Here is a 143,602-nt window from a genome sequence, read left to right on the forward strand (position 1 = left end):
TAGTCTTAACCAAGCTGTCACCGGCCCAACACATGAAAAGGGTCACACTCTGGATCTTGTGCTATCCTATGGTGTTTCTGTCAACATAAGCGAAATCTGTGCAATGTCTTTCTCTGATCATTCCCCAATTCTGTTCACTGTGTCAGTCCCACATTCAGGTATTTCCCCTAGTAGTTCCAAACGGGTCTCGCGCATGCTAAACGCGTCCTCGGCTGGGCAATTTTCAGCCGCCTTTAATGACTCCCCCTTGTGTAGCCCGTCATTGGGCCTTAGAGCTGACCTTACTGCTGATGAGCTCCTCTCCATGTTCTCATCAGCCTGCACTGGCATTCTGGATTCCATCGCCCCTCTCAAGCCCAAACGCACAAAAGCACAGCCTACACCTTGGCTCAACGATGAAACACGTGACCTTAGACGCGCGTGTAGACAGGCTGAGCGCAAATGGAAAAAGGACCGCCTCCACGTGTCCCTCCAAATCCTCCGTAGCTGCTTGGCGGATTACCACCAATGCGTCAAAACCGACAAATCCCAGTACTTCTCCACCCTGGTTTCCAACAGCAGTCACAAACCCCAGGTTCTTTTCAATACTTTAAATTCTCTCATTAATCCCCGTAATGCTTCCCCTGTTGTGCCCTCACCTGCCCTCTGTGATAGCTTTCAAAAATTCTTCATTGACAAGATTGGAGCACTGAGGCCTTCTGACACCTCTACCTCCCTACCCCCCTACCCCCCCCACCCCACCCTCCGCCAGCCGTCCTCGAGCAGTTCGAGCCCTCTTCACTGTCCTCCCTCTCCGCTGCAGTCAGACATCTGAAGCCCTCCAACTGCCCCTCTGACTGTCTACCGCCCCGCCTTTTCAAGGATGCCTCCGTTTTTGTCACAGTGGCCCCCTTCCTTCTACTGTTCCTCAACGTCATCCTGTCCTCTGGTTGCGTCCCAGCTGCCTTCAAGCATGCCGTGGTGCAGCCATTACTAAAGAAGCCAAATCTCGACCCCTCTATTCTGCCAAATTTCAGGCCTATCTCAAAACTGCCTTTCCTGTCTAAAGTCCTCGAGCGTGTAGTTTATGTCCAGTTGCAAGCCTTCCTAACCACAAACTCCATCTTCGAGAAATTCCAGTCTGGTTTCAGAACAGCCCACAGCACAGAGACTGCTCTCCTGAGAGTGCTAAATGACCTGCTCCTAGCTGCTGACGGAGGTTGCCCTGTGATACTTGTGCTGCTAGACCTTACAGCCGCCTTTGACACGGTGGATCACAGGATCTTGCTGTCTCGGCTTGAGCACCGTATAGGCATCAAAGGTACAGCCCTGAAACTCTTCCAGTCGTACCTGGCCGACAGGACCTTTTCTGTCCAGCTCGGAGACTTTGTCTCTTCTGTTGCCCCCCTAACCTGCGGGGTCCCTCAAGGCTCCATACTAGGTCCCATCCTGTTTCTGCTATACATCCTACCCTTAGGGGAAATCCTGATCAGACATAACATCTCCTTCCACTGCTTTGCTGATGACGTTCAGCTATATCTCCCCCTAAAGGCTGATGGGCAGGCCGCGATCCATTCTTTAGTTGACTGTCTGGCAGACATTAAGTCATGGATGAGTGCCAACTTCCTCAACCTAAACGAGCAGAAGACTGAGATTATTGTCTTTGGCAATCCTCCCCCGGCTTTCTCCACCGATGCCCTGGGCCCTCTCGCCTCGAACATCAGGCCTTCTGTCAGAAATCTGGGCGTTATTTTCGACAGTGCCTTCAAATTCAATAAACAGGTTAGTGCAGTGGTTAGGAAAAGCTTTTTCCATCTAAGAACCATAGCAAAGATCAAAGCATACCTGCCCCAGAGTGCTCTTGAGAGAACCATCCATGCCTTCATCTCTTCCCAACTGGACTACTGCAATGCCCTTTACACTGGCATCGACAAATCCCAAATCCACCGTCTGCAGCTGGTTCAAAACTCTGCTGCCCGTCTCCTCACCCGCACTAAAAAACGTGAACACATCACCCCGGTCCTTGCATCACTCCACTGGCTCCCTATTCACTTCCGTATCAATTTCAAACTGCTACTCATAGTCCACAAATCCCTCCATGGCTTGGCCCCCTCATATCTGTCCGACCTCCTCCACCGTCACATCCCCCCTAGAGCACTTCGTTCAGCCGACCAACTGCTTCTGGAAGTGCCTAGGTTCAGGCTAAAATCAAAAGGAGACAGAGCCTTTGCCATAGTGGCCCCCACTCTCTGGAACCGTCTCCCCCTCCACATCCGCGCAGCCGATTTGGTAGATAGTTTTAAATCCGTGATAAAAACCCACCTTTTTAAACTGGCCTTTAGTTAGGGTCCTCCCTTGTTTTTAAACACTTGTATAAAGTGTCCCCTGGTTGCCTTATTAAATGTTTTTTCTTTTCCTTTTTCATATTTTAAATCTCCACCAGTCACTGTTCTCTAGCTCTTTTTATCTATTATTTGATATTTTCTTTTGTTTCTTTTTCTTTTCCTCCATGCATTTTTTAGCTCTTTTTTTGACTGTAAAGCACTTTGGTGCGGCTCTGCCACTTGTAAATGTGCTATAAAAATAAACATTTACTTACTTACTTACTTAACTATTCCAATCTCCCTTTTATGTCTAAAGTTCTTTATAAAATAGTTGCAGCTCAGCTTTGTGATCATTTACACAGAAATAATCTGTTTGAAGAGTTTCAGTCAGGATTCAGAGTGCATCATAGCACAGAAACTGCACTGCTGAAAGTTACCAATGATCTCCTCTTAGCCTCTGATAGCGGACTTGTGTCTGTGCTTGTCCTGTTGGATCTCAGTGCTGCATTTGATACGGTCGATCACAGTATCTTATTACACAGACTTGAACATGTTATTGGGATTAAAGGAACTGCATTAGGCTGGTTTAAGTCATATTTGTCTGATAGATTTCAGTTTGTTCTTGTAAATGAAGAATCTTCCTCACACACCAGAGTAAGTCATGGAGTTCCCCAGGGTTCTGTGCTTGGACCGATTCTTTTCACTTTATACATGCTTCCATTAGGTAACATTATTAGACAGTAGGGGTGCAACGGATCAAAAATCTCACGGTTCGGATCGTTCCTCGGATCAGAGTCACGGATCGGATTATTTTTCGGATCAGCAAAAAAAAATAAAAAATAAAAAAAATAAACAAGACAAATAAACATGTTTTGTCTTTTTGTTTATTAACACTTTTAAATTATTAAATTGAAATATATAAAATCAACTTAAAGTGCACAATTAACATCTTTTCAACATAATCAAAGAAAAACAACTTAAAGTGCAACATAAACACACCGATAGCGTTTGTGATCGCTTTAGCCCGGTCGGATTGTGAAGGAAGGGGCTGCTTAAATGCCGCGGTGATGAGCCGCTTTCGGTTTCACTCCTGTCGGTGAAACACCGGGGTGATGTCGCTGCAAATGCGTGGCCATGCTCGATGTGTTTCCACTGTTGTGTGGCTTTCTTGTGCCACAGTACCTACACACCGTCACGGTTTTATCCACCAACCTCTTTCCTTCTTCATTAAATTTGACAGGGAAGCCAAAATGCTCCCAAACAGGGGATTTAAATGACGTGCGGCGTTCCCCTGCTCGCCATGACCACGCTGTGTTGCAGGTTAGGGGTTTTCTTTATGTTAGCTATCGCTATGTCAGCTACGTGTTATGTCTGTGTGGTAACCAGGGCGACAGGTTTGTGTGGCAGCGCGAGTATATGGAAACAGACAGAGGCAGCAGTTATCGTTACAATAGTCACCGAAGTCTAGCCTACTTATATTTTCCATGCCCACTGTTCTACATGTTGTACGCTGAGGACAATAAATCACAAACGAGCCATAGGACTGTTTGCTTATTGAAGAGGGAACTGTTGCAGACTTTAACCCAGAGTGTGGAAAGTAGCTCTGTCCCTGGAACTAGCAGGAATGGTAACGGCTGTGTGAGGACTGAACATGCGCACAATTTTTTTTTTCAGAAATCGATCCGCGGATCATGTGTGTGCCGAACCGAAATAATTGATCCGAACGGATCACGGATCAATGATGATCCGTTGCACCACTATTAGACAGCATGGCATAAAGTTCCATTGCTATGCTGATGATACTCAGCTGTACTTATCTATGAAACCAGATGAACCCAATAGGTTGGTCAGACTACAAGCATGTCTTAAAGACATAAAGAGCCTTCAGTTATCAGGCCCCTCTCTACCTTTAAGATCAGACTTAAAACTTTCCTTCCTGATAAAGCTTATAGTTAGGGATGGCTCAGGTGACCCTGGAACATCCCATAGTTCTGCTGCAATAGGCCCAGCCTGCTGGGGGAGCTCCCATGATGCACCTCTCCATGAACATGTGACATCATTGTTGTCATTAACTTGTTTCTCTCTCTCAGCAGGTGTCTCTGGCCTGGTGTTACGCTGCTTGTTGTCCCCTCTTTCCTGTCCTCTCAGACCCCAGCTGGTCCAGGCAGATGGTTCCTGGTTCTGGTTCTGATGGAGGTTTGTTCCTGTTCAAAGGGAGTTTTTTCTCTCCACAGTCGCCTCGTGCAGCTCAGGACGGGTGATTGGATCAGAGAGAAGTTTCAGTTAATCTGTTTGTTTCCTTAACTAGGATACTTTTAAAATTGGCTCTGAACTAATTGGACTCGAGTTACATGGTGGTTAGCACCGTCGCCTCACAGCGAGAAGGTTCCAGGTTCAATTCCCGGCTGGGGCCTTTCTGTGTGGAGTCTGCATGTTCTCCCCATGTGTGCGTGGGTTCTCTCCGGGTACTCCGGCTTCCTCCCACTCTCTAAAAACATGCATGTTAGGTTAACTGGTTAACTGGTTAACGGCGTTATTTTTCCAGTAACAGATTAATCTAATTAATTACTTTCCCCCTGAGAATATAAAGTGGCGCGTTACTACACTTTGGTTGCAGGCTTTCGGCTACACATCAGCTGCACGCTGCCTGGAGAGAGCAGGGGTGGGGATGATGACACCGTTGCAAATGCGATGATGATTGGCTGGGTGGGCGGAAACCACCTGCTCACGCTGTCTCACTGCACGCGCTGACTACTAAACACACACAAGACAGCAACAATGGCGACGAGCCAGGGAAGTTCAAAGGTAGCGTTCTCTAACTGGAAGTACCGGCACTACTTCTCACTCGCGGAGATAAAAGGCAAGAATGTGTATGTAACATGCAAGCTATGCCCAGGGAAAAAAACTTTATTCACGTCTGCCTCAAGTAACTCAAATCTAATGAAGCACCTTACATCAACCCATGTGAATATGAAGCACTTGTTGCTTCTGCAGCTGCTAACCCAACCCCAAGCCCAAAGGCAGCTAGCTAACCCAAGCCCAAGCCCAAATGCAGCTAGCTAACCCAACCCCAAGCCCAAATGCAGCTAGCTAACCCAACCCCAAGCCCAAATGCAGCTAGCTAAGCCAACCCCAAGCCCAAATGCAGCTAGCGTGAGCCCCAGCGAAGGAGACGGAGCCACTCGAAAACAAACCTTTATAACCTTTAACCATTTTATATTCAATATTTATGTTTTTATTTCTATGCATCATATGGCCGGCTGCAATCTATTGAGTTCAAATAAATACCGAATGTTCTAAATTACTGTATATAGTGTTTTTATTCTTCAGTCAGTTAATATAAACATATTTGATGTTAAAGATGTTATAGAACATAACAGCGTTATAGAACACAAAAAATAACGCCACAGTTACTTTGCTGAGTAACTAATTACTTTTACAATGTGGTAACTGAGTTACTAACTCAATTACTTTTTGGGAGCAGTAACTAGTAACTGTAACTAATTACTTTTTTAAAGTAACTTGACCAACACTGGTCATGTGTCTCTGTGTGGCCCTGTGATGGACTGGCGGCCTGTCCAGGGTGACCCCGCCTCTCGCCCGATGACCGCTGGGATAGGCTCCAGCCCCCCCGTGATCCGACCGACGGATTAAGCGGGTATAGAAAATGGATGGATGGGTTGGACTCATTTGAAAGTTAATGAATTGGAATTGATTGTATTTTGACTGTATTACAAAGAATTGGCTTGAATTGTACTGTATATTTGAAGTGCTTTGACGGGCTTGCTTCTTAAGTACGATTACAATTTCAGCCCAATTCAGGACTTACCCACCATTTGACAGCAATTTGCACATTTAAAAGTTGTCTGTAACTTAATCGGCACCTGGAAGGTGCCCCAAACAATATGTAGGCCTACAGCATGTGTGTTGGTTATTTCATTTCTGATTTAAGCTGATCTGAGATCTGTTAATCACCATCCTCAGTGAGAATCCACAGAGAATACTGCTCATCTTCTCATAATTCTGAAATCTAATTTTATGTACTTGGTGATTCTTTCAATGATCCACGAGTGAGTGGTTGAAAACACATTTTTATTTGCTGTGACAAAGTCAGAAGATAGATTTCTTTACTTACACTTTTTATTCAGAGCAAAGATAATCTACAAAACCAAAACGAACCTTAAAAAGAAATTAAAATGTTTACAGATAAGTAATTTAAAAAAAAGCTTAAAAACTATTAAAAATATATGTTTACATATATTTTACATGTATACATTCAGCATGACGGAATACATAGGAAACTTTTTTTTCTGCTTCTAAACTCAAGGCAAGGCAATTTAAAGTGCTTTACAGCTACATAAAATCACAGGAAGGCAATAAAATCATTAAAAAGAAATAAAAAATAAAAAAACCCTCTCTGTGGAACCAGCTGCCAGTTTGGGAGGCAGAGCCTTCAGTTATCAGGCCCCTCTCTGTGGAACCAGCTGCCAGTTTGGGAGGCAGAGCCTTCAGTTATCAGGCCCCTCTCTGTGGAACCAGCTGCCAGTTTGGGAGGCAGAGCCTTCAGTTATCAGGCCTCTCTCTGTGGAACCAGCTGCCAGTTTGGGAGGCAGAGCCTTCAGTTATCAGGCCCCTCTCTGTGGAACCAGCTGCCAGTTTGGGAGGCAGAGCCTTCAGTTATCAGGCCCCTCTCTGTGGAACCAGCTGCCAGTTTGGGAGGCAGAGCCTTCAGTTATCAGGCCCCTCTCTGTGGAACCAGCTGCCAGTTTGGGAGGCAGAGCCTTCAGTTATCAGGCCCCTCTCTGTGGATCCAGCTGCCAGTTTGGGAGGCAGAGCCTTCAGTTATCAGGCCCCTCTCTGTGGAACCAGCTGCCAGTTTGGGAGGCTGAGCCTTCAGTTCCTGGTTCTGGTTCTGATGGAGGTTTCTTCCTGTTCAAAGGGAGTTTTTCTCTCCACAGTCGCCTCAGGCAGCTCAGGACGGGGATTGGATCAGAGAGAAGTTTCAGTGAATCTGCTGGTTTCCTTTATGAGGAAACTGTTTGAATTGGACTAATTTGTAATTTAATTAATTGGATTATGACTGTATTACAATGAATTGCCTTGAATTGGACTGTATCTTTGAAGTGCTTTGAGATGACATTTGTTTTGGTGCTATATAAATAAACTGAATTGAATTGAAAAAAATAATTATAATGTTACCATTTACCAAACCAGTTTCTTCTTTCTATTATAAACTACAAAACTGTTTTCAAACTTGTTAAGAGTAATTCACTGGCTCTATGACTCAGTTTAGCTTCTTGACTCACTGGTCATCTTATGCACTTCTCTAGTTTTCATAGGTGATGTCGTATGCAAGGGGCCCATTGATGGCAAATCCAATGTAGAAAGACACCTTTTCATTGCTGAATCCACTTCTGATTCCAGCGATGCGAGCTGGACGCACCAAGATTTTCTGGGTACCATAGTTTGCGTACACCTCTCCTTGCTCAATAGTTCCACTGACGCGATGAAGGCGGCGGAAAATTGCTTCCTCCTTGAATATGTCTCCGGTCCGCCAAAGTTGTGCGATGGTATCACGAGACATCTTAGGCAGAAAACTTTTGTCCAGTGAAGGTTTTGAGACGAGTCTTTTCAGTTCTGTTTCTTTTCCCAAGTAGAAGAATGCAACAGTGCTTCTCTTTTGAAATAACTTGGACAGGTTCTTGCGAGATGAGTTACGAATTGCAGTAACATATTTACTGAAATCAGTACTTTCCTCGGTAGGACTTGGCCAGAATAACAGCAGGGCCAGGTAGTATGGGTCTGGGAATGGATGCTGAAGACCCAAATCTTGCAGAATTTCTTTAAGTAGAGCACAGAGATCTTTGTACTTCTTCACATGTTTAGATTTTGGATTCAGGTGATGAAGAACTATGTTTGACAAAATGTAATTAATTTGTGTGCGCTGTTTCTGGTTGACAGTGTTTTTCTGTAAGAATGCATAACATTCAGCGATATGCTCCATCTCTTTCGCAGGTTTGTCCAAATGCTGAAGTATTCCTGAGAACGTATCTGCTTGGTTCCTCTCAAGAAACAATTTACGCTCTTCAATATCAATTTTCAAATTTAGGGTAGATTTGTTACGCTGTTCTTTTCTCTTTTCCTCTGGTGTGCAGAAAAGTTCAACATACTTCTTGAAATTTTCACTGACTGTTCTATGATTCATCATGTCAAATTCAGAGTTTCCTTTTATGTAAGCGAAGTAACAGTCAAGGAAATCAAATAATTGTTTGACGTCAGACTTTAGTTTGACAAGAAACTGCTCGTGTTCTTTGATGATCTCAAAATACCTGTTGTTGATCACACCGTCCTCTCTGTAAACACTGGTGATTGGAATCGTTCCACCAAGAAAACTCTGCAAGTTCCTTTTCTTCATGGGGTTGTCTTTTTCAAAGAAAGGCAACCTGCCCAGTATCTCAAAGACCAGGAAAGCGATCTCCAGCATGCTCACAAGGCCATAAAAATTGTATGACCTTCTGGGATAGTCCTCTGAGTCTTCATCAGGCGTTTCCTCCTGTGGTTCATCTACAGGATCAGCCAGATCCTGAGCCCTTTGGAAAGCTTTCATTCCATTCTTGGCAATTTCAATGTTTTTGTTCAAGTGTTCTGGATTGTGAGAGGTCTCTTGCTTTTCTCTCTCTATGTTTGACCTCAAATTGCTTTTATGCACTTGCCCAATTGTGTCAAAGGTGTATACGTTTTCTTTAACATTCTTGGCTTTTTCTGCCCACTTTAAAGCCTCTGGGAAGTCGCGCACATTGATGTACAAATACCTTGCCAATGCCTGTGGAATAGATGCACTTGTCTCATACCTGGATGATGCTTTCACAAAGATTTTTTGGACAGTTTGTCTCCCCTCCTGGTTGTGGACTTTGTCTATGAGAGGAGAAAACAGTTCTCTCTCATCTTTCTTCCGTTGTCTTTCAATCAACATTCGATGAATCGAAAGCATCAGCCTACATTTAACAACTCCAGCACTGAAGAACAGATCATAATGAAGCATTTCCATGACAATGTCACTGACTTTCAAGGAGTAGCTTCTCTCCAACTCATCCAGACAGGCAGATGCTATTTCATGATGAAGGATTCGGATTCCTTTGTATCCACCCCATTCTTCAACTCTGTCCACAATGAGGAGGTTTGACAATGGTTTCATTTTGTCTAAAACACTGTTGTCAGACCAGTGAATCATTTTCATCTGAAAAAAATCCTCACAGAGAGAGAGAGAAATTTCGGATTTTGCCACATATGTGTTCAGCAAGGCCAAAAAGGCAAACAGACGTCCCTCCTTTGAGCTGAAATCAAAATTCTCCAGTGTCTCCCGAGCAAGATCTTCAGTGTATTTTTTGTCAAAATTACTTTTCATGACCATGAAGCTGTAAAAGTTTTCTGGTTTTTCATGAGTTTCTTTGAGATCTTTCAGTTTCTTTTTAAAGTCCATCTGTTCTTGTGGGGTCAGGTTAGCAGTCAGGTATTGATTTTGTGTTTGACTGTGCCGTTTGTAAAGATCTTGTGGACTCTGGGAACGAACACAGTTAAGGATGATGACCTTGCAGTTTTGTGCATCTGCATTCACGTTGGAGAAATCCTCAATAGTCCGCCGTATGCCGGTAACAAGATCGTTAAGGTTCTCCGTTTCCTTTGAGTCATCGACGAACAGCAAAACTGGAGACAGTTTCTCACTTTCAAGTTCCATTAGATGTCTCACTTGGTTGGCAATTTCTGTTTTGGGCAGCGTTTTGTCCTTCAGCACAGCACATCTGAACTCGTGGCGGAGGTCCCACATCACATTCATTGCTAAGGTGGTACCGCCACATCCTGGAGCATGAAATAGATTCAGCAGAACGCATGTCTCATTTGACTCTCTTTGTGATCTGATCATTGTCTTCACGTTTTCATACTTGTCTCTCTTGATGAATGGCTTTTCTTTGTCTTTGCCACAGAAGTAAAAGTTCCACCATCTGACTTTGCCTCCTCTGTAGAATTCCTCCTCAACTTCAACTCTGAATTTCTCGAACTCGGAACTGTTTTCATCATAAATGTTTTCACATTCATTCAGACATAAAATATCCAGAGCCGTCAGTAAATCTTCTTCCTTCTGTTTCATAACAACAGTGCTGGAACCAGAGGAGGGAAGCAGCCTTCCAGCCGACTGATTCTGTGGTCCCAGCCCCATAATGGTACCATTGATTTCACTCAGAGAGAGTTCACTTATGGACAGATGGTCAATGTCAAAGTCACACTTCTCCTGTATCAGCTGCTTCCATTTCAAATATGTGCTCTTAGATTCACAAACACTGATGATGTTTGTCTCCTCAGTGTGCTTAATGAAAGACGTGTAGGTGTCAAAAACCGGGTCTTTCTCAGAATCCACAGGTGAGAGGAGAAGGAATATGATCAGGCATCTTCCATTAGAAAAAACATCAGGGTTGCAGATAAATGAAACCAACTGTTCCACATCTCTGCACGTTTTCCTAAGCCAATCCCTGTAATCTAGTTCTTTGTTTGTGCTGTCAATGTCATGTCTGCCATTGCAGAAGACCCAGCTGGTCTGTTTATAAAGGTTGAGACTTTTAATGACTGCCTCAGTCTGTCCCTGAAATTGTGTTGGAGTGTGCAGATTAGCTATCCTTAACTCTCTGTATGAATGACAGAGTCCACCTGAACCAGCAGAGTCTGGGTCAAAGTCTAACACACAGAACAGCTCCAACTTGCTCAGAAATTGGAGATACTGCACTTGTTCTGAACTGCTCTTGTTTACGACAACAACAAATCTGTCATAGTTGTCGAGTGAGTTTCCACCACAAGTTAACAAATTCTTTAGTTTGTGTCCCTGGTTAGCTTCTTTCTTCGTAACTTCTCTTGAATGACACAGCTGGTCCCGTTGATCTGTATGAACATCACAATAATGAATTAGAAAGTAAAACAAGAAATAGAAAACATCTTTGTACTTAAGGTTAAATGTCCGGCCTGTTGAGTATAGCTAAAATAACTGACCAATTCAGTTTGATCTGTAAAGCTTATTATTACAGTTTAATTGGCTGTTATTAAGACTCTAACCTCCTGAGTTATGGGTAAATGGACTCGACTTGTAAAGCTGACCACTCAATTTACCCTTGTAATTGAGTGGTAATACTCACTACATGCCACATTCACCCATTCACTGACACACTCATACAACACATCTTAGTCCATGTACAGGCTACACAATGATTTCCTAAGAGCTTGAATAAGGTCACTTGGATAGACGTTTCACCTTTCATCTGAAAGGCTTCTTCAGTTCTGAGCTGGATTCTGAGCTCTCTTTACTCTCTTTATGTATATGTGACATTATTGTGGTCATTAACTCGTGTTTCCCTGTTCCAACAGGTATCCTTTGAATGGTGTTACAGTGTTTGTTGTCCCCTCTTTTCTGTCCTCTCAAACCCCAGCTGGTGGAGGCGGATGGCCACCCTTCCTGGTTCTGGTCCTCAGGCACGCTCAGGACGGGAGATTGGACTGAAGACAAGTTTCGGTGCAATCTGTTGGTTTCCTTAGCTAGGAAACTGTTTTTGAATTGGCTCTATATGAATGAATTGGATTATTTTATGAATAATTATGATTACAATGAATTGAATTCCAATTGGCTTGAATTGGACTTTATTATCTAAGTGCCTTGAGATGATATTTGCAGTAATTTGGTGCTTTATAAATAAAAACTGAATTGAATTATTCAAGCTCTTAGGATTACCATGACCTGGATGAATGAGAACAGACAATGGGTTAGGGTTCAGTGTCTTGCCATGTGGCCAGGGGAAGCTGGGAGGCTGCTACTCCTTTTGAGCCACAGCTGCTCCGTGACATAGCTGGCAGAATATTTACGAAGCCACAGAACAAACAAACTGTTTTGCTGACACCACAAGGAATCAACAGGTTTGATCGGGATGGCGGCAACTTTTCCAGAGTTGTCTCAAATGCAGACTCCTGCTCCCAGGTCAGTTTTCCCTGTGTGAGAGTTGGGGTTCCTCTGGTTCTACAGTCCCCAGACTTAATTAATTTTAGATTTATGTGTAAAATTAATTTTAAACATCAATGCTATGTTTCATCAAGCTTCTTTCCACAGGCCATCAGACTGCTAAACTCACTCCTGAAGACAAGGACATAACCCCCCCCCCCCCTTTCCACATACATACTCGCACTAAAAACCATACTACTTGAAATTCCTTGCACAATAACAGTTTACATTCTATTCATGTTCATGCTGCTACTCTGCACTCTGCACTTTGCCATACCAATTGCACATGTTTGCTTCCTGTTGAACTCAATATTTGCACTCTAGTAACATACTCAACTGACCTTTTTCTGTACACTGGACGGTCTGAAAATGATGCTCACTGTTGTCTACTTGCTGTGTTGTTTTGTTGTGTTGTTACTGATATTTATCTGCACTTTATGTCATATATTAGTTTACGTGTACATTTTTATCTTTTGTGTAAATTTTAGTTTATGTCTTAGTTACGTGTCAATTTTAGCTTTCTGCACATTTGGAGTCTGGGGAAACGCAATTTCAGTCACTGTGTAATGTACTGTTGCATTGAAGATTGACAATAAAGTTCACAATGACACTATGACTAATCACATACACAAAAGACTGGACGACCCCCTCAGATGCTCTCATAAAAGCAACTCCCCTCTGTGCAGGGTCACACATTACATTATTAAACTTTTGACTTTAGTAAGACCAGTTAGAAATAATACTTTTTTTTTAAATGTTGTTCTTTTGTGGACATTTAGCTGGTTTTGGTATTTCTGTTTTGAATTTAGTTTTGGTTTAGATGTCTTGTTATTCTAATGGTTTGTGTTTTAGAACAGCTGGACTGTAAGAAGGGGTCTGTTTTTATTCACCTAAAGCCGAGTCTGTCTATAACCACAATGCTTTTTGGTGTTGGTGGGTTTTGTCTGCTTTACAGTTGCTCAGCTAATGATCAATCATGAAGCGCATTGATCAGTGGCACCTGGTTGCTACTTACCCTTTTATAAAGGTGGACTTTCAGACACTGTTTCTGCATTTTGTCTCAGTTTTTGTTCATTAAATGACACGGTGTAAGATGTCACGTGCTGTGTGTAGATGGGTTATGAAAGTTTAGGATTTCAAAAGGTTACATTCAATTAATTTGGATTATGGGGACAAGTACATACTTGTCCTAACACAGGTTTGGTCATTTGACACAAAAAAATGAGTGTGCTTTAAGATATCACGTAAATTGTTGTTCTCTTACTTTATTGCAAACCTTTGTGAATACCGTATTTTCTGGACTATAAGTCAAACTTTTTTTTCATCGTTTGGCTTATAGTCGGGTGCTTGAACAACGTTCTGCCGGGAGATGCTCGTCAACGGTGCAGTTACGTCTCTACACCCTGATAGTTGCCAAGGAGATGAAGATAAATGACTTTGCAGGCGGGCCTTGTTGGTGTTACCGCTTCATGCAACACAACCGCCTCTCTATCAGAGAGGACAGCGGACTTCCAGGCCAAGGTCAACAGTTTCCATGAGTTCATTGAAAAGCAGGTAACTGAACACGTGTCACCGGATCATATTAACATAATAACATACACCTATTCAGACGGTTGTTCTGTTGTTATTGTGTAGCTGAATAACTTGACTTTCCATATTAAATGTCTGTTCTTGGTCTTGGATTTTATGAAATAAATTTGTAAATAAATGCGACATATATGTTTTTTTTCCTCTCCAAGAAGCATTTTTTGCCTGCTGCGACTTATAGTCCGGAAAATACGGTACCTGTGCAGTTTCAAGGCAACAGGGCAAAACTGGTCTGTGAAGATGCTCATGGTCACATTTTATTACTTTAACAAATTCTTTTATTTTAAGAAGATTTCAGAGGAATCCTCTTGAAGAACACAATCCAGTGAATGATTAATGAAGACTAAGATCTGAAATAAAACAAATATCGGTAATAAATTTAGAAAGAAAAACTGTTCTGACACTTACGTGAGTATTTTTCCAGCTGACAGGCAAGATCCTGGAAATGACTTGATTTCAGTGTTTCTATGGTGACCTGTAGAGCCTCTTTTCCATAGCGGTCAGTCAGTAAGGTGGCAGTTTCCATGATGTCCTTTTCCTCTAGCTCACTTCTATTGAAAGGTTTAATCTTTGATTTTTCGTAGTTTCTTAGGAAGAACTTAAAACGTTTCAGATCTTCCTTTAAAAGCTGTCCTAGGGTTTCCTCTATCTTCACAGTGATGTCACTCGTTTCTGGTGCCGTTGTGGTCTGCAGGAAAAAAAAAATAAAACATCCTGAATCCCATTTGTCTACTTATGTGTTTTACAAACTTTAGCTTTTTGTCATATTTGTGACTTTATTATTTCTAATACTGTATTAACAATCAATTAGCCAAACTTTATTCATATTGCATCTTTGACAAAAATCAAATGTTGTTCAAAGTGCTTTACAAATTATTCAATAAATTATTTTTGAGACTAACACGCATATTGAAAAATACAATAAATTATATCATACAAAGACTGTCTTTATGTAGATATGTATATTTGTGGGTGTTTATATATATTTTTTTTTAAACAGTATGTTTATTCAAGTTTTTCAAAGAATGTTTGTACAAATGTCCAGGTAAAAAGAGGACCCCCCCCCCCCACATATTATGCTGTAGGAGGAATTACAAAAATATTAACGTGGGAAAAAAACGCACACAAAGACAAAACAAACAGGGCGTACAAACTAAGGCAATGACTTATCTTAACTAGTGCCAACATTAACAGAAAAAATAAAAAAGTAAGAGGTAGGTAGCGTCACATATTTTCAAGGTCTCCATCAAATTTTTCAAGATGGTCCAAGAATGGCTGCTAGATCTTATAAAATCCTCTCAGATTGTTAGACAGATTGTACCTGATTTTCTCCATGTGCAATAGGGATGTGAGTTCAGACAGCCACGTCTTGAAAAGGGGCACTGCCTCTGACTTCCAAAGCATTAAAATGAGTCTTTTTGCAATTCCATACATTATGGTGTGCTGTACACGCATGCTTTGCGGCAACAGAAACATTGAGTACCCAAACAGTGCCACCTGTGGATCAGGCTTGAAAACACAATTGTACATCTCAGAGAACCATTGAAATACACTGCACCAAAAGTCATACAGCTTTGGACATGACCAGAAAAGGTGGGCTAGGGTACCATCTGCAGACTTACATCTCTGACACAAAGGGGAAACAGTGGGATATATTTTATGAAGTTTAGTTTTAGAGTAGTGGAGTCTATGCATGACCTTAAACTGAATAAGGTGGTGTCTAGCATTAATGGAGCAATATTGTATTCTACTGATACCTTCCCCCCAGACAATATCGTCAATCTGGATATTCAACTCCTCTTCCCAAGCAGTCTTCAAAGACTGGGTGGCACAGTCCACTTGTTCAGAGAATATCTTAACAAAGTTTGAAATCAGGTGTCTAGAATCTGGTGGGCCAAGCAAAAGATTATGAATCTTACTTTCCTCAGGGAGGGTCTCAAAATTATGTACGTTTTGGCATACATAGTTTCTAACTTGCAGGTACCTAAAGAAATGTGTTGCTGGGAGGGAGAATTTATGTTGCAGTTGAGTAAATGAAGCAAAATGCTTATTAATGTACAAATCTTTTAGAGCAACTATGCCTTTTAGTTTCCAACTGTGAAAAGTTGCATCAGACAGTGAAGATGGAAATGCATGATTATGACACACAGGGGCATAGACAGAGATACCAGGTATTTCGCAACATTTCTTAATCTGCTGCCATATTCTCAAACAGTTACGAATTATTTGGTTATTCAATTTTGAGTTGGGAAGACTAGGAGTTGAGAAAAGAAGAGCTGGGAGTGAGGTGTCTTTAACATCAGCCTTTTCAATGGCAACCCAGGCTGGGGTTTCTGTTGAGACGCCAGGATTATAACCTTCAACCCAGTAAGCAAGAGCTCTAAGGTTCGCTGCCCAGTAATAATGCTGAAAGCATGCTTTTTGGATATCCTATGGGCTTTAAAACCCCATATAAATGGCATGACTGGGTGTTTATATTTGATAAAGATATTTGTGGGTATGTAAGTAAATAACACAGTGCCTCGTGGCCTAAGATTTGGCTCCTAGAGTTCAGCAGGGCTCAGCTAAAAGAAGCAACAGGATGCCATTTCCATGTGGGCCCACAACGCACAGGTAGGATATTCAAGATGGGCTGCATTGCGAGCTAGGCAGCAGGCGAAGGCCGGTATTATCGATTCCCAGTGTCATAGAATGGCTCTTGGGAGGTGGCAGTCACCTGGTTGGTAGGGAATGAGCCTGAGCTTGTGCGTGAGGTGGAGCGATACCAACTAGATATAGTTGGGCTCATCTACGCACAGCGTGGGCTCTGAAACCAAACTTTTGCAGATGGCTGGACTCTCTTATACTCAAGAGCTGCCCAGGGGCGGAAGCACTGCGCAGCTTTGGGGATACTCACAGGCCCCCCACTGAGTGGAGGGTGACCTCCCTGCAGCTGCAGTGTCACAGGAGGGAAAGTTCTGACCGTTCCTTGACATAAACACCAAACAGCAGCTCAGATTACACAGCCTTCTTGGAGTCTCTGGGTAGGTCCAGAAAGGGAGGGTACCCTGAGGATTCCATTATTCTTCTGGGAGACTTCAATGTCTGTGGGGACAATGAGGGAGTGACCTGTAGGAGTGTGATTGGAAGGAACGGCCTCTCTTATCTGAAGAGTGTTTTTTTGACCCAATCACCACCTGGTGGTGAGTTCGATCCGTTGGCAGGAAAGACTGTCGGACAGACATGGTAAACCCAAACGGGTAGTGTGATTGAACTGGGAACATCTGGTGGAGGCCCCTGTCCATGAGATCTTAAACTCACACCTCCAAGAGAATTTTTCTCATCTACCAAGCGACGTTGGGGACATAGAATCCAAATGGACTATGTTCAGGACCTCCATCGCAGATGCAGCTTCCAGGAGTTGTGGCCTGAAAGTCGTTGGTGCCTGTTGGCGGTAACTAGAGGACCTGCTGGTGGATGCCAGTGGTGAGTGAAGCTGCCAAGCCGAAGAAGAAGACCTTTTGGGTTTGGTTGTCATGGGGGTTACTTGAGGCAGATAGCTGGCACTGAGTGCCTAGAGGGGCTGCAGTATTGGTCGCTGCAAAAGTATGGGAGGAATTTGGTGAGGCCATGGAGAAGGATTTCCAGTTGGCCTCAAGAATGTTCTGGCAAACCATTCGGGCTGGGTCAATCCCAGGCTATACTTGACCTGGGTGGAGAACTGCTGACCCGAACTGAGGATCTCCTCAATAACCTAACACCTTGTCAGAAGTAGCTATGGTAGTTAAAAAAAAGCTTCCCAGCGGTAAGGCACCAGGAATGGACTCCAGAGGATGACAACACCTGTGAAATGGCAGACAAGGAGTGGTGGTTCCCATTTTTAAGAAACGGGGCCAGAGACTGTATTTCAAGTGCAGGGGATCCCATAACGGCCGGAAAAGGGTGGAATGCTCTCTCCGGGTCGGGAATGAGATCCTTCCCCAAGTGGAGGAGTTCAAGTATCTCGGGGTCTTGTTCACGAGTGAGGGACAAATGGAGCAGGAGGTTGACAGGCGGATCGGTGCGGCGTCTGCAGTGATGCGGGCTCTGCACCGGCCCGTCGTGGTGAAGAAGGAGCTGAGCCAGAAGGCCAAGCTCTCGATTTATCGGTCAGTCTATGTTCCTATCCTCACCTATGGCCACGAGCTGTGGGTAGTGACCGAAAGAACGAGATCCTACCCTCACCTATGGCCACGAGCTGTGGGTAGTGACCGAAAGAACGAGATCCTACCCTCACCTATGGCCACGAGCTGTGGGTAGGGACCGAAGGAACGAGATCCTACCCTCACCTATGGTCACGAGCTGTGGGTAGTGACCGAAGGAACGAGATCCTACCCTCACCTATGGTCACGAGCTGTGGGTAGTGACCGAAGGAACGAGATCCTACCCTCACCTATGGTCACGAGCTGTGGGTAGTGACCGAAAGAACGAGATCGCGAATACAAGCGGCCGAAATGAGTTTCCTCCGCAGGGTGTCTGGGCTCTCCCTTAGAGATAGGGTGAGAAGCTCGGTCATCCGGGAGGGGCTCGGAGTAGAACCGCTGCTCCTCCGCATCCAGAGGAGTCAGATGAGGTGGCTCGGGCATCTGGTTAGGATGCCTCCTGGACGCCTCCCTGGTGAGGTGTTCCGGGCCCGTCCCACTGGGAGGAGGCCCCGGGGAAGACCCAGGACACGTTGGAGAGACTATGTTTCTCGGCTGGCATGGGAACGCCTCGGGGTCCCCCCAGAAGAGCTGGAGGAAGTGGCCGGGGACGGGGACGTCTGGGTTTCTCTGCTCAAGCTGCTGCCCCCGCGACCCGACCCCCGGAGAAACGGAAGATGATGGATGGGATCCCATAACTCAGCCTACCTGGGAAAGCTTACTCCAGGTTACTGAAGGGGTCATGGGAGTTTGACCTTTCAATCTATATTTGCATCTATCCCTGTCATTGTTATTTTCATGGAAATTGTCGCAAAGCTTTTTCAAGCCTTGACTTTCAGCTGCACTGGAGCGGTTCACAGCTGAGTGTGAAGCAGCCGGAATGAAGGTCAGCTCTTCCAGATCTGAGACCGTGGTTCTGAACAGGAAAAAGGTGAAGCGCTCCCTCCGGGTCGGGAGGAGTCTCTGCATCAGGGGGAGGAGTCTCTGCCTCAGGGGGAGGAGTCTCTGCATCAGGGGGAGGAGTCTCTGCATCAGGGGAGGAGTATCTGCGTCAGGGGGAGGAGTCTCTGCATCAGGGGGAGGAGTCTCTGCATCAGGGGAGGAGTATCTGCGTCAGGGGGAGGAGTCTTTGCCTCAGGGGGAGGAGTCTTTGCCTCAGGGGGAGGAGTCTCTGCATCAGGGGGAGGAGTCTCTGCATCAGGGGAGGAGTATCTGCGCCAGGGGGAGGAGCTATCATCCAGAGGGAGGAGCTACCATCCAGAGGGAGGAGCTCCACCATCCGGGGGAGGAGCTATCATCCAGGGGGGAGGAGCTCCATCATCCGGGGGGAGGAGCTATCATCCAGGGGGGAGGAGCTCCATCATCCGGGGGAGGAGCTACCATCCAGAGGGAGGAGCTCCACCATCCGGGGGAGGAGCTATCATCCAGGGGGGAGGAGCTCCACCATCCGGGGGAGGAGCTATCATCCAGGGGGGAGGAGCTCCATCATCCGGGGGGAGGAGCTACCATCCAGAGGGAGGAGCCCCATCATCCGGGGGGAGGAGCTAATATCCGGGGGGAGGAGCTCCATCATCCGGGGGGAGGAGTTCCATCATCCAGGGGGATGGTGGAGCCGCTGCTCCTCCACATAGAAAGGGATTTCTGAGTTACCCTCCTGAATCTGTTGTTTTCTTGACCCACCCTCGGATAAGTGGAAGACGATGGTCCCTGTCCTTTGGAACACTGTAATCTGTCTGGAACCAAATGTTTTAGTTCTGCAAACAGTACAGCTGTACAGGGAGTAACTGGAGAAACCCAATGGCTTTTCAGATTCATGAAATGTTAATACTGAAGCCACAATATGTCTTCCACAATAAGAAAGGCATTTTAAAATCATAAATAAAAAATTCATACAGGTAATCAGTGTAAAGACTTAAATGAACGTAATAAGTGCCGTCGTACTGGTCATGGTCAAAACTCATGCAGTAGAATTTATTTTCTTTTATAGCTGTAGTTGCTTTATTCTAGATACTCTTCTGATAGTTTATGTATTGTACATAAACATTTTGTGCATAAAAGACAGACATCTTACCACAACAGTTTCTTTTTTCTTGATATTGTGTTGAGCTGATGGTTTCCTGTCTTCCTCCTCTGAAGGACAGAATGGCAGCTGGTCCCGTTTGTCTCGACTTCTCGTCGTTTCATCTCTTTTTGGTTCAGCTTGCTGTTTCATCAGACTGGTTTGAGCGACACTCTGTTCAGGTTGAGCTGGTTCTGGATCATCTCTCTGATCTGCGCTGGTCTGAGCATCAAGTTCCAACAGTGGCTCTGGTTTTGTGTTCATCTGGCGGAGTTGAGCCAGAATCTTCACAGCTGGACCACTTTTTACACCAAGATCCAGAAGGTCCTGCTTCTTGAAGCAGACAAGGCAATCTCCAGACACGTTCTCTTCCAGGAAACGTTCTGCATATTTGCTGTATACCTTCGCATGCTGCTGTAACCACAACCCCACTTGTTCCTTTGTCCATGTTTCTACATATGCAGGGAACTCTGACTGATGCTTGGATCCTTCTTTCATTGTTTTTAGATAACACATAATTTTCACTGCAGGACCATGTTTTATTCCCAAATCCAAAACGTCTGTCTTTTCAAATGAAACCAAACTTTCTCCCGAAACTTCCTCTTCGGTGAATCTGTCTGCACTGTCCGGATGAACTCTGACCTGTGTCATGAGCCACTGGTGGACTTCTTCTGTGGTCCACGTCTCAATTACGGATTGGCTCATTTTGATCAACTAAAACAGAAACAGAGTAAAGGAAAACATAAGAAAACACAAAAAATCTGAATATTTAGAAAGATCTGAAATGAAAATGAAATGATAAAAAAACTTTATTTATTCCAAAGGGAAATTATATGAAATGAATACCTCGAAAGCACATTTTTACTACCGGCAAGAACATGTTTTAATCCAAAAATAGTGAAATTTGCTTTTATTAGTTGTAAGATGTAAATCAACTTACAGCTCGGCTGAATCTGCTGAGTGAGACCAAGTGAATAAAAGCAAGGAGTGTAGCCTATGTGATGTAGAAATGTTTTATTTTATGACTGATTGCAGCTATCGCTATCACTGTACTTTGTATGCTACAGCTAATTGTTCGTCTATCTGACCGCAGACTCTCTCACTGGCTGTTTTTTAATCTATAAATTTTATCTTTTATTTTATTAGTTTATTTGACAGGGACAATACAATCAGACATAGTTACAAATCAAAGCTTGTAGCTGATGCATACAGAGTATAGCAACAAGTGCTAATTTACACCTCTGGTCCCTGGTTAGGCTTTTCTATACCGACACACGACCTAAAATAGACATAAGAACATTAATCTATAAATACAACAGTGCAGTTCAAACTTTCATCTCATTCATTTACTCTCACATTTTTACAAGTGAGTACAGTTTTGGTTTGTTTTAAGCCAACATTTAAGTTTAAAGGTGAACAATTTAAACTCACTGATGGACTTGATATCTGTGGGCAGTGAGTTCCAGAGTTTACAGCTTTTGTAAGAAAAGACCGACTGTCCAAACGATGTTCTGCACTTAGGGATTGTACAGTTGTGGTTGGAGCTGCTGCTGTTTGGTCTCTTTTATAAATTCCCTGAGTGGTTCTGGAGCCAAATTGTGATTTAAACATTTAAAAAATAATTTGAGAAAACACAAATTGCTAAAACTGCTAAAAATGCATTCTTTGGGACTTATTTCCACATATTTGTGCTCACTTCTGTGTAGGAACGCCAGCCGTTATGGTCTGTACTCTCAGGACATCATTTTGATGCAGGTCCCAAAAGTCAGAACTGAATTGGGTAAAAAGGCCTTTAAATTTTCTGCCCCTGCCACCTGGAATAATATGCAAAAGGATTTAAAACTGTCATTTCTGATAACTTTGGGGGAATTCAAGTCAATTTTAAAGGACAGAGACGTAAGCTCACCTGGCTCCTGTAATTGCCCTAATGCTTAATGCTGTGTGATATCTCCAGGATATTTTTCCTGAAACTGTTGTTTATGTGTTTGTGTATTTGGTCTTGTTGTGCGCTGTTTGTTTTACGCTGCTGTCTTGGCCAGGTCACTCTTGGAAAAGAGGCTTTAATCTCAATGAGTTTTTTCCTGGTTAAATAAAAGGACACTACAAATGAAGAATAAGGAGGGTGAAAGTTTTTTTTAAATCTAAAACTATATTTTTTCACTGCAGAAGAGAAGTTATATTTTGTTTTCAAGATGCATCAGGCTTGTTTTGATGCTATGCTAAGTGTAGCTTGGTGTGAGTGTATTACTGATGTTGTCTGCGTTATGTTGGACAGGATAGTATCTCACCTGGACAGGTGTACTGGTCCTTGGACTGGAAAAAAGCCTGGAATTTCAGACCAATACTGTATTAGTGATTGAATGGAAGAGGTTCCTTTAAACAGTATATATCCTGTATAGCATGCTTTGGGAACATTTAAACAGAGTATTAACTATGCATGGGATCTTTGTGGATTAAACTAATAAAGCATCTCTCAGTTATTCATCAACCGTATGAGCTTTAAGCTACTTCAGACTGACTTACAACACTTTGTTTGTTAAAATGGTGGCACTTAATGAAAGATGTGTTTTAATTAAAGCATAATTCAACTGATAATGATCTCAGCGGTTTACCTTGACGACCAATAATCTTAAATAGATTTAAACCCATAAAGTGAGATGCTCAGGTAGAAAACCAAACTTAATCTTTTTTCTGACAGACTCTATTATAAGTCTGTTATTACGCTAAAACATATTTAAGGCTGAAAAAACCAAACTATCGTTGAAAAAGACAAATTCATAGCTCATCATAAACAGCTAACAGGGTCCCCTGCACAGTGAATGAATATGCTATGATGGTATGAATGAATGTTTTTACATTTCTGTGAGCACCACACCCACTTCCTATTGTTCCCTGTTTGTCCCTGGAACCCAAATGTTTTTGTTCCCATATATAAAAACCATATAAAATTTCATTATCTACATCATTGTATGATTACATGTTTGAAAGGATTGGATTTTGAAAACTGGATGACAAAACGGCAGGAAAAAAAGTCGGCCAACTTAGCATGTTAGCGTTAGCTTCTTGTTTTCAGGACAAAGATCCGAAAAACTTCAGCAAGCGAACCCAAACCGAACCGAACCGAACCCTTCCGGGACTCACGCGGGGTGTCGTGCCAAAAAGTGATTGTCTGCCAGAATCTGATTCCCGGTCGCGGGAGCGCGCACAGCAGCCCTTTGAGCGGTAGCGCAAAAGCGTCTGCTTTTCTCTGGATTAAACTATGGGGTAAGAAATCGGTCAAAAAGAAACGTGCATCTGTGCAAATAATCCGCGCATATTTGAGAAATGTGTGCGTCTTTGGTTGTAGTTGAGCATAAAATAAATATGTGCAATCTCTAAAAATGAGTCCATCTGTGTTTATAATGGGTTGTGTTTTGATATTTCTCAAAATACGAATTTAAAAGTTGCGACATCAAAAAATACATACACGAATCAAAAAGTTTACGAATTCAAAAGTTACGAATACGAATTTCTCAAGTGCAGGAAAGGGGACAAAAATACGTCATCGCTGACGTCATCACGTCACAGGCATCACCAGCAGAAGAAAATTCGATCACCCCATCAGCACGGCCGGTGGTTTTGTGCATGCGCCGAGCCGATTTTCTAAGTTTCGTTTTCACGCCCATCATGTTTTGCTACCCTGGGTCTGATTGTTTTCTCTTTTGGAAGACATGCAAAGTAATAAAACACTTATCGTATTAACAAGCAGTTAGCTTAACATGCACAAATGGGGTGTCATTCACCATTTGATTTTTGTATTTGGGACACTTCTGTCTTTATTTAGGTGACTCTGCTCCATCATTGTGAATGATTGCAATGAGAAGGGGGAGCATGATTTGACAGCGTGTTATTGGACTATCAAAATGTGCTACCCTCTTAAATAAATCAATTTTTATAATTACCCACATGAGAGACAAAAACACTTACTTTATGACTTTATTTTGATATACAGAGGTAGAAAACCATAAAGTAGCATTTTTTGATGGGGTAGCCTGAATCGATAGACACGCTCAGAGCTATAGAGTAATACTTTTACACCACTCTGGACACACTTATCTGTTTTTGCGGTGGCAGCATTTCTCAACGAAGTAGCACAAATCGACAGAACACCGGTGATACTAGAACATATTTTGACTTTGACCACAGTGCGGACTCTGTATTACTCTGTATTTACTATACTATACTATACTATACTATACTATACTAGTAAATATTTACTGGATTGCGTTTGTGATTTAAAGCATGACACAACAAGGGGCTTCAGCAGTGGATGAACCTGTAAGTTAAAGATATTTTCCCATTATTTTTTGTGTATGAAATGCGCTGTGAATAAAATTAAAGCTGTACGTTGTCCTCCTGTTCATCAATCGTAGTTCATTAGGATAGCCTATACATTTGATTTTGCATGCACTTGTCAACTTAATCCTACCATTACTTGTCACAATTTCCCCTCTTATGTAGGATTTAAGTGGTTACCACCATGAACTACCTCACCTACCTAGATAAACGTGCCGAGTTTATTCACAGCGCATTTCATACACAAAATATAATGGGAAAATATCTTTAACTTACAGAATTTTCTTTTGCTGGTGATGCCTGTGACGTGATGACGTCAGCGATGACGTATTTTTGTCCCCTTTCCTGCACTTGAGAAATTTGTATTCGTAACTTTTGAATTCGTAACTTTTCGATTCTTAACTTTTCGATTTGTGTATGTATTTTTTGATGTCGTAACTTTTAAATTCGTGTTTTGACAAATATCAAAACACAACCCATTATAAACACAGATGGACTCATTTTTAGAGATTGCACATATTTATTTTATGCTCAACTACAACCAAAGACGCACACATTTCCCAAATATACGCGGATTACTTGCACAGATGCACGTTTCTTTTTGACTGATTTCTTACCCCATATTAAACGGTCATAATATGCAGATACACACAACTGCATTATAATGCAATTATAGCAAAGGCATGTGTCTTCGAAAGTTCAACGTTTGTTGTTCCGTAATTATTATAGCTGTGGCCAAAAGAAGTGCATTTTGTAGCTAAATCAGACATGTCTCTATGTGCTTGGTATGTCTGATGGCTTTGTGTAGCCCTGTCTTTGGAAATTAGACGATAATGAATATGATTTATTGGTGGGGTTTCAATAAAGATCCTCGTGACTCTGCATTGTTTTTATCTGATCTGGGCCCTTCATAGTATTTGCTTCCCAGGTTTGGATATGTTTTGGAGTTTTCAATCAGTTTTCACCTGCCAAAAACTGATTGAAGGTCAAATACAGTTAATGAAAGGTGATCTCTGCCTAAATATGACTTGATATCATTCTGGAGCTTCATGATATAAAGATCTGAGCGCACAGCACAGTTTTTAACTCGTTTAAAGGACCATTACAACACAAAATGGTCTTTTTTTATCTCCCAGCAGCTGCACAAAGTCATCAGACATACCAAGCACATAGAGACATGTTTATCACGTAATTGCCATGTTTGATTTCGCTACAAAATGCACTTCTTTTGACCACAGTTGTAATAATTACATAACAACAAACGTTGAACTTTCGAAGACACATGCCTTTGCTATAATTGCATTATAATGCAGTTGTGTGTATATAATGACCGTTTAATCCAGAGAAAAGCAGACACTTTTGCGCTTCCACTCAACGGGCCGGAAATCAGATTCTGGCAGACAATCACTTTTTGGCACAACAGGTGTCAGTGGTGGGTTACACAGCACATAATACAGAAGTTCAGTCTCATACAAATTACAACTAACAACTTTTAGGAACTTTAAAACACAGCCTTCAACTTTACGTTCACCTACCTCGGGTCGTAACGCGGAAGCTCTGAGCGCAGCGTGCACGCGCACACACCTTTGTCCTGGAGGACAGGTACGACCAGGGTGGCGTTTTTATGAGCGGCAGAAAGGAATGCGGACGTCACGGTGGTCATGGAGCTGCAGGTCGTTCCATTGGGAGTGACGACACTCTGTGAACTAACTGGCTGTATTTTATCAAAGCATTATTTTTGGGAGCAGCAGAGACACATTTCTCACTGTTCTGGTTATTAGAGGGAAGCCAGACTGCAAACACGTCATTAAATACATTTACAGATTATATTTAGAGATAAAAAATAAATGTTAGTTCATGTAATACAGTGATCAGCATGTCTGCAGTGGATTATAATCAGGTTATACACATAAAGAAAACCAAACACAGGAGCTGTAACACCCATTTTAAAGCTATTTCTGCTCTCGGCATGCTAACATGGGAGTGCTTTACCTTACCCTCCTAAACAGAACAGAGGTCCAGCTTACCTTCAGATCTGCATCCTTTAACAAAGCGGGATATAACTGTCTGTTCCCAGGATCTACTCCCAAACAGCCCATCTGTAGAAGATGTCCTTCAGTCTGTCTGTTCTCTGGTGTCAGATGGAAAACGAGCTGAATAAATTATTTTAAAGAAGCTTTAAATGACTTGGAGGGAAATATGTGGCTGTAGATGCTTTAACTGATGAGCCGGGACCAGTTCTTCTTTTCTGTAGAAGACATCATTATTCTGTATTTCTCATGTGAACTGAACACATCTGTAACCCTGTTTATCGTGCTTCAAGTCAGATATGAATTAATTGATTAAAACATAAATCTAAATAAAACTTTTTCTGGTTAAAACCATATTGAATCCCAAAATAAGTGTGACAGATGTACAAAAACAACCAAACATTTTATTATAAAATGTCGTCATGGAAAATGTAAACAAGGAGGCTTGTTTACAGTGTTGTATAGTAACCAAGTAAAAATACTTCACTACTGTACTTACGGATAATTTGGAATACTTTGTACTTTCCTCGAGTTTCAAATTTTTTGACAACTTTAACTTTTACTTCACTATATTTCCGAACTTAATTGCATACTTTTTACTTGGACTTTTACCAAAGTCCTATTTTGGAGGGGAACCTTTACTTTTACTGGAGTGTGAGTACTTTATACAACACTGCTTGTTTAATACTGTCTATGACATGGTATAATACTGTATAATGTTTGGGTAAAAGCTTTTTGTTTGACTGACACACTTATTTTGTGATCTAATATCTATTTAACTAGAGGTGTGCCGAACATTGTCGACATGAGATGCCCAGGAATCCTTACAGCACAATTCATACAGGCGATTCAAAGTGCTGTACAGACATTAAAACAGCAGAAATAAAAAGCAGGATTTAAATGTTCAACAAAAAAGAAAGAAAGAAGAACAATAGATAAAATCAGGAGTTAAATGTGATTAAGTTTTGAAACTCAAGGGCTTTAGTTCCCTAACCCTCAGGAGAACCTCAGGAGAACCTCAGACTGACACAGATGTTTTATGCTGCTGCAGGAACTGATTTCCAATCTATTATCGATCCTCTGAATTTTATGCCGCACCACAGTGACTGCGCGCGTCTGTGCGCGTGCGTGTGCTGCAGATGGTCCGTGCCTCCCCAGGTGTCCTGATCCAGTCATGACTCACACGCAGCGCGCGATGTGATTGGCCGCAGCGGAGCCGCGTGCGCACACCGCTCTGTTCATTCACAGAGAGGAGGCGGCAGCAGCGGACGCGCATCCAAACCTCCGCCCTCCAGCAGCGCAGCATGTCCGCGTGAAGCCGTGCGTGAAGCAGGAACCACGCACCGATCCCGGACTCAGACCAGGACTCAGACCAGGACTCAGACCAGGACTCAGACCAGGACTCAGACCAGGACCCGCCGCTGAGGAAGAAGAGGAAGCTTCTGTCGTCTTCATCAGGTGCAGAGCGCGCGTCAGACCCGCCCAGTAGAGGTGAGACACACGCGCACGCGCACGGATGCACATACAGAACCTGAGCTCGTGCACGTAGCAGGCTCCGAAAACTCTGATCCTCTGATTGGCTCCTTTTGCTGAGCCTCATATGTGTTTATTCAAGATGAGCCGCCGCCCACCGGATCGATCAGCTGATTGATCAGAAATCAGCTGATTCCTGATCAATCAGCTGATTCCTGATCGATAGCCTCAGATTTATTGATGAAATCCTCTAAAACAGGGTCTGTGTGGCTGGATGTGTTGCTGCTGAGACTGAGTGGCTCCACAGTCCTGATCAGCCTCATTTCTTTCTGTTTTATATAAAAACAGGAAGCAGCTGATTCGGATGTTTCCATGGCAACAGCTGCAGAGATTCACTGAAACATGTTCCAACATGAACATAAACCCAGAATCTGAGGCAGAACCAGAGTTAGTTCAGTTCTGAGCAGCTTTAAAGGGAATATCTGCAGATGTTTCCATGGTAACAGCTGCAGAGATTCACTGAAACATGTTCCAACATGAACATAAACCCAGAATCTGAGGCAGAACCAGAGTTAGTTCAGTTCTGAGCAGCTTTAAGGTGAATATCTGCAGATGTTTCCATGGTAACAGCTGCAGAGATTCACTGAAACATGTTCCAACATGAACATAAACCCAGAATCTGAGGCAGAACCAGAGTTAGTTCAGTTCTGAGCAGCTTTAAGGTGAATATCTGCAGATGTTTCCATGGTAACAGCTGCAGAGAAACTCTGAGAGAGCTTCAGGAAGCTGCAGAACTGCTGATCAGGACTCTGGTTCAGGACTGGAATCAGTGGCCATTTTGAACCAAGTCTGGTCTGTCTGGGTTGTGGTTCCCAGCTCTGATTGGTTCCCAGAGTTATTTACCTGGCCGTGTCTCACCTGGCCGCGTCTCACCTGCAGAGTGTCTCCTGTGATTGGCTGCTCTGTGCGTCTCCATGGCGACAGCACTCAGGTGAGATGTTTGTGTCACACATTTCCTTCGTGTGTGTGAGATGAAGCAGAATCTCACTCTGAGAAAATCTGGACTCTCAGACCTCCGTCAGCTGGTGCAGCCTGTTGTCATGGCGACAGTGCTCCTGTCAGCACGTGCTCAGAGGGAGTCGCTGGCTTCAATGGGCTGAAAATGAGTCACATGACCAGAGTTTCACACAAAGGTCACATGTGACACTCAGTGAGCCTCAGAGCTGAGAATCTGCAGCATGGAGACTTCTTTCAGGAGGTTTTTCATTTTGGACATGATCGAAACAATAAAATAAAAAGTATAATAATAATATAAAATATATAATAAATAAACTGATAAATGTTGATGAAGCTGTTTCCACCTGCAGCAGATGGGGTTAAGGTAGGGTTAGGGTAAATGTTTCCACCTTCAGCAGATGTGGTTAGGGTAAATGTTTCCACCTTCAGCAGATGGGGTTAGGGTAAATGTTTCCACCTGCAGCAGATGGGGTTAAGGTAAATGTTTCCACCTGCAGCAGATGGGGTTAGGGTAAATGTTTCCACCTGCAGCAGATGGGGTTAGGGTAAATGTTTCCACCTGCAGCAGATGGGGTTAGGGCAGGGTTAGGGTAAATGTTTCCACCTGCAGCAGATGGGGTTAGGGTAAATGTTTCCACCTGCAGCAGATGGGGTTAGGGTAGGGTTAGGGTAAATGTTTACACCTTCAGCAGATGGGGTTAGGGTAAATGTTTCCACCTTCAGCAGATGGGGTTAGGGTCGGGTTAGGGTAAATGTTTCCACCTTCAGCAGATGGGGTTAGGGTAAATGTTTCCACCTACAGCAGATGGGGTTAGGGTAAATGTTTCCACCTGCAGCAGATGGGGTTAGGGTAAATGTTTCCACCTGCAGCAGATGGGGTTAGGGTAAATGTTTCCACCTTCAGCAGATGGGGTTAGGGTAAATGTTTCCACCTTCAGCAGATGGGGTTAGGGTAGGGTTAGGGTAAATGTTTCCACCTGCAGCAGATGGGGTTAGGGTAAATGTTTCCACCTTCAGGAGATGGGGTTAGGGCAGGGTTAGGGTAAATGTTTCCACCTTCAGCAGATGGGGTTAGGGTAAATGTTTCCACCTTCAGCAGATGGGGTTAGGGCAGGGTTAGGGTAAATGTTTCCACCTTCAGCAGATGGGGTTAGGGTAAATGTTTCCACCTTCAGCAGATGGGGTTAGGGCAGGGTTAGGGTAAATGTTTCCACCTTCAGCAGATGGGGTTAGGGTAAATGTTTCCACCTTCAGCAGATGGGGTTAGGGCAGGGTTAGGGTAAATGTTTCCACCTTAAGCAGATGGGGTTAGGGTCGGGTTAGGGTAAATGTTTCCACCTGCAGCAGATGGGGTTAGGGTAAATGTTTACACCTTCAGGAGATGGGGTTAGGGCAGGGTTAGGGTAAATGTTTCCACCTTCAGCAGATGGGGTTAGGGTAAATGTTTCCACCTTCAGCAGATGGGGTTAGGGCAGGGTTAGGGTAAATGTTTCCACCTGCAGCAGATGGGGTTAGGGTAAATGTTTACACCTTCAGGAGATGGGGTTAGGGCAGGGTTAGGGTAAATGTTTCCACCTTCAGCAGATGGGGTTAGGGTAAATGTTTCCACCTTCAGCAGATGGGGTTAGGGCAGGGTTAGGGTAAATGTTTCCACCTTCAGCAGATGGGGTTAGGGTAAATGTTTCCACCTGCAGCAGATGGGGTTAGGGTAAATGTTTCCACCTGCAGCAGATGGGGTTAGGGTAAATGTTTCCACCTACAGCAGATGGGGTTAGGGTAAATGTTTCCACCTGCAGCAGATGGGGTTAGGGTAAATGTTTCCACCTGCAGCAGATGGGGTTAGGGTAAATGTTTCCACCTTCAGCAGATGGGGTTAGGGTAAATGTTTCCACCTTCAGCAGATGGGGTTAGGGTAAATGTTTCCACCTTCAGCAGATGGGGTTAGGGCAGGGTTAGGGTAAATGTTTCCACCTGCAGCAGATGGGGTTAGGGTAAATGTTTCCACCTTCAGCAGATGGGGTTAGGGCAGGGTTAGGGTAAATGTTTCCACCTGCAGCAGATGGGGTTAGGGCAGGGTTAGGGTAAATGTTTCCACCTTCAGCAGATGGGGTTAGGGCAGGGTTAGGGTAAATGTTTCCACCTGCAGCAGATGGGGTTAGGGTAAATGTTTCCACCTTCAGGAGATGGGGTTAGGGCAGGGTTAGGGTAAATGTTTCCACCTTCAGGAGATGGGGTTAGGGCAGGGTTAGGGTAAATGTTTCCACCTTCAGCAGATGGGGTTAGGGTAAATGTTTCCACCTTCAGCAGATGGGGTTAGGGCAGGGTTAGGGTAAATGTTTCCACCTTAAGCAGATGGGGTTAGGGTCGGGTTAGGGTAAATGTTTCCACCTGCAGCAGATGGGGTTAGGGTAAATGTTTACACCTTCAGGAGATGGGGTTAGGGCAGGGTTAGGGTAAATGTTTCCACCTGCAGCAGATGGGGTTAGGGTAAATGTTTCCACCTTCAGCAGATGGGGTTAGGGCAGGGTTAGGGTAAATGTTTCCACCTGCAGCAGATGGGGTTAGGGTAAATGTTTACACCTTCAGGAGATGGGGTTAGGGCAGGGTTAGGGTAAATGTTTCCACCTTCAGCAGATGGGGTTAGGGTAAATGTTTCCACCTTCAGCAGATGGGGTTAGGGCAGGGTTAGGGTAAATGTTTCCACCTTCAGCAGATGGGGTTAGGGCAGGGTTAGGGTAAATGTTTCCACCTGCAGCAAATGGGGTTAGGGTAAATGTTTCCACCTTCATCAGATGGGGTTAGGGTAAATGTTTCCACCTTCAGCAGATGGGGTTAGGGTAGGGTTAGGGTAAATGTTTCCACCTTCAGCAGATGGGGTTAGGGTAAATGTTTCCACCTGCAGCAGATGGGGTTAGGGTAAATGTTTCCACCTGCAGCAGATGGGGTTAGGGTAGGGTTAGGGTAAATGTTTCCATCTTCAGCAGATGGGGTTAGGGTAAATGTTTCCACCTGCAGCAGATGGGGTTAGGGTAAATGTTTCCACCTTCAGCAGATGGGGTTAGGGTAGGGTTAGGGTAAATGTTTCCACCTGCAGCAGATGGGGTTAGGGTAGGGTTAGGGTAAATGTTTCCACCTGCAGCAGATGGGGTTAGGGTAAATGTTTCCACCTGCAGCAGATGGGGTTAGGGTAGGGTTAGGGTAAATGTTTCCACCTGCAGCAGATGGGGTTAGGGTAAATGTTTCCACCTGCAGCAGATGGGGTTAGGGTAAATGTTTCCACCTGCAGCAGATGGGGTTAGGGTAAATGTTTCCACCTGCAGCAGATGGGGTTAGGGTAAATGTTTCCACCTTCAGCAGATGGGGTTAGGGTAGGGTTAGGGTAAATGTTTCCACCTGCAGCAGATGGGGTTAGGGTAAATGTTTCCACCTTCAGCAGATGGGGTTAGGGCAGGGTTAGGGTAAATGTTTCCACCTGCAGCAGATGGGGTTAGGGTAAATGTTTCCACCTGCAGCAGATGGGGTTAGGGTAAATGTTTCCACCTGCAGCAGATGGGGTTAGGGTAAATTTTAGGGTGGGGTTAGGGTTAGGGTAAATGTTAGGGTGGGGTTAGGGTAAGGGTTAGGGTAAATGTTTACACCTGCAGCAGATGGGGTTAGGGTAAATGTTTACACCTTCAGCAGATGGGGTTAGGGTAAATGTTTACACCTTCAGCAGATGGGGTTAGGGTAAGGGTTAGGGTAAATGTTTACACCTGCAGCAGATGGGGTTAGGGTAAATGTTTACACCTTCAGCAGATGGGGTTAGGGTAAATGTTTACACCTTCAGCAGATGGGGTTAGGGTAGGGTTAGGGTAAATGTTTACACCTTCAGCAGATGGGGTTAGGGTCGGGTTAGGGTAAATGTTTACACCTTCAGCAGATGGGGTTAGGGTAAATGTTTCCACCTTCAGCAGATGGGGTTAGGGTAAATGTTTACACCTTCAGCAGATGGGGTTAGGGTAAATGTTTACACCTTCAGCAGATGGGGTTAGGGTTATATGGTTAGGGTAAATGTTTCCACCTTCAGCAGATAGGGTTAGGGCAGGGTTAGGGTAAATGTTTCCACCTTCAGCAGATGGGGTTAGGGTAAATGTTTACACCTTCAGCAGATGGGGTTAGGGCAGGGTTAGGGTAAATGTTTCCACCTGCAGCAGATGGGATTAGGGTAAATGTTTCCACCTGCAGCAGATGGGATTAGGGTAAATGTTTCCACCTTCAGCAGATGGGGTTAGGGTAGGGTTAGGGTAAATGTTTAGACCTGCAGCAGATGGGGTTAGGGTACGGTTAGGGTAAATGTTTCCACCTTCAGCAGATGGGGTTAGGGTAAATGTTTCCACCTGCAGCAGATGGGGTTAGGGCAGGGTTAGGGTAAATGTTTCCACCTGCAGCAGATGGGGTTAGGGCAGGGTTAGGGTAAATGTTTCCACCTGCAGCAGATGGGGTTAGGGCAGGGTTAGGGTAAATGTTTCCACCTGCAGCAGATGGGGTTAGGGTAAATGTTTCCACCTGCAGCAGATGGGGTTAGGGTAGGGTTAGGGTAAATGTTTACACCTTCAGCAGATGGGGTTAGGGTTATATGGTTAGGGTAAATGTTTCCACCTTCAGCAGATGGGGTTAGGGCAGGGTTAGGGTAAATGTTTCCACCTTCAGCAGATGGGGTTAGGGTAAATGTTTACACCTTCAGCAGATGGGGTTAGGGCAGGGTTAGGGTAAATGTTTCCACCTGCAGCAGATGGGATTAGGGTAAATGTTTCCACCTGCAGCAGATGGGATTAGGGTAAATGTTTCCACCTTCAGCAGATGGGGTTAGGGTAGGGTTAGGGTAAATGTTTAGACCTGCAGCAGATGGGGTTAGGGTAGGGTTAGGGTAAATGTTTCCACCTTCAGCAGATGGGGTTAGGGTAAATGTTTCCACCTGCAGCAGATGGGGTTAGGGTAAATGTTTCCACCTTCAGCAGATGGGGTTAGGGTAAATGTTTCCACCTACAGCAGATGGGGTTAGGGTAAATGTTTCCACCTTCAGCAGATGGGGTTAGGGTCGGGTTAGGGTAAATGTTTCCACCTTCAGCAGATGGGGTTAGGGTAAATGTTTCCACCTACAGCAGATGGGGTTAGGGTAAATGTTTCCACCTGCAGCAGATGGGGTTAGGGTAAATGTTTCCACCTGCAGCAGATGGGGTTAGGGTAAATGTTTCCACCTTCAGCAGATGGGGTTAGGGTAAATGTTTCCACCTTCAGCAGATGGGGTTAGGGTAGGGTTAGGGTAAATGTTTCCACCTGCAGCAGATGGGGTTAGGGTAAATGTTTCCACCTTCAGGAGATGGGGTTAGGGCAGGGTTAGGGTAAATGTTTCCACCTTCAGGAGATGGGGTTAGGGCAGGGTTAGGGTAAATGTTTCCACCTTCAGCAGATGTGGTTAGGGTAAATGTTTCCACCTTCAGCAGATGGGGTTAGGGCAGGGTTAGGGTAAATGTTTCCACCTTAAGCAGATGGGGTTAGGGTCGGGTTAGGGTAAATGTTTCCACCTGCAGCAGATGGGGTTAGGGTAAATGTTTCCACCTTCAGGAGATGGGGTTAGGGCAGGGTTAGGGTAAATGTTTCCACCTTCAGGAGATGGGGTTAGGGCAGGGTTAGGGTAAATGTTTCCACCTTCAGCAGATGTGGTTAGGGTAAATGTTTCCACCTTCAGCAGATGGGGTTAGGGCAGGGTTAGGGTAAATGTTTCCACCTTAAGCAGATGGGGTTAGGGTCGGGTTAGGGTAAATGTTTCCACCTGCAGCAGATGGGGTTAGGGTAAATGTTTACACCTTCAGGAGATGGGGTTAGGGCAGGGTTAGGGTAAATGTTTCCACCTTCAGCAGATGGGGTTAGGGTAAATGTTTCCACCTTCAGCAGATGGGGTTAGGGCAGGGTTAGGGTAAATGTTTCCACCTGCAGCAGATGGGGTTAGGGTAAATGTTTACACCTTCAGGAGATGGGGTTAGGGCAGGGTTAGGGTAAATGTTTCCACCTTCAGCAGATGGGGTTAGGGTAAATGTTTCCACCTTCAGCAGATGGGGTTAGGGTAAATGTTTCCACCTTCAGCAGATGGGGTTAGGGCAGGGTTAGGGTAAATGTTTCCACCTTCAGCAGATGGGGTTAGGGTAAATGTTTCCACCTTCAGCAGATGGGGTTAGGGCAGGGTTAGGGTAAATGTTTCCACCTTCAGCAGATGGGGTTAGGGTAAATGTTTCCACCTTCAGCAGATGGGGTTAGGGCAGGGTTAGGGTAAATGTTTCCACCTTCAGCAGATGGGGTTAGGGTAAATGTTTCCACCTTCAGCAGATGGGGTTAGGGCAGGGTTAGGGTAAATGTTTCCACCTTCAGCAGATGGGGTTAGGGTAAATGTTTCCACCTTCAGCAGATGGGGTTAGGGCAGGGTTAGGGTAAATGTTTCCGCCTTAAGCAGATGGGGTTAGGGTCGGGTTAGGGTAAATGTTTCCACCTGCAGCAGATGGGGTTAGGGTAAATGTTTACACCTTCAGGAGATGGGGTTAGGGCAGGGTTAGGGTAAATGTTTCCACCTTCAGCAGATGGGGTTAGGGTAAATGTTTCCACCTTCAGCAGATGGGGTTAGGGCAGGGTTAGGGTAAATGTTTCCACCTGCAGCAGATGGGGTTAGGGTAAATGTTTACACCTTCAGGAGATGGGGTTAGGGCAGGGTTAGGGTAAATGTTTCCACCTTCAGCAGATGGGGTTAGGGTAAATGTTTCCACCTTCAGCAGATGGGGTTAGGGCAGGGTTAGGGTAAATGTTTCCACCTTCAGCAGATGGGGTTAGGGTAAATGTTTCCACCTGCAGCAGATGGGGTTAGGGTAAATGTTTCCACCTGCAGCAGATGGGGTTAGGGTAAATGTTTCCACCTACAGCAGATGGGGTTAGGGTAAATGTTTCCACCTGCAGCAGATGGGGTTAGGGTAAATGTTTCCACCTGCAGCAGATGGGGTTAGGGTAAATGTTTCCACCTTCAGCAGATGGGGTTAGGGTAAATGTTTCCACCTTCAGCAGATGGGGTTAGGGTAAATGTTTCCACCTTCAGCAGATGGGGTTAGGGCAGGGTTAGGGTAAATGTTTCCACCTGCAGCAGATGGGGTTAGGGTAAATGTTTCCACCTTCAGCAGATGGGGTTAGGGCAGGGTTAGGGTAAATGTTTCCACCTGCAGCAGATGGGGTTAGGGCAGGGTTAGGGTAAATGTTTCCACCTTCAGCAGATGGGGTTAGGGCAGGGTTAGGGTAAATGTTTCCACCTGCAGCAGATGGGGTTAGGGTAAATGTTTCCACCTTCAGCAGATGGGGTTAGGGTAAATGTTTCCACCTTCAGCAGATGGGGTTAGGGTAGGGTTAGGGTAAATGTTTCCACCTGCAGCAGATGGGGTTAGGGTAAATGTTTCCACCTTCAGGAGATGGGGTTAGGGCAGGGTTAGGGTAAATGTTTCCACCTTCAGGAGATGGGGTTAGGGCAGGGTTAGGGTAAATGTTTCCACCTTCAGCAGATGTGGTTAGGGTAAATGTTTCCACCTTCAGCAGATGGGGTTAGGGCAGGGTTAGGGTAAATGTTTCCACCTTAAGCAGATGGGGTTAGGGTCGGGTTAGGGTAAATGTTTCCACCTGCAGCAGATGGGGTTAGGGTAAATGTTTCCACCTTCAGGAGATGGGGTTAGGGCAGGGTTAGGGTAAATGTTTCCACCTTCAGGAGATGGGGTTAGGGCAGGGTTAGGGTAAATGTTTCCACCTTCAGCAGATGTGGTTAGGGTAAATGTTTCCACCTTCAGCAGATGGGGTTAGGGCAGGGTTAGGGTAAATGTTTCCACCTTAAGCAGATGGGGTTAGGGTCGGGTTAGGGTAAATGTTTCCACCTGCAGCAGATGGGGTTAGGGTAAATGTTTACACCTTCAGGAGATGGGGTTAGGGCAGGGTTAGGGTAAATGTTTCCACCTTCAGCAGATGGGGTTAGGGTAAATGTTTCCACCTTCAGCAGATGGGGTTAGGGCAGGGTTAGGGTAAATGTTTCCACCTGCAGCAGATGGGGTTAGGGTAAATGTTTACACCTTCAGGAGATGGGGTTAGGGCAGGGTTAGGGTAAATGTTTCCACCTTCAGCAGATGGGGTTAGGGTAAATGTTTCCACCTTCAGCAGATGGGGTTAGGGTAAATGTTTCCACCTTCAGCAGATGGGGTTAGGGCAGGGTTAGGGTAAATGTTTCCACCTTCAGCAGATGGGGTTAGGGTAAATGTTTCCACCTTCAGCAGATGGGGTTAGGGCAGGGTTAGGGTAAATGTTTCCACCTTCAGCAGATGGGGTTAGGGTAAATGTTTCCACCTTCAGCAGATGGGGTTAGGGCAGGGTTAGGGTAAATGTTTCCACCTTCAGCAGATGGGGTTAGGGTAAATGTTTCCACCTTCAGCAGATGGGGTTAGGGCAGGGTTAGGGTAAATGTTTCCACCTTCAGCAGATGGGGTTAGGGTAAATGTTTCCACCTTCAGCAGATGGGGTTAGGGCAGGGTTAGGGTAAATGTTTCCGCCTTAAGCAGATGGGGTTAGGGTCGGGTTAGGGTAAATGTTTCCACCTGCAGCAGATGGGGTTAGGGTAAATGTTTACACCTTCAGGAGATGGGGTTAGGGCAGGGTTAGGGTAAATGTTTCCACCTTCAGCAGATGGGGTTAGGGTAAATGTTTCCACCTTCAGCAGATGGGGTTAGGGCAGGGTTAGGGTAAATGTTTCCACCTGCAGCAGATGGGGTTAGGGTAAATGTTTACACCTTCAGGAGATGGGGTTAGGGCAGGGTTAGGGTAAATGTTTCCACCTTCAGCAGATGGGGTTAGGGTAAATGTTTCCACCTTCAGCAGATGGGGTTAGGGCAGGGTTAGGGTAAATGTTTCCACCTTCAGCAGATGGGGTTAGGGTAAATGTTTCCACCTGCAGCAGATGGGGTTAGGGTAAATGTTTCCACCTGCAGCAGATGGGGTTAGGGTAAATGTTTCCACCTACAGCAGATGGGGTTAGGGTAAATGTTTCCACCTGCAGCAGATGGGGTTAGGGTAAATGTTTCCACCTGCAGCAGATGGGGTTAGGGTAAATGTTTCCACCTTCAGCAGATGGGGTTAGGGTAAATGTTTCCACCTTCAGCAGATGGGGTTAGGGTAAATGTTTCCACCTTCAGCAGATGGGGTTAGGGCAGGGTTAGGGTAAATGTTTCCACCTGCAGCAGATGGGGTTAGGGTAAATGTTTCCACCTTCAGCAGATGGGGTTAGGGCAGGGTTAGGGTAAATGTTTCCACCTGCAGCAGATGGGGTTAGGGCAGGGTTAGGGTAAATGTTTCCACCTTCAGCAGATGGGGTTAGGGCAGGGTTAGGGTAAATGTTTCCACCTGCAGCAGATGGGGTTAGGGTAAATGTTTCCACCTTCAGGAGATGGGGTTAGGGCAGGGTTAGGGTAAATGTTTCCACCTTCAGGAGATGGGGTTAGGGCAGGGTTAGGGTAAATGTTTCCACCTTCAGCAGATGGGGTTAGGGTAAATGTTTCCACCTTCAGCAGATGGGGTTAGGGCAGGGTTAGGGTAAATGTTTCCACCTTAAGCAGATGGGGTTAGGGTCGGGTTAGGGTAAATGTTTCCACCTGCAGCAGATGGGGTTAGGGTAAATGTTTACACCTTCAGGAGATGGGGTTAGGGCAGGGTTAGGGTAAATGTTTCCACCTTCAGCAGATGGGGTTAGGGTAAATGTTTCCACCTTCAGCAGATGGGGTTAGGGCAGGGTTAGGGTAAATGTTTCCACCTGCAGCAGATGGGGTTAGGGTAAATGTTTACACCTTCAGGAGATGGGGTTAGGGCAGGGTTAGGGTAAATGTTTCCACCTTCAGCAGATGGGGTTAGGGTAAATGTTTCCACCTTCAGCAGATGGGGTTAGGGCAGGGTTAGGGTAAATGTTTCCACCTTCAGCAGATGGGGTTAGGGCAGGGTTAGGGTAAATGTTTCCACCTGCAGCAAATGGGGTTAGGGTAAATGTTTCCACCTTCATCAGATGGGGTTAGGGTAAATGTTTCCACCTTCAGCAGATGGGGTTAGGGTAGGGTTAGGGTAAATGTTTCCACCTTCAGCAGATGGGGTTAGGGTAAATGTTTCCACCTGCAGCAGATGGGGTTAGGGTAAATGTTTCCACCTGCAGCAGATGGGGTTAGGGTAGGGTTAGGGTAAATGTTTCCATCTTCAGCAGATGGGGTTAGGGTAAATGTTTCCACCTGCAGCAGATGGGGTTAGGGTAAATGTTTCCACCTTCAGCAGATGGGGTTAGGGTAGGGTTAGGGTAAATGTTTCCACCTTCAGCAGATGGGGTTAGGGTGGGGTTAGGGTAAATGTTTCCACCTGCAGCAGATGGGGTTAGGGTAGGGTTAGGGTAAATGTTTCCACCTGCAGCAGATGGGGTTAGGGTAAATGTTTCCACCTGCAGCAGATGGGGTTAGGGTAGGGTTAGGGTAAATGTTTCCACCTGCAGCAGATGGGGTTAGGGTAAATGTTTCCACCTGCAGCAGATGGGGTTAGGGTAAATGTTTCCACCTGCAGCAGATGGGGTTAGGGTAAATGTTTCCACCTGCAGCAGATGGGGTTAGGGTAAATGTTTCCACCTTCAGCAGATGGGGTTAGGGTAGGGTTAGGGTAAATGTTTCCACCTTCAGCAGATGGGGTTAGGGCAGGGTTAGGGTAAATGTTTCAACCTGCAGCAGATGGGGTTAGGGTAAATGTTTCCACCTGCAGCAGATGGGGTTAGGGTAAATGTTTCCACCTGCAGCAGATGGGGTTAGGGTAAATTTTAGGGTGGGGTTAGGGTTAGGGTAAATGTTAGGGTGGGGTTAGGGTAAGGGTTAGGGTAAATGTTTACACCTGCAGCAGATGGGGTTAGGGTAAATGTTTACACCTTCAGCAGATGGGGTTAGGGTAAATGTTTACACCTTCAGCAGATGGGGTTAGGGTAAGGGTTAGGGTAAATGTTTACACCTGCAGCAGATGGGGTTAGGGTAAATGTTTACACCTTCAGCAGATGGGGTTAGGGTAAATGTTTACACCTTCAGCAGATGGGGTTAGGGTAGGGTTAGGGTAAATGTTTACACCTTCAGCAGATGGGGTTAGGGTCGGGTTAGGGTAAATGTTTACACCTTCAGCAGATGGGGTTAGGGTAAATGTTTCCACCTTCAGCAGATGGGGTTAGGGTAAATGTTTACACCTTCAGCAGATGGGGTTAGGGTAAATGTTTACACCTTCAGCAGATGGGGTTAGGGTTATATGGTTAGGGTAAATGTTTCCACCTTCAGCAGATGGGGTTAGGGCAGGGTTAGGGTAAATGTTTCCACCTTCAGCAGATGGGGTTAGGGTAAATGTTTACACCTTCAGCAGATGGGGTTAGGGCAGGGTTAGGGTAAATGTTTCCACCTGCAGCAGATGGGATTAGGGTAAATGTTTCCACCTGCAGCAGATGGGATTACGGTAAATGTTTCCACCTTCAGCAGATGGGGTTAGGGTAGGGTTAGGGTAAATGTTTAGACCTGCAGCAGATGGGGTTAGGGTAGGGTTAGGGTAAATGTTTCCACCTTCAGCAGATGGGGTTAGGGTAAATGTTTCCACCTGCAGCAGATGGGGTTAGGGCAGGGTTAGGGTAAATGTTTCCACCTGCAGCAGATGGGGTTAGGGCAGGGTTAGGGTAAATGTTTCCACCTGCAGCAGATGGGGTTAGGGCAGGGTTAGGGTAAATGTTTCCACCTGCAGCAGATGGGGTTAGGGTAAATGTTTCCACCTTCAGCAGATGGGGTTAGGGTAAATGTTTCCACCTGCAGCAGATGGGGTTAGGGTAGGGTTAGGGTAAATGTTTACACCTTCAGCAGATGGGGTTAGGGTAAATGTTTCCACCTGCAGCAGATGGGGTTAGGGTAAATGTTTCCACCTGCAGCAGATGGGGTTAGGGTAGGGTTAGGGTAAATGTTTCCACCTGCAGCAGATGGGGTTAGGGTAAATGTTTCCACCTTCAGCAGATGGGGTTAGGGTAAATGTTTCCACCTACAGCAGATGGGGTTAGGGTAAATGTTTCCACCTTCAGCAGATGGGGTTAGGGTCGGGTTAGGGTAAATGTTTCCACCTTCAGCAGATGGGGTTAGGGTAAATGTTTCCACCTACAGCAGATGGGGTTAGGGTAAATGTTTCCACCTGCAGCAGATGGGGTTAGGGTAAATGTTTCCACCTGCAGCAGATGGGGTTAGGGTAAATGTTTACACCTTCAGCAGATGGGGTTAGGGTAAATGTTTACACCTTCAGCAGATGGGGTTAGGGTAGGGTTAGGGTAAATGTTTACACCTTCAGCAGATGGGGTTAGGGTCGGGTTAGGGTAAATGTTTACACCTTCAGCAGATGGGGTTAGGGTAAATGTTTCCACCTTCAGCAGATGGGGTTAGGGTAAATGTTTACACCTTCAGCAGATGGGGTTAGGGTAAATGTTTACACCTTCAGCAGATGGGGTTAGGGTTATATGGTTAGGGTAAATGTTTCCACCTTCAGCAGATGGGGTTAGGGCAGGGTTAGGGTAAATGTTTCCACCTTCAGCAGATGGGGTTAGGGTAAATGTTTACACCTTCAGCAGATGGGGTTAGGGCAGGGTTAGGGTAAATGTTTCCACCTGCAGCAGATGGGATTAGGGTAAATGTTTCCACCTGCAGCAGATGGGATTAGGGTAAATGTTTCCACCTTCAGCAGATGGGGTTAGGGTAGGGTTAGGGTAAATGTTTAGACCTGCAGCAGATGGGGTTAGGGTAGGGTTAGGGTAAATGTTTCCACCTTCAGCAGATGGGGTTAGGGTAAATGTTTCCACCTGCAGCAGATGGGGTTAGGGCAGGGTTAGGGTAAATGTTTCCACCTGCAGCAGATGGGGTTAGGGCAGGGTTAGGGTAAATGTTTCCACCTGCAGCAGATGGGGTTAGGGCAGGGTTAGGGTAAATGTTTCCACCTGCAGCAGATGGGGTTAGGGTAAATGTTTCCACCTTCAGCAGATGGGGTTAGGGTAAATGTTTCCACCTGCAGCAGATGGGGTTAGGGTAGGGTTAGGGTAAATGTTTACACCTTCAGCAGATGGGGTTAGGGTAAATGTTTCCACCTGCAGCAGATGGGGTTAGGGTAAATGTTTCCACCTGCAGCAGATGGGGTTAGGGTAGGGTTAGGGTAAATGTTTCCACCTGCAGCAGATGGGGTTAGGGTAAATGTTTCCACCTTCAGCAGATGGGGTTAGGGTAAATGTTTCCACCTACAGCAGATGGGGTTAGGGTAAATGTTTCCACCTTCAGCAGATGGGGTTAGGGTCGGGTTAGGGTAAATGTTTCCACCTTCAGCAGATGGGGTTAGGGTAAATGTTTCCACCTACAGCAGATGGGGTTAGGGTAAATGTTTCCACCTGCAGCAGATGGGGTTAGGGTAAATGTTTCCACCTGCAGCAGATGGGGTTAGGGTAAATGTTTCCACCTTCAGCAGATGGGGTTAGGGTAAATGTTTCCACCTTCAGGAGATGGGGTTAGGGCAGGGTTAGGGTAAATGTTTCCACCTTCAGGAGATGGGGTTAGGGCAGGGTTAGGGTAAATGTTTCCACCTTCAGCAGATGTGGTTAGGGTAAATGTTTCCACCTTCAGCAGATGGGGTTAGGGCAGGGTTAGGGTAAATGTTTCCACCTTAAGCAGATGGGGTTAGTGTCGGGTTAGGGTAAATGTTTCCACCTGCAGCAGATGGGGTTAGGGTAAATGTTTACACCTTCAGGAGATGGGGTTAGGGCAGGGTTAGGGTAAATGTTTCCACCTTCAGCAGATGGGGTTAGGGTAAATGTTTCCACCTTCAGCAGATGGGGTTAGGGCAGGGTTAGGGTAAATGTTTCCACCTGCAGCAGATGGGGTTAGGGTAAATGTTTACACCTTCAGGAGATGGGGTTAGGGCATGGTTAGGGTAAATGTTTCCACCTTCAGCAGATGGGGTTAGGGTAAATGTTTCCACCTTCAGCAGATGGGGTTAGGGTAAATGTTTCCACCTTCAGCAGATGGGGTTAGGGCAGGGTTAGGGTAAATGTTTCCACCTTCAGCAGATGGGGTTAGGGTAAATGTTTCCACCTTCAGCAGATGGGGTTAGGGCAGGGTTAGGGTAAATGTTTCCACCTTCAGCAGATGGGGTTAGGGTAAATGTTTCCACCTTCAGCAGATGGGGTTAGGGCAGGGTTAGGGTAAATGTTTCCACCTTCAGCAGATGGGGTTAGGGTAAATGTTTCCACCTTCAGCAGATGGGGTTAGGGCAGGGTTAGGGTAAATGTTTCCACCTTCAGCAGATGGGGTTAGGGTAAATGTTTCCACCTTCAGCAGATGGGGTTAGGGCAGGGTTAGGGTAAATGTTTCCACCTTAAGCAGATGGGGTTAGGGTCGGGTTAGGGTAAATGTTTCCACCTGCAGCAGATGGGGTTAGGGTAAATGTTTACACCTTCAGGAGATGGGGTTAGGGCAGGGTTAGGGTAAATGTTTCCACCTTCAGCAGATGGGGTTAGGGTAAATGTTTCCACCTTCAGCAGATGGGGTTAGGGCAGGGTTAGGGTAAATGTTTCCACCTGCAGCAGATGGGGTTAGGGTAAATGTTTACACCTTCAGGAGATGGGGTTAGGGCAGGGTTAGGGTAAATGTTTCCACCTTCAGCAGATGGGGTTAGGGTAAATGTTTCCACCTTCAGCAGATGGGGTTAGGGCAGGGTTAGGGTAAATGTTTCCACCTTCAGCAGATGGGGTTAGGGTAAATGTTTCCACCTGCAGCAGATGGGGTTAGGGTAAATGTTTCCACCTACAGCAGATGGGGTTAGGGTAAATGTTTCCACCTGCAGCAGATGGGGTTAGGGTAAATGTTTCCACCTGCAGCAGATGGGGTTAGGGTAAATGTTTCCACCTTCAGCAGATGGGGTTAGGGTAAATGTTTCCACCTTCAGCAGATGGGGTTAGGGTAAATGTTTCCACCTTCAGCAGATGGGGTTAGGGCAGGGTTAGGGTAAATGTTTCCACCTGCAGCAGATGGGGTTAGGGTAAATGTTTCCACCTTCAGCAGATGGGGTTAGGGCAGGGTTAGGGTAAATGTTTCCACCTGCAGCAGATGGGGTTAGGGCAGGGTTAGGGTAAATGTTTCCACCTTCAGCAGATGGGGTTAGGGCAGGGTTAGGGTAAATGTTTCCACCTGCAGCAGATGGGGTTAGGGTAAATGTTTCCACCTTCAGGAGATGGGGTTAGGGCAGGGTTAGGGTAAATGTTTCCACCTTCAGGAGATGGGGTTAGGGCAGGGTTAGGGTAAATGTTTCCACCTTCAGCAGATGGGGTTAGGGTAAATGTTTCCACCTTCAGCAGATGGGGTTAGGGCAGGGTTAGGGTAAATGTTTCCACCTTAAGCAGATGGGGTTAGGGTCGGGTTAGGGTAAATGTTTCCACCTGCAGCAGATGGGGTTAGGGTAAATGTTTACACCTTCAGGAGATGGGGTTAGGGCAGGGTTAGGGTAAATGTTTCCACCTTCAGCAGATGGGGTTAGGGTAAATGTTTCCACCTTCAGCAGATGGGGTTAGGGCAGGGTTAGGGTAAATGTTTCCACCTGCAGCAGATGGGGTTAGGGTAAATGTTTACACCTTCAGGAGATGGGGTTAGGGCAGGGTTAGGGTAAATGTTTCCACCTTCAGCAGATGGGGTTAGGGTAAATGTTTCCACCTTCAGCAGATGGGGTTAGGGCAGGGTTAGGGTAAATGTTTCCACCTTCAGCAGATGGGGTTAGGGCAGGGTTAGGGTAAATGTTTCCACCTGCAGCAAATGGGGTTAGGGTAAATGTTTCCACCTTCATCAGATGGGGTTAGGGTAAATGTTTCCACCTTCAGCAGATGGGGTTAGGGTAGGGTTAGGGTAAATGTTTCCACCTTCAGCAGATGGGGTTAGGGTAAATGTTTCCACCTGCAGCAGATGGGGTTAGGGTAAATGTTTCCACCTGCAGCAGATGGGGTTAGGGTAGGGTTAGGGTAAATGTTTCCATCTTCAGCAGATGGGGTTAGGGTAAATGTTTCCACCTGCAGCAGATGGGGTTAGGGTAAATGTTTCCACCTTCAGCAGATGGGGTTAGGGTAGGGTTAGGGTAAATGTTTCCACCTGCAGCAGATGGGGTTAGGGTAGGGTTAGGGTAAATGTTTCCACCTGCAGCAGATGGGGTTAGGGTAAATGTTTCCACCTGCAGCAGATGGGGTTAGGGTAGGGTTAGGGTAAATGTTTCCACCTGCAGCAGATGGGGTTAGGGTAAATGTTTCCACCTGCAGCAGATGGGGTTAGGGTAAATGTTTCCACCTGCAGCAGTTGGGGTTAGGGTAAATGTTTCCACCTGCAGCAGATGGGGTTAGGGTAAATGTTTCCACCTTCAGCAGATGGGGTTAGGGTAGGGTTAGGGTAAATGTTTCCACCTTCAGCAGATCGGGTTAGGGCAGGGTTAGGGTAAATGTTTCCACCTGCAGCAGATGGGGTTAGGGTAAATGTTTCCACCTGCAGCAGATGGGGTTAGGGTAAATGTTTCCACCTGCAGCAGATGGGGTTAGGGTAAATTTTAGGGTGGGGTTAGGGTTAGGGTAAATGTTAGGGTGGGGTTAGGGTAAGGGTTAGGGTAAATGTTTACACCTGCAGCAGATGGGGTTAGGGTAAATGTTTACACCTTCAGCAGATGGGGTTAGGGTAAATGTTTACACCTTCAGCAGATGGGGTTAGGGTAAGGGTTAGGGTAAATGTTTACACCTGCAGCAGATGGGGTTAGGGTAAATGTTTACACCTTCAGCAGATGGGGTTAGGGTAAATGTTTCCACCTGCAGCAGATGGGGTTAGGGTAAATGTTTCCACCTTCAGGAGATGGGGTTAGGGCAGGGTTAGGGTAAATGTTTCCACCTTCAGGAGATGGGGTTAGGGCAGGGTTAGGGTAAATGTTTCCACCTTCAGCAGATGTGGTTAGGGTAAATGTTTCCACCTTCAGCAGATGGGGTTAGGGCAGGGTTAGGGTAAATGTTTCCACCTTAAGCAGATGGGGTTAGGGTCGGGTTAGGGTAAATGTTTCCACCTGCAGCAGATGGGGTTAGGGTAAATGTTTACACCTTCAGGAGATGGGGTTAGGGCAGGGTTAGGGTAAATGTTTCCACCTTCAGCAGATGGGGTTAGGGTAAATGTTTCCACCTTCAGCAGATGGGGTTAGGGCAGGGTTAGGGTAAATGTTTCCACCTGCAGCAGATGGGGTTAGGGTAAATGTTTACACCTTCAGGAGATGGGGTTAGGGCAGGGTTAGGGTAAATGTTTCCACCTTCAGCAGATGGGGTTAGGGTAAATGTTTCCACCTTCAGCAGATGGGGTTAGGGTAAATGTTTCCACCTTCAGCAGATGGGGTTAGGGCAGGGTTAGGGTAAATGTTTCCACCTTCAGCAGATGGGGTTAGGGTAAATGTTTCCACCTTCAGCAGATGGGGTTAGGGCAGGGTTAGGGTAAATGTTTCCACCTTCAGCAGATGGGGTTAGGGTAAATGTTTCCACCTTCAGCAGATGGGGTTAGGGCAGGGTTAGGGTAAATGTTTCCACCTTCAGCAGATGGGGTTAGGGTAAATGTTTCCACCTTCAGCAGATGGGGTTAGGGCAGGGTTAGGGTAAATGTTTCCACCTTCAGCAGATGGGGTTAGGGTAAATGTTTCCACCTTCAGCAGATGGGGTTAGGGCAGGGTTAGGGTAAATGTTTCCGCCTTAAGCAGATGGGGTTAGGGTCGGGTTAGGGTAAATGTTTCCACCTGCAGCAGATGGGGTTAGGGTAAATGTTTACACCTTCAGGAGATGGGGTTAGGGCAGGGTTAGGGTAAATGTTTCCACCTTCAGCAGATGGGGTTAGGGTAAATGTTTCCACCTTCAGCAGATGGGGTTAGGGCAGGGTTAGGGTAAATGTTTCCACCTGCAGCAGATGGGGTTAGGGTAAATGTTTACACCTTCAGGAGATGGGGTTAGGGCAGGGTTAGGGTAAATGTTTCCACCTTCAGCAGATGGGGTTAGGGTAAATGTTTCCACCTTCAGCAGATGGGGTTAGGGCAGGGTTAGGGTAAATGTTTCCACCTTCAGCAGATGGGGTTAGGGTAAATGTTTCCACCTGCAGCAGATGGGGTTAGGGTAAATGTTTCCACCTGCAGCAGATGGGGTTAGGGTAAATGTTTCCACCTACAGCAGATGGGGTTAGGGTAAATGTTTCCACCTGCAGCAGATGGGGTTAGGGTAAATGTTTCCACCTGCAGCAGATGGGGTTAGGGTAAATGTTTCCACCTTCAGCAGATGGGGTTAGGGTAAATGTTTCCACCTTCAGCAGATGGGGTTAGGGTAAATGTTTCCACCTTCAGCAGATGGGGTTAGGGCAGGGTTAGGGTAAATGTTTCCACCTGCAGCAGATGGGGTTAGGGTAAATGTTTCCACCTTCAGCAGATGGGGTTAGGGCAGGGTTAGGGTAAATGTTTCCACCTGCAGCAGATGGGGTTAGGGCAGGGTTAGGGTAAATGTTTCCACCTTCAGCAGATGGGGTTAGGGCAGGGTTAGGGTAAATGTTTCCACCTGCAGCAGATGGGGTTAGGGTAAATGTTTCCACCTTCAGGAGATGGGGTTAGGGCAGGGTTAGGGTAAATGTTTCCACCTTCAGGAGATGGGGTTAGGGCAGGGTTAGGGTAAATGTTTCCACCTTCAGCAGATGGGGTTAGGGTAAATGTTTCCACCTTCAGCAGATGGGGTTAGGGCAGGGTTAGGGTAAATGTTTCCACCTTAAGCAGATGGGGTTAGGGTCGGGTTAGGGTAAATGTTTCCACCTGCAGCAGATGGGGTTAGGGTAAATGTTTACACCTTCAGGAGATGGGGTTAGGGCAGGGTTAGGGTAAATGTTTCCACCTTCAGCAGATGGGGTTAGGGTAAATGTTTCCACCTTCAGCAGATGGGGTTAGGGCAGGGTTAGGGTAAATGTTTCCACCTGCAGCAGATGGGGTTAGGGTAAATGTTTACACCTTCAGGAGATGGGGTTAGGGCAGGGTTAGGGTAAATGTTTCCACCTTCAGCAGATGGGGTTAGGGTAAATGTTTCCACCTTCAGCAGATGGGGTTAGGGCAGGGTTAGGGTAAATGTTTCCACCTTCAGCAGATGGGGTTAGGGCAGGGTTAGGGTAAATGTTTCCACCTGCAGCAAATGGGGTTAGGGTAAATGTTTCCACCTTCAGCAGATGGGGTTAGGGTAAATGTTTCCACCTTCAGCAGACGGGGTTAGGGTAGGGTTAGGGTAAATGTTTCCACCTTCAGCAGATGGGGTTAGGGTAAATGTTTCCACCTGCAGCAGATGGGGTTAGGGTAAATGTTTCCACCTGCAGCAGATGGGGTTAGGGTAGGGTTAGGGTAAATGTTTCCATCTTCAGCAGATGGGGTTAGGGTAAATGTTTCCACCTGCAGCAGATGGGGTTAGGGTAAATGTTTCCACCTTCAGCAGATGGGGTTAGGGTAGGGTTAGGGTAAATGTTTCCACCTTCAGCAGATGGGGTTAGGGTGGGGTTAGGGTAAATGTTTCCACCTGCAGCAGATGGGGTTAGGGTAGGGTTAGGGTAAATGTTTCCACCTGCAGCAGATGGGGTTAGGGTAAATGTTTCCACCTGCAGCAGATGGGGTTAGGGTAGGGTTAGGGTAAATGTTTCCACCTGCAGCAGATGGGGTTAGGGTAAATGTTTCCACCTGCAGCAGATGGGGTTAGGGTAAATGTTTCCACCTGCAGCAGATGGGGTTAGGGTAAATGTTTCCACCTGCAGCAGATGGGGTTAGGGTAAATGTTTCCACCTTCAGCAGATGGGGTTAGGGTAGGGTTAGGGTAAATGTTTCCACCTTCAGCAGATGGGGTTAGGGCAGGGTTAGGGTAAATGTTTCCACCTGCAGCAGATGGGGTTAGGGTAAATGTTTCCACCTGCAGCAGATGGGGTTAGGGTAAATGTTTCCACCTGCAGCAGATGGGGTTAGGGTAAATTTTAGGGTGGGGTTAGGGTTAGGGTAAATGTTAGGGTGGGGTTAGGGTAAGGGTTAGGGTAAATGTTTACACCTGCAGCAGATGGGGTTAGGGTAAATGTTTACACCTTCAGCAGATGGGGTTAGGGTAAATGTTTACACCTTCAGCAGATGGGGTTAGGGTAAGGGTTAGGGTAAATGTTTACACCTGCAGCAGATGGGGTTAGGGTAAATGTTTACACCTTCAGCAGATGGGGTTAGGGTAAATGTTTACACCTTCAGCAGATGGGGTTAGGGTAGGGTTAGGGTAAATGTTTACACCTTCAGCAGATGGGGTTAGGGTCGGGTTAGGGTAAATGTTTACACCTTCAGCAGATGGGGTTAGGGTAAATGTTTCCACCTTCAGCAGATGGGGTTAGGGTAAATGTTTACACCTTCAGCAGATGGGGTTAGGGTAAATGTTTACACCTTCAGCAGATGGGGTTAGGGTTATATGGTTAGGGTAAATGTTTCCACCTTCAGCAGATGGGGTTAGGGCAGGGTTAGGGTAAATGTTTCCACCTTCAGCAGATGGGGTTAGGGTAAATGTTTACACCTTCAGCAGATGGGGTTAGGGCAGGGTTAGGGTAAATGTTTCCACCTGCAGCAGATGGGATTAGGGTAAATGTTTCCACCTGCAGCAGATGGGATTAGGGTAAATGTTTCCACCTGCAGCAGATGGGGTTAGGGCAGGGTTAGGGTAAATGTTTCCACCTGCAGCAGATGGGGTTAGGGCAGGGTTAGGGTAAATGTTTCCACCTGCAGCAGATGGGGTTAGGGTAAATGTTTCCACCTGCAGCAGATGGGGTTAGGGTAGGGTTAGGGTAAATGTTTACACCTTCAGCAGATGGGGTTAGGGTAAATGTTTCCACCTGCAGCAGATGGGGTTAGGGTAAATGTTTCCACCTGCAGCAGATGGGGTTAGGGTAGGGTTAGGGTAAATGTTTCCACCTGCAGCAGATGGGGTTAGGGTAAATGTTTCCACCTTCAGCAGATGGGGTTAGGGTAAATGTTTCCACCTACAGCAGATGGGGTTAGGGTAAATGTTTCCACCTTCAGCAGATGGGGTTAGGGTCGGGTTAGGGTAAATGTTTCCACCTTCAGCAGATGGGGTTAGGGTAAATGTTTCCACCTACAGCAGATGGGGTTAGGGTAAATGTTTCCACCTGCAGCAGATGGGGTTAGGGTAAATGTTTCCACCTGCAGCAGATGGGGTTAGGGTAAATGTTTCCACCTTCAGCAGATGGGGTTAGGGTAAATGTTTCCACCTTCAGCAGATGGGGTTAGGGTAGGGTTAGGGTAAATGTTTCCACCTGCAGCAGATGGGGTTAGGGTAAATGTTTCCACCTTCAGGAGATGGGGTTAGGGCAGGGTTAGGGTAAATGTTTCCACCTTCAGGAGATGGGGTTAGGGCAGGGTTAGGGTAAATGTTTCCACCTTCAGCAGATGTGGTTAGGGTAAATGTTTCCACCTTCAGCAGATGGGGTTAGGGCAGGGTTAGGGTAAATGTTTCCACCTTAAGCAGATGGGGTTAGTGTCGGGTTAGGGTAAATGTTTCCACCTGCAGCAGATGGGGTTAGGGTAAATGTTTACACCTTCAGGAGATGGGGTTAGGGCAGGGTTAGGGTAAATGTTTCCACCTTCAGCAGATGGGGTTAGGGTAAATGTTTCCACCTTCAGCAGATGGGGTTAGGGCAGGGTTAGGGTAAATGTTTCCACCTGCAGCAGATGGGGTTAGGGTAAATGTTTACACCTTCAGGAGATGGGGTTAGGGCAGGGTTAGGGTAAATGTTTCCACCTTCAGCAGATGGGGTTAGGGTAAATGTTTCCACCTTCAGCAGATGGGGTTAGGGTAAATGTTTCCACCTTCAGCAGATGGGGTTAGGGCAGGGTTAGGGTAAATGTTTCCACCTTCAGCAGATGGGGTTAGGGTAAATGTTTCCACCTTCAGCAGATGGGGTTAGGGTAAATGTTTACACCTTCAGCAGATGGGGTTAGGGTAAATGTTTACACCTTCAGCAGATGGGGTTAGGGTTATATGGTTAGGGTAAATGTTTCCACCTTCAGCAGATGGGGTTAGGGCAGGGTTAGGGTAAATGTTTCCACCTTCAGCAGATGGGGTTAGGGTAAATGTTTACACCTTCAGCAGATGGGGTTAGGGCAGGGTTAGGGTAAATGTTTCCACCTGCAGCAGATGGGATTAGGGTAAATGTTTCCACCTGCAGCAGATGGGATTAGGGTAAATGTTTCCACCTTCAGCAGATGGGGTTAGGGTAGGGTTAGGGTAAATGTTTAGACCTGCAGCAGATGGGGTTAGGGTAGGGTTAGGGTAAATGTTTCCACCTTCAGCAGATGGGGTTAGGGTAAATGTTTCCACCTGCAGCAGATGGGGTTAGGGCAGGGTTAGGGTAAATGTTTCCACCTGCAGCAGATGGGGTTAGGGCAGGGTTAGGGTAAATGTTTCCACCTGCAGCAGATGGGGTTAGGGCAGGGTTAGGGTAAATGTTTCCACCTGCAGCAGATGGGGTTAGGGTAAATGTTTCCACCTGCAGCAGATGGGGTTAGGGTAGGGTTAGGGTAAATGTTTACACCTTCAGCAGATGGGGTTAGGGTAAATGTTTCCACCTGCAGCAGATGGGGTTAGGGTAAATGTTTCCACCTGCAGCAGATGGGGTTAGGGTAGGGTTAGGGTAAATGTTTCCACCTGCAGCAGATGGGGTTAGGGTAAATGTTTCCACCTTCAGCAGATGGGGTTAGGGTAAATGTTTCCACCTACAGCAGATGGGGTTAGGGTAAATGTTTCCACCTTCAGCAGATGGGGTTAGGGTCGGGTTAGGGTAAATGTTTCCACCTTCAGCAGATGGGGTTAGGGTAAATGTTTCCACCTACAGCAGATGGGGTTAGGGTAAATGTTTCCACCTGCAGCAGATGGGGTTAGGGTAAATGTTTCCACCTGCAGCAGATGGGGTTAGGGTAAATGTTTCCACCTTCAGCAGATGGGGTTAGGGTAAATGTTTCCACCTTCAGCAGATGGGGTTAGGGTAGGGTTAGGGTAAATGTTTCCACCTGCAGCAGATGGGGTTAGGGTAAATGTTTCCACCTTCAGGAGATGGGGTTAGGGCAGGGTTAGGGTAAATGTTTCCACCTTCAGGAGATGGGGTTAGGGCAGGGTTAGGGTAAATGTTTCCACCTTCAGCAGATGTGGTTAGGGTAAATGTTTCCACCTTCAGCAGATGGGGTTAGGGCAGGGTTAGGGTAAATGTTTCCACCTTAAGCAGATGGGGTTAGTGTCGGGTTAGGGTAAATGTTTCCACCTGCAGCAGATGGGGTTAGGGTAAATGTTTACACCTTCAGGAGATGGGGTTAGGGCAGGGTTAGGGTAAATGTTTCCACCTTCAGCAGATGGGGTTAGGGTAAATGTTTCCACCTTCAGCAGATGGGGTTAGGGCAGGGTTAGGGTAAATGTTTCCACCTGCAGCAGATGGGGTTAGGGTAAATGTTTACACCTTCAGGAGATGGGGTTAGGGCAGGGTTAGGGTAAATGTTTCCACCTTCAGCAGATGGGGTTAGGGTAAATGTTTCCACCTTCAGCAGATGGGGTTAGGGTAAATGTTTCCACCTTCAGCAGATGGGGTTAGGGCAGGGTTAGGGTAAATGTTTCCACCTTCAGCAGATGGGGTTAGGGTAAATGTTTCCACCTTCAGCAGATGGGGTTAGGGCAGGGTTAGGGTAAATGTTTCCACCTTCAGCAGATGGGGTTAGGGTAAATGTTTCCACCTTCAGCAGATGGGGTTAGGGCAGGGTTAGGGTAAATGTTTCCACCTTCAGCAGATGGGGTTAGGGTAAATGTTTCCACCTTCAGCAGATGGGGTTAGGGCAGGGTTAGGGTAAATGTTTCCACCTTCAGCAGATGGGGTTAGGGTAAATGTTTCCACCTTCAGCAGATGGGGTTAGGGCAGGGTTAGGGTAAATGTTTCCACCTTAAGCAGATGGGGTTAGGGTCGGGTTAGGGTAAATGTTTCCACCTGCAGCAGATGGGGTTAGGGTAAATGTTTACACCTTCAGGAGATGGGGTTAGGGCAGGGTTAGGGTAAATGTTTCCACCTTCAGCAGATGGGGTTAGGGTAAATGTTTCCACCTTCAGCAGATGGGGTTAGGGCAGGGTTAGGGTAAATGTTTCCACCTGCAGCAGATGGGGTTAGGGTAAATGTTTACACCTTCAGGAGATGGGGTTAGGGCAGGGTTAGGGTAAATGTTTCCACCTTCAGCAGATGGGGTTAGGGTAAATGTTTCCACCTTCAGCAGATGGGGTTAGGGCAGGGTTAGGGTAAATGTTTCCACCTTCAGCAGATGGGGTTAGGGTAAATGTTTCCACCTGCAGCAGATGGGGTTAGGGTAAATGTTTCCACCTACAGCAGATGGGGTTAGGGTAAATGTTTCCACCTGCAGCAGATGGGGTTAGGGTAAATGTTTCCACCTGCAGCAGATGGGGTTAGGGTAAATGTTTCCACCTTCAGCAGATGGGGTTAGGGTAAATGTTTCCACCTTCAGCAGATGGGGTTAGGGTAAATGTTTCCACCTTCAGCAGATGGGGTTAGGGCAGGGTTAGGGTAAATGTTTCCACCTGCAGCAGATGGGGTTAGGGTAAATGTTTCCACCTTCAGCAGATGGGGTTAGGGCAGGGTTAGGGTAAATGTTTCCACCTGCAGCAGATGGGGTTAGGGCAGGGTTAGGGTAAATGTTTCCACCTTCAGCAGATGGGGTTAGGGCAGGGTTAGGGTAAATGTTTCCACCTGCAGCAGATGGGGTTAGGGTAAATGTTTCCACCTTCAGGAGATGGGGTTAGGGCAGGGTTAGGGTAAATGTTTCCACCTTCAGGAGATGGGGTTAGGGCAGGGTTAGGGTAAATGTTTCCACCTTCAGCAGATGGGGTTAGGGTAAATGTTTCCACCTTCAGCAGATGGGGTTAGGGCAGGGTTAGGGTAAATGTTTCCACCTTAAGCAGATGGGGTTAGGGTCGGGTTAGGGTAAATGTTTCCACCTGCAGCAGATGGGGTTAGGGTAAATGTTTACACCTTCAGGAGATGGGGTTAGGGCAGGGTTAGGGTAAATGTTTCCACCTTCAGCAGATGGGGTTAGGGTAAATGTTTCCACCTTCAGCAGATGGGGTTAGGGCAGGGTTAGGGTAAATGTTTCCACCTGCAGCAGATGGGGTTAGGGTAAATGTTTACACCTTCAGGAGATGGGGTTAGGGCAGGGTTAGGGTAAATGTTTCCACCTTCAGCAGATGGGGTTAGGGTAAATGTTTCCACCTTCAGCAGATGGGGTTAGGGCAGGGTTAGGGTAAATGTTTCCACCTTCAGCAGATGGGGTTAGGGCAGGGTTAGGGTAAATGTTTCCACCTGCAGCAAATGGGGTTAGGGTAAATGTTTCCACCTTCATCAGATGGGGTTAGGGTAAATGTTTCCACCTTCAGCAGATGGGGTTAGGGTAGGGTTAGGGTAAATGTTTCCACCTTCAGCAGATGGGGTTAGGGTAAATGTTTCCACCTGCAGCAGATGGGGTTAGGGTAAATGTTTCCACCTGCAGCAGATGGGGTTAGGGTAGGGTTAGGGTAAATGTTTCCATCTTCAGCAGATGGGGTTAGGGTAAATGTTTCCACCTGCAGCAGATGGGGTTAGGGTAAATGTTTCCACCTTCAGCAGATGGGGTTAGGGTAGGGTTAGGGTAAATGTTTCCACCTGCAGCAGATGGGGTTAGGGTAGGGTTAGGGTAAATGTTTCCACCTGCAGCAGATGGGGTTAGGGTAAATGTTTCCACCTGCAGCAGATGGGGTTAGGGTAGGGTTAGGGTAAATGTTTCCACCTGCAGCAGATGGGGTTAGGGTAAATGTTTCCACCTGCAGCAGATGGGGTTAGGGTAAATGTTTCCACCTGCAGCAGATGGGGTTAGGGTAAATGTTTCCACCTGCAGCAGATGGGGTTAGGGTAAATGTTTCCACCTTCAGCAGATGGGGTTAGGGTAGGGTTAGGGTAAATGTTTCCACCTTCAGCAGATGGGGTTAGGGCAGGGTTAGGGTAAATGTTTCCACCTGCAGCAGATGGGGTTAGGGTAAATGTTTCCACCTGCAGCAGATGGGGTTAGGGTAAATGTTTCCACCTGCAGCAGATGGGGTTAGGGTAAATTTTAGGGTGGGGTTAGGGTTAGGGTAAATGTTAGGGTGGGGTTAGGGTAAGGGTTAGGGTAAATGTTTACACCTGCAGCAGATGGGGTTAGGGTAAATGTTTACACCTTCAGCAGATGGGGTTAGGGTAAATGTTTACACCTTCAGCAGATGGGGTTAGGGTAAGGGTTAGGGTAAATGTTTACACCTGCAGCAGATGGGGTTAGGGTAAATGTTTACACCTTCAGCAGATGGGGTTAGGGTAAATGTTTCCACCTGCAGCAGATGGGGTTAGGGTAAATGTTTCCACCTTCAGGAGATGGGGTTAGGGCAGGGTTAGGGTAAATGTTTCCACCTTCAGGAGATGGGGTTAGGGCAGGGTTAGGGTAAATGTTTCCACCTTCAGCAGATGTGGTTAGGGTAAATGTTTCCACCTTCAGCAGATGGGGTTAGGGCAGGGTTAGGGTAAATGTTTCCACCTTAAGCAGATGGGGTTAGGGTCGGGTTAGGGTAAATGTTTCCACCTGCAGCAGATGGGGTTAGGGTAAATGTTTACACCTTCAGGAGATGGGGTTAGGGCAGGGTTAGGGTAAATGTTTCCACCTTCAGCAGATGGGGTTAGGGTAAATGTTTCCACCTTCAGCAGATGGGGTTAGGGCAGGGTTAGGGTAAATGTTTCCACCTGCAGCAGATGGGGTTAGGGTAAATGTTTACACCTTCAGGAGATGGGGTTAGGGCAGGGTTAGGGTAAATGTTTCCACCTTCAGCAGATGGGGTTAGGGTAAATGTTTCCACCTTCAGCAGATGGGGTTAGGGTAAATGTTTCCACCTTCAGCAGATGGGGTTAGGGCAGGGTTAGGGTAAATGTTTCCACCTTCAGCAGATGGGGTTAGGGTAAATGTTTCCACCTTCAGCAGATGGGGTTAGGGCAGGGTTAGGGTAAATGTTTCCACCTTCAGCAGATGGGGTTAGGGTAAATGTTTCCACCTTCAGCAGATGGGGTTAGGGCAGGGTTAGGGTAAATGTTTCCACCTTCAGCAGATGGGGTTAGGGTAAATGTTTCCACCTTCAGCAGATGGGGTTAGGGCAGGGTTAGGGTAAATGTTTCCACCTTCAGCAGATGGGGTTAGGGTAAATGTTTCCACCTTCAGCAGATGGGGTTAGGGCAGGGTTAGGGTAAATGTTTCCGCCTTAAGCAGATGGGGTTAGGGTCGGGTTAGGGTAAATGTTTCCACCTGCAGCAGATGGGGTTAGGGTAAATGTTTACACCTTCAGGAGATGGGGTTAGGGCAGGGTTAGGGTAAATGTTTCCACCTTCAGCAGATGGGGTTAGGGTAAATGTTTCCACCTTCAGCAGATGGGGTTAGGGCAGGGTTAGGGTAAATGTTTCCACCTGCAGCAGATGGGGTTAGGGTAAATGTTTACACCTTCAGGAGATGGGGTTAGGGCAGGGTTAGGGTAAATGTTTCCACCTTCAGCAGATGGGGTTAGGGTAAATGTTTCCACCTTCAGCAGATGGGGTTAGGGCAGGGTTAGGGTAAATGTTTCCACCTTCAGCAGATGGGGTTAGGGTAAATGTTTCCACCTGCAGCAGATGGGGTTAGGGTAAATGTTTCCACCTGCAGCAGATGGGGTTAGGGTAGGGTTAGGGTAAATGTTTCCACCTGCAGCAGATGGGGTTAGGGTAAATGTTTCCACCTGCAGCAGATGGGGTTAGGGTAAATGTTTCCACCTGCAGCAGATGGGGTTAGGGTAAATGTTTCCACCTGCAGCAGATGGGGTTAGGGTAAATGTTTCCACCTTCAGCAGATGGGGTTAGGGTAGGGTTAGGGTAAATGTTTCCACCTTCAGCAGATGGGGTTAGGGCAGGGTTAGGGTAAATGTTTCCACCTGCAGCAGATGGGGTTAGGGTAAATGTTTCCACCTGCAGCAGATGGGGTTAGGGTAAATGTTTCCACCTGCAGCAGATGGGGTTAGGGTAAATTTTAGGGTGGGGTTAGGGTTAGGGTAAATGTTAGGGTGGGGTTAGGGTAAGGGTTAGGGTAAATGTTTACACCTGCAGCAGATGGGGTTAGGGTAAATGTTTACACCTTCAGCAGATGGGGTTAGGGTAAATGTTTACACCTTCAGCAGATGGGGTTAGGGTAAGGGTTAGGGTAAATGTTTACACCTGCAGCAGATGGGGTTAGGGTAAATGTTTACACCTTCAGCAGATGGGGTTAGGGTAAATGTTTCCACCTGCAGCAGATGGGGTTAGGGTAAATGTTTCCACCTTCAGGAGATGGGGTTAGGGCAGGGTTAGGGTAAATGTTTCCACCTTCAGGAGATGGGGTTAGGGCAGGGTTAGGGTAAATGTTTCCACCTTCAGCAGATGTGGTTAGGGTAAATGTTTCCACCTTCAGCAGATGGGGTTAGGGCAGGGTTAGGGTAAATGTTTCCACCTTAAGCAGATGGGGTTAGGGTCGGGTTAGGGTAAATGTTTCCACCTGCAGCAGATGGGGTTAGGGTAAATGTTTACACCTTCAGGAGATGGGGTTAGGGCAGGGTTAGGGTAAATGTTTCCACCTTCAGCAGATGGGGTTAGGGTAAATGTTTCCACCTTCAGCAGATGGGGTTAGGGCAGGGTTAGGGTAAATGTTTCCACCTGCAGCAGATGGGGTTAGGGTAAATGTTTACACCTTCAGGAGATGGGGTTAGGGCAGGGTTAGGGTAAATGTTTCCACCTTCAGCAGATGGGGTTAGGGTAAATGTTTCCACCTTCAGCAGATGGGGTTAGGGTAAATGTTTCCACCTTCAGCAGATGGGGTTAGGGCAGGGTTAGGGTAAATGTTTCCACCTTCAGCAGATGGGGTTAGGGTAAATGTTTCCACCTTCAGCAGATGGGGTTAGGGCAGGGTTAGGGTAAATGTTTCCACCTTCAGCAGATGGGGTTAGGGTAAATGTTTCCACCTTCAGCAGATGGGGTTAGGGCAGGGTTAGGGTAAATGTTTCCACCTTCAGCAGATGGGGTTAGGGTAAATGTTTCCACCTTCAGCAGATGGGGTTAGGGCAGGGTTAGGGTAAATGTTTCCACCTTCAGCAGATGGGGTTAGGGTAAATGTTTCCACCTTCAGCAGATGGGGTTAGGGCAGGGTTAGGGTAAATGTTTCCGCCTTAAGCAGATGGGGTTAGGGTCGGGTTAGGGTAAATGTTTCCACCTGCAGCAGATGGGGTTAGGGTAAATGTTTACACCTTCAGGAGATGGGGTTAGGGCAGGGTTAGGGTAAATGTTTCCACCTTCAGCAGATGGGGTTAGGGTAAATGTTTCCACCTTCAGCAGATGGGGTTAGGGCAGGGTTAGGGTAAATGTTTCCACCTGCAGCAGATGGGGTTAGGGTAAATGTTTACACCTTCAGGAGATGGGGTTAGGGCAGGGTTAGGGTAAATGTTTCCACCTTCAGCAGATGGGGTTAGGGTAAATGTTTCCACCTTCAGCAGATGGGGTTAGGGCAGGGTTAGGGTAAATGTTTCCACCTTCAGCAGATGGGGTTAGGGTAAATGTTTCCACCTGCAGCAGATGGGGTTAGGGTAAATGTTTCCACCTGCAGCAGATGGGGTTAGGGTAAATGTTTCCACCTACAGCAGATGGGGTTAGGGTAAATGTTTCCACCTGCAGCAGATGGGGTTAGGGTAAATGTTTCCACCTGCAGCAGATGGGGTTAGGGTAAATGTTTCCACCTTCAGCAGATGGGGTTAGGGTAAATGTTTCCACCTTCAGCAGATGGGGTTAGGGTAAATGTTTCCACCTTCAGCAGATGGGGTTAGGGCAGGGTTAGGGTAAATGTTTCCACCTGCAGCAGATGGGGTTAGGGTAAATGTTTCCACCTTCAGCAGATGGGGTTAGGGCAGGGTTAGGGTAAATGTTTCCACCTGCAGCAGATGGGGTTAGGGCAGGGTTAGGGTAAATGTTTCCACCTTCAGCAGATGGGGTTAGGGCAGGGTTAGGGTAAATGTTTCCACCTGCAGCAGATGGGGTTAGGGTAAATGTTTCCACCTTCAGGAGATGGGGTTAGGGCAGGGTTAGGGTAAATGTTTCCACCTTCAGGAGATGGGGTTAGGGCAGGGTTAGGGTAAATGTTTCCACCTTCAGCAGATGGGGTTAGGGTAAATGTTTCCACCTTCAGCAGATGGGGTTAGGGCAGGGTTAGGGTAAATGTTTCCACCTTAAGCAGATGGGGTTAGGGTCGGGTTAGGGTAAATGTTTCCACCTGCAGCAGATGGGGTTAGGGTAAATGTTTACACCTTCAGGAGATGGGGTTAGGGCAGGGTTAGGGTAAATGTTTCCACCTTCAGCAGATGGGGTTAGGGTAAATGTTTCCACCTTCAGCAGATGGGGTTAGGGCAGGGTTAGGGTAAATGTTTCCACCTGCAGCAGATGGGGTTAGGGTAAATGTTTACACCTTCAGGAGATGGGGTTAGGGCAGGGTTAGGGTAAATGTTTCCACCTTCAGCAGATGGGGTTAGGGTAAATGTTTCCACCTTCAGCAGATGGGGTTAGGGCAGGGTTAGGGTAAATGTTTCCACCTTCAGCAGATGGGGTTAGGGCAGGGTTAGGGTAAATGTTTCCACCTGCAGCAAATGGGGTTAGGGTAAATGTTTCCACCTTCATCAGATGGGGTTAGGGTAAATGTTTCCACCTTCAGCAGACGGGGTTAGGGTAGGGTTAGGGTAAATGTTTCCACCTTCAGCAGATGGGGTTAGGGTAAATGTTTCCACCTGCAGCAGATGGGGTTAGGGTAAATGTTTCCACCTGCAGCAGATGGGGTTAGGGTAGGGTTAGGGTAAATGTTTCCATCTTCAGCAGATGGGGTTAGGGTAAATGTTTCCACCTGCAGCAGATGGGGTTAGGGTAAATGTTTCCACCTTCAGCAGATGGGGTTAGGGTAGGGTTAGGGTAAATGTTTCCACCTTCAGCAGATGGGGTTAGGGTGGGGTTAGGGTAAATGTTTCCACCTGCAGCAGATGGGGTTAGGGTAGGGTTAGGGTAAATGTTTCCACCTGCAGCAGATGGGGTTAGGGTAAATGTTTCCACCTGCAGCAGATGGGGTTAGGGTAGGGTTAGGGTAAATGTTTCCACCTGCAGCAGATGGGGTTAGGGTAAATGTTTCCACCTGCAGCAGATGGGGTTAGGGTAAATGTTTCCACCTGCAGCAGATGGGGTTAGGGTAAATGTTTCCACCTGCAGCAGATGGGGTTAGGGTAAATGTTTCCACCTTCAGCAGATGGGGTTAGGGTAGGGTTAGGGTAAATGTTTCCACCTTCAGCAGATGGGGTTAGGGCAGGGTTAGGGTAAATGTTTCCACCTGCAGCAGATGGGGTTAGGGTAAATGTTTCCACCTGCAGCAGATGGGGTTAGGGTAAATGTTTCCACCTGCAGCAGATGGGGTTAGGGTAAATTTTAGGGTGGGGTTAGGGTTAGGGTAAATGTTAGGGTGGGGTTAGGGTAAGGGTTAGGGTAAATGTTTACACCTGCAGCAGATGGGGTTAGGGTAAATGTTTACACCTTCAGCAGATGGGGTTAGGGTAAATGTTTACACCTTCAGCAGATGGGGTTAGGGTAAGGGTTAGGGTAAATGTTTACACCTGCAGCAGATGGGGTTAGGGTAAATGTTTACACCTTCAGCAGATGGGGTTAGGGTAAATGTTTACACCTTCAGCAGATGGGGTTAGGGTAGGGTTAGGGTAAATGTTTACACCTTCAGCAGATGGGGTTAGGGTCGGGTTAGGGTAAATGTTTACACCTTCAGCAGATGGGGTTAGGGTAAATGTTTCCACCTTCAGCAGATGGGGTTAGGGTAAATGTTTACACCTTCAGCAGATGGGGTTAGGGTAAATGTTTACACCTTCAGCAGATGGGGTTAGGGTTATATGGTTAGGGTAAATGTTTCCACCTTCAGCAGATGGGGTTAGGGCAGGGTTAGGGTAAATGTTTCCACCTTCAGCAGATGGGGTTAGGGTAAATGTTTACACCTTCAGCAGATGGGGTTAGGGCAGGGTTAGGGTAAATGTTTCCACCTGCAGCAGATGGGATTAGGGTAAATGTTTCCACCTGCAGCAGATGGGATTAGGGTAAATGTTTCCACCTTCAGCAGATGGGGTTAGGGTAGGGTTAGGGTAAATGTTTAGACCTGCAGCAGATGGGGTTAGGGTAGGGTTAGGGTAAATGTTTCCACCTTCAGCAGATGGGGTTAGGGTAAATGTTTCCACCTGCAGCAGATGGGGTTAGGGCAGGGTTAGGGTAAATGTTTCCACCTGCAGCAGATGGGGTTAGGGCAGGGTTAGGGTAAATGTTTCCACCTGCAGCAGATGGGGTTAGGGCAGGGTTAGGGTAAATGTTTCCACCTGCAGCAGATGGGGTTAGGGTAAATGTTTCCACCTGCAGCAGATGGGGTTAGGGTAGGGTTAGGGTAAATGTTTACACCTTCAGCAGATGGGGTTAGGGTAAATGTTTCCACCTGCAGCAGATGGGGTTAGGGTAAATGTTTCCACCTGCAGCAGATGGGGTTAGGGTAGGGTTAGGGTAAATGTTTCCACCTGCAGCAGATGGGGTTAGGGTAAATGTTTCCACCTTCAGCAGATGGGGTTAGGGTAAATGTTTCCACCTACAGCAGATGGGGTTAGGGTAAATGTTTCCACCTTCAGCAGATGGGGTTAGGGTCGGGTTAGGGTAAATGTTTCCACCTTCAGCAGATGGGGTTAGGGTAAATGTTTCCACCTACAGCAGATGGGGTTAGGGTAAATGTTTCCACCTGCAGCAGATGGGGTTAGGGTAAATGTTTCCACCTGCAGCAGATGGGGTTAGGGTAAATGTTTCCACCTTCAGCAGATGGGGTTAGGGTAAATGTTTCCACCTTCAGCAGATGGGGTTAGGGTAGGGTTAGGGTAAATGTTTCCACCTGCAGCAGATGGGGTTAGGGTAAATGTTTCCACCTTCAGGAGATGGGGTTAGGGCAGGGTTAGGGTAAATGTTTCCACCTTCAGGAGATGGGGTTAGGGCAGGGTTAGGGTAAATGTTTCCACCTTCAGCAGATGTGGTTAGGGTAAATGTTTCCACCTTCAGCAGATGGGGTTAGGGCAGGGTTAGGGTAAATGTTTCCACCTTAAGCAGATGGGGTTAGTGTCGGGTTAGGGTAAATGTTTCCACCTGCAGCAGATGGGGTTAGGGTAAATGTTTACACCTTCAGGAGATGGGGTTAGGGCAGGGTTAGGGTAAATGTTTCCACCTTCAGCAGATGGGGTTAGGGTAAATGTTTCCACCTTCAGCAGATGGGGTTAGGGCAGGGTTAGGGTAAATGTTTCCACCTGCAGCAGATGGGGTTAGGGTAAATGTTTACACCTTCAGGAGATGGGGTTAGGGCAGGGTTAGGGTAAATGTTTCCACCTTCAGCAGATGGGGTTAGGGTAAATGTTTCCACCTTCAGCAGATGGGGTTAGGGTAAATGTTTCCACCTTCAGCAGATGGGGTTAGGGCAGGGTTAGGGTAAATGTTTCCACCTTCAGCAGATGGGGTTAGGGTAAATGTTTCCACCTTCAGCAGATGGGGTTAGGGCAGGGTTAGGGTAAATGTTTCCACCTTCAGCAGATGGGGTTAGGGTAAATGTTTCCACCTTCAGCAGATGGGGTTAGGGCAGGGTTAGGGTAAATGTTTCCACCTTCAGCAGATGGGGTTAGGGTAAATGTTTCCACCTTCAGCAGATGGGGTTAGGGCAGGGTTAGGGTAAATGTTTCCACCTTAAGCAGATGGGGTTAGGGTCGGGTTAGGGTAAATGTTTCCACCTGCAGCAGATGGGGTTAGGGTAAATGTTTACACCTTCAGGAGATGGGGTTAGGGCAGGGTTAGGGTAAATGTTTCCACCTTCAGCAGATGGGGTTAGGGTAAATGTTTCCACCTTCAGCAGATGGGGTTAGGGCAGGGTTAGGGTAAATGTTTCCACCTGCAGCAGATGGGGTTAGGGTAAATGTTTACACCTTCAGGAGATGGGGTTAGGGCAGGGTTAGGGTAAATGTTTCCACCTTCAGCAGATGGGGTTAGGGTAAATGTTTCCACCTTCAGCAGATGGGGTTAGGGCAGGGTTAGGGTAAATGTTTCCACCTTCAGCAGATGGGGTTAGGGTAAATGTTTCCACCTGCAGCAGATGGGGTTAGGGTAAATGTTTCCACCTACAGCAGATGGGGTTAGGGTAAATGTTTCCACCTGCAGCAGATGGGGTTAGGGTAAATGTTTCCACCTGCAGCAGATGGGGTTAGGGTAAATGTTTCCACCTTCAGCAGATGGGGTTAGGGTAAATGTTTCCACCTTCAGCAGATGGGGTTAGGGTAAATGTTTCCACCTTCAGCAGATGGGGTTAGGGCAGGGTTAGGGTAAATGTTTCCACCTGCAGCAGATGGGGTTAGGGTAAATGTTTCCACCTTCAGCAGATGGGGTTAGGGCAGGGTTAGGGTAAATGTTTCCACCTGCAGCAGATGGGGTTAGGGCAGGGTTAGGGTAAATGTTTCCACCTTCAGCAGATGGGGTTAGGGCAGGGTTAGGGTAAATGTTTCCACCTGCAGCAGATGGGGTTAGGGTAAATGTTTCCACCTTCAGGAGATGGGGTTAGGGCAGGGTTAGGGTAAATGTTTCCACCTTCAGGAGATGGGGTTAGGGCAGGGTTAGGGTAAATGTTTCCACCTTCAGCAGATGGGGTTAGGGTAAATGTTTCCACCTTCAGCAGATGGGGTTAGGGCAGGGTTAGGGTAAATGTTTCCACCTTAAGCAGATGGGGTTAGGGTCGGGTTAGGGTAAATGTTTCCACCTGCAGCAGATGGGGTTAGGGTAAATGTTTACACCTTCAGGAGATGGGGTTAGGGCAGGGTTAGGGTAAATGTTTCCACCTTCAGCAGATGGGGTTAGGGTAAATGTTTCCACCTTCAGCAGATGGGGTTAGGGCAGGGTTAGGGTAAATGTTTCCACCTGCAGCAGATGGGGTTAGGGTAAATGTTTACACCTTCAGGAGATGGGGTTAGGGCAGGGTTAGGGTAAATGTTTCCACCTTCAGCAGATGGGGTTAGGGTAAATGTTTCCACCTTCAGCAGATGGGGTTAGGGCAGGGTTAGGGTAAATGTTTCCACCTTCAGCAGATGGGGTTAGGGCAGGGTTAGGGTAAATGTTTCCACCTGCAGCAAATGGGGTTAGGGTAAATGTTTCCACCTTCATCAGATGGGGTTAGGGTAAATGTTTCCACCTTCAGCAGATGGGGTTAGGGTAGGGTTAGGGTAAATGTTTCCACCTTCAGCAGATGGGGTTAGGGTAAATGTTTCCACCTGCAGCAGATGGGGTTAGGGTAAATGTTTCCACCTGCAGCAGATGGGGTTAGGGTAGGGTTAGGGTAAATGTTTCCATCTTCAGCAGATGGGGTTAGGGTAAATGTTTCCACCTGCAGCAGATGGGGTTAGGGTAAATGTTTCCACCTTCAGCAGATGGGGTTAGGGTAGGGTTAGGGTAAATGTTTCCACCTGCAGCAGATGGGGTTAGGGTAGGGTTAGGGTAAATGTTTCCACCTGCAGCAGATGGGGTTAGGGTAAATGTTTCCACCTGCAGCAGATGGGGTTAGGGTAGGGTTAGGGTAAATGTTTCCACCTGCAGCAGATGGGGTTAGGGTAAATGTTTCCACCTGCAGCAGATGGGGTTAGGGTAAATGTTTCCACCTGCAGCAGATGGGGTTAGGGTAAATGTTTCCACCTGCAGCAGATGGGGTTAGGGTAAATGTTTCCACCTTCAGCAGATGGGGTTAGGGTAGGGTTAGGGTAAATGTTTCCACCTTCAGCAGATGGGGTTAGGGCAGGGTTAGGGTAAATGTTTCCACCTGCAGCAGATGGGGTTAGGGTAAATGTTTCCACCTGCAGCAGATGGGGTTAGGGTAAATGTTTCCACCTGCAGCAGATGGGGTTAGGGTAAATTTTAGGGTGGGGTTAGGGTTAGGGTAAATGTTAGGGTGGGGTTAGGGTAAGGGTTAGGGTAAATGTTTACACCTGCAGCAGATGGGGTTAGGGTAAATGTTTACACCTTCAGCAGATGGGGTTAGGGTAAATGTTTACACCTTCAGCAGATGGGGTTAGGGTAAGGGTTAGGGTAAATGTTTACACCTGCAGCAGATGGGGTTAGGGTAAATGTTTACACCTTCAGCAGATGGGGTTAGGGTAAATGTTTACACCTTCAGCAGATGGGGTTAGGGTAGGGTTAGGGTAAATGTTTACACCTTCAGCAGATGGGGTTAGGGTCGGGTTAGGGTAAATGTTTACACCTTCAGCAGATGGGGTTAGGGTAAATGTTTCCACCTTCAGCAGATGGGGTTAGGGTAAATGTTTACACCTTCAGCAGATGGGGTTAGGGTTATATGGTTAGGGTAAATGTTTCCACCTTCAGCAGATGGGGTTAGGGCAGGGTTAGGGTAAATGTTTCCACCTTCAGCAGATGGGGTTAGGGTAAATGTTTCCACCTTCAGCAGATGGGGTTAGGGCAGGGTTAGGGTAAATGTTTCCACCTGCAGCAGATGGGATTAGGGTAAATGTTTCCACCTGCAGCAGATGGGATTAGGGTAAATGTTTCCACCTTCAGCAGATGGGGTTAGGGTAGGGTTAGGGTAAATGTTTAGACCTGCAGCAGATGGGGTTAGGGTAGGGTTAGGGTAAATGTTTCCACCTTCAGCAGATGGGGTTAGGGTAAATGTTTCCACCTGCAGCAGATGGGGTTAGGGCAGGGTTAGGGTAAATGTTTCCACCTGCAGCAGATGGGGTTAGGGCAGGGTTAGGGTAAATGTTTCCACCTGCAGCAGATGGGGTTAGGGCAGGGTTAGGGTAAATGTTTCCACCTGCAGCAGATGGGGTTAGGGTAAATGTTTCCACCTGCAGCAGATGGGGTTAGGGTAGGGTTAGGGTAAATGTTTACACCTTCAGCAGATGGGGTTAGGGTAAATGTTTCCACCTGCAGCAGATGGGGTTAGGGTAAATGTTTCCACCTGCAGCAGATGGGGTTAGGGTAGGGTTAGGGTAAATGTTTCCACCTGCAGCAGATGGGGTTAGGGTAAATGTTTCCACCTTCAGCAGATGGGGTTAGGGTAAATGTTTCCACCTACAGCAGATGGGGTTAGAGTAAATGTTTCCACCTTCAGCAGATGGGGTTAGGGTCGGGTTAGGGTAAATGTTTCCACCTTCAGCAGATGGGGTTAGGGTAAATGTTTCCACCTACAGCAGATGGGGTTAGGGTAAATGTTTCCACCTGCAGCAGATGGGGTTAGGGTAAATGTTTCCACCTGCAGCAGATGGGGTTAGGGTAAATGTTTCCACCTTCAGCAGATGGGGTTAGGGTAAATGTTTCCACCTTCAGCAGATGGGGTTAGGGTAGGGTTAGGGTAAATGTTTCCACCTGCAGCAGATGGGGTTAGGGTAAATGTTTCCACCTTCAGGAGATGGGGTTAGGGCAGGGTTAGGGTAAATGTTTCCACCTTCAGGAGATGGGGTTAGGGCAGGGTTAGGGTAAATGTTTCCACCTTCAGCAGATGTGGTTAGGGTAAATGTTTCCACCTTCAGCAGATGGGGTTAGGGCAGGGTTAGGGTAAATGTTTCCACCTTAAGCAGATGGGGTTAGGGTCGGGTTAGGGTAAATGTTTCCACCTGCAGCAGATGGGGTTAGGGTAAATGTTTACACCTTCAGGAGATGGGGTTAGGGCAGGGTTAGGGTAAATGTTTCCACCTTCAGCAGATGGGGTTAGGGTAAATGTTTCCACCTTCAGCAGATGGGGTTAGGGCAGGGTTAGGGTAAATGTTTCCACCTGCAGCAGATGGGGTTAGGGTAAATGTTTACACCTTCAGGAGATGGGGTTAGGGCAGGGTTAGGGTAAATGTTTCCACCTTCAGCAGATGGGGTTAGGGTAAATGTTTCCACCTTCAGCAGATGGGGTTAGGGTAAATGTTTCCACCTTCAGCAGATGGGGTTAGGGCAGGGTTAGGGTAAATGTTTCCACCTTAAGCAGATGGGGTTAGGGTCGGGTTAGGGTAAATGTTTCCACCTGCAGCAGATGGGGTTAGGGTAAATGTTTACACCTTCAGGAGATGGGGTTAGGGCAGGGTTAGGGTAAATGTTTCCACCTTCAGCAGATGGGGTTAGGGTAAATGTTTCCACCTTCAGCAGATGGGGTTAGGGCAGGGTTAGGGTAAATGTTTCCACCTGCAGCAGATGGGGTTAGGGTAAATGTTTACACCTTCAGGAGATGGGGTTAGGGCAGGGTTAGGGTAAATGTTTCCACCTTCAGCAGATGGGGTTAGGGTAAATGTTTCCACCTTCAGCAGATGGGGTTAGGGCAGGGTTAGGGTAAATGTTTCCACCTTCAGCAGATGGGGTTAGGGCAGGGTTAGGGTAAATGTTTCCACCTTCAGCAGATGGGGTTAGGGTAAATGTTTCCACCTGCAGCAGATGGGGTTAGGGTAAATGTTTCCACCTGCAGCAGATGGGGTTAGGGTAAATGTTTCCACCTTCAGCAGATGGGGTTAGGGTAAATGTTTCCACCTTCAGCAGATGGGGTTAGGGTAAATGTTTCCACCTTCAGGAGATGGGGTTAGGGCAGGGTTAGGGTAAATGTTTCCACCTTCAGGAGATGGGGTTAGGGCAGGGTTAGGGTAAATGTTTCCACCTTCAGCAGATGGGGTTAGGGTAAATGTTTCCACCTTCAGCAGATGGGGTTAGGGCAGGGTTAGGGTAAATGTTTCCACCTTAAGCAGATGGGGTTAGGGTCGGGTTAGGGTAAATGTTTCCACCTGCAGCAGATGGGGTTAGGGTAAATGTTTACACCTTCAGGAGATGGGGTTAGGGCAGCGTTAGGGTAAATGTTTCCACCTTCAGCAGATGGGGTTAGGGTAAATATTTCCACCTTCAGCAGATGGGGTTAGGGCAGGGTTAGGGTAAATGTTTCCACCTGCAGCAGATGGGGTTAGGGTAAATGTTTCCACCTTCAGCAGATGGGGTTAGGGCAGGGTTAGGGTAAATGTTTCCACCTGCAGCAGATGGGGTTAGGGTAAATGTTTACACCTTCAGGAGATGGGGTTAGGGCAGGGTTAGGGTAAATGTTTCCACCTTCAGCAGATGGGGTTAGGGTAAATGTTTCCACCTTCAGCAGATGGGGTTAGGGCAGGGTTAGGGTAAATGTTTCCACCTTCAGCAGATGGGGTTAGGGTAGGGTTAGGGTAAATGTTTCCATCTTCAGCAGATGGGGTTAGGGTAAATGTTTCCACCTGCAGCAGATGGGGTTAGGGTAGGGTTAGGGTAAATGTTTCCATCTTCAGCAGATGGGGTTAGGGTAAATGTTTCCACCTGCAGCAGATGGGGTTAGGGTAAATGTTTCCACCTTCAGCAGATGGGGTTAGGGTAGGGTTAGGGTAAATGTTTCCACCTGCAGCAGATGGGGTTAGGGTAGGGTTAGGGTAAATGTTTCCACCTTCAGCAGATGGGGTTAGGGTAAATGTTTCCACCTGCAGCAGATGGGGTTAGGGTAAATGTTTCCACCTGCAGCAGATGGGGTTAGGGTAAATGTTTCCACCTGCAGCAGATGGGGTTAGGGTAGGGTTAGGGTAAATGTTTCCATCTTCAGCAGATGGGGTTAGGGTAAATGTTTCCACCTTCAGCAGATGGGGTTAGGGTAAATGTTTCCACCTGCAGCAGATGGGGTTAGGGTAAATGTTTCCACCTTCAGCAGATGGGGTTAGGGTAAATGTTTCCACCTGCAGCAGATGGGGTTAGGGTAAATTTTAGGGTGGGGTTAGGGTTAGGGTAAATGTTAGGGTGGGGTTAGGGTAAGGGTTAGGGTAAATGTTTACACCTGCAGCAGATGGGGTTAGGGTAAATGTTTACACCTTCAGCAGATGGGGTTAGGGTAAATGTTTACACCTTCAGCAGATGGGGTTAGGGTAAGGGTTAGGGTAAATGTTTACACCTGCAGCAGATGGGGTTAGGGTAAATGTTTACACCTTCAGCAGATGGGGTTAGGGTAGGGTTAGGGTAAATGTTTACACCTTCAGCAGATGGGGTTAGGGTCGGGTTAGGGTAAATGTTTACACCTTCAGCAGATGGGGTTAGGGTAAATGTTTACACCTTCAGCAGATGGGGTTAGGGTAAATGTTTACACCTTCAGCAGATGGGGTTAGGGTTATATGGTTAGGGTAAATGTTTCCACCTTCAGCAGATGGGGTTAGGGCAGGGTTAGGGTAAATGTTTCCACCTTCAGCAGATGGGGTTAGGGTAAATGTTTACACCTTCAGCAGATGGGGTTAGGGCAGGGTTAGGGTAAATGTTTCCACCTGCAGCAGATGGGATTAGGGTAAATGTTTCCACCTGCAGCAGATGGGATTAGGGTAAATGTTTCCACCTTCAGCAGATGGGGTTAGGGTAGGGTTAGGGTAAATGTTTAGACCTGCAGCAGATGGGGTTAGGGTAGGGTTAGGGTAAATGTTTCCACCTTCAGCAGATGGGGTTAGGGTAAATGTTTACACCTTCAGCAGATGGGGTTAGGGCAGGGTTAGGGTAAATGTTTCCACCTGCAGCAGATGGGATTAGGGTAAATGTTTACACCTTCAGCAGATGGGGTTAGGGTAAATGTTTCCACCTGCAGCAGATGGGGTTAGGGTAAATGTTTCCACCTTCAGCAGATGGGGTTAGGGTAAATGTTTCCACCTGCAGCAGATGGGGTTAGGGTAAATGTTTCCACCTGCAGCAGATGGGGTTAGGGTCGGGTTAGGGTAAATGTTTCCACCTTCAGGAGATGGGGTTAGGGCAGGGTTAGGGTAAATGTTTCCACCTTCAGGAGATGGGGTTAGGGCAGGGTTAGGGTAAATGTTTCCACCTTCAGCAGATGGGGTTAGGGTAAATGTTTCCACCTGCAGCAGATGGGGTTAGGGTAAATGTTTCCACCTGCAGCAGATGGGGTTAGGGTAAATGTTTCCACCTGCAGCAGATGGGGTTAGGGTAAATGTTTCCACCTGCAGCAGATGGGGTTAGGGTAAATGTTTCCACCTTCAGCAGATGGGGTTAGGGTAAATGTTTCCACTTGCAGCAGATGGGGTTAGGGTAGGGTTAGGGTAAATGTTTCCACCTTCAGCAGATGGGGTTAGGGTAAATGTTTACACCTACAGCAGATGGGGTTAGGGCAGGGTTAGGGTAAATGTTTACACCTTCAGCAGATGGGGTTAGGGTCGGGTTAGGGTAAATGTTTACACCTTCAGCAGATGGGGTTAGGGTAAATGTTTACACCTTCAGCAGATGGGGTTAGGGTTATATGGTTAGGGTAAATGTTTCCACCTTCAGCAGATGGGGTTAGGGCAGGGTTAGGGTAAATGTTTCCACCTTCAGCAGATGGGGTTAGGGTAAATGTTTACACCTTCAGCAGATGGGGTTAGGGCAGGGTTAGGGTAAATGTTTCCACCTGCAGCAGATGGGGTTAGGGTAAATGTTTCCACCTGCAGCAGATGGGATTAGGGTAAATGTTTCCACCTTCAGCAGATGGGATTAGGGTAAATGTTTAGACCTGCAGCAGATGGGGTTAGGGTAGGGTTAGGGTAAATGTTTCCACCTTCAGCAGATGGGGTTAGGGTAAATGTTTACACCTTCAGCAGATGGGGTTAGGGCAGGGTTAGGGTAAATGTTTCCACCTGCAGCAGATGGGATTAGGGTAAATGTTTACACCTTCAGCAGATGGGGTTAGGGTAAATGTTTCCACCTGCAGCAGATGGGGTTAGGGTAAATGTTTCCACCTTCAGCAGATGGGGTTAGGGTAAATGTTTCCACCTGCAGCAGATGGGGTTAGGGTAAATGTTTCCACCTGCAGCAGATGGGGTTAGGGTCTGGTTAGGGTAAATGTTTCCACCTTCAGGAGATGGGGTTAGGGCAGGGTTAGGGTAAATGTTTCCACCTGCAGCAGATGGGGTTAGGGTAAATGTTTCCACCTGCAGCAGATGGGGTTAGGGTAAATGTTTCCACCTGCAGCAGATGGGGTTAGGGTAAATGTTTCCACCTGCAGCAGATGGGGTTAGGGTAAATGTTTCCACCTGCAGCAGATGGGGTTAGGGTAAATGTTTCCACCTTCAGCAGATGGGGTTAGGGTAAATGTTTCCACCTGCAGCAGATGGGGTTAGGGTAGGGTTAGGGTAAATGTTTCCACCTTCAGCAGATGGGGTTAGGGTAAATGTTTACACCTACAGCAGATGGGGTTAGGGCAGGGTTAGGGTAAATGTTTACACCTACAGCAGATGGGGTTAGGGTAGGGTTAGGGTAAATGTTTCCACCTGCAGCAGATGGGGTTAGGGTAAATGTTTACACCTTCAGCAGATGGGGTTAGGGTAAATGTTTCCACCTTCAGCAGATGGGGTTAGGGTAAATGTTTACACCTTCAGCAGATGGGGTTAGGGCAGGGTTAGGGTAAATGTTTCCACCTGCAGCAGATGGGATTAGGGTAAATGTTTACACCTTCAGCAGATGGGGTTAGGGTAAATGTTTCCACCTGCAGCAGATGGGGTTAGGGTAAATGTTTCCACCTTCAGCAGATGGGGTTAGGGTAAATGTTTCCACCTGCAGCAGATGGGGTTAGGGTAAATGTTTCCACCTGCAGCAGATGGGGTTAGGGTCGGGTTAGGGTAAATGTTTCCACCTTCAGGAGATGGGGTTAGGGCAGGGTTAGGGTAAATGTTTCCACCTTCAGCAGATGGGGTTAGGGTAAATGTTTCCACCTGCAGCAGATGGGGTTAGGGTAAATGTTTCCACCTGCAGCAGATGGGGTTAGGGTAAATGTTTCCACCTGCAGCAGATGGGGTTAGGGTAAATGTTTCCACCTGCAGCAGATGGGGTTAGGGTAAATGTTTCCACCTTCAGCAGATGGGGTTAGGGTAAATGTTTCCACTTGCAGCAGATGGGGTTAGGGTAGGGTTAGGGTAAATGTTTCCACCTTCAGCAGATGGGGTTAGGGTAAATGTTTACACCTACAGCAGATGGGGTTAGGGCAGGGTTAGGGTAAATGTTTACACCTTCAGCAGATGGGGTTAGGGTAAATGTTTACACCTTCAGCAGATGGGGTTAGGGCAGGGTTAGGGTAAATGTTTCCACCTGCAGCAGATGGGGTTAGGGTAAATGTTTCCACCTGCAGCAGATGGGATTAGGGTAAATGTTTCCACCTTCAGCAGATGGGATTAGGGTAAATGTTTAGACCTGCAGCAGATGGGGTTAGGGTAGGGTTAGGGTAAATGTTTCCACCTTCAGCAGATGGGGTTAGGGTAAATGTTTACACCTTCAGCAGATGGGGTTAGGGCAGGGTTAGGGTAAATGTTTCCACCTGCAGCAGATGGGATTAGGGTAAATGTTTACACCTTCAGCAGATGGGGTTAGGGTAAATGTTTCCACCTGCAGCAGATGGGGTTAGGGTAAATGTTTCCACCTGCAGCAGATGGGGTTAGGGTAAATGTTTCCACCTGCAGCAGATGGGGTTAGGGTCGGGTTAGGGTAAATGTTTCCACCTTCAGGAGATGGGGTTAGGGCAGGGTTAGGGTAAATGTTTCCACCTGCAGCAGATGGGGTTAGGGTAAATGTTTCCACCTGCAGCAGATGGGGTTAGGGTAAATGTTTCCACCTGCAGCAGATGGGGTTAGGGTAAATGTTTCCACCTGCAGCAGATGGGGTTAGGGTAAATGTTTCCACCTGCAGCAGATGGGGTTAGGGTAAATGTTTCCACCTTCAGCAGATGGGGTTAGGGTAAATGTTTCCACCTGCAGCAGATGGGGTTAGGGTAGGGTTAGGGTAAATGTTTCCACCTTCAGCAGATGGGGTTAGGGTAAATGTTTACACCTACAGCAGATGGGGTTAGGGCAGGGTTAGGGTAAATGTTTACACCTACAGCAGATGGGGTTAGGGTAGGGTTAGGGTAAATGTTTCCACCTGCAGCAGATGGGGTTAGGGTAAATGTTTACACCTTCAGCAGATGGGGTTAGGGTAAATGTTTACACCTTCAGCAGATGGGGTTAGGGTAAATGTTTACACCTTCAGCAGATGGGGTTAGGGCAGGGTTAGGGTAAATGTTTCCACCTGCAGCAGATGGGGTTAGGGTAAATGTTTCCACCTGCAGCAGATGGGATTAGGGTAAATGTTTCCACCTTCAGCAGATGGGATTAGGGTAAATGTTTAGACCTGCAGCAGATGGGGTTAGGGTAGGGTTAGGGTAAATGTTTCCACCTTCAGCAGATGGGGTTAGGGTAAATGTTTACACCTTCAGCAGATGGGGTTAGGGCAGGGTTAGGGTAAATGTTTCCACCTGCAGCAGATGGGATTAGGGTAAATGTTTACACCTTCAGCAGATGGGGTTAGGGTAAATGTTTCCACCTGCAGCAGATGGGGTTAGGGTAAATGTTTCCACCTTCAGCAGATGGGGTTAGGGTAAATGTTTCCACCTGCAGCAGATGGGGTTAGGGTAAATGTTTCCACCTGCAGCAGATGGGGTTAGGGTCGGGTTAGGGTAAATGTTTCCACCTTCAGGAGATGGGGTTACGGTAAATGTTTCCACCTTCAGCAGATGGGGTTAGGGTAAATGTTTCCACCTGCAGCAGATGGGGTTAGGGTAGGGTTAGGGTAAATGTTTCCACCTGCAGCAGATGGGGTTAGGGTAAATGTTTACACCTTCAGCAGATGGGGTTAGGGCAGGGTTAGGGTAAATGTTTCCACCTGCAGCAGATGGGGTTAGGGTAAATGTTTCCACCTGCAGCAGATGGGGTTAGGGTAAATGTTTCCACCTGCAGCAGATGGGGTTAGGGTAAATGTTTCCACCTGCAGCAGATGGGGTTAGGGTAAATGTTTCCACCTGCAGCAGATGGGGTTAGGGTAAATGTTTCCACCTTCAGCAGATGGGGTTAGGGTAAATGTTTCCACCTGCAGCAGATGGGGTTAGGGTAGGGTTAGGGTAAATGTTTCCACCTTCAGCAGATGGGGTTAGGGTAAATGTTTACACCTACAGCAGATGGGGTTAGGGCAGGGTTAGGGTAAATGTTTACACCTACAGCAGATGGGGTTAGGGTAGGGTTAGGGTAAATGTTTCCACCTGCAGCAGATGGGGTTAGGGTAAATGTTTACACCTTCAGCAGATGGGGTTAGGGTAAATGTTTACACCTTCAGCAGATGGGGTTAGGGTAAATGTTTCCACCTGCAGCAGATGGGGTTAGGGTAAATGTTTCCACCTGCAGCAGATGGGGTTAGGGTAAATGTTTCCACCTGCAGCAGATGGGGTTAGGGTAAATGTTTTCACCTGCAGCAGATGGGGTTAGGGTAAATGTTTCCACCTTCAGCAGATGGGGTTAGGGTAAATGTTAGGGTGGGGTTAGGGTTAGGGTGGGTTAGGGTAAATGTTAGCGTGGGGTTAGGGTTAGGGTAAGGGTTAGGGTGGGGTTAGGGTAAATGCAGCAGACTCTAAATGCAGCAGTTTTCTGAGCAGATTTCCCCAAAACAAACAAAGAAAATACTAAATGAAGAGAAAACATTGATGAACATGAACCGAAGCCTCATTCTCAGACTCCCACAACGAACCCTGCAGCCTGAGTTCAGGAATGAATCATTCTGTGCTTTGTGAATCTGAATGAATATTCTGCTGGTTCACAATAATCTGATCTTCTGTAGCATATAAACTGGATCAGTGTTGGTTCTGGACCTTTTTCCCCAAACCTCCATCCAGCATTTGGCCCCGGGGCAAAACCAGAATTCACTTTAGTGAAAAAAATCAAAACAATCAGACAAAACATTCAACTAATCTGTGTCTAAAACCTGGAAATAACTCTGACGTTATGTCACAATTTAATATTGTTGATTTAAAAATCCTAGAGGAAACAGTTCGGCAGCTGAAATCAACAACTTGCACTCTGGACATAATGCCATCCGACTTTTTAAAAACTGTTTTTACCTGCATCAGGCATTTTTCCCAAGTCACTAAAGACAGCTGCCATTAAGCCACTCCTAAAGAAGAGAACTCTAAACGCCTCTATGATGAACAACTACAGACCTGTCTCTAATCTCTCTTTTATATCTAAGATTACTGAGAAAGTTGTATTTAACCAGCTCAACGACTTTCTGAATGAAAGTGGAAGTCTTGATAACTTTCAATCAGGCTTCAGACGTCATCACAGCACTGAAACAGCTCTGGTCAAAGTGTTAAACGACATCAGGTTGAATACTGATTCTGGTAATGTTTCAGTCCTGGTTCTGTTGGACCTCAGCGCTGCGTTTGATACTGTAGATCACAGAATCCTGTTGCACAGGCTGGAAAACTGGGCTGGACTTTCTGGAGCGGTCCTTAACTGGTTCAGGTCCTACTTAGAAGGCCGGAGTTATTTTGTTACAGTTGGCAGCTATGAATCTGAGCGAGTGACCATGACTTGTGGAGTCCCCCAGGGGTCACTTCTTGGACCTCTTCTGTTTAACTTGTACACTGGAAAAAATGCCCCTCCAAAAATAAGTAAAAAAACAACAAATAAAAGACGTTTTTGCTTGAAATAAGCAAAAAAATCTGCCAATGGAACAAGTGAAAATCGGCTTGTCAAGATTTCTTGAAATAAAATGTGATATTTAGGACTTTTGAGTTAAAAGTGATCTTGAAATTAGCTTAAAACCTCTTCAAATGAAAAAAAAATATGTTTTCAAGACTTTTTCACTTAACAAGATATTCAAGATGTATTGTATTAAAACAAGTCCCTATATCTGGCTGAAATGGTGCTTGTTAGGCAGTTGTGTCTGATATTAAGTGTAACGAGATATTCAATGAGACAAATATACTTGGTAAGATTTAGATTTTTCCAGTGTATCTGCTCCCTTTGGGTCAGATATTGCAGAATTTTAACATCAATTATCACAGTTATGCAGACGATACACAACTTTATGTGTCTCTGTCACCATGGCGACTGCAGCCCAGCAGACGTACTGTGTCAGTGTCTGGAGGAAGTAAACACCTGGATGAGAGAGAATTTTCTACAATTAAATGAAGACAAAACTGAGATCATTCTGTTTGGGAGCAAAGAGAAGAGGGTCAGCGTTGGTAAATATCTTGAGACTCGGGCCCTTACAATCACTGAGCGAGTCGGTAACCTCGGAGTGTTGATAGACTCAGATCTGACTTTCAGCAGCCACATCAAAGCTGTCACCAAGGCAGCTTTTTACCACCTCAGAAACATCAACAGAATTAAAGGTTTCCTCTCCCAAACAGACCAGGAGAAACTCATCCATGCATTCATCTCCAGTAGACTCCATTACTGTAACGCTCTTTTAACTGGACTTCCCAAAAAGAGCATTAAACATCTGCAGCTCATCCAGAACGTTGCTGCTGGAGTTTTAACCCGGACTAAGAGATCTGAACACATCACAGCAGCTTTAAAATCTTTACTCTGGCTTCCAGTCAGTCACAGAATAGATTTTAAAAGCCTGCTGATGGTTTACAAATCCCAGAACGGTTTAGGCCCAAAATACATCTGTGATATGTTCAGAGAATATAAACCCAGTGCATACTGGGAGATAACTGGGTCTGTTTCAGAGTTGGAAGCAGACACATGTTTGACCTGAAGTGTCTCATGATGCCTGCGGTTGTAAACGGTGGATAATTATTATTATTAATAATAATAATAATAATAATAATATAATTCATTCATTAATTAATAAATAATAACAATAATACATAATAATATAATTAATTAATTAATTAATAATAATTAATTAATAATAATAATAATAATAAACGATTTTTATTTATTTATTTGTTTATTTAGTCATTTATTATTATTATTAATTAGTAGTAGTAGTTTTTACTAGAATTGGTAGTATTAGGGACCGAGCAGTGAAACTGCAAGGACCCTATTGTATCTGTAAGGATTATTATTCCGTCTTCCGTCTTCCGTCTTATTCTTTGCAAAAGGTATGCGAAAACTCAGGAAATTTTGCGAGCGCCACCTGCCAGTCGACGACATGAAAGAATCTAAACTTTATATTTTTGGGAGTCGCTCATTGGCTCTGTAGCGCCCCCTATAATGCTTAAAAATGGTCCCCTCAATAGGATTAGTTTTGCGTGGGACGACGAAATTCGGTACACTTATTCATCATGCCAAGACGCACAAAAAAGTCTCATGCCGCCATGGTCCCACGTCCACAGGAAGGCGGCCATTTTGGATGGGAAGTGCGTTTTCGTGACATTTTTGGCCGATTCCACGCCTTGCATAAGATCGAACTTGTCCTACAGATTTAATGCTACAGACTTCAAACTTGGCCAGGTTACTCTTAAGACATGGAGGGAAAAATTCATTGGCCAACTTTTTCAAAACTTAAAGGGCGTAGCCGTGGCGACGCCTCAAAGTTTGATGACTCGCCATCACTCGCCACAAAAAATTAAGTCGCTTATAACTCCCACATGCATTATCCCATCTGTCCCAAACTTCATACGGTGAATGCTGGACCCAGCCTGAACGCGTACATATTATCATAGTGACATCCACCTATAGCGCCACCTGCTGGTGGTTGGAAACGTCTCTTTTTTTCCACAACTCGCATTTTATCAAACTCCTCCTACATATTTAATGCTACAAGCTTCAAACTTGGCCAGATTACTCCTAAGACATGGGGGGAAAGAATCATGGAGAAACTTTTTCAAACTCTGAACGGTGTGGGCGTGGCCACGTGTTGAAAATCGTGTGATGGCGTTTGTGATTTGAAAGCCTTATCATCATCTCAAGGTCATGAAACTTGCTCCACATGTCCACACTGACCACCTCACACGTATAAAAAGGGCATCGTGTGTGGGCGGATTAAAATGGCTCAGTGGCGCCCCCTACAATATTTAAAAATGGTCCCCGCAATGGGGTTATTTTGACGTGGGATGACAAAATTCGGTACACTCATTCATCATGCCCAGACGCACAAAAAAGTCTCGTGCCGACATGGTCCCACATCCACAGGAAGGCGGCCATTTTGGATGGAAAGTGCGTTTTCGTGCCATTTTTGACCGATTCCACGCCTTGCATAAGATCGAACTTGTCCTACAGATTTAATGCTACAGACTTCAAACTTGGCCAGGTTACTCTTAAGACATGGGGGGAAAGATTCATGGAGAAACTTTTACAAAACTTAAAGGGCGTAGCCGTGGCGACGCCTCAAAGTTTGATGACTCGCCATCACTCATCACAAAAAATGAAGTCGCTTATAACTCCCACATACATTATCCAATCTGTCCCAAACTTCATACGGTGAATGCTGGACCCAGCCTGAACGCGTACATATTATCATAGTGACATCCACCTATAGCGCCACCTGCTGGTGGTTGGAAAAAAATATGTTTTTCCACACCTCGCATTTGATTGAACTCCTCCTACAGATTTAATGGTACAAGCTTCAAACTTGGCCAGGTTACTCTTAAGACATGGGGGGAAAAAATCATGGAGAAACTTTTTCAAACTCTGAACGGTGTGGGCGTGGCCAGGCGGTGAAAATCGTGTGATGGCGTTTGTGTGGGCAGAGCGTCCAGCGTCCAACGCATGCCCAACGTGCGCACATCCAATGTGCGCACACTCGGTCCCGCATACAGCTGCTTGCAGCTTTCTAGTTATTGTTGTTATTAATACAATCATTGTAAATATTTAAAAAAAAATGTTGAGCTACTTGAATAATTTGAATTTCCCCCACTGGGGGATGAATAAAGTATTTTTCTGTTTCTATCAGCCTCGGTGTGGACGCCCCATCGTGTTACTGACTGTCTCTTCCTCCCTCAGATGGCAAAGGCGGACCAGCGCTTCGGCCAGCGGGACGGCTCCGACCAGAACTTCGACTACATGTTCAAGCTGCTGATCATCGGGAACAGCAGCGTGGGGAAGACCTCCTTCCTGTTCCGCTACGCCGACGACTCCTTCAGCAACTCCTTCGTCAGCACCGTCGGCATCGACTTCAAAGTGAAGACGGTGTACCGCAACGAGAAGAGGATCAAGCTGCAGATCTGGGTGAGGAGGGGGGGTGAGGATGGAGGGAAGGGTGAGGATGGGGGGAAGGGTGAGGATGGGGGGAAGGGTGAGGATGGAGGGAAGGGTGAGGATGGGGGGAAGGGTGAGGATGGGGGGAAGGGTGAGGAGGGGGGGAAGGGTGAGGATGGAGGGAAGGGTGAGGATGGAGGGAAGGGTGAGGATGGGGCGAAGGGTGAGGAGGGGGGGAAGGGTGAGGATGGGGGGAAGGGTGAGGATGGGGGGAAGGGTGAGGAGGGGGGGTGAGGATGGAGGGAAGGGTGAGGAGGGGGGGAAGGGTGAGGATGGAGGGAAGGGTGAGGAGGGGGGGAAGGGTGAGGAGGGGGGGTGAGGATGGAGGGAAGGGTGAGGATGGAGGGAAGGGTGAGGATGGGGGAAGGGTGAGGATGGGGGGAAGGGTGAGGAGGGGGGGAAGGGTGAGGAGGGGGGGAAGGGTGAGGAGGGGGGGTGAGGATGGAGGGAAGGGTGAGGATGGAGGGAGGGGAAGGGTGAGGAGGGGGGGAAGGGTGAGTAGGGGGGGTGAGGATGGAGGGAGGGGTGAGGATGGAGGGAAGGGTGAGGATGGAGGGAGGGGTGAGGATGGAGGGAGGGGTGAGGATGGAGGGAAGGGTGAGGATGGAGGGAGGGGAAGGGTGAGGAGGGGGGGAAGGGTGAGTAGGGGGGGTGAGGATGGAGGGAAGGGTGAGGATGGAGGGAGGGGTGAGGATGGAGGGAGGGGTGAGGATGGAGGGAAGGGTGAGGATGGAGGGAGGGGTGAGGATGGAGGGAGGGGTGAGGATGGGGGGAAGGGTGAGGATGGAGGGAGGGGTGAGGATGGAGGGAGGGGTGAGGATGGGGGGAAGGGTGAGGAGGGGGGGGAAGGCTGAGGAGGGGGGGAAGGGTGAGGAGGGGGGGTGAGGATGGGGGGAAGGGTGAGGAGGGGGGGAAGGGTGAGGATGGGGGGAAGGTCAGGTGACCAGGTGGTGAGTGTCTGAGCTGGTGAATGAGGTAAAAATGGTGGACGTGTTTGACCCACTGTGACCCACCGAGGCTTTGTCTGACCACATGACATCATCAGGCGACCGCACTGTGACATGTGATGACATCATCAGGCGACCGCACTGTGACATGTGATGACATCATCAGGCGACCGCACTGTGCCATGTGATGACATCATCAGGCGACCGCACTGTGCCATGTGATGACATCATCAGGCGACCGCACTGTGACATGTGATGACATCATCAGGCGACCGCACTGTGCCATGTGATGACATCATCAGGCGACCGCACTGTGACATGTGATGACATCATCAGGCGGCCGCACTGTGCCATGTGATGACATCATCAGGCGGCCGCACTGTGCCATGTGTGATGTAACAGGTTGAACAGACTGTAACAGCTCACAGAGACATGATGTTCTGACGCTCAGATTGCAGCTCGCTTTGTCTGGGTGATGGTGTTGCCATGGCAACAGCTCTTCACACACACTCACACTCACACACACAGACACACACGCACACATGCACACCTGCTGTGTCTCTGAGACGTCCCTTTAATTGCCACCACAGACAATGCTGTGTGTGTGCATGTGTGTGTGGATGTGTGCATGTTTGTGTTTGTGTGCACGTGGATATGAGTGTTTGTGTGCACGCTCTGAGGTGTAAAAATAGACCCAACACACAGTAACAGTCAGATGTGTCGAGGAAATGCAGTTTCTGCTCCTGCAGACGTGCAGCAAAGCATCATGGGAGCTGTAGTTGTTATTATGCTGCTTATCATGTTATCATGATCCTTCAGTTCTTGGGTTGGTCCTCAGGTCGGTCCTTAGGTTGGTCCTCAGGTCGGTCCTCAGGTCGGTCCTCAGGTTGGTCCTTAGGTTGGTCCTTTGGTTGGTCCTTAGGTTGGTCCTCAGGTCGGTCCTTAGGTTGGTCCTCAGGTTGGTCCTTAGGTTGGTCCTTTGGTTGGTCCTCAGGTTGGTCCTCAGGTCGGTCCTTAGGTTGGTCCTCAGGTCGGTCCTTAGGTTGGTCCTCAGGTCGGTCCTTAGGTTGGTCCTCAGGTTGGTCCTTAGGTTGGTCCTTTGGTTGGTCCTCAGGTCGGTCCTCAGGTCGGTCCTTAGGTTGGTCCTCAGGTCGGTCCTTAGGTTGGTCCTCAGGTTGGTCCTTAGGTTGGTCCTTTGGTTGGTCCTCAGGTTGGTCCTTAGGTTGGTCCTCAGGTTGGTCCTTAGGTTGGTCCTTTGGTTGGTCCTCAGGTCGGTCCTTAGGTTGGTCCTCAGGTTGGTCCTTAGGTTGGTCCTTAGGTCGATCCTTAGGTTGGTCCTTAGGTTGGTCCTCAGGTTGGTCCTCAGGTAGGTCCTTAGGTTGGTCCTTAGGTCGATCCTTAGGTTGGTCCTTAGGTTGGTCCTTAGGTTGGTCCTCAGGTTGGTCCTCAGGTTGATCCTCAGGTCGGTCCTTAGGTTGGTCCTCAGGTCGGTCCTCAGGTTGGTCCTTAGGTCGGTCCTCAGGTTGGTCCTCAGGTTGGTCCTTAGGTTGGTCCTTAGGTTGGTCCTTTGGTTGATCCTTAGGTTGGTCCTCAGGTAGGTCCTTAGGTTGGTCCTTAGGTTGGTCCTTAGGTTGGTCCTTAGGTTGGTCCTTAGGTTGGTCCTCAGGTTGGTCCTCAGGTTGGTCCTTAGGTTGGTCCTCAGGTCGGTCCTCAGGTTGGTCCTTAGGTTGGTCCTTAGGTAGGTCCTTAGGTTGGTCCTTAGGTTGGTCCTTAGGTTGGTCCTTTGGTTGATCCTTAGGTTGGTCCTCAGGTAGGTCCTTAGGTTGGTCCTTAGGTTGGTCCTTAGGTTGGTCCTTTGGTTGGTCCTTAGGTTGGTCCTTAGGTTGGTCCTCAGGTTGGTCCTTAGGTTGGTCCTCAGGTTGGTCCTCAGGTTGGTCCTTAGGTTGGTCCTCAGGTCGGTCCTCAGGTTGGTCCTTAGGTTGGTCCTTAGGTAGGTCCTTAGGTTGGTCCTTAGGTTGGTCCTTAGGTTGGTCCTTTGGTTGATCCTTAGGTTGGTCCTCAGGTAGGTCCTTAGGTTGGTCCTTAGGTTGGTCCTTAGGTTGGTCCTTTGGTTGGTCCTTAGGTTGGTCCTTAGGTTGGTCCTCAGGTTGGTCCTCAGGTTGGTCCTCAGGTCGGTCCTCAGGTTGGTCCTCAGGTTGGTCCTCAGGTCGGTCCTTAGGTTGGTCCTTAGGTAGGTCCTTAGGTTGGTACTTTGGTTGGTCCTTAGGTTGGTCCTCAGGTTGATCCTTAGGTTGGTCCTCAGGTTGGTCCTTAGGTTGGTCCTTTGGTTGGTCCTTAGGTTGGTCCTTAGGTTGGTCCTCAGGTCGGTCCTCAGGTTGGTCCTCAGGTTGGTCCTCAGGTCGGTCCTTAGGTTGGTCCTCAGGTCGGTCCTCAGGTTGGACCTCAGGTTGGTCCTTAGGTCAGTCCTTAGGTCGGTCCTCAGGTTGGTCCTTAGGTTGGTCCTTAGGTAGGTCCTTAGGTTGGTCCTTAGGTTGGTCCTTTGGTTGGTCCTTAGGTTGGTCCTTTGGTTGGTCCTTAGGTTGGTCCTCAGGTCGATCCTTAGGTCGGTCCTTAGGTTGGTCCTTAGGTTGGTCCTTTGGTTGGTCCTTAGGTTGGACCTCAGGTTGGTCCTTAGGTTGGTCCTTAGGTCGGTCCTTAGGTTGGACCTCAGGTTGGTCCTTAGGTTGGTCCTTAGGTAGGTCCTTAGGTTGGTCCTTAGGTTGGTCCTTAGGTTGGTCCTTTGGTTGGTCCTTAGGTTGGACCTCAGGTTGGTCCTCAGGTCGGTCCTTAGGTAGGTCCTCAGGTTGGTCCTTAGGTTGGTCCTCAGGTTGGTCCTTAGGTTGGTCCTCAGGTTGGTCCTCAGGTAGGTCCTTAGGTTGGTCCTCAGGTAGGTCCTTAGGTTGGTCCTCAGGTTGGTCCTCAGGTTGGTCCTTAGGTTGGTCCTTAGGTTGGTCCTCAGGTTGGTCCTTAGGTCGGTCCTTAGGTTTGTCCTCAGGTTGGTCCTTAGGTCAGTCCTCAGGTTGGTCCTCAGGTTGGTCCTTAGGTCGGTCCTCAGGTTGGTCCTTAGGTTGGTCCTTAGGTCGGTTCTCAGGTTGGTCCTTAGGTGGGTCCTTAGGTTGGTCCTCAGGTTGGTCCTCAGGTAGGTCCTTAGGTTGGTCCTCAGGTTGGTCCTCAGGTTGGTCCTTAGGTTGGTCCTCAGGTTGGTCCTTAGGTCGGTCCTTAGGTTTGTCCTCAGGTTGGTCCTTAGGTCGGTCCTCAGGTTGGTCCTTAGGTTGGTCCTCAGGTTGGTCCTTAGGTTGGTCCTTAGGTTGGTCCTCAGGTTGGTCCTTAGGTTGGTCCTTAGGTTGGTCCTCAGGTTGGTCCTTAGGTAGGTCCTTAGGTTGGTCCTCAGGTTGGTCCTCAGGTTGGTCCTTAGGTTGGTCCTCAGGTTGGTCCTTAGGTCGGTCCTTAGGTTGGTCCTCAGGTTGGTCCTTAGGTCGGTCCTCAGGTTGGTCCTTAGGTTGGTCCTCAGGTTGGTCCTTAGGTTGGTCCTTAGGTTGGTCCTCAGGTTGGTCCTTAGGTTGGTCCTTAGGTTGGTCCTCAGGTTGGTCCTTAGGTTGGTCCTTAGGTTGGTCCTCAGGTTGGTCCTTAGGTTGGTCCTTAGGTTGGTCCTCAGGTTGGTCCTTAGGTTGGTCCTTAGGTTGGTCCTTAGGTTGGTCCTTAGGTCAGTCCTCAGGTTGGTCCTCAGGTTGGTCCTTAGGTTGGTCCTTAGGTTGGTCCTCAGGTTGGTCATCAGGTTATCTTAACACAGTGACATATTTATCATTTAATTTAATTCAATTAAACTTGGTAACTTTAACTTAAAAGAGAACAATCAGAGAATAATCAGAATAATCAGAATAATCAGAATAATAAGAGAATAATCAGAGATTAATCATGCATTTCTCTTCGATTTGCTCTGAGATTGAGCTGATTTCCTCGTTACTCCAGAAAAGGGTCTGGAGTAGCTGCTGGGGATGAAGTTCAGGGCTTTATGCAGCTGCACATGAACAGCAGGCAGATATTAACTCACTACTCTGTCCAACTAACAGCTTTCTGTGAGCGTGCTCTGACACTGAAAACTCCTCATTAACACCAAACAGATCCTGAGTGGAGGTTCTGACTCTGCTGATCAGCCTGACTGTGATGAAGTGTTTCATAGTTCATCTGATCCACTGTTTCCTCTTCCAGCAGGACACACAAAGTACCGTCCACATACTTTTGGACACGTTAGAACACAGAGATATCGTCCCAAAAACACTTTTTCTGAGTAAAATCAGTTGCTGCCTGAGGCGTGCACACTCGGGCGTGCACGTATGATGATGCCTCACATCAGATCTGAATGAATGAATCGTAAATGAGTTCCGACTGCGTCGTTCAAAGAAAAGATTCAAACTGGGACAGTTGAGTCACAGCGGAGACGCACAGAGAGCTAAATTTAGCCGAACGGGGGATGGAGACGAAGATGGCTGAGTGAGAGTCAGACTGACTGGTATGGGGTTGTAGATCTCCTTAAGTCCTGTACTCCTTCTCCTGTCCACCATGCACACATGCCTCAACAGCCGTATCATCAGAATACTTCTGTATGTGGCAGGACTCTGAGTTGTACCTGAACGTGTACAGGGTGAAAATAAAAGGACCCAAAACAGAACCCTGCGGAGCCCCAGTGTGATGAGTTTTCTATGTTTCTGTTTCCAGGACACGGCGGGGCAGGAGCGGTACCGCACCATAACCACAGCTTACTACCGCGGCGCCATGGGCTTCATTCTGATGTATGACATCACCAACGAGGAGTCCTTCAACGCCGTCCAAGACTGGTACGTGATTGGCTAGAAGCCGGCGTTCCTTCCTGGTTCAGAGTGATGCGAGGCGCGGCTGATGGCTGCTGTTACTGTGTCTCTGCAGGGCCACGCAGATCAAGACGTACTCGTGGGACAACGCCCAGGTCATCATGGTGGGCAACAAATGCGACATGGACGAGGAGCGGGTCGTACCTCCTGAGAAAGGAAAACACCTGGCCGAGCAGCTGGGTGAGACGCTGCTGCCAAAACCTGCCGGAAACACTCAGTTTTAACCCCTTAACGTCTGAATTTATATAGCTGTATATAAAAAAATGTTTTGTGTGTGTTTTAGCCTTTAAGTAGATGGTAAATAATGCTGAGATTATTAATTTCACTTTTGCACAAAAAATAAATAGAAATTTTGGTATGTTGCAAATTTGCGACAACAGGCATAATGGTCAATTTGGAGTCAATTTGGTATGTTGGGTATGTAATTTGGTATGTTGCTTATTTGCAACACCAGGCATAATGGTCAATAATAAGATAACAACAACACAGTAATATAACAGTGAACAATGTTTTTTTATTCATCCTTTTTTTTTTTACATATTTATTTATATAAAGGTTCCTAGGTCCGTGGTGAATATGGACTAACCGGCATTGGGGGAATAAAGATGCTATCCCATAGCAGTCTATGTTTCAAGATCACCTGAGCCATCCCTAACAATAAGATGTATCAAAAAGGAAAGTTTTAAGTAAAATCTTAAAGGTAGAGAGGGTGTCTGCTTCATTGATATAAACCAACAACCAAAGTGGGCCCAGTACAGAACCTTGAGGCACTCCACAGGGGAACATTTACCTTCAGTTACTGAGATTTGACTCACAAACCAACTCAGTTCATTTCTAATATTTTGTGTTTTCAGATTTTTCCACAGATTCATATTAATATAAACATCCCAGAGCAACAAAGTTTTATTCACCAGACTACGAACATCTTTTTTTTCATCTCCACGACACAGCTGAGTATTGTTTTCTGAAACTCGGGGTCAGGAATCTGACCGTCTGCTTCCTCCCACAGGCTTCGAGTACTACGAGGCGAGCTCCAAGGAGAACATCAACGTGCGGCAGGTCTTTGAGCGCCTGGTGGACATCATCTGTGTGAAGATGTCCGAGCGCGTGGACGTGGAGGTGCCGGCGGCTCCCGGCTCCAAGACCACCAGACTGACCGACAAGCCCACCCAGCTACCTCAGAAGTGTTGCTGATCCTGCGTCCTGCCTCCGCCGTTGCCCCGCCCCCCACCCTGAGCTGTAGAGAAAATCATTGTAACATTCCTTCGCACTCGTTCAGCTTCAGTTCATGTTTGTGAGCCGTCAGTGATCACAGCTGAAGGTCCTGCTGACCAACATCCACAGAGACACGGACATCTGTCCGAGGCTGGAGGTCGACTGCAGCATTAGTGTGGCATGTTTGAACAGGCTGCTGATGTCACTGCTGATGTCACTGCAGGCTGGTTTACGGTGCGCTGGGGGAGCAGGCCTGGTCACCTCTGTGACCGACGGTGTTTCTATCAATGGCTGTGTTCGAAACCCCCTACTTCTCCTACTACTCATACTAACTTTAACTTTTTTTAAGTTCCCGGATGCATCCTATATTCTCCTAAATGTTGGGTATGCATCATGAGGTTACTACTCATACTCAAACTACCCAAGATGCAACGTAACGTGACGTCGCCGATCGTCATTTCCTGTCAAAACGGCAGTTTCAAGTTAGCTACAACGAGGGTAGGTTCACTTCCTGTTTTCAAAACAAAAGCACCAATTGTATGGTAATGGCTTTCCCTATGATAAAAGGCAACGGGTATTTTATTTTGTGAAAATAACAGGAAGTGCGTTAGCTCACTGCGGCTAGCTTTAGCAGCGCCGAATTCGTGGGAACAAAATTGTAAACAGCCGGTATTTTGTCAGGTTTTCAACATGTTGGGGATCTAAACGACTACTTTCTCACCTGAAAATGTTTCAAATGTTGCTAAAGTTTACAGAGTTTAGAGCTTAAGGGAAATCAGCTTCAGGCCGGCTGATTTCGGCTCGGGCAGGAGCGCAATGCATTGTGGGTAAACGCTCTGCATACTGTCTGATCGATGAGTATGTAGTATGTAGTATGCAGTATGCAGTATGGTGTATGGTGTATGGTGTATGGAAGTATGGAAGTATGGAAGTATGGAAGTATGTAGTATGTAGTATGCGGTTTCGAACACAGTCCTTGTCTTCTTAAAGCACATTTAAAGGTGTTGCATTAGAGAAGCTTGGTCGAAACGTCCAACGTCCTGAGATCTTTTGGTCTTCTAAAAAGTCTTGATGCCTATAAGTCGGATGAAGGCAGAACCTACAGATCTGCTCCTCCATGTTGACCAGAACCCAGCAGAGGTCTGAAAACTGATCCTCCAGGACGAGCTCAGAGGAACATCTGGACCAACATGCTGTTTACGGGTTGGTCCAGAGAAGCCAAAAGGTTCTGATCCAAGGAGCAAACAAAACGCAGCCTCTTCAAACAGCCAGAGATATCTCAGATCTCCAGATGTGCCACCGTCTGTGTGCATGATGAAGGATGTTCAGGTGGGAACAACCAGGTAAAACCACAGGTCCGGTCCACTTGGGTCCGGTCTGTCAATCAGTCAGTCAATCAAGAGTTCAAACACGCCATGTTGATACGCTGCAGGTGAGCACAGCTCTGGTTCTCAGTGTTTACAGGTTCCTTCACCGTTACCCGACCCAACATCCGTACGCTGCAGGTCGTTCGGTCCGGTCCAGCCCGGCCCGGCCCGGCCCGGCCCAGTACGGTCCAATACACAATGCACACGGCTGCTGATACTGGCCTTGTGTTGTACACAGCAGCCAGGCAGGGCTGCAGCTGAGTCCTAGAGGTCTGCTCCCAGGTCAGTCCGTTTCCTGGCCTCCAGTGGTATCCTGGTCTGTAGTCCGGTTCAGTCCTGGTTAGTCCGGTTCAGCCTGTCTCAGACTTCAGCCCTGCCTCACCAGTCCAGTTCAGTCCGGTTCGGTTCGGTCCGGTTCAGTCCGGTTCAGTCTGGTTCGGTCCGGTCCGGTTCGGTCCGGTTCGGTCCGGTTCGGTCCGGTTCGGTCCGGTTCGGTTCGGTCCGGTTCGGGCCTGGTTAGTCCGGTTGAGTCCAGTCCGGTCCGGTCTGGTTCAGTTCTGTCCGGTTCAGTCTGTTCCGGTCCGGTTCAGTCCGGTTCGGTCCGGTTCGGTCCGGTTCGGGCCTGTTTAGTCCGGTTGAGTCCAGTCCGGTCCGGTCTGGTTCGGTTCAGTCCGGTTCAGTCCGGTTCAGTCCGGTTCATTCTGTTCCGGTCCGGTTCAGTCCGGTTCGGTCCGGTTCAGTCTGGTTCAGTCTGGTTTGGTCCGGTTCAGTCCGGTTTAGTCCGGTTCACCGGTCCGGTTGAGTCCGGTTGGGCCAGAGCAGCTGGCCTCATGATGGCTGACTCACACACTGAAAGTGTTTTATAGTCGCGCACACAGCTGATGAGTGATTAGCCCCGCCCCCCCACATTTAGCAGGTGTCCTCACGTAGCCGCCATGTTGGCGTTAGCCCCCATGACCGTGCGTGCGTGCGTGTGTGTATGATGTTCCGGTTCTGATATTTATCGCTCAGTTGTGAGTTTGCTGTGTTTGTGTGACTCTTTGGGATTCATGTGTTTCTGAACAATGAAAAAGTATAACCTGCCAAACCGCTGATGCACAGCGCACGTTGCCGTGCACGTTGCCGTGCAACTCCCAGCACGCGTCTTCATGTTGGTGAGAACGTACCGTGATGTCGTGCTGATTATTTTTCACGTGGATTTGTACATGATAGTTAGAGCTGAATATTCCGGTGTTGAGTGTGAACTCGTTCCATAGAGAGTTTCTGTAAACTTGTTGTCTTACAGTTCACTCCGTACGGAGAAGCACAAAGTGATTGTACAAAATATTGTGAATGTTTGTATATTATAGATTCAATTTAGTATAATAAAACCACAAACTTTAATCAGAACACGTGTCTCTGTTTTTTTCTGGGAGTTTTTCTCTTCGGGGCTTTAGTTTGATGCTGATTCTGCCTCTGGGACAACAAATACCACCACTCCCCTGGTACTTTACTGTTCAATTCAATTCATTTTTATTTATATATCGCCAAATACAACATATGTCATCTCAAGGCACTTAGAAAATAAAGTCCAATTCAAGCCGATTGGAATTCAATTAATTGTAATCATAATTATTCATAAAATAATCCAATTCGTTCATATAGAGCCAATTCAAAAACAATTTCCTAGCTAAGGAAACCAACAGATTGCACCGAAATTGTTCATAACAGGTGAGAGCTGAAAGGCCTGCAGAGATACCCTGATCAGCCACAACATTGTGACCACCCTCCCAGGGGCTCAGCTAGGGTATCTTTAGTGGTGCCAAGGCCCCACCGTGAGATAGCTCGGCACCCCCTGGCTCAGCACATTTTTTAAATATTATATTATGCAAAAACACTTTTTTTTTTGCTCAAGGATGCATTATTTTAGTGACCATTTTATTTATTTTCTAGCATTTGTTTTTGTTTTAACTCTTTACTCCCAAAATAAATGCTGAGTTATCTTCAGTATGTGTCTCAGGCTCTCTGTTATCCCTGTCGAGCCACAAAGTCTTTTGAAATGAAGAGGTCAAAATTGAATGTTGTAGGGGAAAACACTACTCAAAGCAAAACTAATACGGCTCCAAAATTCATAAATGTACTAGTTTGCCTCAATTAGTGAGAAATAATGTGCCTCTGTGAGCACTGGGGGGGCTGGGGCCCCCCTAAAGACCTGAGGTCCGTTTCACGTAGCAGGTTTTGTGAAAACTCTGTGTAGGTTAACCCTGAAATGAGGGAAACCCTGAGTTTTCCGTTTCACAAAGGGAGGTAACTCAACCCCGAGAAAGAGGGGTAACTCTAGCCTGTTTCACAAAGAGAGGTAACTTAACCTCACGGTCAGTTACCGGAGTAACAGACTCTCTGAACCTAACCTGGTCGGGACCAGGTTTTATTCAAGAAACCTCGAGTTTCTTTCTGTCTCCGCCCTCTTTCAGCCACACACGCCATTTGATTTCCTCATTCATTCATTCAGCAGAGAGTTCTCATAAGTCCATTAGATACAGTAGGAGGCAACTTTTTTCACGAACATATCCCTTTGACAACGATCCGTGGATGAAGGTGCAGCATTATTGCGCAGAGAAATAAATATTCGTCGGAGATGGTTATCAGACCGCGCATAGATTTTTGCATTGACAGACAATTATCTTTTTGAGCGGCACCATCAGAATGTGTTGGGACAAAAGAAAAAAAAAGACATAAAAAAGACAAATAAATATTAGTATGAATAGGCTTAAAAAAGATATATATAGGCCTATTATATTTTATAAAGGCACTCGTGTCTTGGGGGTGGACTCCCTCCGGGGATTCCCTCAGCCACTGCTCCCGTTAGAGGTGGAGGTGCTGGGCAGCACCCGTTTTACGGGCATCTGCCTTCTTTCTGTTGGCTCAGTAGAAGTCTGTGTTAGTTTAAATAGGCTTAATTATTTAACAGAACATGATATAGATGATGACTCTAAATTGTCCTCCTTAAATTGTATGGTTGTTTGTCTCGTTTGTCTCTGTGTGGCCCTGTGATGGACTGGCGGCCTGTCCAGGGTGTACCCGCCTCTTGCCCATTGACCGCTGGGATAGGCTCCAGCCCCCCCGCGACCCGACTGACGGATTCAGCGGTGTATAGATAATGGATGGATGGATGATGAGAAGACATAGTTTATGTGTGTGAAAACAGCATTATGTTGGGAATAAAATAACTGCACAGTCAAATAGCCACTTAATATTTACTTTACAGTGTAAAACATGATCAGAATGAGGTACCTCCATGCCGAGGTCTCACCTGTTTGAACAATGTTTTTATATTTCATCTTAAACTTCTGCCAAGAGCGCTTCTCCCCCGCGGGATTGCACCTAAATGAAATAAATGAATGGGCTACCATTCAAGCAGTTTCCCTGTAATATTATTGGGATTGCAAAGGACTACATTTAAACTTACACTTTTGCAGCAGCAGCGGTGTTGCACTTATTTCTAAAAACGTATTGAAACTCGCCGTATGAGCGCATTAAGATTTCCAATTCCAGGTTGGTGAAAAACGTAGCCCCTCCTCTTCCCCGTTGCCAAGGTGACTCGTCGAATCGGGGCTCCGTTGATGCTGGCTTTTTAAAGTTGTGGCGCACGCGCTAAACTCAAGGTGAACTTACTCAGAGTTGATTAACCTCACTCAAATCAGCGTTTCTGGAACCGAAAACTCAGAGTTTTCTATCTCAGAGTAGATCAACTCAGAGATCAGGAATAGACTCAGAGTTGGTTGAACCTGCTACGTGAAACGGACCCCTGATCCTAAAATCACCCCTGCACCCTCCTAAGACTGAGTTAACCTCTCCTGACCTGAAGGTGCATTAAAGCAGACATACTATGTAAAAGATAACTTCTCTCTTCTTGCTCACTGAAGGCTAACCCTAACCCCTACAGGGGGTGATGTCCCACAACTGTAGGGACAGCCAAAGAGCAACAAACTGACTCATTCTCCACTGTACCAACTAAAGTCATCAAAGTAGATTATTAACTGAAAAATATTAAATTCTAATGTAAATGTAAATGTACTTTATTTCTACAGCCCTTTACAAACAATCATTACTGTAGGAGCTATTTGTTATTTTGTATGTTTGGCTCACTTATTATTTAGTTATCTTTTGGTGGTTTAGTTTGGGGAATACACCTTTTTAGGCCCGAGCAGCTAAGCGCTGAAAATCCCATGATTTTAATGGAGTCGAAAGTGGGCGTGGCCAAACTGCTCTACAGCGCCACCTAACGTGAGATAGACCGAACCGTACGTCGTAGAGATCTGAAACTCGGTACGTATGTAGATCGCCTCAAATCAAGAACAAAAGTCTCTTGGAGGTATGCTCTAAAACGTACAAGTTGGCGGCCATTTTGGGTCAAAGGGCAAAATTTGGCCATTTTTCAGATTTACACACCTCGTAGAAAAATTTTCACGCCCCAGGGATTTTGAGCTACGGACTTCATCTTTGGTCAGTATGCAGTTAAGGGATGGGGGAACAAAAGTTATCAGAAATCTTGAGTTTTTGAGCATGTTTAGGGGGCTTGGCAAAGCGGCGAACTTGGCGTACTCGCCAGTGTAAACGAAACGCTATATCTTTCACGTAAAAAGTTAAATCTGTACCAAACTTGGTATGAGTCATCCATGTTGGATGCCCAACGGTCCTATGTGGTCATATGCTGACGTCATCTAAGCCCCGCCCCCTCAGAACAGGAAGTCACTTTTTTTCCTTGGAAAGCTCCATCTCTGGCCCCCTTCACCTAATCAACATGATCTTGTGTCAGAATACAGATAACAAGTTGGTCTAACTTGCTTTAAAGCACCAAAAGTTTTCAGTTGAAGGCGTGGCTATGGCTGCTTGGTGAAGTCAGACATCACGCCGTTACCATACGTTTGGCTCTAAATTCTACAGTTTTGAGCCCAGATGCACCAAACTCACTGGGATCGATCCTAATCCGCCCCCCAACAGGTGTGCAGTCCAATATTTGATGGGCGTGGCCTAATGCCTCCACAGCGCCCCCTAGAACATCTAAAAACATCAGCCCCAAGCCATGCTTTCATCGACAATCATGAAACTCAGCACACCTGTGCGTCTTGTCAGGACCTACAAAATAGTGTGGGCGTGGCGAGAATGGCACATTCCAATCCCTCGCCGTTTGCATACGTTCGGCTCTAAATCTCACATGCATCATCCGATTTGCACCAAACTAGATATGAATGACTTTTGTTAACCTCTAAAGAGCCCAATAGGATTATATTGGAGTGTGACTCCAGTGCGCCCCCTAGATAATATAAACAGCTATATCTCCTTGAGACATCATCCGATCTGCACCATATTTTTTGTGCATCATTACGGAGCGGCGCTTGACACGTTGGCGTGGTACATTTCTGACGTCGCTAAACCCCGCCCCCACAAAACAGGAAGTGACGGTAACTCCTGTCTGGTAGGTGGCATATCGCTCCAACTTTGAACACGTGCCACTGGTGTCGTACTGTCGTGGACGGAAGGCGATTTGGGAGATTCGTCGCACGCTCCGCCCGGTGGACGGGCGCGGGAGACGCGTGACGGCGTCGATGACCACGTCGGGGCGGCGGTGCCGGCGCTCAGGCGGTCGCAAGGCCGGAGCTGCGCTTGGCTGCGAGGGCCGTTATCACTGCTTGCAGTTCTTGTTAGTATTGTTTGAGTTAATTTGGGTATTTAATTCTGCTTTTATTTTGAAAGTACGGGTTAGCTGGGGCGCACTGGGAGAGTTTATTTAGGTGAGCAGGCACCTGGGAGGGCAAATAGGTTTTTACCAGGGCGGCAAAGGCCATTGTTCTTTGTTTGTTTGCTTGTGTTTGGAGAAATAAACCGAAAGAAACGTAATTTTTTTGCTTGGACAATGGACTCAATTTACCTGCGTAAATTCACTCCCCAGGTGTCTCAGTGGGGTTTGATTTAATTTACTTTATTATGGTTTTGACATTTTTTTTGTTTTGATTATCGACACAAGAGGACAAATAGCCACTACAATTACAATGTACCAAAGTGCGTTACAGCAGTCAATAAATAAAGAGAAGAAGAAGTAAAAACAAATAAAACCGATAAAAGAACAGTGAAAGCAATAAAATACAACAAAATCGAATAAGATAAAATAAGATAAAAGTGTCATCATACTACTGGGTATTAAAATGTATGTTTATATAATAATGTATCTGAATTAAATATTTCGAAAAGGTTGTATTTTAATCAGTAAATCTGTTACAAACTACTTTTTACTTTCTGTTTCTTTCCTTGTGAGTTAATTAGAATATTTAAACACATATTTTTGTTGATATTTGGAGTATATTCTGAAGTTTTTGTCAATGGAAGATTCTTTTTTTTCATTTTCAAACAACCTAATGACGTCATCACAGATTCGACCAATCAGACAGTTGACCGAGGTGTGAATGACGCGCTCTCAGCCAATCAGAGGCTTTGTTTTGACCCGTCGCAGTTCGCTCTCCAGCTAGGCTGCTTCAGTGAAACTCTAAACTTCCAGCGGAACCTGTCCGACCCGACACCGAGGTGAGCGCCTTCTTCCACCGACAGTTCAGGCGGCGGCGCGGCTCAGAGCCCCGGTGGGAGCCGCTCACCTGCCGGGAGAACCGGACCGCTGCCGGGGAGAAGCAGCACAGCTAACCGTTAGCAGGATTAGCTAAGTCTCAGCTAACAGAGCCGCTCCGCTGCTTAGTTAGACCAGTTACCAGCTGGTTAAACGGTTTAACTTCAAATCCCTGCTTCCTCTCAGAGTAATGTGTAGTAAGGTTTCTGAGAAATATTCGACTTCAGCGCCAACATTTAAGCCTGTTCGCTTTGCGTTGTTCCTGTGGGCTAAACTGTGAAGCTCTTTGTTAAATTCCCTGATTTTAACGTGAGGTCTGGTCCACTGACGGAAGCCGCGGAGACCGGCGTGACGCTCCACGCAGCTTCCCCGCAGAAAGCGAACTGCCTCAGAAAGAACCCAAAATGTCTGATTTGACTGTGTTTTCTGCCAAATCTTAAGTGATAAAATGTTGCACCGTTCCGTTTTTAACATATTAGGGGACACTGGTGAATTCGGCTCAGATTTTATCCCAAAAATGCACATTTAAAGTTAAAATGAGTCATAAAAACAAGTGCTAATCATGCTAATGGTTGCAGTGCCAGGCTTTAATATCAGTGAACACTGTAATGACAAATGTACATTATTTATCTTCATTAGATTCACAGAGTATATTTTTTAATACATGTGTTTATTATTTTTTGTTTGCAAATTACATCAAGTCAAACAAGGCAACAAAGCAAACTTTTCCTCCCTATTCTCCCTCCCCTCCCCTCTCCCCCCCCCACCAAATAAGTATAAGAAAAACATGTTAAAAGTCTAAAAATAAGATGAAGATAAAGCAAAAAAGCAGTAAGTAAATAAATAAATGAAATAAAAATAAAACATAGAAATAGAGATAAATGAATAAATATATAATACATACTTTTTAAATATATGTACTGAAAACAGTTACAGCGCTAATGAGTTTCTCAGAACATTATATCGTATCACGCAGACATTCTACTCCCTCAAAGGTTCTTCTTGCTGGAGCAAGTTACCAACATTAGCATCATGTCTTAGAAAACTTATAAAAGGTCTCCAGGTATCATCAAAAACATGTTGTTTCCGTCTAATAATGGATGTTATCTTTTCCATTGTCATGTTTGATGCCATCTCTTTAACCCATCGTCCAGTTCTTGGTCCATCAACCACAGAGTATCTTTGAAATGAGTAAACATTTAATTCAGTCTGAGGTTTTGACTTTTTAGTGTTTTACTTTTTGTATATTTCTATGGTTTTTATGTTTCACTTTTATTTTATATCTGTGTGCAGCACTTTGGCCAACTGTACGGAAGAGTGTTAGGGCCAGGCATCAGAAAAAATATTTAGATTTTGCCTGTCGAGAATAAAGTCGACATACAGGCAAAATATTATTATTTTTTCTTATGCCTGGCCCTAATACTCTTCCGTACAACTGTGTTGTTTTAAAGTGCTATATAAATAAAGTTGGATTGGAAATCCTCTCAGTTTCAAAGAGCTGTCAGCATAAATAAAAGCTGAGTGAATGAATGAGTGTTTCAGTTAAACAGTTAAAGCTGAATCTCACCTGAATCCTGCCTCCTGTGTCCCAGCACTGTCCCTCGGGTCTGCTGGAGATGCCTCACACCAACAAGTCTGTGAGCGGCGCCGGGGCACCGGGTCAGGTGGCGGTCCCGGAGCAGGGTGAGCCCCCGCCTCCGCAGGACAGAAGGTCGGCCGCTGGAGACGCAGAAGCTGCCCCCGATGAGCAGGGAGACCCCGAGATCATCAAGTCCCCCAGCGACCCAAAGAAGTACAGGTGGGAGAGATTGTTGTTCTGTGTGGACCAGGGATGGGAACCGAAAACCGGTTCTTGTTGAGAACCAGTTCCCAGTGTTTCAGTTCCTTGGAATCGTTTGGCGGTTTTGCAAACGATTCCCTTATCGATTCCAGTGGGCGCGAATGACGTCACCACGCAGCGTTGCGTGGCGAGTCCAGCGCAGCCAGCAGCTAACAGTAAACATGGCGCCCAAGCGGTACAAACGCTGGAAAGTTTGGTTCCACATCCCTAAAAAAGACGACAACAGGGCAACTTGCAAAGTGAATATTTCACCAAAGGGAGGAAATACTACCAACATGCAATAACTATGAATGAATGTCGCGTTTTCGATCCGCTCCGGACTAACGTTGGTGAATCTGAACCCAGCAACGTTAGCAGCGTTAGCAACGTTAGCATGTCCTCGGCTAACACTGCAGGTAACTAACTAACTAACACTGCCTATCATGTTAGCACCATTTGCCTGATTGTAAAAGCTGCTGTTAGTAACGGTTAAGGTTAAATGAATGCCTTCTCAGGCATTACATTTAGATGAAATCATGAGAGACAGAGCCTGACTGGCTCAGAGCCAGAGGCTGGTGGTACTACCCCCAGTTCACCTCTACCTCCAGCTTCTCCTTTCACCAGAGCAGGAAGAGTTAAATTACCCAGGCCAGGATAGACCAATGTGGACCTCACCGTTGTTGGGTTTGTGAGGTCACGACTCGTGTTACTTCTAAACTAAACAAAGTTGATGCTAATCCACCGGTTTGTTGTCCTTTTTCTCCAAATGAGAATCGATAAGGGAACCGACAAAGAACCGAATCGTTAAGCAGGAGCCTTCTTCCTGCCTGAATGGTTCACAGCTCAGAGTTGATGGGCGGAGCTTTGGACATTTGGCACAATTCAGTGTATTAAAGATGGCTGAAGCCCCGGTTCATGTCCCCGTTCTGCACGTATTATATTTTACGAACAGCTCTCGTTTTTTGATATTCAGAGTTTTGGATTATTCAGTCATGGAGCAACCATCGAGGAAGCATTCCCAAAGTGTGGGAATATTTCGAGCCAAACAGTTCCTGGTCCCACCAGCCTCCTCTGTTCCCTGTGGCAGAGTATTTTCCAAAGCTGGAGAAATTGTTAAAAAAAAAAAAGAAACCGTTTGAGCCCTTCCACTGAGCAAAAAATACTTTTCTTGAATAAAAACACCTGAAATAACACAAGTACACTCCCAAAGAAAATATGAATGACAAACCAAAGATCTTCACATTGTTTTTAAATTATTATTTCATGGGTAAATTACTCAGAATCTGTAATGAGGTACTACAAACACACATGTACAACACACATACATACATAAGTGTTATTATAGTGTCATTATATGGTGCAATAATCGCTGCTGCCAGTAGATGTCACCCAAGGGAACCGAATGAAGCTTCGGGTCGTGAACCACTTTAGGACACAATGCTTCAAAAAGCCTCATTTTGCCAACACTAGTTCAGAGTTGAGTGGCTTAACAAAGAAAAAGACGGGTTAGTTATAGAATCCTTTGAACTGGTTTATTTTCTTGTTGTTGCCAAAGCTCTGCTGCAGGAAGCCGGCAGGTTAGTTTATATAAATATATATATATATATATATATATATATATATATATATATATATGTTTATATATATGTTTATATAAATATTTATATTTATTTATGACAGGTTAGTTTATATAAATATATATATATATATATGACAGGTAGGGATGGGAATTGATAAGATTTTTACGATTCCAATTCCATTTTCGATTAGCATCAACTTTGTTTAGTTTAGAAGTAACACGAGTCATGACCTCACAAACCCAACAACGGTGAGGTCCACATTGGTCTATCCTGGCCTGGGTAATTTAACTCTTCCTGCTCTGGTGAAAGGAGAAGCTGGAGGTAGAGGTGAACTGGGGGTAGTACCACCAGCCTCTGGCTCTGAGCCAGTCAGGCTCTGTCTCTCATGATTTCATCTAAATGTAATGCCTGAGAAGGCATTCATTTAACCTTAACCGTTACTAACAGCAGCTTTTACAATCAGGCAAATGCTGCTAACATGATAGGCAGTGTTTGTTAGTTAGTGACCTGCAGTGTTAGCCGAGGACATGCTAACGTTGCTAACGTTGCTAACGTTGCTAACGTTGCTAACGTTGCTGGGTTCAGATTCACCAACGTTAGTCCGGAGCGGATCGAAAACGCGACATTCATTCATAGTTATTGCATGTTGGTAGTATTTCCTCCCTTTGGTGAAATATTCACTTTGCAAGTTGCCCTGTTGTCGTCTTTTTTAGGGATGTGGAACCAAACTTTCGAGCGTTTGTACCGCTTGGGCGCCATGTTTACTGTTGGCTGCTGGCTGCGCAGGACTCGCCATGCAACGCTGCGTGGTGACGTCATTCGCGCCCACTGGAATCGATAAGGGAATCGTTTGCAAAATCGCCAAACGATTCCAAGGAATTGAAACACTGGGAACCGGTTCTCAACAAGAAACGGTTTTCGATTCCCATCCCTAATGACAGGTTAGTTTATATAAATATATGTATATATATATATATATATATATATATATATATTTATTTATGACGGATTAGTTTTTATATAAATATATATATATTTTTTTTATGACAGGTTAGTTTATATTTAAATATATATATATTTATATATATATATACTGTATATATTTATGAGGGGTTAGTTTATATATATATGTATATATATATATATATATATATATATTTATTTATGACAGGTTAGTTTATATATATATATATATATTTATATATATACTGTATATATTTATGACGGGTTAGTTTATATAAATATATATATATATATATATATATATATATATATTTAGTTATGACAGGTTAGTTTATATAAATATATATATATATTTATTTATGACAGGTTAGTTTATATATAAATATATATATATATATTTATATATATACTGTATATATTTATGACGGGTTAGTTTATATATATATATATATATATATATTTATATATGACAGGTTAGTTTATATATAAATATATATATATATATTATATATCAGAATCGCTTTTTATTGCCAGGTATGTGGACACACACGAGGAATTTGACTCCGGTTACACCTCACTCTCTTTAGTGCAACAATTTCAAAATATAGACAAAAAATAGACATAGAACAAGATTAAATCAGAAGTGCAAATTGGTGCATGGTGCAAGGATGAAACACTGAAGTTCGGTTTTAGCTGTTTAACACAGAGACAGCCTGAGGGAAAAAACTGTTCCTGTGTCTTGTTGTTTTGGCGTACAGAGTTCTGTAGCGCCTTGCAGAAGGGAGGAGTTTAAACAGTTTGTGTCCAGGGTGTGATGGGTCTGCAGAGATGTTACCTGCCCGTTTCCTGACTCTGGACAGGTACAGATCCTGGATGGAGGGCAGGCTGACACCAATAATTCTCTGCAGACCTTATTGTCCGTTGCAGTCTGTTTTTTTCCTGTTTGGTGGTTGATCCGAACCAAACGGTGATGGATGAACAGAGAACAGACTGAACAATGGCGGTGTAAAACTGGATCAGCAGCTCCTTAGGTAGGTTGAGCTTCCTGAGCTGCCGCAGGAAGTACAACCTCTGCTGGGCCTTTTTGATGGTGGTGACTGTGTTGGTCTCCCACTTCAGGTCCTGAGAGATTGTGGAGCCTAGAAACCTGAAGGATTCCACAGCAGACACTGCGTTGTTGGTGATGGTGATGGGTGGCAGAGTGGGGGGGCTTCTCCTAAAGTCCACTGTCATCTCCGCTGTTTTTAGCGTGTTCAGCTCCAGATTGTTCTGACCACACCAGCAGACCAGCCGCTCAACCTCCCGTCTGTATGCAGACTCATCACCGTCCCGTCATACATATATACAATATATGTATGACGGGTTAGTTTATATAAATATATATATATATATATATTTATTTATGACAGGTTAGTTTATATATAAATATATATATATATTTGTTCCCTGCGGTTCGATGACTCAGCGCTGTGCAGACAGCACGGAGCTGGTTCTTCGGCCTCAGGTGTGATCAGTGGCTGAACTGTGACTCTGCAGATACATCGAGCTGAGCAACGGCCTCCGAGTGCTCCTCATCTCCGACTTCAGCGGCGCCGAAGGGACGGGAGGCGGCGAGGAGGAGGAGGAGCCGAGCGAGGAGGAGGAGGAGGAAGAGGGGGACTCTGGTGAGGGCTCCGAGGAGGAGGAGGAGGATGAAGGCGTGGAGTCTGACGAGCTGGATGAGGAGAGCTCAGGGAAGAAGGCGAGGAGCTCTGAGAAGCAGGTTAGTGACAGATGTGGGGGGCGGGGCCACGGATGAAGGCCTGACTCTTCCTTTTAGTTAAAGTGAAACTGCAGCTGGTCATGTGACTGATGAGTGTGTTTCTTCCAGGCCGCCGCCGCCCTCTGCATCAGCGTCGGCAGCTTCAGCGACCCGGACGAGCTGCCGGGCCTGGCCCACTTCCTGGAACACAGTGAGTTTGGTGTCAGGACTTTCTTCTTCTGGTGGGATTTAATGTCTCCTGAGCGCCACCATCTGGCCACGTGCAGGCGCCTCTAACATGTCAGGGACCTTCTGCTGTTTGTTAAAAAGCAGCTCTGTGGACGTGTTGGTTTAAAGCTAAAGAACATCTGTTCCCACACATGTTCCCACATCTGTTCCACACCTGTTCCCACATCTGTTCCCACACCTGTTCCCACACCTGTTCCCACATCAGTTCCCACACCTGTTCCCACATCTGTTCCCACACCTGTTCCCACACCTGTTCCCACATCTGTTCCCACACCTGTTCCCACACCTGTTCCCACATCAGTTCCCACACCTGTTCCCACATCTGTTCCCACATCTGTTCCCACATCTGTTCCCACACCTGTTCCCAAACCTGTTCCCACACCTGTTCCACACCTGTTCCCACACCTGTTCCACACCTGTTCCACACCTGTTCCCACACCTGTTCCCACACCTGTTCCACACCTGTTCCCACCCACACCTGTTCCCACATCTGTTCCCACATCTGTTCCCACATCTGTTCCCACACCTGTTCCCAAACCTGTTCCCACACCTGTTCCACACCTGTTCCACACCTGTTCCCACACCTGTTCCCACACCTGTTCCACACCTGTTCCCACCCACACCTGTTCCCTCATCTGTTCCCACATCTGTTCCCACATCTGTTCCCACATCTGTTCCACACCTGTTCCCACATCTATTCCACACCTGTTCCCACATCTGTTCCATACCTGTTCCCACATCTATTCCACACCTGTTCCCACACCTGTTCCCTCATCTGTTCCCACACCTGTTCCCACATCTGTTCCCACATCTGTTCCCACACCTGTTCCCACATCTGTTCCACACCTGTTCCACACCTGTTCCACACCTGTTCCCACACCTGTTCCCTCATCTGTTCCACACCTGTTCCACACCTGTTCCACACCTGTTCCACACCTGTTCCCACATCTGTTCCCACACCTGTTCCCACACCTGTTCCCACATCTGTTCCCACACCTGTTCCCACATCTATTCCCACACCTGTTCCCACACCTGTTCCCACATCTGTTCCACACCTGTTCCCACATCTGTTTCCACACCTGTTCCCACACCTGTTCCCACACCTGTTCCCTCATCTGTTCCCACACCTGTTCCCACATCAGTTCCACACCTGTTCCCACACCTGTTCCCACATCTATTCCCACACCTGTTCCCACACCTGTTCCCACATCTGTTCCACATCTGTTTCCACACCTGTTCCCACACCTGTTCCCACATCTGTTTCCACACCTGTTCCCACACCTGTTCCCACCTCTGTTCCCACACCTGTTCCCACACCTGTTCCCACTTCTGTTCCACACCTGTTCCCACACCTGTTCCCACATCTGTTCCCACATCTGTTCCCACACCTGTTCCACACCTGTTCCCACATCTGTTCCCACATTTCTTTCCACACCTGTTCCCACACCTGTTCCCACACCTGTTCCACACTTGTTCCCACACCTGTTCCCACAACTGTTTCCACATCTGTTCCCACATCTGTTCCCACACCTGTTCCCACACCTGTTCCCACACCTGTTCCCACCCACACCTGTTCCCACACCTGTTCCCACCCACACCTGTTCCCACATCTGTTCCCACATCTGTTCCCACACCTGTTCCCAAACCTGTTCCCACACCTCTTCCACACCTGTTCCACACCTGTTCCCACACCTGTTCCCACACCTGTTCCACACCTGTTCCCACCCACACCTGTTCCCTCATCTGTTCCCACATCTGTTCCCACATCTGTTCCCACATCTGTTCCACACCTGTTCCCACATCTATTCCACACCTGTTCCCACATCTGTTCCATACCTGTTCCCACATCTATTCCACACCTGTTCCCACACCTGTTCCCTCATCTGTTCCCACACCTGTTCCCACATCTGTTCCCACACCTGTTCCCACACCTGTTCCCACATCTATTCCCACACCTGTTCCCACACCTGTTCCCACATCTGTTCCACATCTGTTTCCACACCTGTTCCCACACCTGTTCCCACATCTGTTTCCACACCTGTTCCCACACCTGTTCCCACACCTGTTCCCTCATCTGTTCCCACACCTGTTCCCACATCAGTTCCACACCTGTTCCCACCCACACCTGTTCCCACATCTGTTCCCACATCTGTTCCCACATCTGTTCCCACATCTGTTCCCACACCTGTTCCCAAACCTGTTCCCACACCTGTTCCACACCTGTTCCCACACCTGTTCCCACACCTGTTCCACACCTGTTCCCACCCACACCTGTTCCCTCATCTGTTCCCACATCTGTTCCCACATCTGTTCCCACATCTGTTCCACACCTGTTCCCACATCTATTCCACACCTGTTCCCACATCTGTTCCATACCTGTTCCCACATCTATTCCACACCTGTTCCCACACCTGTTCCCTCATCTGTTCCCACACCTGTTCCCACATCTGTTCCCACACCTGTTCCCACACCTGTTCCCACATCTATTCCCACACCTGTTCTCAAACCTGTTCCCACACCTCTTCCACACCTGTTCCACACCTGTTCCCACACCTGTTCCCACACCTGTTCCACACCTGTTCCCACCCACACCTGTTCCCTCATCTGTTCCCACATCTGTTCCCACATCTGTTCCCACATCTGTTCCACACCTGTTCCCACATCTATTCCACACCTGTTCCCACATCTGTTCCATACCTGTTCCCACATCTATTCCACACCTGTTCCCACACCTGTTCCCTCATCTGTTCCCACACCTGTTCCCATATCTGTTCCCACACCTGTTCCCACACCTGTTCCCACATCTATTCCCACACCTGTTCCCACACCTGTTCCCACATCTGTTCCACATCTGTTTCCACACCTGTTCCCACACCTGTTCCCACATCTGTTTCCACACCTGTTCCCACACCTGTTCCCACACCTGTTCCCTCATCTGTTCCCACACCTGTTCCCACATCAGTTCCACACCTGTTCCCACCCACACCTGTTCCCACATCTGTTCCCACATCTGTTCCCACATCTGTTCCCACACCTGTTCCCAAACCTGTTCCCACACCTGTTCCACACATGTTCCCACTCCTGTTCCCACACCTGTTCCACACCTGTTCCCACCCACACCTGTTCCCTCATCTGTTCCCACATCTGTTCCCACATCTGTTCCCACATCTGTTCCACACCTGTTCCCACATCTATTCCACACCTGTTCCCACATCTGTTCCATACCTGTTCCCACATCTATTCCACACCTGTTCCCACACCTGTTCCCTCATCTGTTCCCACACCTGTTCCCACATCTGTTCCCACACCTGTTCCCACACCTGTTCCCACATCTATTCCCACACCTGTTCCCACACCTGTTCCCACATCTGTTCCACACCTGTTCCACACTTGTTCCCACACCTGTTCCCACAACTGTTTCCACATCTGTTCCCACATCTGTTCCCACACCTGTTCCCACACCTGTTCCCACACCTGTTCCCACATCCGATCCCACACCTGTTCCCACATCAGTTCCCACATCAGTTCCCACACCTGTTCCCACATCAGTTCCCACATCTGTTCCCACATCTGTTCCCACACCTGTTCCTACACCTGTTGCCACATCAGTTCCCACACCTGTTCCCACATCTGTTCCCACACCTGTTCCTACATCTGTTCCACACCTGTTCCCACATCAGTTCCCACACCTGTTCCCACACCTGTTCCACACCTGTTCCCACACCTGTTCCACACCTGTTCCCACACCTGTTCCCACACCTGTTCCACACCTGTTCCCACACCTGTTCCACACCTGTTCCCACACCTGTTCCACACCTGTTCCCACACCTGTTCCCACATCTGTTCCCACACCTGTTCCACACCTGTTCTACACCTGTTCCACACCTGTTCCCACACCTGATAGTCTCAGGGGAACTGGTCGGAGCTGATCGGGGACAGATTATGGGTTTGTGCTGACTCTCTGCTGTTTGCTCAGTGGTGTTTATGGGCAGCGAGAAATACCCGGCAGAGAACGGCTTCGACGCCTTCCTGAAGAAACACGGAGGAAGCGACAACGCCTCCACCGACTGCGAGAGAACCATCTTCCAGTTCGACGTGCAGAGGAAGCACTTCAGAGAGGCGCTGGACAGGTGAGCTCCACCTGCTGGGAGCGTTCTTCTTCTTTCACTGATATAAAACGGGTTGTTAAGATCAGAACCCTTAAACCAACAGGGCTAACCCTTAAACCAACAGGGTTAAGGGTTAACTCGACCCTATCCCTTAAACCAACAGGGTAACCCTACCCTAACCCTTAAACCAAAAGGGTTGAGGGTTAACCCGACACTAACCCTTAAACCAACAGGGCTAACCCTACCCTAACCCTTAAGCCAACAGGGTTGAGGGTTAACCCGACCCTAACCCTTAAACCAACAGGGCTAACCCTACCCTAACCCAGCAAGGTAAAGGTTTAACTAACCCTAACCCTTAGACCAAAGTCTGTCTCATACATCTCACATAATGTCAAATAAAGGGTAGAATATGTCCCCTTTAGGGTTAGGGTTAGCCACCAGAGAGGGCGGGGCTCTGCTGTGATTGACAGGTTGTGCAGGTTCCAAAGCTCTTGTCAGGTCCACTGCTGGCTGTAACCGTAGCAACGTGTGTGCGGTACCTGTGTTCCAGGTGGGCTCAGTTCTTCATCTGCCCTCTGATGATCGAGGACGCCATCGACAGAGAGGTGGAGGCCGTGGACAGCGGTGAGTCTTTAGGTTCTGCCAAGAACCCTTTGGGTCCAGCTCAGAACCCTTTGGTTCCAGCTCCAGTTCCGCTTCATCTGCGGTTCTGTTTCCCCCCCCAGAGTACCAGCTGGCCCGGCCGTCGGACTCCCACCGGAAGGAGATGCTGTTCGGGAGTCTGGCCAAACCGGGACACCCGATGGGCAAGTTCTGCTGGGGTGAGTCACTTGAGTGATTTTAATTCCTGAGTCACCTGTTGGCGCCGTCTCACCTGCAGATCAGCTGACGTGTTGTTTGTCCCGTCAGGTAACGCTCAGACGCTGAAGCACGAGCCCAAAGAGAAGCAGATCAACACCTACGAGCGGCTGCGGGACTTCTGGAGGAGGTTCTACTCCGCTCACTACATGACGCTCGCCGTTCAGTCCAGAGGTAAACCGCCACTGTCTGTTAGGACACATCAGATCCATCAGTCTCAGATGGTTCTGCCTGAATACATGAAAAAAACTCGAACCGCCGACCCTCTGATTGGCTGATGATGGCTCCGCCCCCTGAGCTGCAGCCGCCATGTATACTGCATACTACATACTGCATACTGCATACTACATACTGCATACTGCATACTACATACTGCATACTGCATACTACATACTGCATACTGCATACTACATACTACATACTGCATACTGCATACTACATACTACATACTACATACTGCATACTACATACTACATACTACATACTACATACTGCATACTACATACTACATACTACATACTGCATACTACATACTGCATACTGCATACTGCATACTACATACTGCATACTGCATACTGCAAACTGCATACTGCATACTGCATACTACATACTGCATACTGCATACTGCATACTGCATACTACATACTGCATACTGCATACTACATACTGCATACTGCATACTACATACTGCATACTGCATACTACATACTGCATACTGCATACTGCATACTCATCGATCAGACAGTATGCAGAGCGTTTACCCACAATGCATTTCACTCCTGCCCGAGCCGAAATCAGCCGGCCTGAAGCTGATTTCTCTTAAGCTCTAAACTCTGTAAACTTTAGCAACATTTGAAACATTTTCAGGTGAGAAAGTAGTCGTTTAGATCCCCAACGTGTTGAAAACCTGACAAAATACCGGCTGTTTACCATTTTGTTCCTACGAATTCGGCACTACTAAAGCTAGCTGCAGTGAGCAACGTACTTCCTGTTATTTTCACAAAATAAAATACCCGTTGCCTTTTATCATAGGGAAAGCCATTACCATACAATTGGTGCTTTTGTTTTGAAAACAGGAAGTGAACCTACCCTCGTTGTAGCTAGCTTGAAACTGCCGTTTTGACAGGAAATGACGATCGGAGACGTCACGTTACGTTGCATCTTGGGTAGTTAGAGTATGAGTAGTAACCTCATGATGCATACCCAACATTTCAGAGAATCTAGTATGCATCCGGGAACTTAAAAAAAGTTAAAGTTAGTATGAGTAGTAGGAGTAGTAGGAGAAGTATGCGGTTTCGAACACAGCCAGAGTTTAACCTGGATGAACTTTCTGAATCTTGTGTGTTTCTGTAGAGACTCTGGACACTCTGGAGGAGTGGGTCAGGGAGGTGTTCATCAAGATTCCCAACAAGTAAGAAGCATCACACACATGCACACACAGCGGCCTCGATGGATGATGTCATACATGTTCCAACGTGTTTTTGCTTTGCTTTGTCTCCAGCGGGGAACGTCGACCCGACTTCTCTGACCTGCAGAAGCCGTTTGACACACCAGCCTTCAACAAGCTCTACAGAGGTGACTTTTCATTCCTGTTGTTGCTCTTTTCCAAGAAGTAGACGTGTCCAAACTGTCTCCGGGTTTATCCTCCTGCTCATCTCTGGAGTCTGTTGCTCCGCTTTTTACCTGTTGAGTCTAAAACTGTAGAAATCTGATGTGTTGCAGTGGTTCCTGTGAGGAAGGTTCACGCCCTGACCATCAGCTGGGCCGTCCCACCGCAGGGCAAACACTACAGGTGAGTCCAACTCGCCTGGAAACATGGACGGGTTTACCTTTGGTTTAAGATGGTAATTAGTCCTGGAAACATGGACGGGTTTACCTTTAGTTTAAGTTGGTAATTAGTCCTGGAAACATGGACGGGTTCACCTTTAGTTTAAGTTGGTAATTAGTCCTGGAAACATGGACGGGTTCACCTTTAGTTTAAGTTGGTAATTAGTCCTGGAAACATGGACGGGTTCACCTTTAGTTTAAGTTGGTAATTAGTCCTGGAAACATGGACGGGTTCACCTTTAGTTTAAGTTGGTAATTAATCCTGGAAACATGGACGGGTTTACCTTTAGTTTAAGTTGGTAATTAGTCCTGGAAACATGGACGGGTTTACCTTTAGTTTAAGTTGGTAATTAATCCTGGAAACATGGACGGGTTTACCTTTAGTTTAAGTTGGTAATTAGTCCTGGAAACATGGACGGGTTCACCTTTAGTTTAATGAGGTAATTAGTCCTGGAAACATGGACGGGTTCATGTTTAGTTTAATGAGGTAATTAGTCCTGGAAACATGGACGGGTTCATCTTTAGTTTAAGTTGGTAATTAGTCCTGGAAACATGGACGGGTTCACCTTTAGTTTAAGTTGGTAATTAGTCCTGGAAACATGGACGGGTTCACCTTTAGTTTAAGTTGGTAATTAGTCCTGGAAACATGGACGGGTTCACCTTTAGTTTAAGTTGGTAATTAGTCCTGGAAACATGGACGGGTTCACCTTTAGTTTAAGTTGGTAATTAGTCCTGGAAACATGGACGGGTTTATCTTTAGTTTAAGTTGGTAATTAATCCTGGAAACATGGACGGGTTTACCTTTAGTTTAAGTTGGTAATTAGTCCTGGAAACATGGACGGGTTCATCTTTAGTTTAAGTTGGTAATTAGTCCTGGAAACATGGACGGGTTCACCTTTAGTTTAAGTTGGTAATTAGTCCTGGAAACATGGGCGGGTTTACCTTTTAGTTTAATGAGGTAATTAGTCCTGGAAACATGGACGGGTTCACCTTTAGTTTAATGAGGTAATTAGTCCTGGAAACATGGACGGGTTCATGTTTAGTTTAATGAGGTAATTAGTCCTGGAAACATGGACGGGTTCATGTTTAGTTTAATGAGGTAATTAGTCCTGGAAACATGGACGGGTTTACCTTCAGTTTATTCATATAAAAGGTCTCGCAGAGGTAGATGTTTCATGAAAGAACAGAAGTCCTGATTCAGAACCTTGTGGGACACCAACATGCGTTGACACTGATGCTTTTCACACCTAAAATGAAGCTTGGCCTTATGGGAAATAATCCAGTTTCGTTCCTGCTGTGAAGTTCTGTAACCTCTCAGGTTCTGTAGAACCGAGCTGAATGTTTTAAAGATGGACACCATCATCATCATCATCATTTCTGTGTGTATCTGACAGAGTGAAGCCTCTTCATTACATCTCCTGGCTGATCGGACACGAGGGAGCTGGCAGCATCCTGTCTCTGCTCAGGAAGAAGTGAGTCACCTGCACCAGGTCACCTGAACCGGGTCACCTGAGGTCACCTGAACCGGGTCACCTGACCCAGGTCACCTGAACCGGGTCACCTGAGGTCACCTGAACCGGGTCACCTGACCCAGGTCACCTGAGGTCACCTGAACCGGGTCACCTGACCCAGGTCACCTGAGGTCGCCTGAACCGGGTCACCTGACCCAGGTCACCTGAGATCACCTGAACCGGGTCACCTGACCCCTGTATTGTTTTCAGGTGCTGGGCTCTGGCTCTGTTTGGAGGAAACAGCGAGACGGGCTTCGACCAGAACACCACCTACTCCATCTTCTCCATCTCCATCACCCTCACCAACCAGGGCTACCAGAACTTCTACCAGGTCCATAAACACACAGCTTTATTATCACCTGGAGTTCCAGGTGTGTCCGACAGGTGTTCTCCTGAGTGCTGACCTCTGACCTTTGTTTGCAGGTGGTCCACTTTGTGTTCCAGTACCTGAAGATGCTGCAGAGCCTGGGCCCACAGCAGAGGTCAGCTTTCACCACAACACACACCCTCATGTTCCACTGAACTGGGTTCTGCTGAGCCTGGTTCTACTGAGCCTGGTTCTACTGAGCCTGGTTCTGCTGAGCCTGGTTCTGCTGAGCCTGGTTCCACTGAACTGGGTTCCACTTAGCCTGGTTCTACTGAGCCTGGTTCTGCTGAGCCTGGTTCTGCTGAGCCTGGTTCTACTGAGCCTGGTTCTGCTGAGCCTGGTTCTGCTGAGCCTGGTTCTACTGATCTTCATCTGGTCCCCCTTCACTCTTACACCTTTAAAACTGAGCAGGTTCTGGTTCAGCCAGTTCCTGATGTAGAACCAGTTCTTCTGCACAAACCAACACCAAGAACCAGCCGCGATGAAAGCAGAAACAAAGCAGTGTTTGTTTATTTTAAAACCTTTCCTTTATTATTTTTTGTTTGTTAGTTTTTTTTGTTTTTGGTTGTTGTGTTTGTGTGTCGGTTTGTTGTTTGTTTTTGGTCTGTTGTGTTTGTTAGTTGGTTTGTTTGTTTGTTTGTTTTGTTGTTTGTTTATGGTCTGTTGTGTTGGTTTGTTGTTTGTTTTTGGTCTGTTGTGTTGGTTTGTTGTTGGTTTTTGGTTGTTGTGTTGGTTTGTTTGTTTGTTTTGTTGTTGGTTTTTGGTATGTTGTGTTTGTTAGTTGGTTTGTTTTTGGTCTGTTGTGTTGGTTTGTTGTTGGTTTTTGGATGTTGTGTTGGTTTGTTTGTTTGTTTTGTTGTTGGTTTTTGGTCTGTTGTGTTTGTTAGTTGGTTTGTTTGTTTGTTTTGTTGTTTGCTTTTGTTCTGTTGTGTTTGTTAGTTGGGTTGTTTGTTTGTTTTTGGTTGTTGTGTTTTTTGTGTTTGTTTGTTTGTTTTATTGTTTGCTTTTGGTCTATTGTGTTTGTTAGTTGGTTTGTTTGTTAGTTTTGTTGTTTGTTTTTGGTCTGTTGTGTTTGTTAGTTGGTTTGTTTGTTTGTTTTATTGTTTGTTTTTGATCTGTTGTGTTTGTTAGTTGGTTTGTGAGCAGCTGGAGGAGATGGTCAGTAGAACACGGAGATTAGATCATTAGTTGGTTATAGAAGAAGAGAAGAACCGCATTAATTGAATTTGGCTGTACATTCCACAATTTGGCTGTTTGGATTCGCCATTGAGACGCACCGGCAAAGACTTCAAGGCAGGCGGAAAGATTAAGAGTCTGTCTGACCCAAACAATTTTTGTAATCTCAATCTGGCTCCCCTGTGCTGGCCTTGGCTGCAGCTTCTCCTGGATGTTATGTAAATAAGACGCTCTGCCCCATGTGCTCCCTCCCCTTCCTGAGGACTCCTGTGGAAACTGTTTAGGCTGGCTGATAAACTTTCCATCGCATTATCAAGGACAATGGCCTCTGAGACAGTGCTTCATGGACTTACGTGCACACTGAGCTGCATGGCCACGGTCACCCGTCTCCCTCGTTTGTTTTTATGTGTTCTGTCTGGATGGGTCGTACTAGAACTTATGTTTCGTTATGTGTGTAATGACAATAAAATTTTAAAATTTAAAATTGAATTGATGTCTCAATGTGTTTAAATGTGTTGTTTTAGGATCTATGAAGAAATCCAGAAGATCGAAGCCAACGAGTTCCATTATCAGGAGCAGGTACTGCAGCACACACACCAACAGAACCAGAACAGAACCAGAACCACACCAGAACCACACACAGCCAGCTAATGCTACTCATCACGGTCTTACTGATTGGTTTAAAGAGACAGATGACATCAGAGGTCTGTCACATGATCATGGTTCTGTCCCACAGACGGATCCCATCGAGTTCGCAGAGAACATTTGTGAGAACATGCAGCTGTTTCCCAAACAGGACTTCCTGACCGGAGACCAGCTTATGTTCGAGTATGACCCCGAGGTAAGCAGGACTCTGGTCCAGACTGATTCAGACTGGGGTCCAGACTCTGATCCAGATCCAGACTCTGATCCAGACTCTGGTCCAGACTGTGATCCGGTCCTGTGTTCACTCCTGTGTTGGTGTGTTCAGGTGATCGGAGCGGCGCAGGCCCTGCTGACACCCGACAGAGCCAACCTGCTGCTGCTGTCGCCTGAGAACGAAGGCCACTGCCCCCTCAGAGAGAAGTGGTTCGGTACCAGCTACAGCTGCGAGGGTACGACGCTCAGACCACATCAGCCTCTGACATCATCAGCCTCTGACATCAGACTCTTCCAGCTGATCCTGACACCAGCTGCAGATGAATGAAGTTTATCAGTCTGGTGGTTAATGTTGGGTGTGTTTGTTTTGTGTGGTCAGACATCCCAGAGGAGTGGGCGCAGCGCTGGGCAGCAGATTTGGAGCTCCACCCCGACCTCCACCTTCCTGCTGAGAACAAATTCATCGGTCAGAATAACCTTTATTCCACAGAAAATGTCAGAATGTTTATTCTGTGCAGCTGGTGCTGCTGTTTCTGGCACCAGTTTGACTCTTTATCTTCTTCTTCTTCTTCTTCTTCTTCTTCTGCAGCAACGGACTTCACCCTGAAAACGTCGGACTGTCCCGACACAGAGTTTCCTGTCAGGATCGTGAACAGCGAGCGAGGCAGTCTGTGGTACAAGAAGGACAACAAGTTCAAGATCCCCAAAGGTGAGCCCTCGTGTGATTGGTCCATAACATGTTGACCCCAGAGGAACTCCAACTGCTGATTCTGGATTTGATGCTTTTTGTTAGATTTTGTTTAGTCTGTTATTTCACCCAAGAAAACATCTAAATACTCATGTTTGAACTTCCCAAAGATGACCAGAAAAAACAGTTTGGAGAAGCTGGAGTCAGAGATGATGACTAATTTTCTTTGATTATTGATTATCTCAGGGGATTCTCAATCCATCTATCCATCCATTAATCCATCCATCCATCCATCCATCCATCCATCCATCCATCAATCCATTAATCCATGCATCCAACCATCCATCCTTCCATCCATCCATCCATCCATCCATCCATTAATCCATGCATCCAACCATCCATCCATTTATCCATCCATCCATCCATCCATCCATCCATCTATCCATCCATCCATCCATCCATCCATCCATCCATCTATCCATCCATCCATCCATCCATCCATTAATCCATCTATCCAACCATCCATCCATTTATCCATCCATCCATCCATCCATCCATCCATCCATCCATCCATCTATCCATCCATCCATCCATCTATCCATCCATTTATGTTCATGTTTATGCATTTGGCAGTCGCTTTTATCCAAAGCGACTTACAGGTAGGGTAAGGGGGTCTTGCCTAAGGACCCCTACTGGAGGAAGTACCTTTCATGCAGGGGATATGAACCCAGGTCACCTATATGAAAGGTGGCAATGTTACCCCTAAACTATCCAGTCACTGAGGGACTATCCATCCATCTATCCATCCATTAATCTATCCATCAATCCATCTATCATCCATTAATCTATTCATTAATCCATCTATCCATCCATTAATCCATCCATCCATCCGTCCATTCGTCCGTCATTCCATCCATCCATCCATCATTGTATCCATCTATCCATACATTAATCAATCCGTCCGTCCGTCCGTCCGTCATTCCATCCATCCGTCCGTCATTCTATCCATCCATCCATCATTCTATCCATCTATCCATACATTAATCCATCCATCTATCTATCCATTAACCCGGTTTGTCTCATAGTGACAGCATGAAGATGGTGTTGCTTTACAAAGTTTAAACATGAGTTTAAACCAGACGTCCCAGAGTCTGAGGTCCAGCTGCAGACGATGACCAGCAGAACCTTCTGACGGCGGTTAGTTCTGGTCTGTGACGTCTGTGGGTGTGTTTGTGTGTTTCAGCCTACATCCGCTTCAACTTGATCTCCCCCATGATCCAGAAGAGTCCTGAAAAGTAAGAGACACACTCAGTGAGTTACCTCTGATAACCATGCTGCAGGTTCAGGTTTCTGGGTTCAGCCTGAGGTGAAGCTCTGCAGCCCACAGAACCTCCACAGGGCCATGGGCTGCAGAGCTTCATGGGTTAGGGGGTAACTCTAACTCCAACTCTAGCTCTAGCTCTAACTCTAACTCTAGCTCTAACTCTAACTCTATCTCTAGCTCTAGCTCTAACTCTAACTCTAGCTCTAACTCTAACTCTAGCTCTAGCTCTAACTCTAACTCTAGCTCTAACTCTAACTCTAACTCTATCGCTAGCTCTAGCTCTAACTCTAACTCTAGCTCTAACTCTAATTCTAACTCTAGCTCTAGCTCTAACTCTAACTCTAGCTCTAACTCTAGCTCTAACTCTAACTCTAACTCTATCTCTATCTCTAGCTCTAACTCTAACTCTAGCTCTAACTCTAGCTCTAACTCTAACTCTATCTCTAGCTCTAGCTCTAACTCTATCTCTAGCTCTAACTCTAACTCTAGCTCTAACTCTAACTCTAACTCTAGCTCTAACTCCTACTCTATCTCTAGCTCTAGCTCTATCTCTATCTCTAACTCTTACTCTAACTCTTACTCTTACTCTAACTCTATCTCTAGCTCTACCTCTAGCTCTACCTCTAACTCTAACTCTAACTCTAGCTCTAACTCCTACTCTATCTCTAGCTCTATTTCTATCTCTAACTCTAACTCTTACTCTTACTCTTACTCTAACTCTAACTCTATCTCTAGCTCTACCTCTAGCTCTACCTCTAACTCTAACCCTAGCTCTAACTCTTAACTCTAACTCTTACTCTTACTCTTACTCTAACTCTAACTCTAACTCTATCTCTAGCTCTACCTCTAACTCTAACCCTAGCTCTAGCTCTAGCTCTAACTCTAACCCTAACCCTTTCTAACTGAGCAACATCTGCACAGTGAAACTTCATGCAGCTCCCACACAAAGGGAAGTTCAGCCGGTATGTGAGCACTGAAGGACTCCCTGTTCCCCCCCCCCCAGCCTGGTTCTGTTTGACATCTTTGTCAACATCCTGGCCCACAACCTGGCAGAGCCGGCCTATGAGGCCGACGTGGCCCAGCTGGAGTACAAGCTGGTGGCTGCAGAGCACGGCCTGATGATCCGGCTGAAGGGCTTCAACCACAAGCTGCCGGTGAGGACACGTGCACGCACAGGTGCACGCACAGGTGCACGCACAGGTGCACGCACAGGTGCACGCACAGGTGCACGCACAGGTGCACGCACAAGTGCACGCACAAGTGCACGCACAAGTGCACGCACAAGTGCACGCACAAGTGCACGTTAACACACACAATGGTAGAACTTGCAGGCCTCTTCTTTTACTAAATAAAAGCCTGTGAGCAACAGACTTTTACAGAATAAAAGTCTGTGAGCAACAGACTTTTACAGAATAAAAGCCTGTGAGCAACAGACTTTTACAGAATAAAAGCCTGTGAGCAACAGACTTTTACAAAATAAAAGCCTGTGAGCAACATGCTTTTACAAAAATAAAAGCCTGTGAGCAATAGACTTTTACAAAATAAAAGCCTGTGAGCGACAGACTTTTACAAAATAAAAGCCTGTGAGCGACAGACTTTTACAAAATAAAAGCCTGTGAGCAACAGACTTTTACAGAATTGTTCCTCCCTCCAGCTGCTGCTGAAGCTGATCGTGGACCAGCTGGCCGACTTCAGCACGGAGCCGGGCGTCTTCAACATGTTCACCGAGCAGCTGAAGAAGACCTACTTCAACATCCTCATCAGGCCCGACAGGCTGGGCAAGTACGTGCGCACGCCCCCGCCGCCACACCGACCGCATGTTGTTGTCTCATCTCTGCTGTTTTTATTTGTTCAACGAGGAAATTAAACTCATCTTGATAGACTCAGATCACACAGAATGATACCGTGTGTGTGTGTGCGTGCACGTGCTCCACTTGTCAGAGATGTACGCCTGCAGATCCTCGAGCACTGCCGCTGGTCCGTCATCCAGAAGCATCGCGTCCTCGCCGACGGCCTGACCGTCGACCACCTGATGGACTTCGTCAGGGGGCTGAAGGCGGAGCTTTACGCCGAGGGGCTGGTGCAGGGCAACGCCACCAGCCTGGTGAGACACGTGCACAGAAACACCACACACACCTGGATAAACGTGCACAGAAACACCACACACACCCACCTGTGACACATGCACTGCAGTCCTGAAACCTTTGAGAGTTCAGAGGTCTGGAGGGTTCTCTTCAGTCTCATTGTGAGACAAAACCAACAGTCCTCACTGCATCCTGTTAGTGATGTCACTCAGTGGGGTCACATGACTCTGAAAGGATCGGATTATTGGCTAAATTACAATCAGACTGAGTTATTAAGTGCATGTAGACACCTTAATCTGACTAAGAATTGGATCGGATCGGATTATTGGCTAAATCACAATCAGACTGAGTTATTAAGTGCATGTAGACGCCTTAATCTGACTAAGAATTGGATCGGATCGGATTATTGACTAAATCACAATCAGACTGAGTTATTAAGTGCATGTATACACCTTAATCTGACTAAGAATTAAGAACTAGGCAGAGAAGAGGTGAGTAAAGCTCTGATCTGTGTGATGTCATTTCCTCCAACAGGAGTCCAGAGAGTTCCTGCAGTGCTTCACAGAGTGAGTATCCCCCCCCCACACCGCTCAGGTGTCACATTGTAACATCACATTTCATCATGTTATTGTTAAAGTAGAATCTGCCTCCAGCCTCCAGCTGATGGAAACAGCTGAGAACATGTTTCTGTTTGTGTGTTATACTTGTTCAGGAAGCTGCAGTTCCAGCCTCTGTCTGCAGACGTCCCCGTCCTGTTCCAGGTGGTGGAGCTGCCACAGAAGCATCACCTGTGCAAAGTCAAGTCTCTGAACAAGGGGGACGCCAACTCTGAGGTCACAGTCTACTTCCAGGTGAGGTCACCGTGTACTTCCAGGTGAGCTCTGAGGTCACGTGTACTTCCAGGTGAGAGGATGGTGAAACGCACCTTCACCTGTAGTGTTTAAAGGTGGGAGACGGAGGAATTTCTTTCTTTCCTTTGGAGCTGCAGCTTCAGAAAGCACTGATGACCAACTGACTGGATAGAATGTGCAGAAGGTTCTATAACCAGCTTTGTGTTAAACATCCGTTAAAAAAACCTCAATAAAACCTTTCTTTGAGGGAAACAGTCAGATTTTGGTGGAACAAACTCTCTACATCAGTGGTTCCCAAACTTTTTGTGCCCAAGGCACCAAAGGACAAGTAAAAATCTCAAGGCACACATATGGTGCCAAATATAACACGTGTTATCACTCATATCATGTAAAATATCTGTAAATGTGCATTATTATTTACTAATGCCAAATAAAATGTGACAAAGAATACTATATTACTCATGTAATATTTATTAACAAAATATTAAAAAAATTTATTTGAAACTTTATCAAATTAGGCTTCATCAAAGCAGAACACTCTCATTTAAACCAGACGGGTCACACAATTAAAAATGAGGAAACTAGCATTAGCTCACTAGCAGTTAAGTTAACATTAGCTCACTAGCAGTTAAGTTAACATTAGCTCACTAGCAGTTAAGTTAGCATTAGCTCACTAGCAGTTAAGTTAGCATTAGCTCACTAGCAGTTAAGTTAGCATTAGCTCACTAGCAGTTAAGTTAACATTAGCTCACTAGCAGTTAAGTTAGCATTAGCTCACTAGCAGTTAAGTTAGCATTAGCTCACTAGCAGTTAAGTTAGCATTAGCTCACTAGCAGTTAAGTTAACATTAGCTCACTAGCAGTTAAGTTAGCATTAGTGCACTAGCAGTAAAGTTAGCATTAGCTCACTAGCAGTTAAGTTAGCATTAGCTCACTAGCAGTTAAGTTAGCATTAGCTCACTAGCAGTTAAGTTAGCATTAGCTCACTGATCTCACTCTGTTTTTTGCAGTCGGGTCTAAAGAGGCTGAGGGAGCATGCTCTGATGGAGCTGATGGTGGTGAGTACCCACATGTTCACCTGATATAAACACTCTAAGATTCTCAGATGAACCTCTGAGCTGAATGAGGTCAGCTGGACTTCTTCTTCTTGGTTCTTCAGCTCAGGGGTCAGAGGTCACACTGAGGAGCTGAAGCTTGGTGTTGTTTCTGTTATAGATGCACATGGAGGAGCCCTGCTTTGACTTCCTCAGGACCAAAGAGACGCTGGGGTGAGACACTCACAGAGGAATAAAAAACATTTAGTTTGATGGAATCTCTAACTGCTTCAATCATTTGTTTCCTTAAAGTCACAAACAGAATTCACTGAATACTGAAACATGTTGGCTTTTAATTTTATTATTTTTAATTTAAAGGAACAGGAACAGGAACAGGGGTGTAAAAGCTGGTTTATTTCTGTCCTCAGACTCTTTATCTCTGAACTTTGTAACTTTAATGAAACCCAAAGACTGCAGCTGGTGCTGACTGGGTGTTGGACCTGAACCCTCTGATCTGCTGCCCTCAGGTACCAGGTGTACCCCACCTGCAGGAACACCTCCGGGGTGCTGGGGTTCTCCGTCACCGTGGAAACGCAGGCCACCAAGTTCAGGTGAGTTGAGCTGTGAGTCTGCAGTAACCGAGCAACCAGCCCGGTGGAGCCGGTTCTGTGGAGCCGGCCCGGTTCTGTGGAGCCGGTTCTGTGGAGCCGGTTCTGTTCTGTGGAGCCGGTTCTGTGGAGCCGGTTCTGTGGAGCCGGTTCTGTTCTGTGGAGCTGGTTCTGTGGAGCCGGTTCTGTTGAGCAGGTTCTGTTCTGTGGAGCCGGTTCTGTTCTGTGGAGCTGCTTCTGTGGAGCCGGTTCTGTTGAGCAGGTTCTGTTCTGTGGAGCCGGTTCTGTTGAGCCGGTTCTGTTGAGCCGGCCCGGGTCCATCACAGCGGTTCTCCTGTAAATCCCTCTGGGTTCTGCTCACAGCTCAGAGTTCGTGGAGGCGAAGATCGAGGAGTTCCTGCTGAGCTTCGGCGAGCGGCTGGCGGCTCTGAGCGAGGACGCCTTCCAGACGCAGGTGACGGCGCTGGTCAAGCTGAAGGAGTGCGAGGACGCCCACCTGGGGGAGGAGGTGGACCGGAACTGGTTCGAGGTCATCACGCAGCAGTACGTCTTCGACCGGCTCTTCAAAGAGGTGAGATGATGTTCTGTTGAAGAATCTGCATCTACTAACAACATATGCCTGCTAGTGATCCCCATGGATCCATAAAGGTCTTTATTGATTGATCCATGAAGGTCTTTATTGATCCATAAAGGTCTTTATTGATTGATCCATGAAGGTCTTTATTGATTGATCCATGAAGGTCTTTATTGATTGATCCATGAAGGTCTTTATTGATCCACAAAGGTCTTTATTGATCCATAAAGGTCTTTATTGATTGATCCATGAAGGTCTTTATTGATTGATCCATGAAGGTCTTTATTGATTGGACCATGAAGGTCTTTATTGATTGATCCATGAAGGTCTTTATTGATTGGACCATGAAGGTCTTTATTGATTGATCCATGAAGGTCTTTATTGATTGGACCATGAAGGTCTTTATTGATTGGACCATAAAGGTCTTTATTGATTGGACCATGAAGGTCTTTATTGATGGATCCATAAAGGTCTTTATTGATTGGACCATGAAGGTCTTTATTGATGGATCCATAAAGGTCTTTATTGATTGGACCATGAAGGTCTTTATTGATTGATCCATAAAGGTCTTTATTGATTGGACCATGAAGGTCTTTATTGATTGGACCATAAAGGTCTTTATTGATGGATCCATAAAGGTCTTTATTGATTGATCCATGAAGGTCTTTATTGATTGATCCATAAAGGTCTTTATTGATGGATCCATAAAGGTCTTTATTGATTGGACCATGAAGGTCTTTATTGATGGATCCATAAAGGTCTTTATTGATGGATCCATAAAGGTCTTTATTGATGGATCCATAAAGGTCTTTATTGATTGGACCATAAAGGTCTTTATTGATTGGACCATAAAGGTCTTTATTGATTGGACCATAAAGGTCTTTATTGATGGATCCATAAAGGTCTTTATTGATGGATCCATAAAGGTCTTTATTGATGGATCCATAAAGGTCTTTATTGATTGGACCATGAAGGTCTTTATTGATTGATCCATAAAGGTCTTTATTGATTGGTCCAGAGTCCCCCACAAACAGAAGGTCAGGACTCAGACTGTGGGCGTTGGAGCGGTTCTGACTCTGTGGTCTTTGTTGCAGATTGAGGCTCTGAAGGTCTTCACTAAGGAGGAGCTGGTCTCCTGGTTCCAGGACCACCGAGGAGGCGGCAGCAGGAAGCTCAGTGTGCATGTGAGTAAGGCTGTAGAGATGGTGTAGATATATCCTGAGTCTTTGTCCCAGACCTTTCTGTCCTGGAGGGTAAAGCTCAGCTGAAACCAGTCTGAGGTTTCTACAGATGAGCTGGGGCACACACTCACTTTAACCTCTCTTAATGCACCCCCAGACATTCATAATTTCATTCATCCTCTGACCTTTCTGTGTCCTGTTTCCTGACCTCTGACCTTTCTGTGTCCTGTTTCAGGTGGTGGGTTTCGGGGTGGAGGAGAACGACCCCCCCAATCAGAGCGCCGCCAGCGGCCCCAACAACGCCCCCCCCTCAGCCTACGGCGAGGTGAGCGAGCTGACCTTCCTGTCGGCCTCGGCGCCGCAGGACGCCACGCTGATAGACGACATCAGAGCGTTCACCTCCTCCCTCCCCCTCCACCCGTACCACAAAATCCTCAGCTAGGCCCCGCCCCCTGCAGCAGGACGCCTCCTGAGGAGTAACCGTGGCAACATGAAGGACTGAGGAATGTTTGTCTCTTCTCGTGTCGTTTTATCTTGTTGTAATAAAGCTGCAGTGAATGCAGCGTGCTGTCTCAGGGCTTCGGTGTGAAATAAAGACTGGTCGGTCATTTTAACTCAAACATGTGTTCATGCTGTCTTTGTGTGGAGGTGGAGGCCATGTTTGTTTGTTCTGTTCATATTAAAACATTAATATTAATAAATGATATGAATAAAAACATTGCTGCACGTTTCTCTGCTGCTGACAAAAAACTGAGTTGAACCACGTTCGTCCTGAAGGTGCCTCATTCTCACTGAAGGTTATCCTCTGCAGTCGGAGCCCCGCCCCCTTTTTCTCAGGCTAAGCCCCGCCCCCTCTGAACTCATTTCAGCCGCTTGTGTTCAATTCATTTAAAACTCAGTTCGATTTTTATTTATATCTGACCAAATCACTCCAAATCCAATTCATTACATTTCAAATTAATCCAATTTTAAAAAGTATCCTAGTTAAGGAAACACTGAAACTTCTCTCTGATCCAATCCCCCGTCCTGAGCTGCACCTCCATCAGAACCAGAACCAGGAACCATCTGCCTGGACCAGCTGGGGGCCGGTAGAGAGGGTTTCTGCTTCCTGAAGCCAAACTGCTTTCAGAAACTCTGGGAACCACAAGGAAACCTGCAGTTTGAAATCTGAATATCTAAAATGCTTATATGTGTGAACAAGAGCACGTGTGTTAGTACATGTTTATATTAGTGCACAAAAGCACGTGTGTTAGTACATGTTTATATTAGTGCACAAAAGCACGTGTGTTAGTACATGTTTATATTAGTGCAAAAAAGCACGTATGTTAGTACATGTTTATATTAGTGCACAAAAGCACGTGTGTTAGTACATGTTTATATTAGTGCACAAAAGCACGCATGTTAGTACATGTTTATATTAGTGCACAAAAGCATGTATGTTAGTACATGTTTATATTAGTGCACAAAAGCATGTGTGTTAGTGCATGTTTATATTAGTGCACAAAAGCGTGTGTGTTAGTACATGTTTATATTAGTGCACAAAAGCGTGTGTGTTAGTACATGTTTATATTAGTGCACAAAAGCGTGTGTGTTAGTACATGTTTATATTAGTGCACAAAAGCGTGTGTGTTAGTACATGTTTATATTAGTGCACAAAAGCGTGTGTGTTAGTACATGTTTATATTAGTGCACAAAAGCGTGTGTGTTAGTACATGTTTATATTAGTGCACAAAAGCATGTATGTTAGTACATGTTTATATTAGTGCACAAAAGCGTGTGTGTTAGTACATGTTTATATTAGTGCACAAAAGCGTGTGTGTTAGTACATGTTTATATTAGTGCACAAAAGCATGTGTGTTAGTACATGTTTATATTAGTGCACAAAAGCGTGTGTGTTAGTACATGTTTATATTAGTGCACAAAAGCGTGTGTGTTAGTACATGTTTATATTAGTGCACAAAAGCATGTGTGTTAGTACATGTTTATATTAGTGCACAAAAGCATGTGTGTTAGTACATGTTTATATTAGTGCACATGAGCACGTGTGTTAGTACATGTTTATATTAGTGCACAAAAGCACGTGTGTTAGTACATGTTTATATTAGTGCACAAAAGCATGTATGTTAGTACATGTTTATATTAGTGCACAAAAGCACGTATGTTAGTACATGTTTATATTAGTGCACAAAAGCATGTATGTTAGTACATGTTTATATTAGTGCACAAAAGCGTGTGTGTTAGTACATGTTTATATTAGTGCACAAAGGCATGTGTGTTAGTGCATGTTTATATTAGTGCACAAAAGCACGTGTGTTAGTACATGTTTATATTAGTGCACAAAAGCATGTATGTTAGTACATGTTTATATTAGTGCACAAAAGCATGTGTGTTAGTACATGTTTATATTAGTGCACAAAAGCATGTGTGTTAGTGCATGTTTATATTAGTGCACAAAAGCACGTGTGTTAGTACATGTTTATATTAGTGCACAAAAGCATGTATGTTAGTACATGTTTATATTAGTGCACAAAAGCATGTGTGTTAGTGCATGTTTATATTAGTGCACAAAGGCATGTGTGTTAGTGCATGTTTATATTAGTGCACAAAGGCATGTGTGTTAGTGCATGTTTATATTAGTGCACAAAAGCACGTGTGTTAGTACATGTTTATATTAGTGCACAAAAGCGTGTGTGTTAGTACATGTTTATATTAGTGCACAAAAGCATGTGTGTTAGTGCATGTTTATATTAGTGCACAAAAGCACGTGTGTTAGTACATGTTTATATTAGTGCACAAAAGCACGTGTGTTAGTACATGTTTATATTAGTGCACAAAAGCGTGTGTGTTAGTACATGTTTATATTAGTGCACAAAAGCACGTGTGTTAGTACATGTTTATATTAGTGCACAAAAGCACGTGTGTTAGTACATGTTTATATTAGTGCACAAAGGCATGTGTGTTAGTACATGTTTATATTAGTGCACAAAAGCATGTGTGTTAGTGCATGTTTATATTAGTGCACAAAAGCACGTGTGTTAGTACATGTTTATATTAGTGCACAAAAGCATGTGTGTTAGTGCATGTTTATATTAGTGCACAAAAGCATGTGTGTTAGTACATGTTTATATTAGTGCACAAAAGCACGTGTGTTAGTACATGTTTATATTAGTGCACAAAAGCACGTGTGTTAGTACATGTTTATATTAGTGCACAAAAGCATGTGTGTTAGTACATGTTTATATTAGTGCACAAAAGCACGTGTGTTAGTACATGTTTATATTAGTGCACAAAAGCACGTGTGTTAGTACATGTTTATATTAGTGCACAAAAGCACGTATGTTAGTACATGTTTATATTAGTGCACAAAAGCACGTGTGTTAGTACATGTTTATATTAGTGCACAAAAGCACGTGTGTTAGTACATGTTTATATTAGTGCACAAAAGCATGTATGTTAGTACATGTTTATATTAGTGCACAAAAGCATGTATGTTAGTACATGTTTATATTAGTGCACAAAAGCATGTATGTTAGTACATGTTTATATTAGTGCACAAAAGCATGTGTGTTAGTACATGTTTATATTAGTGCACAAAAGCATGTATGTTAGTACATGTTTATATTAGTGCACAAAAGCACGTATGTTAGTACATGTTTATATTAGTGCACAAAAGCACGTATGTTAGTACATGTTTATATTAGTGCACAAAAGCACGTATGTTAGTACATGTTTATATGAGTGCACAAAAGCATGTATGTTAGTACATGTTTATATTAGTGCACAAAAGCACGTATGTTAGTACATGTTTATATGAGTGCACAAAAGCATGTATGTTAGTACATGTTTATATTAGTGCACAAAAGCACGTGTGTTAGTACATGTTTATATTAGTGCACAAAAGCACGTATGTTAGTACATGTTTATATTAGTGCACAAAAGCACGTATGTTAGTACATGTTTATATTAGTGCACAAAAGCATGTATGTTAGTGCATGTTTATATTAGTGCACAAAAGCATGTATGTTAGTGCATGTTTATATTAGTGCACAAAAGCATGTATGTTAGTGCATGTTTATATTAGTGCACAAAAGCATGTATGTTAGTGCATGTTTATATTAGTGCACAAAAGCATGTGTGTTAGTACATGTTTATATTAGTGCACAAAAGCGTGTGTGTTAGTACATGTTTATATTAGTGCACAAAGGCATGTGTGTTAGTACATGTTTATATTAGTGCACAAAAGCATGTATGTTAGTGCATGTTTATATTAGTGCACAAAAGCATGTATGTTAGTGCATGTTTATATTAGTGCACAAAAGCATGTATGTTAGTGCATGTTTATATTAGTGCACAAAAGCACGTGTGTTAGTACATGTTTATATTAGTGCACAAAAGCGTGTGTGTTAGTACATGTTTATATTAGTGCACAAAAGCACGTATGTTAGTACATGTTTATATTAGTGCACAAAAGCATGTATGTTAGTGCATGTTTATATTAGTGCACAAAAGCATGTATGTTAGTGCATGTTTATATTAGTGCACAAAAGCATGTATGTTAGTGCATGTTTATATTAGTGCACAAAAGCATGTATGTTAGTGCATGTTTATATTAGTGCACAAAAGCATGTATGTTAGTGCATGTTTATATTAGTGCACAAAAGCATGTGTGTTAGTACATGTTTATATTAGTGCACAAAAGCGTGTGTGTTAGTACATGTTTATATTAGTGCACAAAAGCACGTGTGTTAGTACATGTTTATATTAGTGCACAAAAGCACGTGTGTTAGTACATGTTTATATTAGTGCACAAAAGCATGTGTGTTAGTGCATGTTTATATTAGTGCACAAAAGCGTGTGTGTTAGTACATGTTTATATTAGTGCACAAAAGCACGTGTGTTAGTACATGTTTATATTAGTGCACAAAAGCGTGTGTGTTAGTACATGTTTATATTAGTGCACAAAAGCACGTGTGTTAGTGCATGTTTATATTAGTGCACAAAAGCACGTGTGTTAGTACATGTTTATATTAGTGCACAAAAGCGTGTGTGTTAGTACATGTTTATATTAGTGCACAAAAGCATGTGTGTTAGTACATGTTTATATTAGTGCACAAAAGCATGTGTGTTAGTACATGTTTATATTAGTGCACAAAAGCATGTGTGTTAGTACATGTTTATATTAGTGCACAAAAGCATGTATGTTAGTACATGTTTATATTAGTGCACAAAAGCATGTGTGTTAGTACATGTTTATATTAGTGCACAAAAGCGTGTGTGTTAGTACATGTTTATATTAGTGCACAAAAGCACGTGTGTTAGTACATGTTTATATTAGTGCACAAAAGCGTGTGTGTTAGTACATGTTTATATTAGTGCACAAAAGCACGTGTGTTAGTACATGTTTATATTAGTGCACAAAAGCATGTGTGTTAGTACATGTTTATATTAGTGCACAAAAGCATGTGTGTTAGTACATGTTTATATTAGTGCACAAAAGCATGTATGTTAGTACATGTTTATATTAGTGCACAAAAGCATGTGTGTTAGTACATGTTTCTATTAGTGCACAAAAGCACGTGTGTTAGTGCATGTTTATATTAGCGCACAAAAGCGTGTGTGTTAGTACATGTTTATATTAGTGCACAAAAGCGTGTGTGTTAGTACATGTTTATATTAGTGCACAAAAGCACGTGTGTTAGTACATGTTTATATTAGTGCACAAAAGCGTGTGTGTTAGTACATGTTTATATTAGTGCACAAAAGCATGTATGTTAGTACATGTTTATATTAGTGCACAAAAGCATGTATGTTAGTACATGTTTATATTAGTGCACAAAAGCATGTGTGTTAGTACATGTTTATATTAGTGCACAAAAGCATGTGTGTTAGTACATGTTTATATTAGTGCACAAAAGCATGTATGTTAGTACATGTTTATATTAGTGCACAAAAGCATGTGTGTTAGTACATGTTTATATTAGTGCACAAAAGCATGTGTGTTAGTACATGTTTATATTAGTGCACAAAAGCACGTGTGTTAGTACATGTTTATATTAGTGCACAAAAGCACGTGTGTTAGTGCATGTTTATATTAGTGCACAAAAGCATGTGTGTTAGTACATGTTTATATTAGTGCACAAGAGCACGTGTGTTAGTACATGTTTATATTAGTGCACAAAAGCACGTGTGTTAGTACATGTTTATATTAGTGCACAAAAGCACGTATGTTAGTACATGTTTATATTAGTGCACAAAAGCATGTGTGTTAGTACATGTTTATATTAGTGCACAAAAGCATGTATGTTAGTACATGTTTATATTAGTGCACAAAAGCACGTATGTTAGTACATGTTTATATTAGTGCACAAAAGCATGTGTGTTAGTACATGTTTATATTAGTGCACAAAAGCACGTATGTTAGTACATGTTTATATTAGTGCACAAAAGCATGTATGTTAGTACATGTTTATATTAGTGCACAAAAGCATGTGTGTTAGTACATGTTTATATTAGTGCACAAAAGCACGTATGTTAGTACATGTTTATATTAGTGCACAAAAGCACGTGTGTTAGTACATGTTTATATTAGTGCACAAAAGCATGTATGTTAGTACATGTTTATATTAGTGCACAAAAGCATGTGTGTTAGTACATGTTTATATTAGTGCACAAAAGCACGTGTGTTAGTACATGTTTATATTAGTGCACAAAAGCGTGTATGTTAGTACATGTTTATATTAGTGCACAAAAGCACGTGTGTTAGTACATGTTTATATTAGTGCACAAAAGCACGTGTGTTAGTACATGTTTATATTAGTGCACAAAAGCGTGTATGTTAGTACATGTTCATATTAGTGCACAAAAGCATGTGTGTTAGTACATGTTTATATTAGTGCACAAAAGCATGTGTGTTAGTACATGTTTATATTAGTGCACAAAAGCATGTGTGTTAGTGCATGTTTATATTAGTGCACAAAAGCACGTATGTTAGTACATGTTTATATTAGTGCACAAAAGCACGTATGTTAGTACATGTTTATATTAGTGCACAAAAGCATGTGTGTTAATACATGTTTATATTAGTGCACAAAAGCACGTGTGTTAGTACATGTTTATATTAGTGCACAAAAGCACGTGTGTTAGTACATGTTTATATTAGTGCACAAAAGCGTGTGTGTTAGTACATGTTTATATTAGTGCACAAAAGCACGTATGTTAGTACATGTTTATATTAGTGCACAAAAGCATGTGTGTTAGTACATGTTTATATTAGTGCACAAAAGCACGTGTGTTAGTACATGTTTATATTAGTGCACAAAAGCATGTGTGTTAGTACATGTTTATATTAGTGCACAAAAGCATGTGTGTTAGTGCATGTTTATATTAGTGCACAAAAGCGTGTGTGTTAGTACATGTTTATATTAGTGCACAAAAGCATGTGTGTTAGTACATGTTTATATTAGTGCACAAAAGCATGTATGTTAGTACATGTTTATATTAGTGCACAAAAGCATGTGTGTTAGTGCATGTTTATATTAGTGCACAAAAGCATGTGTGTTAGTACATGTTTATATTAGTGCACAAAAGCATGTGTGTTAGTGCATGTTTATTTTAGTGCACAAAAGCGTGTGTGTTAGTACATGTTTATATTAGTGCACAAAAGCATGTGTGTTAGTGCATGTTTATATTAGTGCACAAAAGCGTGTATGTTAGTACATGTTTATATTAGTGCACAAAAGCATGTGTGTTAGTACATGTTTATATTAGTGCACAAAAGCATGTGTGTTAGTACATGTTTATATTAGTGCACAAAAGCACGTGTGTTAGTACATGTTTATATTAGTGCACAAAAGCATGTATGTTAGTACATGTTTATATTAGTGCACAAAAGCATGTATGTTAGTACATGTTTATATTAGTGCACAAAAGCGTGTATGTTAGTACATGTTTATATTAGTGCACAAAAGCGTGTATGTTAGTACATGTTTATATTAGTGCACAAAAGCACGTATGTTAGTACATGTTTATATTAGTGCACAAAAGCACGTGTGTTAGTACATGTTTATATTAGTGCACAAAAGCATGTATGTTAGTACATGTTTATATTAGTGCACAAAAGCACGTATGTTAGTACATGTTTATATTAGTGCACAAAAGCACGTGTGTTAGTACATGTTTATATTAGTGCACAAAAGCGTGTGTGTTAGTACATGTTTATATTAGTGCACAAAAGCGTGTGTGTTAGTACATGTTTATATTAGTGCACAAAAGCACGTGTGTTAGTACATGTTTATATTAGTGCACAAAAGCACGTGTGTTAGTACATGTTTATATTAGTGCACAAAAGCGTGTGTGTTAGTACATGTTTATATTAGTGCACAAAAGCACGTGTGTTAGTACATGTTTATATTAGTGCACAAAAGCATGTGTGTTAGTGCATGTTTATATTAGTGCACAAAAGCGTGTATGTTAGTACATGTTTATATTAGTGCACAAAAGCACGTGTGTTAGTACATGTTTATATTAGTGCACAAAAGCATGTATGTTAGTACATGTTTATATTAGTGCACAAAAGCACGTGTGTTAGTACATGTTTATATTAGTGCACAAAAGCACGTATGTTAGTACATGTTTATATTAGTGCACAAAAGCACGTGTGTTAGTGCATGTTTATATTAGTGCACAAAAGCACGTGTGTTAGTACATGTTTATATTAGTGCACAAAAGCACGTGTGTTAGTGCATGTTTATATTAGTGCACAAAAGCACGTATGTTAGTACATGTTTATATTAGTGCACAAAAGCATGTGTGTTAGTACATGTTTATATTAGTGCACAAAAGCACGTGTGTTAGTACATGTTTATATTAGTGCACAAAAGCACGTGTGTTAGTGCATGTTTATATTAGTGCACAAAAGCATGTATGTTAGTACATGTTTATATTAGTGCACAAAAGCACGTGTGTTAGTACATGTTTATATTAGTGCACAAAAGCATGTGTGTTAGTACATGTTTATATTAGTGCACAAAAGCATGTATGTTAGTGCATGTTTATATTAGTGCACAAAAGCACGTGTGTTAGTACATGTTTATATTAGTGCACAAAAGCACGTGTGTTAGTGCATGTTTATATTAGTGCACAAAAGCATGTGTGTTAGTACATGTTTATATTAGTGCACAAAAGCACGTGTGTTAGTACATGTTTATATTAGTGCACAAAAGCACGTGTGTTAGTACATGTTTATATTAGTGCACAAAAGCATGTATGTTAGTACATGTTTATATTAGTGCACAAAAGCATGTGTGTTAGTACATGTTTATATTAGTGCACAAAAGCACGTGTGTTAGTACATGTTTATATTAGTGCACAAAAGCGTGTATGTTAGTACATGTTTATATTAGTGCACAAAAGCACGTGTGTTAGTACATGTTTATATTAGTGCACAAAAGCACGTGTGTTAGTACATGTTTATATTAGTGCACAAAAGCGTGTATGTTAGTACATGTTCATATTAGTGCACAAAAGCATGTGTGTTAGTACATGTTTATATTAGTGCACAAAAGCATGTGTGTTAGTACATGTTTATATTAGTGCACAAAAGCATGTGTGTTAGTGCATGTTTATATTAGTGCACAAAAGCACGTATGTTAGTACATGTTTATATTAGTGCACAAAAGCACGTATGTTAGTACATGTTTATATTAGTGCACAAAAGCATGTGTGTTAATACATGTTTATATTAGTGCACAAAAGCATGTGTGTTAGTACATGTTTATATTAGTGCACAAAAGCACGTGTGTTAGTACATGTTTATATTAGTGCACAAAAGCGTGTGTGTTAGTACATGTTTATATTAGTGCACAAAAGCACGTATGTTAGTACATGTTTATATTAGTGCACAAAAGCATGTGTGTTAGTACATGTTTATATTAGTGCACAAAAGCACGTGTGTTAGTACATGTTTATATTAGTGCACAAAAGCATGTGTGTTAGTACATGTTTATATTAGTGCACAAAAGCATGTGTGTTAGTGCATGTTTATATTAGTGCACAAAAGCGTGTGTGTTAGTACATGTTTATATTAGTGCACAAAAGCATGTGTGTTAGTACATGTTTATATTAGTGCACAAAAGCATGTATGTTAGTACATGTTTATATTAGTGCACAAAAGCATGTGTGTTAGTACATGTTTATATTAGTGCACAAAAGCATGTGTGTTAGTACATGTTTATATTAGTGCACAAAAGCACGTGTGTTAGTACATGTTTATATTAGTGCACAAAAGCACGTGTGTTAGTACATGTTTATATTAGTGCACAAAAGCATGTATGTTAGTACATGTTTATATTAGTGCACAAAAGCATGTATGTTAGTACATGTTTATATTAGTGCACAAAAGCGTGTATGTTAGTACATGTTTATATTAGTGCACAAAAGCATGTATGTTAGTACATGTTTATATTAGTGCACAAAAGCACGTGTGTTAGTACATGTTTATATTAGTGCACAAAAGCACGTGTGTTAGTACATGTTTATATTAGTGCACAAAAGCACGTATGTTAGTACATGTTTATATTAGTGCACAAAAGCACGTGTGTTAGTACATGTTTATATTAGTGCACAAAAGCATGTGTGTTAGTACATGTTTATATTAGTGCACAAAAGCATGTATGTTAGTACATGTTTATATTAGTGCACAAAAGCACGTATGTTAGTACATGTTTATATTAGTGCACAAAAGCATGTATGTTAGTACATGTTTATATTAGTGCACAAAAGCATGTATGTTAGTACATGTTTATATTAGTGCACAAAAGCGTGTATGTTAGTACATGTTTATATTAGTGCACAAAAGCATGTATGTTAGTACATGTTTATATTAGTGCACAAAAGCACGTGTGTTAGTACATGTTTATATTAGTGCACAAAAGCACGTGTGTTAGTACATGTTTATATTAGTGCACAAAAGCACGTATGTTAGTACATGTTTATATTAGTGCACAAAAGCATGTATGTTAGTACATGTTTAAATTAGTGCACAAAAGCATGTGTGTTAGTACATGTTTATATTAGTGCACAAAAGCATGTATGTTAGTACATGTTTATATTAGTGCACAAAAGCACGTATGTTAGTACATGTTTATATTAGTGCACAAAAGCACGTGTGTTAGTACATGTTTATATTAGTGCACAAAAGCATGTATGTTAGTACATGTTTATATTAGTGCACAAAAGCACGTATGTTAGTACATGTTTATATTAGTGCACAAAAGCACGTGTGTTAGTACATGTTTATATTAGTGCACAAAAGCGTGTGTGTTAGTACATGTTTATATTAGTGCACAAAAGCGTGTGTGTTAGTGCATGTTTATATTAGTGCACAAAAGCGTGTGTGTTAGTACATGTTTATATTAGTGCACAAAAGCGTGTGTGTTAGTACATGTTTATATTAGTGCACATAAGCACGTGTGTTAGTACATGTTTATATTAGTGCACAAAAGCGTGTGTGTTAGTGCATGTTTATATTAGTGCACAAAAGCGTGTGTGTTAGTACATGTTTATATTAGTGCACAAAAGCATGTGTGTTAGTACATGTTTATATTAGTGCACAAAAGCATGTGTGTTAGTGCATGTTTATATTAGTGCACAAAAGCATGTGTGTTAGTGCATGTTTATATTAGTGCACAAAAGCACGTATGTTAGTACATGTTTATATTAGTGCACAAAAGCACGTATGTTAGTACATGTTTATATTAGTGCACAAAAGCATGTGTGTTAATACATGTTTATATTAGTGCACAAAAGCATGTGTGTTAGTACATGTTTATATTAGTGCACAAAAGCACGTGTGTTAGTACATGTTTATATTAGTGCACAAAAGCGTGTGTGTTAGTACATGTTTATATTAGTGCACAAAAGCACGTATGTTAGTACATGTTTATATTAGTGCACAAAAGCATGTGTGTTAGTACATGTTTATATTAGTGCACAAAAGCACGTGTGTTAGTACATGTTTATATTAGTGCACAAAAGCATGTGTGTTAGTACATGTTTATATTAGTGCACAAAAGCATGTGTGTTAGTGCATGTTTATATTAGTGCACAAAAGCGTGTGTGTTAGTACATGTTTATATTAGTGCACAAAAGCATGTGTGTTAGTACATGTTTATATTAGTGCACAAAAGCATGTATGTTAGTACATGTTTATATTAGTGCACAAAAGCATGTGTGTTAGTGCATGTTTATATTAGTGCACAAAAGCATGTGTGTTAGTACATGTTTATATTAGTGCACAAAAGCATGTGTGTTAGTGCATGTTTATATTAGTGCACAAAAGCGTGTGTGTTAGTACATGTTTATATTAGTGCACAAAAGCATGTGTGTTAGTGCATGTTTATATTAGTGCACAAAAGCGTGTATGTTAGTACATGTTTATATTAGTGCACAAAAGCATGTGTGTTAGTACATGTTTATATTAGTGCACAAAAGCATGTGTGTTAGTACATGTTTATATTAGTGCACAAAAGCACGTGTGTTAGTACATGTTTATATTAGTGCACAAAAGCATGTATGTTAGTACATGTTTATATTAGTGCACAAAAGCATGTATGTTAGTACATGTTTATATTAGTGCACAAAAGCGTGTATGTTAGTACATGTTTATATTAGTGCACAAAAGCATGTATGTTAGTACATGTTTATATTAGTGCACAAAAGCACGTGTGTTAGTACATGTTTATATTAGTGCACAAAAGCACGTGTGTTAGTACATGTTTATATTAGTGCACAAAAGCACGTATGTTAGTACATGTTTATATTAGTGCACAAAAGCACGTGTGTTAGTACATGTTTATATTAGTGCACAAAAGCATGTGTGTTAGTACATGTTTATATTAGTGCACAAAAGCATGTATGTTAGTACATGTTTATATTAGTGCACAAAAGCACGTATGTTAGTACATGTTTATATTAGTGCACAAAAGCATGTATGTTAGTACATGTTTATATTAGTGCACAAAAGCGTGTATGTTAGTACATGTTTATATTAGTGCACAAAAGCGTGTATGTTAGTACATGTTTATATTAGTGCACAAAAGCATGTATGTTAGTACATGTTTATATTAGTGCACAAAAGCGTGTATGTTAGTACATGTTTATATTAGTGCACAAAAGCATGTATGTTAGTACATGTTTATATTAGTGCACAAAAGCACGTGTGTTAGTACATGTTTATATTAGTGCACAAAAGCACGTGTGTTAGTACATGTTTATATTAGTGCACAAAAGCACGTATGTTAGTACATGTTTATATTAGTGCACAAAAGCATGTATGTTAGTACATGTTTAAATTAGTGCACAAAAGCATGTGTGTTAGTACATGTTTATATTAGTGCACAAAAGCATGTATGTTAGTACATGTTTATATTAGTGCACAAAAGCACGTATGTTAGTACATGTTTATATTAGTGCACAAAAGCACGTGTGTTAGTACATGTTTATATTAGTGCACAAAAGCATGTATGTTAGTACATGTTTATATTAGTGCACAAAAGCACGTATGTTAGTACATGTTTATATTAGTGCACAAAAGCACGTGTGTTAGTACATGTTTATATTAGTGCACAAAAGCGTGTGTGTTAGTACATGTTTATATTAGTGCACAAAAGCGTGTGTGTTAGTACATGTTTATATTAGTGCACAAAAGCACGTGTGTTAGTACATGTTTATATTAGTGCACAAAAGCGTGTGTGTTAGTACATGTTTATATTAGTGCACAAAAGCGTGTGTGTTAGTACATGTTTATATTAGTGCACAAAAGCGTGTGTGTTAGTACATGTTTATATTAGTGCACATAAGCACGTGTGTTAGTACATGTTTATATTAGTGCACAAAAGCGTGTGTGTTAGTGCATGTTTATATTAGTGCACAAAAGCGTGTGTGTTAGTACATGTTTATATTAGTGCACAAAAGCATGTATGTTAGTACATGTTTATATTAGTGCACAAAAGCACGTGTGTTAGTACATGTTTATATTAGTGCACAAAAGCACGTATGTTAGTACATGTTTATATTAGTGCACAAAAGCACGTGTGTTAGTGCATGTTTATATTAGTGCACAAAAGCACGTGTGTTAGTACATGTTTATATTAGTGCACAAAAGCACGTGTGTTAGTGCATGTTTATATTAGTGCACAAAAGCACGTATGTTAGTACATGTTTATATTAGTGCACAAAAGCACGTGTGTTAGTACATGTTTATATTAGTGCACAAAAGCACGTGTGTTAGTACATGTTTATATTAGTGCACAAAAGCACGTGTGTTAGTGCATGTTTATATTAGTGCACAAAAGCACGTATGTTAGTACATGTTTATATTAGTGCACAAAAGCACGTGTGTTAGTACATGTTTATATTAGTGCACAAAAGCACGTGTGTTAGTGCATGTTTATATTAGTGCACAAAAGCACGTGTGTTAGTGCATGTTTATATTAGTGCACAAAAGCATGTATGTTAGTGCATGTTTATATTAGTGCACAAAAGCACGTGTGTTAGTACATGTTTATATTAGTGCACAAAAGCACGTGTGTTAGTGCATGTTTATATTAGTGCACAAAAGCATGTATGTTAGTGCATGTTTATATTAGTGCACAAAAGCACGTGTGTTAGTGCATGTTTATATTAGTGCACAAAAGCATGTGTGTTAGTACATGTTTATATTAGTGCACAAAAGCGTGTATGTTAGTACATGTTTATATTAGTGCACAAAAGCACGTATGTTAGTACATGTTTATATTAGTGCACAAAAGCATGTATGTTAGTACATGTTTATATTAGTGCACAAAAGCATGTGTGTTAGTACATGTTTATATTAGTGCACAAAAGCGTGTATGTTAGTACATGTTTATATTAGTGCACAAAAGCACGTATGTTAGTACATGTTTATATTAGTGCACAAAAGCATGTATGTTAGTACATGTTTATATTAGTGCACAAAAGCATGTGTGTTAGTACATGTTTATATTAGTGCACAAAAGCATGTATGTTAGTACATGTTTATATTAGTGCACAAAAGCACGTATGTTAGTACATGTTTATATTAGTGCACAAAAGCACGCGTGTTAGTACATGTTTATATTAGTGCACAAAAGCACGTATGTTAGTACATGTTTATATTAGTGCACAAAAGCACGTATGTTAGTACATGTTTATATTAGTGCACAAAAGCACGTATGTTAGTACATGTTTATATTAGTGCACAAAAGCACGTATGTTAGTACATGTTTATATTAGTGCACAAAAGCACGCGTGTTAGTACATGTTTATATTAGTGCACAAAAGCACGTGTGTTAGTACATGTTTATATTAGTGCACAAAAGCATGTGTGTTAGTACATGTTTATATTAGTGCACAAAAGCATGTATGTTAGTACATGTTTATATTAGTGCACAAAAGCATGTGTGTTAGTACATGTTTAAATTAGTGCACAAAAGCATGTGTGTTAGTACATGTTTATATTAGTGCACAAAAGCACGTATGTTAGTACATGTTTATATTAGTGCACAAAAGCGTGTATGTTAGTACATGTTTATATTAGTGCACAAAAGCACGTGTGTTAGTACATGTTTATATTAGTGCACAAAAGCATGTGTGTTAGTACATGTTTATATTAGTGCACAAAAGCGTGTATGTTAGTACATGTTTATATTAGTGCACAAAAGCACGTGTGTTAGTACATGTTTATATTAGTGCACAAAAGCGTGTATGTTAGTACATGTTTATATTAGTGCACAAAAGCACGTGTGTTAGTACATGTTTATATTAGTGCACAAAAGCGTGTATGTTAGTACATGTTTATATTAGTGCACAAAAGCACGTGTGTTAGTACATGTTTATATTAGTGCACAAAAGCGTGTATGTTAGTACATGTTTATATTAGTGCACAAAAGCACGTGTGTTAGTACATGTTTATATTAGTGCACAAAAGCACGTATGTTAGTACATGTTTATATTAGTGCACAAAAGCATGTGTGTTAGTACATGTTTAAATTAGTGCACAAAAGCATGTGTGTTAGTACATGTTTATATTAGTGCACAAAAGCATGTGTGTTAGTACATGTTTATATTAGTGCACAAAAGCACGTGTGTTAGTACATGTTTATATTAGTGCACAAAAGCATGTGTGTTAGTACATGTTTATATTAGTGCACAAAAGCACGTATGTTAGTACATGTTTATATTAGTGCACAAAAGCATGTATGTTAGTACATGTTTATATTAGTGCACAAAAGCATGTATGTTAGTACATGTTTATATTAGTGCACAAAAGCATGTGTGTTAGTACATGTTTATATTAGTGCACAAAAGCATGTGTGTTAGTACATGTTTATATTAGTGCACAAAAGCGTGTATGTTAGTACATGTTTATATTAGTGCACAAAAGCATGTATGTTAGTGCATGTTTATATTAGTGCACAAAAGCGTGTGTGTTAGTACATGTTTATATTAGTGCACAAAAGCGTGTGTGTTAGTACATGTTTATATTAGTGCACAAAAGCACGTGTGTTAGTACATGTTTATATTAGTGCACAAAAGCATGTGTGTTAGTACATGTTTATATTAGTGCACAAAAGCACGTGTGTTAGTACATGTTTATATTAGTGCACAAAAGCATGTGTGTTAGTACATGTTTATATTAGTGCACAAAAGCATGTGTGTTAGTACATGTTTATATTAGTGCACAAAAGCGTGTGTGTTAGTACATGTTTATATTAGTGCACAAAAGTGTGTATGTTAGTACATGTTTATATTAGTGCACAAAAGCACGTATGTTAGTACATGTTTATATTAGTGCACAAAAGCATGTGTGTTAGTACATGTTTATATTAGTGCACAAAAGCACGCGTGTTAGTACATGTTTATATTAGTGCACAAAAGCATGTGTGTTAGTACATGTTTATATTAGTGCACAAAAGCATGTGTGTTAGTACATGTTTATATTAGTGCACAAAAGCACGTGTGTTAGTGCATGTTTATATTAGTGCACAAAAGCACGTGTGTTAGTACATGTTTATATTAGTGCACAAAAGCATGTGTGTTAGTACATGTTTATATTAGTGCACAAAAGCACGTGTGTTAGTGCATGTTTATATTAGTGCACAAAAGCATGTGTGTTAGTACATGTTTAAATTAGTGCACAAAAGCATGTGTGTTAGTACATGTTTATATTAGTGCACAAAAGCACGTGTGTTAGTACATGTTTATATTAGTGCACAAAAGCACGTGTGTTAGTACATGTTTATATTAGTGCACAAAAGCACGTGTGTTAGTACATGTTTATATTAGTGCACAAAAGCATGTGTGTTAGTACATGTTTAAATTAGTGCACAAAAGCATGTGTGTTAGTACATGTTTATATTAGTGCACAAAAGCATGTGTGTTAGTACATGTTTATATTAGTGCACAAAAGCATGTGTGTTAGTACATGTTTAAATTAGTGCACAAAAGCATGTGTGTTAGTACATGTTTATATTAGTGCACAAAAGCATGTATGTTAGTACATGTTTATATTAGTGCACAAAAGCGTGTATGTTAGTACATGTTTATATTAGTGCACAAAAGCATGTATGTTAGTACATGTTTATATTAGTGCACAAAAGCATGTATGTTAGTACATGTTTATATTAGTGCACAAAAGCATGTATGTTAGTACATGTTTATATTAGTGCACAAAAGCATGTATGTTAGTACATGTTTATATTAGTGCACAAAAGCATGTGTGTTAGTACATGTTTATATTAGTGCACAAAAGCATGTGTGTTAGTACATGTTTATATTAGTGCACAAAAGCATGTGTGTTAGTACATGTTTATATTAGTGCACAAAAGCATGTATGTTAGTACATGTTTATATTAGTGCACAAAAGCATGTATGTTAGTACATGTTTATATTAGTGCACAAAAGCACGTGTGTTAGTGCATGTTTATATTAGTGCACAAAAGCGTGTGTGTTAGTACATGTTTATATTAGTGCACAAAAGCGTGTGTGTTAGTACATGTTTATATTAGTGCACAAAAGCGTGTGTGTTAGTACATGTTTATATTAGTGCACAAAAGCGTGTGTGTTAGTACATGTTTATATTAGTGCACAAAAGCGTGTGTGTTAGTACATGTTTATATTAGTGCACAAAAGCACGTGTGTTAGTACATGTTTATATTAGTGCACAAAAGCATGTGTGTTAGTGCATGTTTATATTAGTGCACAAAAGCGTGTATGTTAGTACATGTTTATATTAGTGCACAAAAGCATGTGTGTTAGTACATGTTTATATTAGTGCACAAAAGCATGTATGTTAGTACATGTTTATATTAGTGCACAAAAGCACGTGTGTTAGTACATGTTTATATTAGTGCACAAAAGCACGTATGTTAGTACATGTTTATATTAGTGCACAAAAGCACGTGTGTTAGTGCATGTTTATATTAGTGCACAAAAGCACGTGTGTTAGTACATGTTTATATTAGTGCACAAAAGCACGTGTGTTAGTGCATGTTTATATTAGTGCACAAAAGCACGTATGTTAGTACATGTTTATATTAGTGCACAAAAGCATGTGTGTTAGTACATGTTTATATTAGTGCACAAAAGCACGTGTGTTAGTACATGTTTATATTAGTGCACAAAAGCACGTGTGTTAGTACATGTTTATATTAGTGCACAAAAGCACGTGTGTTAGTGCATGTTTATATTAGTGCACAAAAGCATGTATGTTAGTACATGTTTATATTAGTGCACAAAAGCATGTATGTTAGTACATGTTTATATTAGTGCACAAAAGCATGTATGTTAGTACATGTTTATATTAGTGCACAAAAGCACGTGTGTTAGTACATGTTTATATTAGTGCACAAAAGCACGTGTGTTAGTGCATGTTTATATTAGTGCACAAAAGCACGTGTGTTAGTGCATGTTTATATTAGTGCACAAAAGCATGTATGTTAGTGCATGTTTATATTAGTGCACAAAAGCACGTGTGTTAGTACATGTTTATATTAGTGCACAAAAGCGTGTATGTTAGTACATGTTTATATTAGTGCACAAAAGCATGTGTGTTAGTACATGTTTATATTAGTGCACAAAAGCGTGTATGTTAGTACATGTTTATATTAGTGCACAAAAGCGTGTATGTTAGTACATGTTTATATTAGTGCACAAAAGCACGTATGTTAGTACATGTTTATATTAGTGCACAAAAGCACGTATGTTAGTACATGTTTATATTAGTGCACAAAAGCACGTATGTTAGTACATGTTTATATTAGTGCACAAAAGCACGTGTGTTAGTGCATGTTTATATTAGTGCACAAAAGCACGTATGTTAGTACATGTTTATATTAGTGCACAAAAGCACGTATGTTAGTACATGTTTATATTAGTGCACAAAAGCACGTATGTTAGTACATGTTTATATTAGTGCACAAAAGCACGTATGTTAGTACATGTTTATATTAGTGCACAAAAGCACGCGTGTTAGTACATGTTTATATTAGTGCACAAAAGCACGTGTGTTAGTACATGTTTATATTAGTGCACAAAAGCATGTGTGTTAGTACATGTTTATATTAGTGCACAAAAGCGTGTATGTTAGTACATGTTTATATTAGTGCACAAAAGCGTGTATGTTAGTACATGTTTATATTAGTGCACAAAAGCGTGTGTGTTAGTACATGTTTATATTAGTGCACAAAAGCACGTGTGTTAGTACATGTTTATATTAGTGCACAAAAGCGTGTATGTTAGTACATGTTTATATTAGTGCACAAAAGCACGTGTGTTAGTACATGTTTATATTAGTGCACAAAAGCACGTATGTTAGTACATGTTTATATTAGTGCACAAAAGCATGTGTGTTAGTACATGTTTATATTAGTGCACAAAAGCACGTGTGTTAGTACATGTTTATATTAGTGCACAAAAGCACGTGTGTTAGTACATGTTTATATTAGTGCACAAAAGCGTGTATGTTAGTACATGTTTATATTAGTGCACAAAAGCACGTGTGTTAGTACATGTTTATATTAGTGCACAAAAGCGTGTATGTTAGTACATGTTTATATTAGTGCACAAAAGCACGTGTGTTAGTACATGTTTATATTAGTGCACAAAAGCACGTATGTTAGTACATGTTTATATTAGTGCACAAAAGCATGTGTGTTAGTACATGTTTATATTAGTGCACAAAAGCACGTGTGTTAGTACATGTTTAAATTAGTGCACAAAAGCATGTGTGTTAGTACATGTTTATATTAGTGCACAAAAGCATGTGTGTTAGTACATGTTTATATTAGTGCACAAAAGCACGTGTGTTAGTACATGTTTATATTAGTGCACAAAAGCATGTGTGTTAGTACATGTTTATATTAGTGCACAAAAGCACGTATGTTAGTACATGTTTATATTAGTGCACAAAAGCATGTATGTTAGTACATGTTTATATTAGTGCACAAAAGCATGTATGTTAGTACATGTTTATATTAGTGCACAAAAGCATGTATGTTAGTACATGTTTATATTAGTGCACAAAAGCATGTGTGTTAGTACATGTTTATATTAGTGCACAAAAGCGTGTATGTTAGTACATGTTTATATTAGTGCACAAAAGCATGTATGTTAGTGCATGTTTATATTAGTGCACAAAAGCGTGTGTGTTAGTACATGTTTATATTAGTGCACAAAAGCGTGTGTGTTAGTACATGTTTATATTAGTGCACAAAAGCACGTGTGTTAGTACATGTTTATATTAGTGCACAAAAGCACGTATGTTAGTACATGTTTATATTAGTGCACAAAAGCATGTGTGTTAGTACATGTTTATATTAGTGCACAAAAGCGTGTGTGTTAGTACATGTTTATATTAGTGCACAAAAGCGTGTGTGTTAGTACATGTTTATATTAGTGCACAAAAGCGTGTATGTTAGTACATGTTTATATTAGTGCACAAAAGCACGTATGTTAGTACATGTTTATATTAGTGCACAAAAGCATGTGTGTTAGTACATGTTTATATTAGTGCACAAAAGCACGCGTGTTAGTACATGTTTATATTAGTGCACAAAAGCATGTGTGTTAGTACATGTTTATATTAGTGCACAAAAGCATGTGTGTTAGTACATGTTTATATTAGTGCACAAAAGCACGTGTGTTAGTGCATGTTTATATTAGTGCACAAAAGCACGTGTGTTAGTACATGTTTATATTAGTGCACAAAAGCATGTGTGTTAGTACATGTTTATATTAGTGCACAAAAGCACGTGTGTTAGTGCATGTTTATATTAGTGCACAAAAGCATGTGTGTTAGTACATGTTTAAATTAGTGCACAAAAGCATGTGTGTTAGTACATGTTTAAATTAGTGCACAAAAGCATGTGTGTTAGTGCATGTTTATATTAGTGCACAAAAGCATGTGTGTTAGTACATGTTTAAATTAGTGCACAAAAGCATGTGTGTTAGTGCATGTTTATATTAGTGCACAAAAGCATGTGTGTTAGTACATGTTTAAATTAGTGCACAAAAGCATGTGTGTTAGTACATGTTTATATTAGTGCACAAAAGCATGTGTGTTAGTACATGTTTATATTAGTGCACAAAAGCATGTGTGTTAGTACATGTTTAAATTAGTGCACAAAAGCATGTGTGTTAGTACATGTTTATATTAGTGCACAAAAGCATGTGTGTTAGTACATGTTTATATTAGTGCACAAAAGCATGTGTGTTAGTACATGTTTATATTAGTGCACAAAAGCGTGTATGTTAGTACATGTTTATATTAGTGCACAAAAGCACGTATGTTAGTACATGTTTATATTAGTGCACAAAAGCACGTGTGTTAGTACATGTTTATATTAGTGCACAAAAGCACGTATGTTAGTACATGTTTATATTAGTGCACAAAAGCACGTATGTTAGTACATGTTTATATTAGTGCACAAAAGCACGCGTGTTAGTACATGTTTATATTAGTGCACAAAAGCACGTATGTTAGTACATGTTTATATTAGTGCACAAAAGCACGCGTGTTAGTACATGTTTATATTAGTGCACAAAAGCGTGTGTGTTAGTACATGTTTATATTAGTGCACAAAAGCACGTATGTTAGTACATGTTTATATTAGTGCACAAAAGCATGTGTGTTAGTACATGTTTATATTAGTGCACAAAAGCACGTATGTTAGTACATGTTTATATTAGTGCACAAAAGCACGTATGTTAGTACATGTTTATATTAGTGCACAAAAGCATGTATGTTAGTACATGTTTATATTAGTGCACAAAAGCGTGTATGTTAGTACATGTTTATATTAGTGCACAAAAGCACGTGTGTTAGTACATGTTTATATTAGTGCACAAAAGCATGTGTGTTAGTACATGTTTATATTAGTGCACAAAAGCATGTGTGTTAGTACATGTTTATATTAGTGCACAAAAGCACGTGTGTTAGTACATGTTTATATTAGTGCACAAAAGCATGTATGTTAGTACATGTTTATATTAGTGCACAAAAGCATGTATGTTAGTACATGTTTATATTAGTGCACAAAAGCGTGTATGTTAGTACATGTTTATATTAGTGCACAAAAGCATGTATGTTAGTACATGTTTATATTAGTGCACAAAAGCACGTGTGTTAGTACATGTTTATATTAGTGCACAAAAGCACGTGTGTTAGTACATGTTTATATTAGTGCACAAAAGCACGTATGTTAGTACATGTTTATATTAGTGCACAAAAGCACGTGTGTTAGTACATGTTTATATTAGTGCACAAAAGCATGTGTGTTAGTACATGTTTATATTAGTGCACAAAAGCATGTATGTTAGTACATGTTTATATTAGTGCACAAAAGCACGTATGTTAGTACATGTTTATATTAGTGCACAAAAGCATGTATGTTAGTACATGTTTATATTAGTGCACAAAAGCGTGTATGTTAGTACATGTTTATATTAGTGCACAAAAGCGTGTATGTTAGTACATGTTTATATTAGTGCACAAAAGCATGTATGTTAGTACATGTTTATATTAGTGCACAAAAGCGTGTATGTTAGTACATGTTTATATTAGTGCACAAAAGCATGTATGTTAGTACATGTTTATATTAGTGCACAAAAGCACGTGTGTTAGTACATGTTTATATTAGTGCACAAAAGCACGTGTGTTAGTACATGTTTATATTAGTGCACAAAAGCACGTATGTTAGTACATGTTTATATTAGTGCACAAAAGCATGTATGTTAGTACATGTTTAAATTAGTGCACAAAAGCATGTGTGTTAGTACATGTTTATATTAGTGCACAAAAGCATGTATGTTAGTACATGTTTATATTAGTGCACAAAAGCACGTATGTTAGTACATGTTTATATTAGTGCACAAAAGCACGTGTGTTAGTACATGTTTATATTAGTGCACAAAAGCATGTATGTTAGTACATGTTTATATTAGTGCACAAAAGCACGTATGTTAGTACATGTTTATATTAGTGCACAAAAGCACGTGTGTTAGTACATGTTTATATTAGTGCACAAAAGCGTGTGTGTTAGTACATGTTTATATTAGTGCACAAAAGCGTGTGTGTTAGTACATGTTTATATTAGTGCACAAAAGCACGTGTGTTAGTACATGTTTATATTAGTGCACAAAAGCGTGTGTGTTAGTACATGTTTATATTAGTGCACAAAAGCGTGTGTGTTAGTACATGTTTATATT

At 44.3% G+C, this 143,602-nt stretch overlaps 3 protein-coding genes across 3 annotated transcripts; 2 read left to right on the top strand and 1 right to left on the bottom strand.

Annotated features, from left to right (window-relative positions):
* Window positions 1-7,287: 7,287 nt before the first annotated feature.
* Window positions 7,288-22,494, bottom strand: LOC142399961 (sterile alpha motif domain-containing protein 9-like). The gene is made up of 4 exons (XM_075484525.1): window positions 22,431-22,494; window positions 20,155-20,856; window positions 14,332-14,611; window positions 7,288-11,231 (listed from the first exon to the last, which is right to left on the bottom strand). The coding sequence occupies exons 2-4, from the start codon at window positions 20,845-20,847 to the stop codon at window positions 7,630-7,632; spliced, it is 4,575 nt and encodes a 1,524-aa protein (XP_075340640.1). The 5' UTR covers window positions 20,848-20,856; window positions 22,431-22,494; the 3' UTR covers window positions 7,288-7,629.
* Window positions 22,495-27,749: 5,255 nt separating this feature from the next.
* Window positions 27,750-89,218, top strand: rab3b (RAB3B, member RAS oncogene family). The gene is made up of 5 exons (XM_075486137.1): window positions 27,750-27,998; window positions 79,150-79,374; window positions 85,107-85,225; window positions 85,314-85,438; window positions 86,268-89,218. Exons 2-5 carry the CDS (start codon window positions 79,150-79,152, stop codon window positions 86,450-86,452), a joined length of 654 nt encoding a protein of 217 aa, XP_075342252.1. The 5' UTR covers window positions 27,750-27,998; the 3' UTR covers window positions 86,453-89,218.
* A 5,091-nt stretch (window positions 89,219-94,309) lies between these two features.
* Window positions 94,310-120,459, top strand: LOC142400878 (nardilysin-like). The gene is made up of 31 exons (XM_075486134.1): window positions 94,310-94,401; window positions 96,031-96,236; window positions 100,337-100,562; window positions 100,671-100,752; window positions 104,767-104,920; window positions 105,450-105,523; window positions 105,625-105,720; window positions 105,809-105,931; window positions 107,111-107,168; window positions 107,259-107,332; window positions 107,480-107,549; window positions 108,979-109,056; window positions 109,306-109,426; window positions 109,519-109,577; window positions 111,163-111,217; window positions 111,375-111,479; window positions 111,609-111,732; window positions 111,876-111,962; window positions 112,086-112,205; window positions 113,428-113,479; window positions 114,512-114,662; window positions 115,163-115,290; window positions 115,450-115,612; window positions 116,127-116,158; window positions 116,305-116,443; window positions 117,453-117,500; window positions 117,658-117,710; window positions 118,004-118,087; window positions 118,448-118,655; window positions 119,753-119,842; window positions 120,075-120,459. The coding sequence occupies exons 2-31, from the start codon at window positions 96,055-96,057 to the stop codon at window positions 120,279-120,281; spliced, it is 3,243 nt and encodes a 1,080-aa protein (XP_075342249.1). The 5' UTR covers window positions 94,310-94,401; window positions 96,031-96,054; the 3' UTR covers window positions 120,282-120,459.
* The last annotated feature ends 23,143 nt before the right edge of the window (window positions 120,460-143,602 follow it).

The sequence above is a fragment of the Odontesthes bonariensis genome, chromosome 15, assembly GCF_027942865.1.
Source record: "Odontesthes bonariensis isolate fOdoBon6 chromosome 15, fOdoBon6.hap1, whole genome shotgun sequence".
NCBI lineage: Eukaryota > Metazoa > Chordata > Actinopteri > Atheriniformes > Atherinopsidae > Odontesthes > Odontesthes bonariensis.

Excerpts from the sequence above, each read along its gene's own strand:
- LOC142399961 (XM_075484525.1), bottom strand. The coding sequence starts at position 20,847 with ATGAGCCAATCCGTAATTGAGACGTGGACCACAGAAGAAGTCCACCAG. Across the intron at positions 14,612-20,154 it reads AGAAAAAAGAAACTGTTGTG|ACCACAACGGCACCAGAAAC; the intron begins GTAAGATGTCTG and ends TTTTTCCTGCAG. Across the intron at positions 11,232-14,331 it reads TCAGCTGGAAAAATACTCAC|ATCAACGGGACCAGCTGTGT; the intron begins GTAAGTGTCAGA and ends ATGTTCATACAG.
- rab3b (XM_075486137.1), top strand. The coding sequence starts at position 79,150 with ATGGCAAAGGCGGACCAGCGCTTCGGCCAGCGGGACGGCTCCGACCAG. Across the intron at positions 79,375-85,106 it reads GGATCAAGCTGCAGATCTGG|GACACGGCGGGGCAGGAGCG; the intron begins GTGAGGAGGGGG and ends TTCTGTTTCCAG. Across the intron at positions 85,226-85,313 it reads TTCAACGCCGTCCAAGACTG|GGCCACGCAGATCAAGACGT; the intron begins GTACGTGATTGG and ends GTGTCTCTGCAG.
- LOC142400878 (XM_075486134.1), top strand. The coding sequence starts at position 96,055 with ATGCCTCACACCAACAAGTCTGTGAGCGGCGCCGGGGCACCGGGTCAG. Across the intron at positions 115,613-116,126 it reads AGGGCAACGCCACCAGCCTG|GAGTCCAGAGAGTTCCTGCA; the intron begins GTGAGACACGTG and ends TTCCTCCAACAG. Across the intron at positions 117,501-117,657 it reads CTCTGATGGAGCTGATGGTG|ATGCACATGGAGGAGCCCTG; the intron begins GTGAGTACCCAC and ends TTTCTGTTATAG.